Source organism: Pantherophis guttatus, chromosome 6 (assembly GCF_059756535.1).
Source record: "Pantherophis guttatus breed Tessera chromosome 6, ASM5975653v1, whole genome shotgun sequence".
In the NCBI taxonomy this organism is placed as follows: domain Eukaryota; kingdom Metazoa; phylum Chordata; class Lepidosauria; order Squamata; family Colubridae; genus Pantherophis; species Pantherophis guttatus.
In genome coordinates, this window is record NC_142068.1 from 40,504,220 (window position 1) to 40,648,398 (window position 144,179).

General features: G+C 37.2%; 4 protein-coding genes across 13 annotated transcripts; 3 read left to right on the forward strand and 1 right to left on the reverse strand.

The window, feature by feature from the left end:
- Window positions 1–43,953: 43,953 nt before the first annotated feature.
- LOC117678832 (uncharacterized) lies at window positions 43,954–65,067 on the forward strand. 9 transcript variants are annotated; one of them, XM_087872721.1, is made up of 12 exons: window positions 43,954–44,469; window positions 45,639–45,685; window positions 46,025–46,189; window positions 47,101–47,218; window positions 48,557–48,607; window positions 53,801–53,878; window positions 54,715–54,771; window positions 56,236–56,295; window positions 58,020–58,084; window positions 61,053–61,131; window positions 62,013–62,064; window positions 64,801–65,067. In XM_087872721.1, the coding sequence occupies exons 1-12, from the start codon at window positions 44,467–44,469 to the stop codon at window positions 64,809–64,811; spliced, it is 786 nt and encodes a 261-aa protein (XP_087728847.1). In that variant the 5' UTR covers window positions 43,954–44,466; the 3' UTR covers window positions 64,812–65,067. The 9 variants fall into 9 exon arrangements, with proteins under 9 accessions (XP_087728847.1, XP_034296204.2, XP_087728846.1 ...); XM_034440313.3 differs by having other exon boundaries at window positions 43,954–44,134; window positions 62,013–62,068; XM_087872720.1 differs by having other exon boundaries at window positions 43,954–44,134.
- Window positions 65,068–74,779: 9,712 nt separating this feature from the next.
- Window positions 74,780–77,407, forward strand: A4GNT (alpha-1,4-N-acetylglucosaminyltransferase). The gene is made up of 2 exons (XM_034440286.2): window positions 74,780–75,187; window positions 76,805–77,407. Exons 1-2 carry the CDS (start codon window positions 74,780–74,782, stop codon window positions 77,405–77,407), a joined length of 1,011 nt encoding a protein of 336 aa, XP_034296177.1.
- A 4,963-nt stretch (window positions 77,408–82,370) lies between these two features.
- On the forward strand, window positions 82,371–117,005 carry DZIP1L (DAZ interacting zinc finger protein 1 like). Of its 2 annotated transcripts, none has more exons than XM_034439602.3 (16): window positions 82,371–82,825; window positions 90,797–91,375; window positions 94,112–94,196; window positions 95,304–95,416; window positions 96,938–97,099; window positions 98,427–98,564; window positions 99,372–99,434; window positions 100,106–100,246; window positions 101,336–101,366; window positions 102,354–102,404; window positions 102,928–103,061; window positions 104,784–104,970; window positions 107,272–107,494; window positions 109,667–109,884; window positions 110,389–110,528; window positions 111,924–117,005. In XM_034439602.3, exons 2-16 carry the CDS (start codon window positions 90,860–90,862, stop codon window positions 112,098–112,100), a joined length of 2,379 nt encoding a protein of 792 aa, XP_034295493.2. In that variant the 5' UTR covers window positions 82,371–82,825; window positions 90,797–90,859; the 3' UTR covers window positions 112,101–117,005. The 2 variants fall into 2 exon arrangements, with proteins under 2 accessions (XP_034295493.2, XP_087728849.1); XM_087872723.1 differs by lacking the exon at window positions 82,371–82,825 and adding an exon at window positions 87,961–88,510.
- Window positions 117,006–128,542: 11,537 nt separating this feature from the next.
- On the reverse strand, window positions 128,543–137,092 carry CLDN18 (claudin 18). The gene is made up of 5 exons (XM_034440320.2): window positions 136,873–137,092; window positions 132,979–133,143; window positions 131,214–131,325; window positions 130,002–130,112; window positions 128,543–128,669 (listed from the first exon to the last, which is right to left on the reverse strand). Exons 1-5 carry the CDS (start codon window positions 137,090–137,092, stop codon window positions 128,543–128,545), a joined length of 735 nt encoding a protein of 244 aa, XP_034296211.1.
- Between the last annotated feature and the right edge of the window lie 7,087 nt (window positions 137,093–144,179).

A 144,179-nucleotide genomic window follows, 5' to 3' on the forward strand; every position in this document is an offset into this window, starting at 1 on the left:
AGCTTCCATCATGTCATCACAATACAGATTGTATCATTCAGACAACATCTCTATTTGTTGTGGATGCCTATGCCTATATGTCCTCTGTTTTAGATTCTCAGCCCCTCTTATTTTTTTCAGTATTTCATGGAATCCAAAGGAAGACAGTGGGGAAAATCCAGCATTTCTTTCTTCCTGTAAGTTACATTTTCAATCGCACTACTCCATCGAGGTTTGTTCCTGTTTGCAAGCTGTTTTCTGGACATGTAATTGTTCTACTTCCTCATCCGAGAATTGTCTTAGGTGCATGTAACACAGGAATTATGCATGGAGTCTTACACTCCCCTGGGTATTCAAGAATTTGATACGGCAAGGGAAAAAAGATACACCAGTGTTGTCAGAAAGTCACACACAACTTTAACTCTCCATATCTTATTTATTTTTGAAATCTATTTCTAGATCTTGCAGCAAGAGAGAAGAGACACCTAACATGCCTAAAGTTAGCATAGCCCTATCAGCCATGTTCTGGTTAGCCAATGTATGCCTCAAACATTTTTGCTTCCTTAGGTGGCAGCTCTCACTTGAATTTTCCCAATATCCCTATTCTGAGCTAATTCACACATCTTGTAAAGTGTAATACTCTGTTGCAAAGGTAGACCACAAAATAAATGTTAAGAGTTTCATGCACCAGGAGCAGTCTCTGGACTCAGGATGTGACATCAAACTGTCACAAAATGTTATCCTAGTCCAATCAAAAGACTAGGTGTCATATATCATTTTCAGTGAAATAATTGTTCTGAATCTAAATAGCAAGCAACTGAATAGGCACTTTCATATACATATCCTTATAGATACATATGATCAGTAAGGATACAATGACAGGGATTCCTGCCCACTCATTGGCCATACTGGTCTTTTAAGAAACTAGGAAATATGGCTTCTCCACTGTAGTCCCTACCAGTGGTGGGTTGCTCCCAGTTCTGTCCGGTTCTTTAGAACTGGTAAAAGCGGCGAGAGGCTCTGCCCACCTGCCCGGATGTCATAATTGACGATCTGTGCATGCTCCCATTGCAAACCAGTAGTAAAGGCAAGTAGAACCCACCCCTGGTCCTTACCCCCTAGAATTTTTCCTTCAGAGATTAAGGCGACCCTGAATCTGTTGGCCTTTCATAAACCTGTGAAGACCTGATTCTATGCCCAGGCCTGGACCCCCAAAATGTGTTAATGGCCCCATTTCTTGCCTGTATTAATATCCATAGCAATGATTTTACTCAGAAATGATATATTTTTCTTTTGTATTGTTTTAATTGTTTTTATATATATATGCTGCCCAAAACCACAAGTTGAGATGAATAGGTATAGAAATCAAATCAAATTAAAGAAATAAATAAGAATAGTGGCCGAATATGCAGGGAAGAGCAGGGAGCAATCAGGGAGGAGGGACACCTGAGGATTTCAATGCCTACAGTCCTCTTGTACCCAATACCATTTCTGATAGCAAGTTTCAGAAGAGAGAGCTGCTTGTAACATTTTCCAGTGTGCTATAAAGAATTTCACTAATCAAGCCTGGTTAAATTCTTTCCATTAAATTAGGGACTAATTAGGGACAATCTCAGTGGTTGCATGCTCAGTAGAGTAAGATGCTACTAGGTAAATTGTTGCTCACATTTCTGCACTGCCTTTATGACAATAAGCCTTCCAAATAATAACTAAAGCCTTCTGGGCATTTTTGTATTACATACTGTTCTGTGGTTGTAATGATCCGATTGTAATGATCTGATCATATATTCTGGCTGTTCAAAGAAAAATACTTTCATTATTTATTTTTAGTCTCACTGTTCAGTCATTCAGTACTGTGCCTCATTTGTTGAAACTCATCGAAATTGTGAAATAGATTTTTTTAATTGAATATTTTATCAGGCAGGAGCCATATGTGACTTCCCTTTTCTTAATGTTAATGAATTTAATAACATGGTATTATCAGGATTCCTGCATAATGTACGTCTTGTGGGCTTGCTGTTGGGCAAATGTTTGTTAATGAAAATGAGGAGATAGGTGTGAGAGATATACCAAGCTATGATCTAGCTAATGTAGCCTTTAATTGTTGGCCAGTAATTACATAGGTCTAATGGAATGGGATGGTTAGGCAGAATAAAATGAGATAGATAAGAGAAAAAGACTCCTATTTCTGATACAGTCTGTGGAAAATAATAATTGGGGGAGGATCCTTTCTTTCTTTGCAGCTCTGAGTTAAAACAAAAGTGGTACTTATCTTCAGTTTTTAAAATTATAAATATTAACATGAAATCATAGCTTCTATGACAAAAGTTATGTAGGTTTTGCTTTTTTTTTTTTTTGGTTCTATAAACGTAGTTTTGCAATTACTGAAAAATGTTGCAGGTGCTAAAACAGTCGATAAAGCCTATGTAAATCTAGCTTACAGTAATACATAAAGGTTGTGAGACTGTCTGGGTCCAGAAGAAAATGCTTATATAGTATATATATATACTTGGTGCCAGGGGATATTGTTCCATTCATCTAGGCACTGTTTTATAATCCTGATCTCCTCTGAGTTCAGAAAAAAAAGCCTCTTCACAGTTCTCACTCTGTGTGTGGAGAAACTGGGAGTAAGAGATAGGGACCCACCACAGCTTGTTGACTAAAAATACCGTTAATATATTACATTGAACATAGTTCTTTAATGTCAGATTCTAGTATTAGGTGTGCTGATTCTCAGTGGCAATGCCTTTGACTATTTCTGGAGTCATGGAGTGTGCAAATCCTAAGACTCCATGAGATACCTTTATCAACACAAATCCAGGACTTTTAGATGGGCCCAAAAAACAAACTGAATAAAAAAATACAATAAGAGTAATACATTTCCCCCCAAGTAAAATATAACAGTATAAAATATTGAAGTAGTTTATTCACATTTATACACTACCACAATGGCAAAGGACTCTTGATAATTCATAAGATAAAATATATGATACAAATACAGACTTAAGAATTCCACAAACCAATTAATAAACAAGGAATACAATCTATAACCCAACCAAATTCTTCCCCATTTTTTGAAGACCTCTATTTGGGATGCTTTTGAAAGGCAGTAAAAGTAGGAGTCAGCCAGACGTCCACTATTTAAAAGAATCAATACTGCTACTGGAAGGCACCTACACACACACACACTTACCTCCTGATACTTTAAATGGGGAACCGCTAGTAGTTTTTTTCAGGTAGACTGAATTAGTCAGTTAAATTCCAATAGAAGAATGTGGTTATGAATATATTTATTTATTTATTTATTATTTATTTATTTTGTCGCATTTCTATGTAACTTGATGGCAGGCTATGTAGGGTTTATAGCAGTGGTGGGTTCCTCCCGGTTCGGCCCAGTTCTGCCGAGCTGGTAGCAGTGACGATATGACGTCACCAAACTGGTTCTGCCCCATCCCCGCCCCCCTGCATTATTCTTATCTTTTATTTGGCCCCACCCCCAATCTATTGCTGCCTCCTGAGTCCCAGCTGATCGGCTAGAGGGAAAAAAACTGTTTTAACTCTTGCCATGGGGCTTCAAAGGGCTGCCCTACAGCTGATCAGTGTTAAAAGAAAACAAATGAGTAGACCGGTGCCTGCAAAACTAAATGAATAGATCAGTGCCTTCAAAAATAAATGAGTAGACCAGTGCCTGCAAAAATAAATGGGTAGACCAGTGTCTCCAAAAACAAATGAGTAGATCAGTGCCTTCAAAAATAAATGAGTAGACCAGTGCCTGCAAAAATAAATGGGTAGACCAGTGTCTCCAAAAACAAATGAGTAGACCGGTGCCTGCAAAAATAAGTGGGTAGACCAGTGCCTCCAAAAACAAATAAGTAGACCGGTACAGCTCTGCAAGCAGTTAAAAGTCTGGTAGACCAGTACCTCTGCTAGATCCTAAAGAATTGTCACATGACCATCAAGCCACGCCCACAAAATTTCCCCGGAGGAAATGGAGATTTTACAGTATCCTTCCCCTGCCACACCCACCAAGCCACGTCCACCAAGCCATGCCACGCCCACCAAGCCACACCCATAGAACCAGTAGTAAAAAATTTTGAAACCCACCACTGGTTAGGGTCCATTGTCAATCCTACACAGAATCATTGGACTCTTAATATTTGTGTACAATTTCTTATACTATTGATCTTTGATCACATCTGGAGATGTCCTGGTTCTATCATCACCAATCAATATGAGGAGAATGATTGCTTTAGCATCTAACCATCTCCCTGCATTTAGAACTGTGAGAAAACGTTTGTCTCTTTCCCTAGCATTAAATTGGAACAGAAGATTTCCTTGCTTCCGAACATTTACAATGAACTGTATGATTGCTTTGAGGCCAAATATGTATGTATTTAAAGGCTGAAATACCTGTAATGATGCACCTTGGTCTCCCCTATAAATGAGCAGTCACTGCCCTATTCCTTTTTTTCCCCCTTTCTTGGTTGCCATTCAAAAGCTCAGAAGCAGTGTTCAGTTGCAGAGGTAAAAAAATCTTAAGTGCAAGAAACAACCCTTTCCCCAAATTTAATCAACAAGGGTCACAGAAGTGACAAGTCAACAATAACAATGACAGTCTGCCAGTTGGCAAGAACTTTGAATAGAGCAATGCTGCCCTCTTGAGACAAGCAAAAGGGAAGACAGCTTTTCTTCTCCCCATCAAATTCTCCCAGTCTCCAAAAATCTCTTTAAAACATAGAAATATGACTTCATCCATTTATCTCATTTATTCTGGGACTTTTTTTTGCGGGGGGGTGGGCCTTATCTTAGACTGAGTCCCTGTCTGATTCTAAAATTGTTCCCCACTTTTCTTTCCATTTCCTTACATTCTTTCGCTCCCAAGTCTAAATTTGCATTATTTTATTTGATGCTTTGGAGTCAGTATTGACTCTTAGTAACTGCCTGGACAAGTCCATGCAGTTTTCTTGGCAAGGTTCTTCTGAAATAGTTTGCCATTGCCTCCTTCCTAGAGCTGAGAAAGAGTGAGGCCTAAGGTCACCCAGCCATGCCTAAGGTAGAACGGGAACTCATAGTCTCTCAGTTTATAGTCTGAGAGACTATAAACCACCAGAACAAACTGGATCTCTTCTAAAGTTTCATTACCAAGATATAACAGCTTGTGAAAAGTTAGTTTGCATGCAGGCATTTTGTTGAGGCTTCTATGGAGATATTTCCCTGAGTTTTAATAGTTCTGCCCATGGAATGCTTTGTTTCTGCTGTAGGAACAATTGCTGTTTTAAATGCTCAGACTAAGCTACATTTGTGGGCAACATCTATCTAATGGAATAATAAGGGATCTTAGTTTTTCAAAGCTTCCTGGAAAATGTTAGTTCAGACACTTGTCAAGAAGGTGTTCTTGCAGAATCTACTAAAGATAATGCCCACAGAGACTTTCTTGGTGCCTACTATCTGCCTTTTTCTTTAATTTAAATAATCTGCTAGATTCTTTAAATTAAATACCAACAAATGGGAAGATGCCTTATTGCAAAACAGAGAATGAGCCTGTTAAGGATATTGTTGTGTTACCAACCAGCAGAGTAAGTGCACAGAGAAACGGTACTGAGAGCAATGAATACAATACATACAAACTGGTTTAACAAAGGTTTACTTTGTAGTGAAAAACAATTGCATAGTCTTTTAGTCAATCCAAGTCTTTAGCCATTCAAATCAGTCCGAAGTTACAGATATCTTCTTACCATACAAACAACAGTAGGTAATAAACAGCAATTCAACGCTGATAACAAATCACGATGGTAGCAGATCCATCCATGATGAGAACTCCTTCATACACGATGAGAGCAGGTCCAACAACGATGAGAGCAGGTCCAACAATGACTATAGCTCGGCTTCCTTCTTATATACAGTTTACACTAGTAATTATCCACTTAAGATAAGTGAAGTCAGCAGTGCAATGACTCAATAGTACAATTAGGATAATTGCAGTCAGCAGTCAGTCAGCAGTCAGTTACAATGACTCATCAGTACAATTACTCAGCATTACATCTTAAAGTTACAGAATACATTTAAAGTGATAGAACACATATATTGCCTGGACAATTTGTTAGACTTATACCATATCCTAACAGAGCCCATACCATTTCTTTTTATTTCCAAGAAAACCCATAGGGTTTTTTTTTTTTTTAGGAGAAAATAAAACAGCAACTGGATTTAGTTTGATGATTTATTTGGAAGAGTGTCTAGGAAAAGGCAAAGGTATATGCTAAGGTAGTAAAGAGCATCCTGGAGGTGAAAGGGGGGTAGGTTTCTCACTGGTTTGCATTTAGCAAATAGGAGCTTGGGATTCACCTGGGCTATTAAGGCAAACATTTTGGAAAAGCTATCTGCAAATTACTGTCATAGTGCCAAATGTGCCCATTTTTCATTAGCACTAACCATGGCCAAATCAAGGAGAAGAAAATAGGCAGTGAATCCTTTCAATGAATGGCAAATAAAACATTAGTATGATGAAAATAGCAACATGAGGAGAAAGAAAGTGGGGAGTGTTCAGTTGTCAAAAATTGTCCACTGACCTTTACAAGTATGAGAAAAATTTTATTCACAATCCTACATCAATTTAGTTCCATCTTTTTTTCTGCTGCTTACTTTCTCTGCCTCTCCAGCAACCACCTAGATCTCAAGCTGATTAAAATTTTAAGTTTCAACCTATATTTTGCAATCAAATTAAAGCTTGAATGGGGGGGCTTAGCTAGGAAAGGTCAATTTCATTACGAAACATAATCCAAAATAGAATTTTAGATGTGTGTGGAATACCTTGCATCTAATCTTCTAAATTTAAACTTTACATTCTTCAGGTGGTTTTTTTTAACATTTTGGCACATAATATGGATATTGTAATTCTGTCTACTAACTGAATCAATCCAAAATGGCAACTATTTGATTTCTACTCATCTATAAACAATCTTACAATATTTAAGCTGACAAGTTAGACCAAAACATGGGGATTTGGGGATTTAACTGAAGCTAAGAACCTAAAGGTTCAACACTGTACATGCAATTTCACCAAGGGCTATATTCAATCATAAACAAAGCAGACTAGGGTACAGCTTACACTAGGTCCAATTCAATAAGATGACCTTAAGAACCACTCTTACTCTATTGAGCTTTATAAAATATTTAGACTAAGATATTTGTCTCATTACAGAAGGCCTTTTCTGGTTGAGTTCTGCTCCTGCACAATCACCTTTTTTTAAAAAAAAAAAATCCTCCTCCTGTATCCCCTCCACTTTCTCTTATTTTGCTTCTTTGATCCTCTGCAAAGCCTTCAGCAAGATCCATTTGTAATTTGACTATCTCTTCTCAATTAGATTACTGGCTTCTGGCTTTTCTGACCTTCAAGAATTATTTTCAGAACTAGATCCCTGTGTAAAAATGGGAAAGAAATAGAATCAGAACACACTTTAACCATTCTGAAATACAAATCCAAAATACTCTGATATGCACACTTGAGATGTAGTTCTCCGATAATAATTAACATCCTACAAATAGGCATATATTAAGCACGCTGATCAGTGGTGGGTTCCTCCTGATTCAGCCCGGTTCCGCCAAGCCGGTAGCGGTGATGATATGATGTTACCAAACCAGTTCTGCCCCCCGGCCCCCGCCCCCCGCTACCCCCACATACCCCCACCTCCCTCCACCCCCTGCATTAATCTTACTTTTTATTTGGCCCCATCCCCAATCTATTGCTGCCTCCTGAGTCCCAGCTGATCAACTAGAGGGAAAAAAACTGTTTAAACTCTTGCTGCAGGGCTTCAAAGGGCCGCCCTACAGCTGATCAGTGTTAAAAGAAAACAAATGAGTAGACCGATGCCTGCAAAAATAAATGAGTAGACCAGTGCCTGCAAAAATAAATGAGTAGACCGGTGCCTGCAAAAATAAATGGGTAGATCAGTGCTTCCAAAAACAAATGAGTAAACCAGTACAGCTCTGCAAGCAGTTAAAAGCCTGGTAGACCAGTACTACTGCTAAATCCTAAAGAATTGTCACATGACCATCAAGCCATGCCCACAAAATAAGCCACGCCCACAGAACCGGTAGTAAAAAAAATTAGAACCCACCCCTGACACAGATCCACCAAGGCTGCCAGACATCTGAAGACAGAAGAACAACCATAGTGTTGTGGCCCCGCTCTCTGAGCCTGTCCCATCAGAGGAAGAAAGCTCCGAGCAAGAGGAAGAGGAGTCAGCCAGGCCTCCCTCTCCAGGCCCCTCCCCTCTGGCATTGTCTCAGGTGCCGGCCGAGGGAGAGGAGATTAGCAGGGAGACAGGTGGCTCGGATCAGAGTGACGGAGAAACATCATTCCTGGATGCACGCCTCCGAAGGCGTGATAAACGATTGCAGCAGTTCAGGAGGCGTGCTAGGGATTAGAACTGAGTCACTGGACCACACTCCAGAGACTATATAATAGAGGGTAGTGGTCAGTGATCCTTGTGACGAACAAAAGTAAACCTTGGATAGTCACTAAAGCCTCGTCCGGAACTGCTGAGAGAAATATTATTCTGCTTGGACTTTTTTTATGCTAAGTATCTTATCTTTCTGTTTTGTGGAAATAAACGCACTTGGTAGACGATGTGTAAATTGCTGCCAAGTTGGAGATAAGACCTGGGTGTGTGCCAAAGTGTTTCCTTAACCCTCGGCTGGCTGTGTTTGTGTGTGTGGATGGGGACAGATCACATAGCACAAGAGAAGCGAGCACTCCGCAAAGCCAGAGCTGCAAATGCTGCAACAATGATGCCCACACATGTCTGCCCAACATGTGGCAGAACGTTTCATTCTCGTATATGCCTTATCAGCCACCTGCAGACACATCGTGGACAGTCCACAACCTGTTATATGTCAAGATCAGTGGTGGGTTTCAAAAATTTTTACTACCGGTTCTGTGAGTGTGGCTTGGTGGGTATGGCATGGCTTGGTGGGCATGGCAGGGGAAGGATACTGTAAAATCTCCATACCCTCCCAATCAGCTGGGACCTGGGAGGCAGAGAATAGATGGGGGTGGGGCCAGTCAGAATTTTTACTACTGGTTCTCCGAACTACTCAAAATTTCCGCTACCGGTTCTCCAGAACTGGTCAGAACCTGCTGAAACCCACCTCTGGTCAAGGTCCTCTTCGAACACAATGGACAAACATCATCATATTAAGTAAAAATGTATATGTAGTTGTGATTCATGAATACAACATGAAAACATAATTTGGAAAATAGATTGCCCTCTGCCCACATTTTTCTGACTCTGCCATCTTTTAAGTAGCCTTAAAGCCTGGCTCTTTCCCAGCCTCTGGGATAAAGACTGGTTTTCCTTGATTGTCTCATATTTTAATGCCTCTCCTTTCTTAGGCTTTTATTAGTTTCATTATATCAGGAATTTTTTACTAGGTTTTTTTTGTTGTTGTTTGTTTGTTTGTAAGGCACTCAGAGTCAATGGAGTTGGGCAGCATGATAAATTCCGCTAAACACATATATAATCTGATAATGGGGAAAAAAACATTTAAATTGAGAAAGTAAGAATTTGAAAGAAAATGAAATAGACAAATTTATGCTGACTTTTTTTTTTCTCTGCACAGTCCCAGCAACATTACTTGCTTATCTATTGAATTCACATGGCCAGTGTCTTTCCTTCGTTCAGAACCTGGAACAAATTGTGTTTTGCATACTATCATTGGTACTTAATGTTGATTTTCTGGAATTGTATTTTTTCAGTAGATATGCATGGGTGTGCATAGGAGGAAGGCTGATTAGTTATTTTAAAACATCCTATCCATAGAAATCTAATATGGCAAGATTTTTCTAAACTTATTTTTTTTCTAATAAACTATTTCTGCATTTGCAAGGAAGGTTTCTTTGTTAGTGGGTTTTCTTCCGATGCAATTGCATTCATGCGTAATTTCCCCACCTTAAATGTTTACCATCTGGAATTGTCAAACTACTTTTTAAAATTATTCACAGGACTTTCTGAATCAACGCTGACAATTTAGTTGCATACTGTAGCTAAATCCAGCTCAAACAACTCAGCACTACTCACATTTCTTTCTGACCATGAAAAATTAGTATTTATATTTTACATTATGTAATGTTTCTAGCTTCCTTCTTAAAAGCAGTTTCTTGTATGAAATTTTCAGAGTTAAATTATTAAAATGTTATCAAGACCGGACAGGAGTGCCTAGGTTTTTCTTCTTCTTTTTCCTTGTTGCTGAATATGCTATTGTATAATTCAGTTTTATTCCACTTTCTTCCTTAGCACTAATCTTTCCTTACTTAAGATTTCAAAAGGTAATGGATAATTGCTTCCTCTTTTTGGTTTGAGTTTAACAAACTAAAATTCTTAAATAAGTGATTATCATAAGCAGAGAGCTCTCAGCTATCATAATTTGTCCTTAACAATTCATAACACTCAGGTTGTTGACTGCCTATTTATTGGATTCTATCCCATTTACTGTATATTTAGTGTTGCTGACACAGAAAAAAATAATGATGTCTTAACCTTTTTTTTTTTTGCCTCCTTTATAAATGATAGAAAGAATTGGGGGTGGGGAACTAGGAAGTATATCACTGGAGAAATTTGCCTGAAGTCATTGGCAACTTCAATAACAGGTTCCACAATTTGGTCTATTCTTGACCCCTTTCCCCCTGAATTTCCAGTAAGATCTCAATAGCTAGGGCAGAACATCTGAGATCTCAAAGGTCCATATAAATATGCATGACAATCTGCTGGTGAGAACTTTATTTCTCTTCAGAACAATTCTGAACATAATGCATATGTTTATTTTTGTTGTTATTATTTTATTTCGTTTTCCAGAGTCATAGATTAAAGGGAAATGAGGCAAAAGGTTCTTTCTGTCCATCCCAGATGATCTTCATTTAGAAGTGGTGATCTACTCGTACAAAGCAAGACATTACTATCCCACCAAACAGTGACAAAGTTTCAAGATAGTTTCAAGAAAGCATTTACATCTCAAAACTTTTACAGAGGTTCATATATCTCCAGAAATGACTATGTACTGATACATGTGGTTCCTTAGGTTTGCTTCACTTTGGGATTCTTCAGTGATTGCTCTTCCTATATTTATTTATTTATTTTTATTTTATTTTATTTTATTTTATTTTATTTTATTATTATTTTTATTTTATTTTATTTTATTTTATTTATATACCGCCCTACTTCCGAAGGACTCAGGGCAGTGAACAGCCAGAAAATAAAATACATATAATACAAACATTAAAAACCATTTAAAATTCATTAAATTCTTTGGCCCAGAAAACAAATTTAAAACACCCCAATATATAAAACAAATTAAAATTTAAAAAAGCAATTTAAAAGAGAAGACGGGCCAGGCCAGTCTGCTGGAATAGGAATGTTTTGGGGGCATGGCAGAAAGCGCGCAGATCCGGAATCCTCTGTATCTCCGGGGGGAGCTCGTTCCAGATGGCAGGTGCCCCCACAGAGAAGGCTCTCCCCCTGGGTTTGCCAGTCGACGGCACCCTGAGAAGCCCCTCTCTATGGGAGCGTGCTGGTCAGTGACAGGTTACTGGTGGCAGAAGGCGGTCTCGTAGATACCCCAGTCCTAAGCCATGGAGCGCTCTAAAGGTGGTAACCAAAACCTTGAAGCGCACCTGGAAGACCACCGGGAGCCAGTGCAGCTCGCGCAGGAGGGGAGTCACATGGGAGTGCCACGTCGCTCCCATAACCACCCATGCGGCCGCATTCTGGACCAACTGGAGCCTCTGGGTGCTCCTCAAGGGGAGCCCCATGTAGAGAGCATTGCAGTAATCCAGGCAGGAAGTGACGAGGGCATGAGTGACCGTGCTTAATGAGTCCTGATCTTGAAAGAGACACAACTGGCGAATCAGGCGGACCTGATAAAAAGCCCTCCCAGCCACTGCCATCAAGTGCTCTTCTAAAGACAGCTGTGAGTCCAGGAGGACACCCAAGTTGCGAGCCCTCTCCGTGGGGGACAACGACTCACCCCCAATAGTCAGTAATGGTACCAACTGACTATATTGGGACGTCGGAAACCACAGCCACTCGGTCTTGGATGGGTTGAGCCTGAGTCTGTTTCTCCCCATCCAGATCCGTACAGCCTCCAGGCACCGGGACATCACTTCAAGGGCATCATTGGGGTGATTCGGGGTGGAGATGCACAGCTGAGTGTCATCAGCATACTGATGGTACTTCACCCCGAAACCACGGATGATCTCACCCAGCGGCTTCACATAAATGTTGAACAGAAGGGGTGAGAGGACTGACCCCTGTGGCACCCCACATACAAGGGGCCTCGGGGTCGACCTCTGCCCCCCTGCCAACACAGACTGAGACCATTCAGAGAGAAAGGAGGAGAACCACCGCAACATGGTGCCCCCCACCCCTAACTCTTCCAACCGGTGCAGCATGATACCATGGTCAATGGTATCAAAAGCCGCTGAGAGGTCTAATAGGACCAGGACAGAGGAGCAGCCCCTGTCCCGAGCCCTCCAGAGATCATCAACCAATGCGACCAATGCCGTTTCTGTGCTGTACCCAGGCCTGGAGCCCGACTGGAATAGATCCAGATAAGCCGATTCATCCAGGTATTGAGGGAGCTGTCGCACTACCACACTCTCAACAACCTTCGCAGCAAAGCGAAGGTTGGAGACTGGATGGTAATTAGTCAACACTGCCGGGTCCAGGGAAAGCTTCTTGAGGAGAGGTCTCACCACCGCCTCTTTCAAGGCGGTGGGGAAGACACCCTCACTCAAGGAAGCATTTATGATCCCCTGGAGCTAACCTCGTGTAACCTCTCGAGAGGCCAGCACCAACCAGAAGGGACACGGGTCCAATAAACATGTGGCCATGCTCAGTCTGCCCAGTATCCTGTCCACGTCTTTGGGAGTCACAGAATCAAACTCTTCCCAGATAATATTCTCAAGACCTGCCTCCATCATTCCCCCTGAACCTACCCAGTCAGAGTCCAGATGTTCCCAAATCTGAGTGATTTTGTCATACACATACTGTACAAAGTCCTCAGCTCTGCCCTCCAAGGGGTCTTTCTGCACTTTCTGGTGGAGCAGGGAGTGGGTCATCCTAAACAGGGCAGCCAGGTGATTATCTGATGATGCAATAAGAGCGGAAAAATAGTTACATTTTGCCGCTTTTATCGCCACCAGGTAGGTCTTAATATGAGACCTTACCAGTGTTCTGTCAGATTCAGAACAGCTGGTCCTCCAACCGCTTTCCAGGCATCTTTTCCAGTGCTTCATCTCCCTCAGCTCCTCGGTGAACCAAGGAGCCAAGCGAGATCGGCACCGAGTCAGAGGCTGCAAAGGCACGACCCGATCCAAAGCTCCAGTGGCCGCCCTATCCCAGGCGGCCACCAGGTCTTCGGTCGAGCCATGAGCTAGAGCCTCAGGAAATGTCCCAAGCTCCGTCTGGAATCGATCCGGTCCATCAGGTGCTTGGGGCAGAACCACCTAATCGGTTCCGCCTCCCTGTGGCGGGATGTAGCGGTTCGAAGGTCAAAGCGAAGGAGAGAATGATATGACCATGACAAGGGTTCAGTCACTATATCCCCTATATCGAGATCATTCAGCCACTGACCAGAGACAAAAACCAAGTCCAGAGTGTTTTCCCCCGTGTGAGTAGGGCCATGCTATTCTATATGACAGAATAGCAGAGTTGAAAGGGACTTTGAAAGTCTTCATGAGATAGGAATCAATCAAAAGGACTATTTTGCCTCTGATGTAATGCAACTTCATTGTAGAATTCTACTGAAGCAGTCCATGAGATTATAACTCCCCATAGATACCAGATGGAAAAGATGGGGGACACAGCTCTCTAGGGCTAAATAAAGTATTCTAGTCATGAGTTATTGTTGTCAATCAGTTTAACGGTGATGAGAGCAGTTTTGTGAGTACTAAAGGTGCATCCCTGCCTTGGACAGAAACATTCATATCAAACGAAGTACTACCACTAGAATTGCGCTCCAGTGACATTCAGCAGATAGATAGGCAGAAGATACATTTCAACAGAATATATCTAAGAGTCTCTCTTAGAGTTTAGACAGAGTTGCTCAACTGCTTATATTTCTTTTAAGCAAACTGGTCACTCCAACCTTAGTTATTCCAAAGCATTATCAAGGTTTTCATTCATTTGGCAGACTCTAGCAACAACAAATTTCTGTAAATCTACTCTTATGGCAAAAATAATAGTGAGGAAGCAGTGAAAGCTCTGTTGGCTTCATGACTCAAGAGCCTGTTGATTGCTCCATTTCTTTATGTTCAAGATGATTTGCAAGTTGATTTTCAGGTAGTTTTGCACTTATTAGTCTTATCAGCCCTTGGCTTTTGATCTTATGGATATGATATCTCAGTTCTCATGGAGCTTTCTCTGTCTGATCATTCCCATATAAGGTCCAATGTACCATCTGAGTCCAGAGTTGCTTTGATTGACCAAAAGGAAATAAGTAATATCCTGGCTTTTTGGATTTGATAGTTAACTCTAATTTTGGTTCAAACTGGGAACCTTCCATCTTTTTACCTATTGCCGTTTTAAATGTGATTTAAGTGACAAAGATTCTTCTGATGCACCTTACAGACATCCTGGGATTGTTTCAGCCTGTCTTGGAAAAGAACCTGGCAGCAGTACTCTCCAGAAGCAGAAAATAGTATTGGATCCAGTTTATACTGAGGAGAAAAGGGATCTGCATTCTGCACCATTTTGAATCAGCAGATACAACATTTCCTTCAAGGATGTCAGCTGATTTCACTTCTATTTGTACTTCATTTCTACTTATGATATCTCGTTCTAAAGCTAGGAGTATTTCAAATCCATTTATTTAGGTCCTGTAGAATTTCTGAATTGGAAAACTATTTTTTTTTTACTAATGCTGATTTCTGCATTTCTAATCAGGGAAATCAATGTCCTTTCTGTTATAAGTAGTTATTTTTTTCCCCATATAAAGGAGAGCTCTACTGGTCCCTGCATTTATCCACCAAGTTGGTATTTTTCAGCCTCAGCAGCTTTAAGATGTATGAACTTAAACTCTCAGAATTCTCATACTGGCTGCTCCCACGCTCTAAAAATTGCTAGATTGAGATACATTGCCCTTGATAAATTCTACCTGGATACCCAGGAAATAATCATTCCTAGATACTTCTGACCTAAGAGAAGGCTGATAGCATAAATAGGAAATCCAGAGATCTGTTCAGATCTACCTCAAGAACACCCTAGATGGCTAGTCACAGCATCAAGACAGGTCAATATTTGCTTCAGTGATTGATTGTAAGTGAACCTGTATTAAAGTGATATACATTTCTCAAGTCCCAATAGGAATTATAGTTATTTTATTAGGAAGCAACTACCTTCTTTGTTAAAAGATTGTGTCAGGCCTGGAAGCCATTTGTTTCATTGGATCTTCAGGCCTGCCACATTTACTACTGTGGGAAACTGGGAGGTGGGATTGTATGGAGCCAGGGTGATATATAGTCATAATAACATTCCTTTCTCAGAAAGTCAAGGACATCTTGCCCTGCACCTGGACAGCTGGAACTGGGAGGCATCTCCAGTTGGGACAGTGCTTTGATTGGACCATGTGATGGACATGTGGGTGTTGGGCAGGGACTTGAACTTTCCTTTGGGTGGGGAAAACCTGGAAGCCTTCAGATTTGGGTTTTCCCAGATGTGCCAATATGACATCTCTAATAAAATGTAATATGTAAATGTCACATGTAAATGTGATTTACAGTAACCACTTGGGTCACTCTGTCTACATTTGTCAGACATAAAATTGACTGGTTTGTTTCTTCAATGGATTGTATTGTGTTGCAGAGTTTTATCATTTTTAATCTGCCCTCAGGAAATTGGTTTGGCATGATCCTTTCTTCTAGGATATACTAGAAGACCTAGAAGAAATACTGGTTTTATATAAAGTCCTTCTCTTCATCCAGCTGTGTTATTCCTGTTCCTCCCTATTCCTTTCATTTATTATTTGGTAGGGAAACCAATCAGTATTCGCATTTGCCCAGATCTCCAGTGAACTGGGACTATCATCATTACATTCCGTCTTGCTATGATGTTTATAAAATCAATCAAATTTATTTTGATTTACTTCAATCTTAAGACTGAAGATATCTCATCTCAAGGGGTACAATGAGTTCTTCACCAGCACTATCTTTGGAAATAAAAAAATTGGAAGTTTTCTTGCTGGTTGCATCCTTAAGTGGATGACACCTTGAGCTAAGAACAACTCTCCTCTTTCCTGGAGGGTCTATGTGATTTTATTGAACTGCAGGCAATCACAGCATTCTTTTGACATGATCAAATTGAAAGAATGCACTTGAAAATGGCAATCTTCTACCAATGCATTTCAGAGAGAGAGAAAAAAAACCTGTTTTAAGTACTAAAAAACAGATTGACAATTTTTATGGTACAACAAAGTTGTTTATGGCTCTAAGAAGATTGAGACAAGTTGCTTGGCATTGTTTCATATGAATTTATTATTTATTTGTTTATTATTTGTTTATTATTTATTTATTTATTTATTTATTTATTTATTTATTTATTTATTTATTGGTTCAATTTATATGCCGTATTAGAGGAATTGGGTAAATATGGAGAGGCTTTAAATTGAACAAATCTAAAACCAAAATACTTACTAAGAATGTAACTGAGATGCAGAAGAAAGAGATAGAAGAAACCTTGGGCTTACAAGTTGTCCCAAAAACTAGCTTTCATACTTTTGTATATACCTGCTTAGTAGGGCTTTCACCCCCCCTTCCCCAAGCGGTGTTCTTTTTATACAAAGTCAGTTTATTGCCCCCACAAACCAGGTCCTCATTTTACCTACCTCAAAAAGATGGAAGGCTGAGTCAACCTTGAGCCTGGTGAGATTTGAACTTGCAATAATTGCAGGCAGCTGGTGTTACTTAACAGTGCTTTAGTCTGCTGCACCACCAAGGAATCTTTTCAGCAAAACCATTTCCACTCCTTTTAGGTCTTTTGTTAGGTACAAAGTTATTACACTGATCCCATCGTTCTGTTGCCAGTCAGAAAAATTGTGATTCAATGCTTTGGACTTCCTTGCTTGTAAGTTATTCTTGTGTTTACTCGGATAGCTGCCTTCTAGATAAATGGATAAATGAGAGTTCTGCATGGGAAGAGGCCTGTCAGTAAACATGTGTTATTGCTGTGATTAACTCTGGGAATCATATACATTTTTCATGATGTTCTTCTCCTGCAGTTCTCAACTCTATAAACACCCATCTTTTTCAAATATGCTTTTAAGGTAAACTGATAAATAGTACTTCATTCTAAAGTGAATGGGGAAGCTTGTGTGAGACAGAAGGAAAAACTGATGGTAAAAGAGAAAGAAAGGGCATTTGTGTTTGGAATTAGGTTGAAGTTTATTTTATCATAAGACTGCCATTCATTGGAGATGGTATATCATCCCATAATGATAAATAGACTTCCCTAGTGAGAGATGATATTGTGCTGCAATTCAAAGATGCTAAAAAGACATAGACAATAAGTTCTAAAACTCTTCTTGTTGTGGTTCTTTAGGTACCTTCAGGATGTTGTCTTGTGAGCAACCTTCGTCACAAGCATGGCAAAATAGAAACTAAGTGTTCACCAAAAAAAGCTGTAATTTTCCAAGCCATCCATACTTGCAATAAAGGAGAGTAGTGTAGGAGATGACCAGGTTGAGCCCGAGGGAGGACTCAAACATGAGCCCCTTCACACCCACAAGAGATCTAAGTCCAGCCCACCTTGAATTCATTTTTCTCTTATCTGTGGCTAATTTCTCTTTGCCATTAGTAGTTCAGATTCTTGTAGAGAGCTTAAGCTTGCACTAAATCTTCTGAACTATCTGGATCTCTTGATTTTCCTAGAGCTTGACAAGTAATATGCATGGTCTATTTCCTCCTGATTTCAGATGTTGCTAAATTCTTATTGCACGTATAAATCCAGGTCTTGTTTGAAAGTAGGCTCTTTGGATTTCAGTTGAAATAGTATAAGAACAAAATGAAAGAAAAGGAGGGAGAATGAAAGAAAGACGATTGCTGAGCTTATACTTTTGAAGTCTTTATTTTCCTTGTGGATATTTATTTAAGAGATTAATGTAGCCATCCAACTCAAATGCTGTGACTCTGAGTGGCTTGCCATTTTATTTATGTCAAATTTAGATACCCCCATGTCACTCCAGAGTGACTTTGGGCTATGTACAATTAAATTCTTAATTTGTGGGCCAAATTTTTGTATATTTGATTTTAATGGTTTTTAAATTTTGTAAATTTTATGTGTTTTAATATGGCTGTACACCGCCCTGAGTCCTTCAGGAGAAGGGCGGTATAGAAGTCTAATAAAGGTAAAGTAAAAGTAAAGTAAATAATAAAAACCTCATTAAAATGTGATACATCAATAAAAGAGCCAGATAAAAACAGAAATAAAATTTTAAAATTTAAGAGGTGGGGGAGGGACATTGAGGTGCCAACCACCTCCAGGTAAGCTCCATGCAAGTTGCAGAGCAGGTCTTCAAAGACTTTTTAAAGTACCAGGTGGCCTCACCTTTTGTGGGAAAGTATTCTAGAAGGTGAGAGCCACATTAGACAATTTCTGGACCCCACCTGCTAAAATTCTTTAACTGGCAGAATCTATAGCATACCATATTTTTTGGAGTATAAGATGCTCTGGACTGTAAGATGCATCTACCTTTTGGGGGAAGGAAAACAAGAAAAAAATCTGTTCTGCCTCCGAGAAATTTGCCTCCTTGCAGCAAACAGTCTGTTTCAGCTTCAGCACAGTCAGATTAGCACAAGCAGCTGATTGTCGGTTGGATCAGCCTCCCAAAAATCAGTTGTTTCAGACTGCAGGGATTGCCATAGCCTATTGCCACCTCCGAGCACCCCATTTTCTGGTGGGTGGGCAGGGCTATAAAACGCACCCAAATTTTCACCCTCTTTGGGGGGGGGAAGTGTGTCTTATACTCTGAAAAATACGGTCCTTTTCCTCCTTGATCAGGTGGGATGGGCGGATGAAATGGTTCTTCTAATTACCTGGCCGCATGCCATTTAGGGTTTTAAAGATAATAATTAATACCTTGCATTGAAGCAAACTGGCACTTCCATAGGATTTTTTTTTTTTTTAATTATAGTTCCACCTCATTCTTCAGCGCTTTAGAATTTCAGAGGTACAAAGTTCTGTTTGGGGTAAAAAAATGGCTGAAAGGAGAATGATGATGATCATCATGATGATAATCATGATGATCATGGTGCAATTTTGGAAAAAAAATGAAAGCATTGCTTCATTTCTATTTTGGGAGGGGGGTGTATTAAAAAATGAGGTCTGGCCTGTATTGCAGCCTGAAAGCTTTGAGTTGTCCAACTCCTATTTAGGCCTCCCTAACCAGAGAATTTGGAGAAGAAGTTATAACAAAGGGCACTGGAAAATGGTTTCCATAAATACTCTATGTCACGGGTGTCAAACCCACGGTGTCATGTTGCCGTCACATGATGTATCATGACTTTTTTTCCCTTTGTGGAGCTGGGGTGGGCGTAGCCTGCGTGTGATGCATCCAGCCTGTGGGCCCCCAGTTTCACAACCCTGCTCTTTGTGATTAGAAAGCAGGATACTCCAATTTTCCCAGCTGTGTGAAAGATCATATATTGTGTATATATGTATATTCATGCACGTACCCGGATTGCAAAAATGTGGCTAAGCCTTGGATGGGAGAAGAGTTAGAGTCACAGCCCTATCTAACATGTGTGTAGTGTGACCTCCTAGCAAGATTCAGGAGCCTGAGGAAAGAGAGTCGGGTAGCAGGCTTCCTGTCTCCCTTCCATGGTTCAAATCTTTTAGCACTGAACAGGGCTTCTGTGTATAGATCTTTTTACTGTACAGAGCCCTTTAATTCACTTTGCTGATGTGCTCTGCATCATCCTTCTTGGCTTTGATTGCTGTGATAACTCTCCCATGTGGTCTTGGCACTCTACTTGCTGTAATTGCTATGAATCCATAGAGACTCGATAATGGGCTATTGATGTTCATTGTGTTCTAATTCTCTCCTCACCACCTTTACATTTCCTGTCACCCATTGGCAGATAATCCTCAAGTGACCTTTTGGAGAAGTGCATCCATAGAAACAACTTGATAAGCAGAAACTCCAGAAGTGCATCTAGAATTAGTAACTACTCCAGGTTGCTCTGATCGCGCTTTGCAATGTGCCACTTCACATCCTTTAAAGAGACTGATTTGAGAAGTAAATGGAGTTGGAGCAGGTGAAACTTTAAGTAATTGCAAATTATTAGGACACTTCATGTTGTAAGGACTCTTCAAATAATTTTAAATTGCTCTGCACTAATTGTGATCAATGCTGTATTCATTTCTAATACCTCTTCAGATTGACAGCCAGGTTGTATTTTAAAGGCTGACATAGTTTAAAAATTAAATAATTTTTCCTTTAAAAATATTAGCCATTTATCTGCAAGATAAATAAAAATCCTAGGACATCACTTTTTATTATTTTGGCTAACACAGTATTTTTCTATAAAACTGTATGCTCAAATTTATACTAACACTAAGTAGTAAAAGGGAAACTATCATTCACCTAGTATATAGGTAAGGAAATTTACAAGACTTATTATATTTTTGCCTAAGTTAGAAGAATAAGAAAGTATAAATATTTTTTTCTATGTGTACTAGATATTTTGCTTAACACGGAGTTGATAAGGTGGTTGAATGCTCTTTAACACTCATCATTTTCCAGTCTACTGGAAAATACATTCCTAAGAAATGTATTAATTTTAGGTTCTGAAAATAATCATTTTAGATGTTTATCCACCAAGATTAACATACATGGAGAAAACTTAGTGATGCATACTTTATAGTATGCAGACGGAGATTTAGTAATACTCTGAACAAGCCAACGTCCACTTCCTGAGTGATGATGACATTGTATGCCTCCCATTCCCAGTCCATTGCAAATGTGTTCAGTGCCTCTGCTTTTTCTGTTTCAATTCAAAACTGCTGTTTTCTGACTTGAGCCATCTTAAGTCCTACAAGTAGATGATACCCAGTGTGCCATTCAAATCTAGTGACAGCCCCAGCTCTGATTGGCTGCAGTGCTTAGCATGCCCCTTCCTCTTCAATGATGGGTTACTGTGCTATGCAGTCATTTCATCCTGAGCCATCAGGCTGTTAAGATTTGTTCTGCTCTGCTCTGTATGCTGATTGACAAGTGCTGCATTTTAATAGTCTCACAATGGATCCAACTCTGTTAAGTCAATGAACTTTCCTCAGTCCCCCATTCAATCTTTGCATCTCCCAGGAGGCACCCTTTTGATTTCCATCCAGGATGAGTGAAATATGTTACATTCCTTTCCCAAGTCTGTCCCAACTTGGCTTTGCTTTGCCTCTAACTTTCAGTATAAGGTTTCTACTACTTTTGCATTAGGAGACTGAACTACCAGTTTTTCCTTGCTGTAAAGTTTTTCTGAGCATATAGAGAAACATGAGAAGGAGGGAGGGAGGGAGGGAAGGAAGGAAGGAAGGAAGGAAGGAAGGAAGGAAGGAAGGAAGGAAGGAAGGAGTAGTGTTAGCGCAAACATCTGCAAAAACAAAGAAAAAGAACAGAAATTAATGAGGATGGGATGGAAAAAGGTAGACACTGGTTGCCCTGCCTTTCCTGCATGGGCCAGCTAATTAGGAGCCAGCTAATTAGGCCTGCCTTTCCTGCATGGGTATAAGGGGCAGAAGTGGGAATTGGAGTGACAGATATGTGGGGGCCACAATTCAGATTGAGCACCAGCTGACGTCTTTGCCAATCCATGGCAATATACACTGGAATAGCTGAAGTTGTCTTAAGAAACATCCAGGAACATCAGAGATCTCCATAGGATCACTATATTATACATCCCAATTGCCACCATGAGCAATGACTGCAAGAATGAATGGACATATGGGCGCAATTTTTATTTTATTTTATGTCATATATAAGACAGACCTTAGAAAAATGGGCAAAGAGATGCTGCTAGGGAATGGCCACATAAGAGAAGGCATAGTCCATAATAATAGGTGAAACGAGAGGTTCAGGAAAGAGCTTTCCTAGTTTCTTGGGATGCAAAGGGGACAGTGAGAGATGTGTACTTTCAGACTTTCAAGATTCTGTTAATGTAGCCTTCTAACAAAGTAGAACTAACTTATCTATATTCTCTATATGGGGTAGATATATACCAATGTTTTTCAAGCATTTTTCTGATTGAAGCCTCATAGCACTAAATAATATCTCCCTATCGACCAATTATCATTTTCTTCATGACTACAATGTCCAAATTTGCTTCTTAAATGCACAAAACATAATGAAAAATCCATAACCCTACTACCCAACTATTCATTTCCAACGCTTGACTCAGTATTGAAAAACCCATTTATGCTTACATACATATGTCTACAAATGTAGGCAGATACCATGTCCTTTTAGAGAAAGCAAAACAGTAGGGAAAAGAAATTAAAGACAGGAGATAGGATAAAAAGAAATCTAAATAAATCTAGAATGTTTTACACCATCACATTTTTACTTATTTATTTTATTTGTTTGTATCCAATATTCATTATTTTTATAAATAAGTCAAAGTGGCAAATGTACCTAATACTCCTTCCTTCTCCTATTTTCCCCACAACAACAACTTTGGGAGGTGGTTTGGCTGAGAGAGCGTGACTGACCCAAAGTCATCTAACCAGCTTTCATGCTTAGTGCAGCACTACAACTCACAGTCTCCTGGTATCTAGTATGTTGCCTTAACCACCAGATCAAACTAGCTTTATACTCACTATATCTTTCTATAATTTTCTGTCCTTGCAAACCTTCATAATTTCTACCATGTCCATACACCAATTTCTACATTGCCTCTTAGTTTATGTGGTATCATCATAATCTATAATAACTAATGCTGAATTGTTTCTAACTAAGTGTTACACTTGAGTTTACACAGAGCTTGCAAGATGCTAGGATATTACTTTGTCATTTGAAAGTATTCAGTTTTAAATTTATTTTTTAAGAATGATATAAATCAAATTTGTAAATTCTCTGAATATAATCTTTTTTTTACTTAAATGCTAATATTAAATATTCTTAAATGCTAATATTAAATATTTTATTCTTTATTAAATAACTACTATCATTGTATTCATGTAATAGTAATAAAGCTTGTCATGGATTCATTCCACTGAATACATTTCAAACAAAAGCAAATAGCATGACTGCAGTTCTCTAGCCTCATTCATTGCAGTGCTATTAAATTTCTTTTCCTTTCCTTTCCTTTCCTTTCCTTTCCTTTCCTTTCCTTTCCTTTCCTTTCCTCTCCTCTCCTCTCCTCTCTTCTCCTCTCCTCTCCTCTCCTTTCCTTTTTCCTTTCCTCTCCTTATAGATTAATATTGCTCAGTCTTCATTTCTCCATTGCTGTCATTCATAAAAATATAAAATCCATGTGTGATCCCTGTTGGGTCCATATGTTTGACTTCAAGATACTGACAGCCCATAAGGTCAATAGACAGATGGCTAATGTGCTGAAAATTGACAGAGCATAAATTCAATAGTGATATCCATCATTCAAGCTGACAGGCAAGATAATTATTAACTTTTAAAGTCCAAGCAATAACACCCTTCTCTTTTATGCTGGCTATAGCATTCTTTCTCCAGAAGGTTCAGTGAGAAGTTGAAAATAAATTCAGTGGAAAAAATCTGTTGTTGTGGCTGTTTTATGGTCGTTGTTGGTACTGATAATGATTTTGAGAACTGGCAATAAGAAACTGTGAATCTTGGCTTCTCAGAACTCAGGAAAAAAACTTTCTCTTTATACCCAGAATTCCCACTGAAAGGAAATACCATTTGATCTGGAGTGTTAATATTATTTACATTATTATAAGATACAGCCTTTGCTTATTCCTGTGTACCTTTAGATGAAAGTTTCTCAATCTTGGCAAGTTTAAGATCTGTGGACTTATGTTGGCTGGGGAATTCTTGAAGTCCACATGTTTCAAAGTTGCTACAATTGAGAACACTGATCTAGAATGTCCATTGTCCACTTTGGGGAGGTATGTTCATGAATGTTACATTTCCTAGCTGCCCTACTTCTAGGCATCTAATTCAAATGATGTGAATATAGCCCAACCTACCAAAACATAACTGTAAAAGTCAGACTAGGAATACAAATTAAAATAGGCAAGAAAGTGGTAAGAAAACACCTGTCTACTCTAGATGAGTTCAAATCACCAGGACTTGATGGATTATATCCCAGAGTTCTAAAGGACCTGGCAGACATGATTTTGGAACCATTGAATCATATCTTCCAAAGATCCTGGACAACTAGGAAACTGCCAAAGGACCGGAAAAGAGCTGATGTAGTTCCCATCTTCAAAAAAGAAAAAAAAAACAGATTTGGGAAACTACAGACTAATCAGCCTGACCTGGGAAAATCCTGGAAAAGATAAGTAACAGATCTGCAAACACATAGAAGCAAGCAAAGTTATAACAAAAGTAAACATGGTTTTGTCAAAAACAGAACATGCCAAATAAATCATAAATGATTTAGATGAGGGAACAGTAGGAAAACTCATCAAATTTGCAGATGACACTAAGATGGCAGGAATAGCCAACACCCCAGCTGATGGGCTCAAAATCCAGATGGATCTCAACCAGTGGTGAAATCCAATTGTTTTTACTACCGGTTCTGTGGGCATGACTTGGTGGGTGTGGTGTGGTTTGGCGGGCATGGCAGGGGAAGGTTACTGCAAAATCTTTATTCCCATCCCACTCTGGGGCCAGCCAGAGGTGGTATTTGCCGGTTCTCTGAACTACTCAAAATTTCTGCTACTGGTTCTCCAAACTGCTGAAAATTTCCACTACCGGTTCTCCAGAACCTGTCGGAACCTGCTGGATTTCACCCCTGATCTCAACAGACTTGAATATTGGTCCCTATCCAACAAAATGAAATTCAACATAAAAAAAAATAAGATCTTACACTTAGATAAGAAAAAACAAAAGTACAGGTACAGATTGGGTGGAACCTGACTCAATAACAGTAATTGTGAGAGGTATCTTGGAGTCCTAGAGGACAATCATCTAAATATGAGCCAGCAGGGTGCAGCAGCAGCCAAAACAGCCACTGCAATCCTAGGTTGCATTAGAAAGGGATAGAATCAAGATCATGCGAAGTACTAGTACCACTCTACAAATTCTTAGTGAGACCATACCTGGAATACTGCAACCAATTTTGGTCACACATCATAAAAATGATGTTGTGACTTTGGAAAGAGTGAAGAGAAGAGCAACAAAGATGATTAGGGACCTGGAGAATAAAACATATGAAGAATGATTGGAGGAATTGGGCATGGCTAGTCTAATGAAAAGAACTAGAGGTGACATGATAGCAGTGTTCCAATATTTGAGGAGCTGCTGCAAAGATGAGGGGGGTCAATCTATTTTCCAAAGCATCAGAAGGCAAGACAAGAAACAACGGATGGAAGCTACTCAAGCAGAAATCCAACTTAGAACTAAGGAGAAATTTCCTAACAATGAGGTTGCCTTCAGAAGTTTGAGTGCTCCATCACTGGAAAGACTGGAGAGTCAATGTCCAGTCTCTTAAGAAGAGACTAGATAATCACTTGTCAGCAATGGTATAGGGTCTCCTGGGTGAGCAGGGGTTGGAGTAGAAGATCTCCAAGGTCCCTTCCAACTCTGTTACTCTGTTATTCTGAATGTTCTGGTTCACACAACACCCTCATTCAAAATCAACCAACCCACATTCTGGCTTGATTTCTGCACCAAGATGTATGACTTTATATATTGAGTATATAGTACAATATACTCAACCAATAGTAATGTATTCAATATTTTGATGATGTTAGCATAAAGCACAAATGTAGCCATAGAGAGATACTATAATTATAGTAAATGGATTTTTCTCATCAAGTAAACAAATTGAACCAGTTCTAAAGTCACACTATCTAGAATTAAACAAAGACTATAGCCATTACTAGCCAGGTCTGAAAATCTGTTTGGGAAGATTGGAAAACCAAACTATGTGTTGGTTTCTCAATGTTTTTTCTATCACACCAGGCTTAGATTCCTTTGCTACAAGGATAAGATTTATGCAAATGGTTTTTGCATCCTGCATCAGGAGAAAAATGGAACTTGCAAAACATGACAGCAGGAGGAAAAAAAACCATCCACAAGTTTCAGCTGCAGGAGGTTCAATTCAATTTCCAGGCATATTTTCAGCCATGTTTGGTAATGCCTCTGTATCTTTCCTTTTCACAAACCTGGAGTAAAAATATCAGGAATGGCTGACCAGCCAACGTATGTTCCAGAAAAAGGAAGAAAAACTAAATTTCTCTCCCTCTCTCTCTCCCCCCCCTCTCTCTCCCCTCCCCTCTCCCCCCTCTCTCCGTACATACATTGCTTTTAGTCTATCTGACCTTACAATGCCACTGCAAAATATTGTTTGTTTTACTATTCATCTTATTTTTCACATTTCAATAATACTGGATATTCTTATAAATGGTAGATTATTAATTACTATTAAAGTAGCTTAAAATATTCTGGTATCTTCCACCCCCTTAATAAGTATGAAGTATGAAATAATCTATTTGTGGGGCAATTCCATAGGATATGAAAGAACGTATTTATTAGCTCTGAGAGTCTATTGAATATGCGCCTGCATGATTCTCATATTGCTTTGGAAATCACGAGGGCATTACATTGTACGGCTACCTTATTAAATTGCTCTTGAAAGACTAACGGGTGGCAGGAGGCTTTAATTACAAACTCAACATGAATTTGATGTGATGCACACGCTCCTCCTAATCACAAACCTGCAAAGCATTTTAAATTTAATTTTAATCATGGGACTGGTTCAGTATAAGTCAATGGGACTACTCTAACATTACAGATTGTGCAGACGTTATTTCCTACATAAATGTTCATTTGAAGAGCTCTCCCATAAGTCGCTTGAGTGGCAAAGAACTCATAATGCAGGAAAGATTTATATACCTGAATCAGTTTGAAAGTAAAATACAGATAAACTGAAAAGTCAAGCTATTTATTAAATGACAAGGACAAAACGCCTTCTTTCTCTATTTGTCCAGTGTCCTCTAAAGTGGAGAAAGTTAAGACACTCCCAATAACAACATAACTCATGAACCTCATAGCTGAAACGTCCTGTAATCATGTTCTGACTCTCATGAATTGAAAAGACTCTTTGGAAAAGCTACTGTAGTAAATAGAGAGTAATTTTATTAGCAAAGATTCAAAATATAAGAAAACCTTGATCTATTACTCTACATAGTGACAAGAGACAAGGAAAGAGGGAGGGAGGGAGGGAGAGGGGAGGGAGAGGAAGAGGGGGAAAAGGGAGTGGACGAGAGACTCAGATTGTTTATCATAGAGGGAAATCTTCAGCCCCAATTGAAGCCCAAAATAACCATTTTGTGGATAAACAATTTTGTACCCCTTCCCCCCCCCAAATATATTAGGCTTCTGGGAGCCCAAAGAATAAGAGTTTGGCTTCCTGGAAAGCCTTATGGCACTTATCTGCCAGAGGGATGGCCTGTTGGTCCAACTGCCAGCATTCTCTTCAACCCTGTCCCTCAAAAACTTCTTGGCATCCAAGGTCAATGGAGGGCTGGATCAGCATGTTTCAGCCTCCAATGTTTTCCCTTGCCAAAGACCAAAAGGGATATTTCCAGCCTATGGGTGGGGTGGGGGAGGTAGCATGGCCCAATTTACAGGTGCCCTCTATAAGATATTTCATCCCTGTTCCTGAAATAATGGAGAAAGTGGGACTGGAACATCCCTCTTTTTCAAATATACAGGGCAGAAGAAGCTGTTCAAAATCCTCCCCTAATTCTACAAAATCTAACTATCATAGAATATGGTTTGGCACGGCTGTCTGTGCCAGGGCCAGTAGTGTGGGATCCTGCCAGTCCAGGTGCCCAAGTGCCAGTCATATGGCTTTCTCTTTAAGAAGACTTTGCTCTTAGACCCAACAACTGGCAGAGATTAAAATCTGGTGAGAACACTCAAAAGGTTTGGATTTAGATGTTGGAGAAAGCAACTGTGGGGTTAGACTCTTCTGCTTGTGTGTTTAGGTACCAATATTAAAAGCCCATCCAAAATAGAAGTCATAAAAGAAGTCATAAAACTATGAATTTATTTTTTTTCTCTATTTTAGTTTTTAACTCCTCCTTTGTTCCTTAATTATAGATACACATAATAATGGTTTGACCTCCCCACATTCTAAGGCTGCCTACATAAATATGCACCCCAGTTATGGTTACATTTAACAGCTTGTCCCAATTTATCTTTTTGGCACCTCTTGCCCCGTCATCTAATTTCAATTTCTCTGGATTGCATATAGATGCTTTTCTTCCCATTCTATAAGCCTGTGAGCATAGTGATCTGTATGACAACAAGCTACTGCAATAAATGTATTTATCTATTTGAGTCATTATGGCTTTCCCCATAAACTGGAATATTGTCCAAAGTTTATTGCTTTGTACTCTTGATAACTTGTACAGAATTGACAAATTGGACACAAAATCATTTATGCAAGAAAAGTGTGCATCATCAAGTTAATAACAGAACCTAACAGGAGCTTAATGAAACATTAGTGATTATATTTAAAAGCTAATTTTATTGCAGCCCTGTGGACCCAGCCTTCTGGGAAGGGACATTGCCGGAATGTTTATACTGAAAAAGAAAGAAGGCTGTTATTCAGACATTGGTGATCCAGACTTGCCACCTGAAGAACCCCAAAGTAAGGAACACTTTGTAAGATTTTTATTAAATGCTGCATTACCAACGTCAGAATCTGAATGATTTTTATTTGAATAAACTGTGGTGCTATTGATTGAATGAATGCATGAATAAATGTTTTTCCTAGGAAATTGTTTCAAGAATTAATGGGTAGCATTCTTGACTAATGAAGTTCCTTGAAAGTGATGGATTCTTTAAATTAATCATGATGACTGTCTAATTGATTGTAAAGGCACTTCTTGTGAGTAACTTAAATTGAAACACTACCCCATTATTATTATTTACACAGCTTGTTTGACCGCCCATCTCATCGAAGCAATTTTTGGCAGCTCACAACAAAACAACCCAATAAAAATCTGTTAAAAAGCAATATACAAACCAATGAAAGGCATCCATAATCAGTTTAAAACAAAATAATATGATCAGCAGCAGAATTTATCCTTGCATCAGCTCACTATTGCCAGACTCCCAAGAACTGCAGCAAAGCATGTCTTCAAAGCCTTCCCAAAGGCTGGGAGGGTTAGGACTAATCTAAGATCCAGGGAGATGATAATGCACAGGGCGGGCACCACAGCAGAAAAGGCTGTCTTCCTTGGTCCAACCAGATAGCAATAGCACTTAGATTTATATACCGCTTCACAGCACTTTATAATCCTCTCTAAGCAGTTTACAGAGTCAGTGAATTGCCCCCAACAATCTGAGTCCTCATTTTACCGAGCTCGGAAGGATGGAAGGCTGAGTCAACCTTGAGCCGGTGAGAATTGAATTCCCAAACTGTTGGCAGCCGGCAGTCAGCAAAAATACCCTGCAATACTGTATTCTAACCACTGCACTACCACAACTCTACAGAACATGACATTCTTCTATAGATAGAACTCATAACATGCCTTTCTTAAGTAGTAGTTGTACCCAAAGGGATGTACCCAAAGAGAGATGATTCCTCATATAACCCAATCTCGTGCCATAAAACCAGGATCTTGAATTGAACAAGGAAGGATACTGGAAATCAATATAGCTCATGGAACAGACATGTAACATGCACTGAGAAAGAAATGCCCATAGTTGCCCATGCTGCTGCATTTTGCACCAGATGTAGCTTCCCAATACACTTCAAGGGCACATTACAATAATCCATATCAGAGCATGAGTGTCTGTGAGCAGAATATCCAGGTCCTGAGAATTAAACAATTATAACTATTTATAATTATGCTCCAAAGCTGCATAACAATAAAACCTTGAACAATTCAAACAGATGACAAATAGAAATTAAAGTTACTTTTTGCAATTATAGTGTCCCTTTTATCCATGAATATTTTTAATTATTCCTTTCAGCAGTGAAAAGAGGCTTGTCCTTAACAATCATTATGCAGAAATCAGCATATAGCTCAAAAAATGTACTCACAAAAAGGCTCAGTTTTACAGGATTCCTACTGTAATCTTCATAACACATACTGTGAATACAGGAACTACTTTCTTCATTTTTCATATTATTTTTGTATTTTTGTACATAAGAGAGAAGGAAAGACTGAATCGTAGTCTGTTTTCTGTTCCACCAGGTTTAAGTTGCCATAAAGGTCAGGTTTGAACTCCAAATCCTTCTTGTAATACCATCCAAAATATGATCTACTTTCTAGCACTGATAAAACAAAAAAAATATTTTTTTTAGAATCCAAAACTGTGAATCTACCATCTTTGCACAAGCGGATTACCATCTGGCCTTGTCCTCAAAGTCAGAGAAGAAGAAAAGGAAAAACTAGTTTGTCCAATTCATTTGAAAAAATGTTAGATACTCATGAATAAGAACATTTCCTTGAAATAAAGAATTAGCTGGCAAACCTAAGCTATAACTTCAGCCCCACTGAGATGGATGGAAAATGCAGAAGAAGAGCCGAGGTGGCACAGTGGTTAGAGTCAGTGGTGGGTTGCCTCAGTTCAGACTGGGTCTATAGAACCGGTAGTAAAACCGGTGGGAGGCTCTGCCCACTGACCCCAAAGTAATCAGAAGCGGAAATGAAGCAAGCGAGCATGGCCCCGTTGCGAACCGGTAGTAAAGGTACGTAGAACCCACCCCTGGTTAGAGTGCAGAACTTCAGGCTACTTCAGCTGACTGCTAGCTGCAGTTTGGCAGTTCAAATCTCACTGGCTCAAGGTTGACTCAGCCTTCCATCCTTCCGAGGTGGGTAAAATGAGGACCCAGATTGTTGGGGGCAATATGCTGACTCTGTAAACCACTTAGAGAGGGCTGTAAAAGCACTATGAAGCGGTATATAAGTCTAAGTGCTATTGCTATTGCTATACAGTTTGACTTGGTTTAATACTAGCATTAATCAAAACCTGACTTGCAATTTCTAAAGCATTGCCTCCAGAGGCTTCTGTTTTTTACCTTATTGGTGTCCATTTTTAAAAAAATATCTTAGTAAGCTATTTAAGCTTACAAGTTGCATTAGACTTATGATTGGTTGATTAGCAACCATTTGAAGCTATGATGGAGCCCCCGCCCCAAAAGATACTTACAACTCAGTTCTGAAATTCCGATGAGTGCCCCCTCTAGAATCACGTGACTGCATTTGAGGTGGTCAGCAACCAGCTCTCACTTATAGCTGTTTGCAGCATCCCACATCACATGATTGTGATTTATGTTTTTTCTTAAAAACCAGCGTTTACTTCTGATTTTCAGCAAAAAAAAAAAGCCCAATGAGAATAATGGGTTCACTTAACAACCATTGAAAAAAAATATGTAAAATTGGGTCAGTCACATGATGACCCACTTTACACCATCATATAATGGCCAAACTCCATTATGGCCATAGGTCAAAGTCTGCCTGTACTTGATTGTTGAAAGGTATTACAGGTGATGTCATTTACCATTCGTTTCTGTCATTCTGACTTCTGTCCAATGATTAACGGCAGAAGATTCCCTCATGATTTCCTCCCTTGGGATTTAATTGAATTGTGGGAAGACATGGGTAGGGCAGACTATTGGAAAAAGTTTGTATAATGAATGCATGTCATTTGGCTATTTCACAACTAAACAAATGCAGTAATTAACATTCTGCCAATGAAAACAGCATCAACATATTCTCCCCAGCTGAAAGTACTTTTAAATTCTCTTTTCACATTGAAAGAGAATTGCCTCCCACCCACCACTCACCCCCAAAAAAGGAACATTTTCAGCATGACAGTCCTTCTCCATAACTAAAATAGGTGGGTTTTTGAATGATTACTTGTCTTTGCCTCCTACCAAAGCTTTCCATTTATTGCATGGGTCCTGCATTTTCTCTCTTTTTCTTGATAGAATACTACTGATGAGACTCATCAAATGTTGATCTTTATTTTTCTTTTTGTGCCAGGGAAGAGTCTGTGTTGATTTGTATTACCAGTTTAACAGATGGAGAAAATTGGGAGATATTATGACAGAGACAGAGATACTGCAGCGAAACTAAAACAGTAGATTTTTTTTTAAAAAAAATAAGAATCACCTCCTCTCTTTTTCCAAAAAAAAGATTTTGTCTGAATTTCTAATGCAAAGAGGTTCCAAGATTTATTTCAGTTTCCTCCACTTCCTCCAAGATGTTCAACCAGAGGTGAATATGGAATTTTCAATTGACAAGAACAATTTCATATATAAGACTTTCTTTCTGCCCACTCATAGATCAGGTATAAGAATAATGGAAAAATACTGTAGAGTTTCAGTGATTCCTTTGTAGCTCTTTGCCCTCTTTTTTTTTCTTTTTATGACCCTATAGTCCCTTAATTTGGGATAGAGTCAGGGTGACTGGATAGAGCTGAGCGTTTACTGGCCAGATGCCCTTCCTGATGCCTACGTTGAGTTCACAGCAGAAATTTTTTCTTTGGATCCTACAAGAGAAACATCTGCCACTACTAGGATTGAACCTTCCAAATGAGTGTCTTCACCACTAAGCTACCACATCACTCTTTGACTTCCTTATTTGTCTGAAAATGTTCAATAGCATGGTTCAAAGTTATACACATCTCTATCTTACCCATTTTGAGGTTAATGAAATTTCAGGGATTAGAGTGCGGCCAAGAAAATCCCCATATAATGAACATTCTATAGCAGTGTGGCAAATGGAACTCATATTCACTTTAAGGCTCAGTAAGCTTTCTATTTAAGAGACAGCAATGCTCTAAATAGAATTTATGTCTTGACTGAAAGATTGTGTAACACTATTGCATAGGCATGCGATTTCATACCAAGATAAGATGCTTATCTGCTCTACTCTGATGGTTCAGAACATAATTTGACGTACTTTTATTACCTTTCTAGGACCTTTTAATAATTCAAAAAAAGAAAAATCCATTCACACTTCTCTGTTCTACAATGGCACAAATAAGAAAATGGTCAGTCATACCATGCAAGGAATAAGGAAACAATAGAAGAGGAGAGTGTTTCCATTTGTTCTGTGGGTGACAAACCATTGTAGAGTGTTTTTACCTTGTGAGGTTCAGATAAATTTGCCTTGTGTCCTAGACTATTTTTATTTTTATTGTTGTACAGTTTGCAGTGCTTATGAATTGATTTCACTGGGAACTTACAGTGAACAACCGTCTGCCTACATCATAGAACAAGATAAGATATGTTATACAGTTTACTTCTTGTCTCATTTGCAAGTCCATGGAGTAACCCCATTCAATCCTGATGGTTTTAGACCATGCATGTTCAGTGTATCTATCAGCCCATTGCTTTCATTTTATCCTTGGAAATGTCCCTCAATATCTCAATAAATGTCCTCATTTATTTGTATTTACTTCCTTTGTTTATATTTATGTTCATACCTATATTTGTTATCTTGTACATGTTTAACAAACAAACAAACAAATAAATAAAGCTGTTCCAGGGATAAAATGAGCCATGCAAATGATAACAGAACCAGATCCACTGTAAGATTAAAATTCAATTAAGTTTTTAAAAAGTTTCTTTAATGTAATCTATTGTCATCAGTATCTTAACACATTCTTCATCAAAAGATAGTACTGGACATATTTTAATGGACAATATTAGAGAAATGAATATATACTAGGTATCAAGTGGATAAGAAATTTCTGTTGTATACCAATAATGGGGAGGTGGACTGGAACTCTGGTCTGTAATATGAGAGTGAATATAATTCACAAGTATGCAAGTGTGGTCCTATTTTCATTGATGAACAGTTGGATGAAGTGCAAGTTCAAAAGATTATGGTATTGCTGTTAATATGCAATTTAATGAGGCAGTTCCACTATCTATGGAGACGATATCTCCATCAGACTTCTCTTACCATCTACCTTCATTCATTCCATGGTGATATTACTGTCTCTATTGAAAGACTGTCAGTTTTTAATTGAACTCCATCGCTTTTGCATGACTATTGTAGGAATTTTGTAAATAAGAAATAGAAATGTTGCTTTTTTTCTTTTTGTAGGGAGGGCTGGCAACTGGAATAAATAAAATAAAGTAAATCAACCATTTCATTTTTTTTAATATGTAGTAACTCAGTTCACTTTATCACTGAAAAAATTGCAGGACACCTTCATAGGAAAACATAGAAAACATTGTTGGAAAAACACAGTATTGACCCTGCAAAGGCCCAACAATGCAGTTGATACAGAACACAAATCACAATCAGGCAGAGCATTCAATTACTGGGAAAGCAGAAGCAAAGTCCTGGGCTGGCAAAAGAGAAAAGCAAAGCCCCTTTGGATTGCTGTGTGATGTGCAGACTCCTGTGGTGCATACTTACATGCTTGCCTAAACAAAGAAGTTTTTGTCTCCATAGCATCTTGAATGCATGCAAATGTATTAGGTTCCCTTCTGGGCAGTAAAATAATTCTCCCGGTTTAGAGGAATTGAAGCTCCACTTTATAAAACATTATTGCAGAGTGTGATCAACTGAATGACAGTTTTCACCTGAGGAACTTGAGGAAGGAGTATACTGAAGAGGATTTAAGGAGATGTAGCTCCATACACAAGGGTGCCATCTTTCTGGCTGCATTGTGCTAAATCTAATCCTGATCATGTGATGCTGAGTTAGTTTCCTCAAAACAACTTGGCAAAGGATGAATCCGTTTTCTAATATTACACTGACTCACGATGTGGGTTTGATAGTGCAGTTAGGCATTGTTAAAAAGTTTGATTCAATAGTCTTCTAGTATACTTCCTTTCTTAAGTTCAAGGAAAAACAATCTAATATCTTCCAGAAGTTTTGGATTTTGCTTTCCATCCACTCCAGGAAAAATGGCCAATGGTGACTGATTATGTAATTAAAACCATTTGAGACACCAGGTTCCTATTTTATATAACAATATGTACTCTTTTACTTATTTTAAAAGTGCAAATCCAGACATATTAGAGCCCTCCTATTCATCTGGTTTAGAGGGGTCCTAAACATTTTTCCCAAGAGCTATTCTTACAGCATCATTAATTATTAGGAAACCCAGTTTGAGGTAGTGGCTAAGGTGCTAGCCTAGAAATTAGGAAACTGTGAGTTTTAGGCCTCCCTTAACGATAAAGGCCGGCAGGATGATTTTGGACCAGTCAATTTCTCTCAGCCCAACCCACCTCAAGGCTTGTTGTGGGGAAAACAGGACATTAAGTATGCTCACCACCATCAATTAGCCAAAAGAGCCTTGATAGTACAGTGGTCTAAGACACCCTGTTATTAAGCTGGTTATTAAGACCAGCTGCCTGCAATTACTGCAGATTCGAATCTTGCCAAGGCTCAAGGTTGACTCAGCCTTCCATCCTTTCTAAGGTAGGTAAATTGAGGACCCAGTTGTGGGGGCAATAAGCTGACTTTGTATAAATATACAAAAGGATGAAGGCTATTGCTTAGCACATTGTAAGCCGCCCTGAGTCTCCGGAGAAGGGCAGCATATAAATCAAATTTTAAAAAAAAGTTAATCATTTATTAACTGTTATTGTTATTATTTAACTTGGCAATCGATCTTATCATACCTTACAGAGGATAAGGAAAATATGCAAGAACTATATTTTCAGCAAAAAGCACTGAAACGGTCCAAACAATGAGATAACACTCAGAAGTGACTCAGGCAAACACCTCCCTAATTCCTAGGAATATAAAAAGTGGAAAGAGGTATAGCAGAATCAGGCTTGCAGGTTTCTATTATATCTAATTTCAGTAAAAATTAGTTTTAGTCCTCCTGCGGAATAGATTTCTTGGTCTGGTGTACCGGTAGAGTTGACCCTCTTAATTTAACCACAATGTTTGATTACCAATATCTTTTGTTAATAATGCATTGGAGAAAATGTAATTTTGCTGCCCTTTAAAAAGTTTGTAGATCTATTTCCTAATTTCTGTAATGCTTAAATCTAGGTATTTTCAACAGAGCTATGTTAGGAATAGGTCCATAGATCATTTTATATGGAAATTAATTTATATTTTGTTAAAGGGGTCGCTTTCAATGTAGTTTCAATCTAACCTGCCAGAACTGGAACCTGTCATTGTGAATCCATGAATCATTAATCTGACTGAAAATATAGCTACGTATGTGTTTCTTCTGGCTTTCTGTCCCTATCAAAATAGGAAATCATTTTGTTCCTAAAGAAGCCACTCTTTCTCAGACCCGAGAGAATGGAGATATCAAATGATTCCTTTTATGGATCCATTTACTATTTCAAGGTTTTTAAGAGACCAGGAGACAGTTTATTCAGATGTTCATTTGGACTCAGTACTGCTAGACATGGATGTTAATAATAACATTGCTTGAGAGAAACACAGCCGTTTCTTTTCTCTGTCTTTGCCTCTCTTTCAGGAAGAAGAATTTGCAGAGAAGAATGTTTGGTATTTTGCTATCACAACGGAAAAATTTCAGTACTACACAAGAAATCCTTGGACTAAAATCCCAGCAAAAGCAATGGATTAAATCAGAAGTTCCCAAAATTTCTAGTTCATGCCACCCTTAACAGTACTGCACCGGAAAAAGGTGTTTCTTTGCCTGTCGCAAATACACAATGATTGAAAACAAAGAGATAGTGATGTGTTATTACAGATCAAATCCAAGAACAAGAATAGAATATTTGAAACAAATGGACCAGTTCTGGAAAAAACAACATGAAGAACAGAATGGAGGCATAGGAAGACAAAGCATTACATGGCCAGTACATTTTAAAAAATAGCAGGGAAAGCATATAACAACAAGACTGGCAATGGCTAAGAACAGGAAAGTTGAAGAAAGAGACTGAGGGACTAATTCCGGCTGCAGAAGATCAAGCTTGTTCCTTAAGGACAAATGCATACAAAGCCAGAATTGAGAAGACAGCAACAGACAGTAAGCGCCACCTATGCAAAGAAGCTGAAGAAACAATGGTAAGATGCTGCAAAAAGATTGCTCAGATTGACTACAAACAACGGCATGCAAAGTAGCAACAATGGTGCATTGGAAGATCTGCAAGAAATATCATTTGCCTGCGGGATCATAAAATAGAGAAAGTCATAGAAAATGAAGAAGTTAAATTGCTCTGGGACTTTAGAATTCAGACAGGCAGGCACCTGCCACATAACATCCTGATTTAGCAATCCTCCATAAGAAAGACAACAAAGTCTGGATAGTGGATGTGGCAGTGCCTGGAGACAGCAGAGTAGAAGAGAAAGAATTGGAGAAGATAGCAAAATAGAAATAGAAATAGAACGATTGTGACAAAGGCAAGCAAGGATAGTACCAATAGTAATAAGTGCCTTGGGTACAATCCCAAAACAAGTGGAACACCAATTGAACACCACTGGCACTGACAAATTCTCCATCTGTCAATTACAAAAGGCAGCTTTATTGGGAACAGCTTCCATCCTGTGATGATATCTGTAACACCATCCAACATTTAGATCTGCATCTTCCAAGTAAGAACTCAATAAGAAGACAAAAATGCCAAACCCAGTCTGAACATCTGGTTGTCAATAGTACAAAATAATAATAATTAAGGCATGGATCAGGGCTGTGAACATCTGTCTTTATGAAAGAATGGACCATAAATAAGAAAGTGATAGAAAACATATATTCCTATGGTACCATACATGCTGTTCACCCATTATCTCTATTCATTGGTTATGTTAGCTTGAGGTGGGTGGAATTGAACTCTATCAACATCTGGAAGACCACAGGTTTCCCAGTCTTATATTACAGCAAAAGTCATCAGGTTCAGAAATACACCTCTTTCAGTGGGAGAGAAGAAAAATCATACATCAACTTCCATCTCTGAACATTATCCATCTGGCCACGGCTTCCAGAAACTGGCTCAGCTTTCAAGCTTAGAAAAGCTTGGAACACGTAGTTTTGCTCTTCATTGTGCAATATCTAAAAACAATCACGTTGTGATGGTTTGCAGTCATGGAACAAAGCCAGATTTTATCTAAAAAGCTGATGATGGATTGGCAGTAAAGCTAGAATTGCCAGTAGGCTCAGCAAGTAAATCTTCACATGACCCATAATGATGTGATTGTTGACCCATATGAGCTGCAGCTATTAAATGGTAATCTAAATATTTATCTCACTTTACTGTTTATCTTTTATCTATTCTATGCCTGATTACAGTATTGCTTATATAATATAAAACAGACCACATAAATAAATTCATAAATAACTATAGGATGAGAAGCAATGAGCTGTGTTAGTAACCTTTCTGCAATGCTATCAACCTACCGCATTTCTTCATTTCACTAGCAGCGGGTGCACAATGATATATTTGTACATTTATTTCTCTGACTTGTGACTTTCCCAGAATCAAAGATATACATATCTTCCCAACTGTGCTTCTCCTCTAAAAGGCTGGCAGAGATACACATTCTGTTGATCAACCGTTGTGTTATGCATTTGCTCACTTCTGTGGAAATTAGTTGGATTTAGTCATGGGTTCTTCCTCTTTACAAACATTGCTCATCATTCATAGATCTACTGAAGCAAGGCAGCAACTGTGTGCTTTGCTTAGGCTATAAAGCAGCCATTAATTTGGTTTAATATTCCAGCAAAACAATTATTAAGATGGCTTTTTCTTTGGTATTAGAAATAGTCCAATAGAAGCCTTATATACCATAAACTAGGATAGAGAATAGGCATTAAGCTTCTTGATCCCTGCAACAAGAAGGAGGCATAATGACCAAATGATAATAGGAGGGAACAATTCAATGCTTTATGTTTTCTATTTCACTTTGTGCAAGTACATTCAGCAGCAGCAATTCAGCACTGAGGGAAACCTTTTACCTTCATCCCAGTACAATTAAAGGACCAAAACATTTGGAAATATAAGGATGGAAAAACCTACAGAAATGCAAAAACAGTCTATGTCAAGACTAAAATAGAAAGATAATATATTGGATCTTTCTAACCTAACATTGATCCAATGTCTTCTAAAGCTTTTCCTTGGCTTCTATTTCCCATGCAAAGTCATGCATGTCAATTGTGAGCATGACATTAAGTGCAATATTCAGTTTGGCATTTTGTCTGTTATTTGTTTACATGTCTCCCATCTCTCCTCCCTCCATTGATGACAAAATGTGAGCTCTGATATTTAGACAAAGAATATACCATAATTTCCCACAAGAGCCATGAAAGTGTGATAATCAGAATGGTGGACACTATGTATTGAATACAATAAAACAAATAAAAATAAATCTTTATGGAAAGTGCATGCATTTTACATCCAAACATTTGGCATGTAATATAAGGGAAATGTCATGCACAGCAGTCATATAGGGCTCACGTCTCATCTTAAGATACACGTCTGCTGCAAAAGAGAAATAGGCTGAGGGCCTAGTATTAGATGGTAGCCAAGAGTTGAATTTTCTTGCCCCTTCCTGGTTTTGAGAAGGCAAGATAGGCACTGCCTTATCAGATGTAGGCAGATCACAATCTGCAGTTCACAAATCACAGTTCTCTTTCTTACAGTCCCTGAAATCATGGCACCAAAATATTTCCTTTCATGGAAAGAGAAGAAGTATAAATTGTTCTTTTTTAATATAACAATTAATTATCTACAACTACGGATGAAAATCGAAGGACAAAACTTGTGAATACAGAATATAAACAAATGTGACTATAAAGAGGAATAGGAAATAAAGATAAAAAAAAAAGGAAACGGAAGACACATGAATTTGTCTATTTTTCTATTACAAAGCAAATACAAGAATTATATATGCAGCAGTGCAGCACTGATGAAAATTGGGTAATGAAATGTCTGCAACAAAACAAGAAGCTCAGGGAGAACCCCTCAATTATACCTATATAAATAAAATACAATGTCTACAGTTTAATTTTTAAAGAATAAATTAACTCTCGTCCACATGAAATTATATTGTCTGATTTTTTTTTCTGAAAAAGAGTCACTCCAAAGGCTCTTTAAGCAACATAGTTCTGCAAAATATGGGCTCTCTTTTTCAAAATGTACAGCTCAATGTATTACCATGTTTCCCCAAAAATAAGACCCTCTCTTATATTTTTTTGAACCCTGAAATAAGCGCTTGGCCTTATTGCCATGCGCTCAAAAACCCGATTGAGCTTATTATCAGGGGAGGTCTTATTTTGGGGAAAACAGGGTATTATAAGATTTTTGCTACAACTTGTACTTCCAGGAAAGAAATGGGGAAGTGAAGACAGCTCTGCTAAAACTGGAACCAACAGCCACAGCAGAATGAAGAGCCAGTGAGAAGACTGGCTCCTTATAATTCCTCTTCAAGCAAGAAGAGCAGTGGTGGGTTGCCCCCGGTTTGGACTGGTTCGCAGGAACTGGTAGTAAAACCTGCAGGAGGCCCCGCCCACCACCCCAGATGTCATCATCGGCGATCTGCACATGCGCAGAAGTGTGATCCCACTGCGAACCAGTAGTAAAGGTAAGTAGAACCCACCCCTGAAGAAGAGGACTTGAAATCACTCACAGGTGCTCCAGATGTTGCTCCATGCAAGAAGGCCACAAGACATTGTTCTACATTGGGTTTAGGGCTCTGGGAGATGAAGGAATAAATAGCCAGGGGATAATTAGAACTCTGATTTTGCAAAGTGAGAAACTGACTCGGTCCAGATGGATTTGAAATAAGTTTTTGGAATTAAATATAAGAATCTTTCCCATGGGAAAGTGCTTTTGTGTTGATTATTTTTTTTAAAAAAAAATGGTAGAACGGGACTTTGAAAATTGGACACCAGAGGGAAATAAAAGGACTCAAAGACAACAATTTAAAGAAGAACACTTAAATTTGACTTACTAATGAATCAAAATACATGGAATGTATTGAAGGATATTTGTGAACAATTGTGATTGCTTCCCCAGATGCCAGCTCTAAGAATGAGGAAGAGCCAGCTCCAGGGACTTCAGAGGGTGCAGAGGAACGCAGGGAAGTTGCAGAGTGCTCCAAGCCGAAGTGGGGAGGCATAGCAGAGGGATCGCTGGAGGGGCAACCAAATAAACACCTGGCTGGAGAAGAAAAAGGAGAGGCACAGCTGCAGCTGGACACCTCAGAGCCCCCCTCCCAAAGTGTAGGTTGGGGAAGCTGCACAGCTGCAACCAGCCAGTGAGAATGAGGAGGAATTGCCTCTTCCACTTGATCCGGAGATGCAGAGGGTGGAATGGAGGCAACTTCAATGGAGGTCAATGAGGCTACTCACAAGGAGCTGCACCAGCAATCACCTCTTTAATCTGATGGGTGGAGCAGGGAGTTGGTGGAAACAACCACCCATTCACTTGCCATGTGCATGCCTTGCCTTTGTGACTTCAAGTTTAGTGGACTCTTCACTGTGCTACGTTTGGAATTCAGATTTGCTAGTGGATTTTGGACTCATACCTTGGACTGGACCTGGATTTTGGACTGCACAGTCTTGCCTTGCCTTTGGCTTTGAATTCAGTATCCTTGCGCCTAGACTAAGCATTGCTGGACTCAATAGGACTTTGTCCCGGGTATGAGTGGGAACTTGGGGAATTCACCTTAAGGGCCTAGACTATCAATAAAGTGCTTAAAATTCTTGGGCATGTCATGTCTGCGGACTGAAACAGAGCAGCAATGGACTCAGAAGTTAATTTTGTGAATGTTTGTCATTATAGATACAATGTGTCGAAAATATGCTATGGACGAAGAACAAGTTTTACAGGGCAAGACTGCAATTGATTTCAAAATGGATTTTAAAATGACAGGTACAAGGTTAATATGGAATAAGATGGTACATTGGACATACAAATGAAAGTTAATGTCTTAATAATTAAAATGGATATGTTAATAACAAACCAAGAGGGTGACCTGGATAATCTGTCCACATTCAATTTACAAATGAGGCTGGCTAAAGTTTTGAAGAATTTTGTGAGAAGGCACAAAGAAATAAATGGAAAGAAATCACACTCTACAACATTATTTGAAGTGAAAAAAAGATCAAGATTGTTAAAAGTAGAAGGAAGGAATATAAAGTTGGTTTATTTGATCAAGGTTCAAATAGATATGTCGTTATCTTTGATAATTCTTAGTGGTTATTTGCCACCATCAGACAGAAAAAATGATTGTTTATAGCCAAGAGATGAAATGTGGGAAGAAGAGATCATTAGATATATTTTAAGAGATGATAAGTTTCTAAAAACATTTATACATGTTGTGATGAAGGGGGAAGTAATTTCTTTATGTTTTTCTTTTCTTTTTCTTTACTATATTCTTAATTTTTTTTATTTCAATAGTGCCTGTGTTTTTCTTTTTATTCTTTAATGTTATTTACCTTGTATTAGTTTTTAATCTAATTTTAATTTAATTTTTAAATAAAATTACCATAAAAATAAGATATTTTCCACCACCTGAGGTACTACTTCAGTAGAAAAGATAGAAGTCAAACCTTGGGCCTTTATAAATACCAGTATATAGCCTCAAAACTAATGATTTTGCTCAAATGTGCCCTTGCTCCAGTGGTGAAATATAAAATTTGTTACTACCAGTTCTGTGGGTATGGCTTGGGGGAGGAGTGGGAATGTGACTGAGTTGACCTGGCCAACATTTTATTTTTTTACTTTTAAAACCATTTTTTCTACAACCTCTTCGGCTGAAGGGGTTGTAAAAAATGCTTTTAAAAGCCTCTGACAATCAGGCAACTCAGCTGGGATCGCCAGAGGCTTTTAAAAGCATTTTTTTACAATCTCTTTGAGGTTGCAAAAAACCTTACAACCTCAAAGAGGTTGTAAAAAAAAATGCTTTTAAAAGCCTCTGACGATCCCAGCTGAGCCGCACGATCATCAGAGGCTTTTTTTTTTTTACTTTTAAAAGCATTTTTTCGGCCGAAGAGGTTGTAGAAAAATTGCTTTTAAAAATTAAAAAAAAGATTCTGATGATCGCGCGGCTGGGCATGGGGGAGCAGGGATTTTTGCTACTGGTTCTCCAAACCACCTGCTGCCATCGCTACCGGATCGGGTGATCCGGTCCGAACTGGGAACATTTCACCCCTGCCTTGCTCTCAAATTATAAAAGAGATTTTTTTCCACACCCCATTTCAAATCTCCAAAATGTGGCTGCACTAAATATATATTTATTCATTTTATTTATATATCACCTTTGCTCTAGCAGCTCACTCCAAGCTTCTTCTTTTTCTCACAAGAGAGAGGGAGAGAGAGGGAGGGAACGAGGGAGGAAAAGAGAGAGAGAATGACAAATAAACAAAAAAGAAAGAAAACAAACCCAATCAGTGAACGTCTCTGACTAACGGTAGACCTGAAAATTAATCTTCCCAGAATGGCTGTTTCACTGATACAAACCATGATTTAATACAACGAGCTATAATAAAAAAAATATGATAAGAATTCACTCTGATGAAAAATATACAAGGTATCCTAGTGTTCATTAAATTTCATATTCCTAATTATTGCAGTTTGCTTCCTACTTCCTTCTATTTCTCCAGTAATTTTTGAGGACAAATATCTAAGATCTTCCTGATAGGATGGTTAAAAATTGTTTTGTTTTTTTCTTGACTTGGAATAAAAGCAAAAGTAGAATGAAGTTAATTGAAAATGACAGAAACGCTGTTATGCAAGCTACATACAGTATTCATTAGAGCAGCATTGCCATCTAGTGGTCAGAAAAGTAACAACCACCTCTCCTGAGCAAGTTGTTTACTCTTGAGGTGGTCAAGCCCCTTTATGACCTCAAAGCTATATTAAGACTGTACACAGAAAAAGACATACAGACACACACAGATACAGACACAGATATACACAAGCACATACAGCTAAACACACAGACACAGTACATAACACACACACACACATTATACATGGAGTCAGCTAAACCAAAAGGAAAATCAGATTAGATGTTTCTTAATATATTTCTTGGCAGAGCATGTTATGAGTGAAACTAAGGTAATACTGATAATTATATGTATATTTGTTCCATAAATTTGTTCCAATTTTATAAATAAAAATATAGCCACTCTTGGCACATTATAGTTCACTAATATTTGTTTGGCAGTACCCTTCTTATCCTCAGAGGTTTGGTAAAATTAAAATCAAAATTAGTTTTGAATATAAAATGAGTAATTAATCTTATTGGAGTTTAAAAATGGATTCTTGTATAATATATCGAGTATCATTCAAAAGAAATACTCCATGATTAAAGAAGATACCGATTGAGATACAGGTGGAAGGGGTGACCAGGAGAAGACACAATAATTCAATGATGCAGCTCCAAAGTAATGGTAAAAGTATTTTAAAAATGCTATCTTTAACATTTCTCCCTAGCTCTATAATGTTTACTTTGTCTGGTTATAACGCTATAGATCAGTACACAGATCTGTCCCCTATTTTAGTACATTGAAATACCAAACACTTTGTGGTTTCAGGATGTAAAATAACTTCTGAATCATTAAATCTTTCACCTTGTCACCAAATATTGCAGTTTACAAATGCCACATGCACTTGACTTGCTGGATGCTAAAGTATAAATTACTAAGTTTTACAATAGAAAATAACTACTAGTGTTAAATAGTTTTGAACATTCTCTCCTAGGAGCTGGAATGGTTGCCAGGGGTATCTGGAGAGTATGATTTTAAAAATGTCAAGATGGCTGTTGCAGTAGTGTGATTTGCCAGCCTCCCGGGCAGCATTCAGGACGAGCAGCAAGACTCACCGGCCCTGCGGGAAGAGAGCAGGGCTCAGTGACTGGGCTCTGTGGGCCCCAAGAGGGGAAGCCTGGGCAGGCAAGGTGGCTCCACTAGCTGGAGGTCCATGGAGCACCTCCAGAGCCTGGACCAAGCATGAGCCATGGGGGGGCATGCCTCCCGAGCCTCCACCCCTGCCGATGGCTGCATCCACCCTGCACCTTCCCCTCCCCCACAATGGGGCCAATGGTTCAGCCCCCCTCCAACAATGTCCCCACATGCCTCGTTTTTGCTTCCAGGAGGCTGCAGGGAGGCCTACTAGGCCCAAAATGGGCATGGGGGGCGGTGCCTCCCCTGCGGCCCATTTTTGCAAGAGGTCAAGTGCTGCCTGTCACACCCCTGGCCATGCCCACTCAGCCAGTCATTAGGGCAGAGAACCAGTTGTTAAATTATTTGAATCCCACCACTGACTTTAGGCCATGTTTTGATAAGATTTCATCAGACACAATTATATCATTAAAGAATTCTAAAACTAGTTATTCTGAAATAAACCCCAGAGTAGGATTATCAGTCTCCCTAAATCTGGTTAGTAGTGCTGGAAGTGAAAATTATTATAACTCTCAAAATTCCCAATAAGTACCTTCCCATTTACTCAGCTATACCTGGGATTGCTCAAAACTGCATAAAGCAAGCCATTAAACAGTTGAAAAATATTTGCTCCTTTTTTTTTAAGGAGATAACTAAATATCTGTTATTATTGCCAGCAGATTTCAGAAACCTATGTAGCTGTCAATAAAGAAACCAAGAATGCAAGGTAAGTATTTTCAAAATAGGAATATAACAACAAAAATGCCCAGGTTTTAAGATATCGGAGGAGAAATTCATTAAATCTCATGGCATCTTCTTCTACCTAGGCTTAATATATCTGTTCTTTAAAAGACTATTTTATATCTAATCAAGGGCATCTTTGCATATGATGCCTCCAACAAGCCTTTTACTTCTCCAAATATTGAGAAGCCGAAGGAAAGGAAAAAAAATATTGTTAGCGCTGGATCCATTTTTACCCTCACACATTGGAGTGAATACATAAAACAGACCTAAATTCTATGACTGCAATAACTGATATGTCTATCTATATATGTACCCCAACAAGGGACACTTGGATAGCAGCCAAAGGAGCTTCCATCTTTCAGTCCAGGCATATGAATATATGTTTGAGAGAACAAATTACTTATCTCCTTAATGAAGGGAACAACATCAAAGCAAATATTTGGGATCTACAAGATACTATGAGGACCATGAAAGCTGAACTCAAAAGGTAAGTTGTAATAAAGATGACACTAAATGAATGGCACATTCTTTCTTTTCTTTTCTTTTTCTTTCTTTCTTTCTTTCTTTTTTTTTTTTTTTGAGAAATGTTGTTCAACTGAAACATGAAAAACTATCCAGATTTGAACCTTACTTTTCATTCCTATTGCTCAAATATTCTCTCCAAAAAGCTCACCAAATAGACATTTAAAAACCAGTTTAAATCAAAGCCACATTAATTAGTCGGCTCTGATGATTACAGTATTATTCTTGTTGAGGTTACTGTGACTAATATTTCTAATTTGCACAAGATCCAAAGTTATTTGAATGGATTAATACATTATTTAAAACATGTTTTATTTATTGTGCTTTTGAGTCAACATTGACTTCTGATTTACACTTTTACACTGATTTACACTGAGATTTACACTGAGAGCATATGCACCAAAGACAAATTCCTTATGTGTTCAATCACACTTGGCCAATAAAAGAGTGCTATGCTATGCTATGCTATGCTATGCTATGCTATGCTATGCTATGCTATGCTATGCTATGCTGTGCTATTTCTCTTCTCTTCTCTTCTCTTCTCTTCTCTTCTCTTCTCTTCTCTTTTCTTCTCTTCTATGAAGTGTCTCAATTGCTCATGTCTTGCCCTTGGCCACATGTGAAGCCTTCTCAATGGGATGGCCATGACTTGGAGCTCCCACCTAGTAGATATACCAGTAGCTGTTAATATTTTCAACAGCTTGGTCAAGTCAGTCATTTGCTAGAGCCTTTTCTGGAATATATCCAACACATCTCTTCCTTCCCAATTTATTTGGGGAGGAGTAGCTGCTAAAACATTGCACTTTGTCTAATTAGCTTTTTTACAATGATTACAATTGTTGTTGTTGCTATTATTATTCCATGTATTATGCCCAGGATAAAGCAAGCTGAGGAGGCCATCACTGTCTTAGAAACAGACATGGAAGCAGTTAAGAAAAGACAAGAGGAGGAGAGTGAAACAGCATTTTCAGAGGAGGAATTTCTGCAAAAACTGGTAGGCAGTAATAAAAATAAACACTCCTGATTAATTTTCCACGCAAAACACGGCATCCTAAAAATAAGAACCATAAATCTGCTGGCTAAATCACCAGTAACTGGTGGCATGATTTGGATGTATTTAAAGCAATACCTAGCAGGCCTACAGTACATTTAGTCAAACAAATCAAAAAATCACTGATTTGTGAAAGGTCTGCTTAAAATGACCCTCACCACTTTAAGGTCTCAAGAGACAATACTTTCCAATCTCTGGGATTGGGAAGTAAGGAGGGTTAGGTCTAGTTGGATAGAAGGCATCAGGAATTTCCAGGAGCATAGGCTATTTTGATTTTTTTAAAAAAAAAAAAATCCGAGAAGGCATAATTCGCAAACAATTTGGTGACTGCCAGGAAAATCACATGCACATATTGTGAATCACCAGGAGTCAGGTTTGATTTGCAAGGTTATTTACCTTTTCTTAGTTCAGGACATATTCACTTGACTCCCTCAATGATTATGGCACATCATTACTTGGATAGGTAGCCCAGATGCTCAGTACTTACAACTCAGAAGGTGCGTGCTGACCGTTCTCCGAACAATCCTCTGAGCCTCTGTCAGTTATCAATAGCTATTTGCCCTGTTGGGCAATGTCACAAAGCAGGATAAAGAAGGAATCTCAATGAAAAGCTTTATTTTTTTTTAATCCCCCAACAGGGTTTCCCTTACCATTGAGCAAAGTGAGAGTTATCTCCTGTGACACTTGCCGGTGGTGGAAGGGCAATTCCCTGAACTCTTCCTTCTGAGTTCCTCAACTGGAACATTCCCATTCTGGTCTGCCCAAAGACCTCTGGATCAGGGTAGTCTACTCCAGGGGTTCCCAACCCCCAGACCAGGCAAGCAGCAGGAGAATGAGTATGCACAGCTCCATTTGTCCAAGTGGCGGGCACTCACATGTGTGTGAGAGTGCCACTAGTCTATCCCCATCGTGCCAGATAAGGATTTTCTGCTTTGCCACAGGCTGCAAAATCATTCATTTGGGTAGCTCTGCTACTCACATCATCAATTTAGGCAGATATTACTTCCACACCAGAGTAGTATTACCAAATGTAGCTCTAGATCCCATGGCTGGAACAATACAAGAGGATTTGGGCACCTCCAGGAATGAATTTCTTTATGAACAAAAAAGTCATAATGAATCATAGCAAAACATCTCTTTGGGCTAAGACAAATATGTTTAACTGTAGTTTTATTAAACAAACAATGGCTCAGTTTTTTGGGCATGAATCTCTCTCTGTTTACCAGCCTTTAGAACTAATGCAATTTTAAGGCAGAGATTTCACCTTTTCTTCTTTCTTAGGAGAAGGACAATGAAAATTTGCATATGAGAATCTTCATGCTTTCTGAGAAGGTAAGTTAGATAGTTATTTCCTTGGATGCTTTTTCATCCTACAACATAGAAATATAAGCATGACTCTTTTTGTTGCGTGACACTAGTACTACACAGGGGTGAAATGTAAAATTTGTTACTACCAGTTCTATGGGCGTGGCTTGGTGAGGGGGGGGGTTATGTGACTGGGTGGGCGTGGCCAACTTTTTCTTTTTTAACGTTTCAAAACATTTTTTCTAATGCTTTGAAAAGCCTCTGCCAATTAGGCAACTCAGCTGGGATCATCAGAGACTTTTCAAAGCATTTTTTTTACCATCTCTTCGGCCAAGAAGTTGCAGGAAAAAATGTTTTGAAAAGCCTCTGATGATCCCAGCTGAGCCACATGATCAGAGGCTTTTTTTTTTTACTTTTAAAAGCATTTTTTCGTTGGAAGAGGTTGTAGAAAAAATGCTTTTAAAAGTAAAAAAAAAAGAAGCCTCTGAGGATCATGCGGCTCAGCTGGGCATGGGGTCGGGGGGCACAGGGATTTTTGCTACCGGTTCTCTGAACCACCTGCCGCCATCGCTACCGGATCGGGCGATCTGGTCTGAACCAGGAGCATTTCACCCCTGCTACTACAACATTATGGTAATATTTAAAAGCACATGTATGTGATGGTCTGGAAGAAAATAGCTGGCATAGGTTGATGATGACCTTGTGACTATTACAGATCTTCTGAATACCTCATGACAGACATTTCACAGAGAACATCACAATGCACCTTTAAACAGGACAGAATTTTGACTGCATAATTGTGACCCATCACCATGGCTTTTTGAATCCTTTTGCAGATACCCCAACCTCAGGGCATTCTGCTTTGCATCCTTTCCTTAAAAAACAGTCAAAATCTCCCCTTTTTATTTCATCCAGGCACCAAAACGTCCAATCTTTAAAAATTGTACATAGATGGGCTACATCAAATAAATTATCATATATAAAAAAAAAATTAGTTTCAACTTTTTGTTTGAAGGACAGTGCATGCTCATTTTGTGAGAAGGTTAATATTTCATTGTTGAATAGCATTCTTCTGTTGAACAGCTAGGAAATTCTTCCGGATGTCTAATAAAAACCTCCTTCCTTGTAATTTAACCCTGTTGTCTCTTGTGCTCTGGAATGACATGAACAAGTCTAGATGATCTGCTACATGGCAATCCTTTCAATCCTTGAAATAAGTATTATGTCCACCTGCTCATCCCCTGGCTAAACATACTAATGCCCAACCATTCTTCAGAGGTTTTTGCTTATCAGCTTGGTTTTTTTAATAACCTTCCTAAAATAAGGCAAACAGAACAAGAAACAATCATTCTGGATGTGCCCTGCTCAGTGCAGAATAAATATAGAAACAAATTTAAAGACACCCTCCTTCTGTTGATGCAGCCTAGCATCCATTTCTTCTCTGAGGGTGCAGTGTCAGTTCATATTCAGCTAGGCATTCTGATCTTTTTTGCATGTAATGTATGTATGTAATATATATAAGCTGACTTTGTATAAAAAAGACACCGCTTAGGGGGGGGCCAAAAGCCCTACTAAGCAGGTATATACAAAAGTATGAAGGCTATTGCTTAACGCATTGTAAGCCGCCCTGAGTCTCCGGAAAAGGGCGGCATATAAATCGAACCAATAAATAAATAAATAAATAAATAAATAAATAAATAAATAAATAAATAAATAAATGATCTCCCCATGCTATATTCATGCCTTTGCTTTTTTTTTCCATTACCCAAAGGAAGAGCTTTGCATTTGTCCCTGTTGAAATTTTGTTATTATTATTCCAATTTGTGAAATGTTCTTGGATCTTGATGCTATCCTCTAATGCAGGGCTGTCAAACTCACGGCCGCGGGCCAGATGCGTTACACGCTGGCCACGCCCACATCCGGTTGAGCGAAGGGGGAAAAAGTAATCAAGTGACTACATCATGTGACAACGCCGTGATGATGCGAGTTTGACACCCCTGAACATTTCCTATGTTCCTTACTTTGTGTTATTAGCAAATTTAGTAATCTTATTCTATAGCTCTTTCCAGAAGTCATTTATAAATATGTTGAGCAGTACGGGGTATAAAACTGCTGTGGAGTATGCTACTTTGTGTTCCCATGACCAATTAAACTGGTCACGCTATCAAAAATGGAAAACAGTTTGGATTAGTATAATTGGAAGAAAAAGAGGGAAAAAAGGACAACTAGGAGCAAAGTGAAAGCACCTATTCACAAGTTAAGCAATGGGTGGATCATTGGAAGAGCTGAAGAACCAGTTTGGGGAAGGATAATCTGGAGAAGGCCAAGAATGTGTTTACTAAGAATCAACACCAAGTTAATGCCATGTAATCAATCCAGTTAATAATATGCCTACTGTAATTATACTTGATGGTAGTTTTGATCTCTGGAAGATCTATCATTCTATTCTTTTATTTTTATTGGTTTAACTTAATGTAATTTAAATGGCATTCTCGAAAATCTAATTACTAGGCACCTGCTAACTAAATTGATATTCCAAGGGGTAAAGCAGAAATGAATTTTGTTGGGGTTCTTTTGGTGTCATTTTTTATTATTTACTATAGTTCTATTGTTATTCATAATAAATTTTAACTAAATTGCATGCATTCCCGGCCTAATTTTAAAAGGTTTTTTTCCCAACAGATAACTTGTTCAGGCATCTTGCAAAAGCAATCTTTTGCTAGCAACCTTCTTGGGAAGGGATGGGGTGGGAGGTAAAACAGGGGACAGAAAAACTAAGAGTATTCCACATGCTATATTACATGTTAACTGTATCAGAGCCCCATACTACTTATGCCTGCTCAATTTATGTTCTCAATATGTCAGTTTATTCACATGAATCAGGTTTTAACTATGCCGATAGAGTTTTTGTTAACTTGTGCTTGTCAAAAGGTTTATATTATATCCCCATGACCAAAGTTACTAATGTAATTGTCAGGTCATTCTGCAATGAGATCACATTTATACATGAGTCTACAGGTAGTCCTTGACTTATGACCACAATTGTGCCCCAGATTTCTGTTGTTAAGTGAATTTTGCTCCATTTTATGACCTTATTTGCCACGGTTGCTAAGTGAATCACTGTAGTTGTTAAGCTAGTAACATGAATCTGGCTTCCCCATTGACTTTGCTTGTCAGAAGGTTGCAAATGGTGATCATGTGGCCAGGGCCGGGTTTCAAAACCCGTTGCTACCGGTTTGCTCGTGGGCATGAGCACGTACGCGTGCAACGCTTCTGCACATGCACAGAAGCGTCCAGGCAGGTGGGCAGAGCCTCCTGCCGCCACCGCTACCTATTCAGCTGATCTGGGGCGAACCAGTAGCAACCCACCACTGCATGTGGCTCTAGGAGACTGCAACTGTCATAAATACATTCCAGCTGCCAAGCATCCAAATTTTGATCACCTGATCATTGAGATGCTGCAGCGGTTGTAAGTGTGAAAAATAGTTATAAGTCACTTTTTTCAGTGCTGTTGTAATTTCATTTAGTCACTAAATGAACTGTTGTAAATCAAGGATTACCTGTATACACTGGAAGTGCTGCTTCTCAGTAGCAGTTCCTGCCTTTTGGAATAATTTTCTGATTGAAATCAGTCTGAACTCCATTTTGAATTAATTTAAAAAGATGCTAAAAACTGAGCTCTTCCAAAGAGCTTTTGTCAATTGATTGGATGTCAGCTAGGTGTGTATATATATATATATATATATATATATATATATATATATATATATATATATATATATATAGGGATTCGAACCGCTGAACTGCCGACCTTTCGATTGACAAGCTCAGTGTCTTAACCATTGACCCACCGCATCATTCATATATATACACACACACACACACACATATTTATATATATATATATATATGTTTGATTTTCATTTAATTCTTTCTTTTCTTTTTTTAATGTGTTTTATATTTATTATGAATTTTATGTTTATTTCAGTTCTTACTGTGGATATTTATTATTACCTACTGTGGATATTTTAACTGTACAAAATTGTCAACCATGAGAGGTACTATTGGAATATATGTTAAATGAAGGAAAGAATAAGTAAATACATAACAAGATGAATAGTCCAAAAGCTCTGGAGGGCATCCTGGTTAGTAAGGCTTATCTGGAATAAGGTTGATCTAAACCAAGTTTCCTGCCTAAAGTGAATTGGGAACTGTTATTGATTCATTATAGTGTTTGTTCAGCCATATTGAAATAAATGTTTTTAAAAATACACTGTAATTATCTCCACTGTACTCATCCTTCTTTCTCATATGTCTGCCCTGACAGAGTGAAAACCATTACAGAGGGAAACATGAAACAGCTTTCGCAGCTGAATATCTCAGCTGTAGCTCACTTGTCACAGAAATGAATGTTATGCCTGAAGCACTAAATTTTGATAGATTGCAGCTTTTTTCCCCAGTTTAGTTTTGAAATTACTATTTAATTTCTATTGAAATAAACATTCACATTATTTAACACATGCAGCATAAATACTATTTTACCGAGTCATTATAAAACTGATTTAACATTAAGCATCCAACCATTGGCATGGCAGGTCTCTGATTATAATCACTTTGGTTTGGTTTGGTTTGGTTTGCTCCTAAGTAGACATACAGGGATTTCCTTGAAAGTGAAAGAGGCAATATTTAAGATAAGGTGTTTTGCTGGTTCCAAGTCTCCCACCACTGAAAGTTCTCCTCTTTGAAGCCAGTATTAATTTGCTTCCTGGAAGGATGGAGAAACAAAAGGGAACCTGTTTATCAGTTGTTGTTCAGTTGCTAAGTCGTGTCTAACTCTTCACAACCCCATGGACCATAACATTCCAGCCTCCTCTGTCCTCCACTGTTTCCTGGAGTTTGCCCAAATTCATGTTCATTGTATCAATGATACTATCTAACCAACTGCTGTCCCTTTCTCCTGATGCCTTCAATCATTCCCAGCTTCAAGGTCTTTTCCAGTGAGTCCTCTCTTCTCATTAGGGGGCCAAAGTATTTGAGCTTCAGCTTCAATTACTGTTTCTCAGTAGAAAACAAAACTGGAAGCTTCAGGTTTAAGATTATCAGGCCAGTCTATGAATTGGCTTTACGTATTAAGATGTAGTAGCAAGGAACAGTTGACTGATCAGTCCATAATGGTGAACTGAATATGAGTTTTTGTGTTGCTTTTGTGTTCAAAATTAGAGCTCAGCTTTGACAGCATCAAAGAATATCAATCAGCGGAACTACCTTCAGCTCTGCTGTTATGTCAATAAGCTACAGGTAAGTAAACGTAGAAGCAGAATAGAAATAAATACATTGTTAAGGACTTGTCTGTGTGAAAAATGGGAAGTTTCATTATTATCATTATTATACGAAGCTCTATGGAACTAGTTTCAGACTAAGAATCAAAGGGGCATGTGGTGATTGAATAAGCTGCAATATATTATTGGGTTATAATAAAGGATGTGGGGCGGTTCAGATTTATAATTAATTATACAGAGAGAAAACATCACATGAAGTCCTACTATGTAATTTTTGTTACAGAATTTAAATATGTAAATTATCTTATTCAGTATGAATTTTGAAGTACAGATTACCTACAAATATTAAATCAACCTCTTCCAAAGCATTTCAGTTAAATAATTACAATTGATCTGATTGGTTGTTATTTTTGCAGTAAAGATATCCCTTGATCTAAGGCCAGGACAGCTGAGCTGGAAAAATCCAATTTGAAAGTTTTCGTACAAATTTCTTTGCTGCCATCTGGCGGTCATCTGGTTCCTGATTGATTGACCAATTGACAAGATGTTGTGGTTCTACTTGTTCACAATATAGCACCAATAAAAAAAGACTTCTGTACTTCTACTCCTATTTCGAACATTACATTACATACACCATAACATTAGATTACTTCAAGCTGAGGATAATATTCAGCCTCACGTTTAACAAATACCACATTTTCTATGCATTCCACTGTGAATGCTGCATTTTATCTCAGAGCAGCTGAAAAGAAAAGCTGAAAATCTTTGCTTTTTGTCCTCAACTCCTGCTTTACTACTCTTTTGAGATAACAAGCTGAGATATCCAATGAGATAATTATTATTATTTTTAATTAGAGGGAGCTTCAAGAATGCAAACTGATTTGTGGAGAGGAAGATGAGGTTTTCAGAAAGGTACCCTTTATTATTATATGTGCCAAACTTTCAAAGTGTTAAGTGTGTTAGTTGCAATTCAAAGAGTCTTATGATGACTCTAAAATGTATTATAGGATCAATTTTGTTAGACTATACTATATCAGCTTCATGGAATATGATGCTGAAATTGTGGTTGCTGTGAGAGGAAGAGAAAAGTCAGAGAAGTCAATTATAAAAAGACAATAACAGTTTCATAAAGTTAAGCAATCCCAAATCTGCTTCTCTCTGAAAACAGCAAATTAAATTCATAATCCCAGAGTATCCTGATTAAATATACATGTAACTTTTCCCTAAAAGAGACATGGGATAATAGATATCAGCATGTAGCTTGATATGTATTTGCATAGAAATAGAGGATGGAGTAGAAGGCGTCCCCTGGCTCACACAAACTTCCTACTTACTGTCACACACTTTATTCTGGACAATGTCCAACTCTTCATTAATTTACTCATGAGGAATAAACTGGCAAAGTTCCTCTGATTATTCTTGGTAGGTTGGCCAAATCAGAAGGAAGAGTGTGATAAAATTCTCTCAGAGTTTGAGGCCTGCTTTGTTCCCCACTCCTTTCCCAAGGGAGAAGGTACAATAAAGGCAATTTAAAGTTGCCCTTCCTGCATCTGGCTGATGTCTTATAGGGTGAATTTCTTGGCTTTAATAGTCTCTGCCCACTATCTAGATTTGTGTGACAAATCACACAAAGAAGTTTTCCTTTAACTTATCCAGGTCTGAGCCTTTGGGAATAGCCTTTTGGAATTCACTACATATCATTTTTATTAACAATCTCTTCATTAACCTTTCGCAAAGCAAGGACTTTTTTTTTTTAATTTGGCAAGAGGGGTAGCAGGATATTTGGCTGGTATTAACAAGGTCTTTGAGTGACCTTTCTAAATATTTCACTTCCATTCTTACCTGATGATTTTCAGGTATTTCAAAGACAGCTCAAATAGTCTGATTTTGAGGACAAGAATCTCTGAAGGTTTAAACTACCTGCAATACTTTCCCATGTCAGCTGGATTCATATATTTTGTTACTCCGTAGTTTATATGGCTATGATTCCCTGAATGAATCACAATTCTGGATTCTAATAATAAAAAAGCATACATGATTTATAAAAAACAATAATTGGGCTCCCACAACAGATTAAGCCTCAGACATATTCTATTTTTACTTCCACAGTGATGTTGCTACCCAGTCACTACATGTTTAATTAAGTCAAACATAAAGAACTCTAAAACTGAAAATGACCATTAATAACACCAAAAAGTTGTGGTGGTTTTTTTTGTATTTCTTTGCTGCCGTTCATTGCCATCTGGAAGTTTGCAGCCTAGATATGGTACTTAATGACATTTAAATGTGCTTATGTAAATGCACTGAATAATAAAAACAAAACAGCCAAATAGCATGTTAAGAGCATGTGAGAAATTATTTGAATTTGTTTTCCAGATGAAACACCAAATTCAGGAGCTAGAAGAGTACGTACAAGAATATGAAGTAAAAATACAGGTATTTTTTTAAGGCACTGAGGTTTGGGTATCATATGCTGGCTGCAAAAATTCAGATGACTATTTTATGGCAACAAGTTAGAGTTTTCTTTGGTGTCACCTAGCCTAGTGGCCCCTATTTATGCAGTCCTAAATTGCTAGCGTAATGAAAGATAACTTGCCAATGGTATACAAACATGATATTTGTTTTTCTGTAGAAACCAAAGGTTCTTTGGCAAAAATGTTGATTCCTCCTCACAAAGAAGGCTATCATTCTATAGTGATTCAATGGTGCTTGTATCCCCACTTTTGAAAAACAGTCTTTCCTTTTCTAAAATAAAATAACAGGTACCAATTGGATGTCGTGAACCTCATCCTGGTATTCTCTACCTAAAGTTCTACTGCATGAATGTTCCGAATGAGTCATTCCCCTCTAGACATTATTCATATGACATCATAATCCTGCAGTTTCTGGCTCACATGGATACAGTACATTTAAAGTCATACAAGTGAAGGCTTTTCAACTGAGAGCTGCATAACTCTCTGCAAGAGAAAAATATCATTCTAAAGAATAGAATAGAATAGAATAGAATAGAATAGAATAGAATAGAATAGAATAGAATAGAATAGAATAGAATAGAATAGAATAGAATAGCGTGTTTTCCTGAAAATAAGACCCTGTCTTATATTTTTTTGAACCCTGAAATAAGCACTTGGCCTTATTGCCATGCACTCAAAAGCCCGATTGGGCTTATTATCAGGGGATGTCTTATTTTTGGGGAAACAGGGTAGAATAGAATAGAAACAGAGTTGGAAGGGACCTTGGAGGTCTTCTGGTCCAACCCCCTGCTTAGGCAGGAAATCCTATACCATTTCAGACAAATGATTATCCAATCTCTTCTTTAAAACTTCCAGTGTTGGAGCATTTACAACTTCTGGAGGCAAGTTGTTCCCCTGATTAATTATTCTAATTGTCAGGAAATTTATCCTTAGTTCTAACTTGCTGCTCTCCTTGATTAGTTTCCATCCATTGCTTCTTGTCCTGCATTTAGATGCTTTGGAGAATAGCTTGACTCCCTCTTCTTTATGGCAGCCCCTGAGATATTGGAACACTGCTATCACGTCACCCCTAATCCTTCTTTTCATCAAACTAGACATACCCAATTCCAGCAACCATTCTTTATATATTTTAGCCTCCAGTCCCCTAATCTTGTTTACTTCAAAGGCAGGACTATTTGGAGCAGGCACTCCAGGCAGAAAAAAGCTTTTATAGAGCAATGGTGTAACTGAGGACAAATGAAAAAGAGTCAGTGTGAGAACATAATGGTAATAGATTACCTGGATCTTTTCAATCAAGGTTCAGGCATGGGCATAAGAGAAAAAGTCCTCTAATTGCTCTAGTTGGTGACCTAAGGCAAGACTTAGATGGAGAAGAAGGACTCTACTAATCATGTTAGATCTTCAATACCATCAACTATGCTATCTTTCTGGATCCTCTGTGAGAGTTAGGAACTAGGGTCACTGTATTTTGGTAGTTCAGTTCCTTCCTTTCAGAGCAGTTCCAGGCCGTTGGGTTTAGAAACAAACACAAACTTTAGTTCTCCATAGGAAATAGCTTTCTGGAAAGAGCTGGTATGTAATCTGAGAGTGCTCTTGGCATTTGTTGGAATGTGGAGTAGAAGTGTGGCTAGGAAGGCTTTATTCATCTTCAGCTGTTTTCCCAACTTGCCATATATTTCCTCCTAGATTCTTCAAGACAGAGAAAAAACTGTGCAGATTGAGCTGTCAGCTGTTGAGAAAGAGAAGGCCCTGTAAGACACTTCTGTAAATCTATTTCTTTCTGTATCATATGTTAAATCTCAACCTTTGTAAGTCATGCAAACATTATTGTAATTCTGAACAAGAAGAAGATGGCTTTGATGTAAGGGCTGCTATGGGAAAAGGGACAGAGATTTTCCAGTTGGGTGTGGTTCTTCTCTAAATCACACTTTTTTCTTGTTATGTTTCTTTTAGATAGATAATTTCTGCATATTTCCAATAAATAAAGAACCTTGGCTTAAGTATATACAGCATGTACAGTTTTAGAGAGAAAGACCCAAATGGAGCTTTTTAGGAGTCTCCTATTCATTTTATTTCCTCAGAGAGCTTCTCTCAGTACAGGTAATCCCCGATTTATGACCACAATTGAGTCCCAAATTTCTGTTGCTAAGTGAGACATTTGTTAAGTGAATTTTGTCCCATTTTATGACCTTGCTTGCCACAGTTGTTAAGTGAATCACCGCAGATCAGGGGTGGGTTCTAAAAATTTTTACTACTGGTTCTGTGGGTGTGGCTTATTTTGTGGGCATGATTTGATGGTCATGTGACAATTCCTTAGGATTTAGCAGAGGTACTGTCTACCAGGCTTTTAACTGCTTGCAGAGCCATACTGGTCTACCCATTTGTTTTTGGAGCATTCCGGTCTACCCATTTGTTTGCACTGGTCTACCACCATACTGCCTTTTACCACTGATCAGCTGTAGGGCAGCCCTTTGAAGTGCCGCAGCAAGAGTTTAAACAGGTTTTTTCCTTCTAGCCGATCAGCTGGGACTCGGGAGGCAGCGAATAGTTTGGGGGCGGGCCAGGCAGAGGTGGTATTTACTGGTTCTCCGAACTACTCAAAATTTCCACTACCAGTTCACAAGAACCGGGGAGAACTGATAGCAACCCACCACTGCTGCAGATGTTAAGTTAGTAATACAGTTGTAAAGTGAATCTGGCTTCCCCTTGACGTTGCTCATCAGAAGGTTGCAAAACAGATCACATAACCCCAGGACACTGCAACCGTCATAAATATAAGTCAGTTGCCAAGCATCTGAATTTTGATCATGTGACCGTGGGGATGCTGCAACAGTCATAAGTGTTAAAAATGGTCATAAGTTACTTTTTTCGGTGCCATTGTAACTTTGAACGGTCATTAAATGAACTGTTGTAAATTGAGGACTACCTGTACTTTTCTTTCAAAAGTCACTCCTAATCCGAGGGGATCCGAAAAACTCTTTCCAGGGTTTCTTGGATTCTCATACCTTTCTGAAGCTATCTTCATTTACATCTGAAACCTGCAGCCCAGGGGTGAAATTTTTCCGGTTCGGACCACCCGATCCTGTAGCGATGGCGGTGAGTGGTTCTGAGAACCGGTAGCAGAAATCCCTGCCCCCCCCCATGCCCAGATGAAAAGAAAAAAAAGCCTGTGACGAACAGGCAACTCAGCTGGGATCGTCAGAGTCTTTTAAAAGCATTTTTTCTACAACCTCTTTGGCTGAAGAGGTTGTAGAAAAAATGCTTTTAAAAGTTAAAAAAAAAAGTTGGCCACGCCCACCCAGTCACATTACCCCCCACATCAAGCCACACCCACAGAACAAATTTTACATTTCACCACTGCTGCATCCCCTTCCATCAGCCAGTCTGCTAAACCAGTTCCGTTCTGATATCCTCTCCCACTGCAGCTTCTGCTGCCACCTGATCTGGAGGATAATACACACAATATCTCCAGTTCATGCCATACAAAACAACTCCAAGAACATCCAACAACCTGTGTACCCTGAAAAAGCATTTTAGCTCTCTCTGTAATATTGTTTTGAATCAACATTTGTTGCATGTATTTCTTTTAACTATTCAGATATTGTCAATTCAGCTTCGGATATTTGCATATCAATTTCATTTGAGCTGATTGATGACCGCAATGAAGTTTTTCAGTTTCAGTTTTCCTGGCCTTTGCCTCAAAAAAATTTGTTGGTTGTTTGCATAATCAAAGGTAGTTGAAGTTAGCCAAGTCGTGCCTGAAGGCTTAACAAGAGTCTTTATAGTTTTCATTCTGGGGAGAGAAAGAGAGTTGCTGACTTTGAAGGAGGCATTCTGATTCTAATATCTGTACCATCTGTGATGCTATTTTTTTTCTCAAGAAGTAGAGTTTTCAGTTGGCAAAATATAGTTAGAAGGGCATGAATTTACTGGATCTAGATCGGGGTGTCAAACTGGCGGCCTGCAGTCAGCTCCACCAATGGGGAAAATGTCACAAAATGTCATGTGATGGCAATGTGATGCCGCAAGTTTGATACCCATGATCTAAGATTCTTTTACAAGAGAGAGAGAGAGAGGAAGGGAGAGAGAGAGAGAGAAGCAAAGGAATATATATATATCATAATTTTAGTCATTGTCTATCAACTGCAGGATGAAGGCCTTTTCCTCCTGTTTCCAGCCAATATGGTCCTGAGTTTTCTTTTGCCAATTGGGCCCTCAATATTTGCTGATGTCATTGATCCATCTTGTTTTAGGTCTCTTTCACAGATGCTTTTTTATCAAGTGGGATCCATTCTATGACTGCCTTAGTCAGGCTGCCATCAGTTCTTCTTGCTATGTGACTGACCCATTTCCATTTCAATTATTTTACTTTCTTGATAATATCATATACTTTCATTTGTTCTCTCTATATATATTCCTTTTAATTCTGCAAATTAAATTTACTTTCTTATAAAAAGACCCAGGAAGAAAAAAACCCCACTCTTAATATAAATTTCTATGTTTTATACACAGTGCATACCTGCATCTTATACAAGCCATACAAGCATGGCTTTCTCAGTGTTGAGTGTTGGCTTAAAGGACACCACTTCTTTCATCATCATACTTTCCAAAGACTATCACATTCTTTGAGGATTTCTTAAGGAACCCATTTGGGAGGTTTTAGGAACAAGCTCACTGGTACAAAATCTGTTTCAATAATCCAGACTTCTCTTCTTTCAGGTGTCACAGCAACTTTCCAGGCAAGTTTTTGAATCTTCACCCAAACAACTTGATGTATGAAATAGCCAGGGCTCAACTGGTCAGTAACCTTGTTTTATCCAAAACAGAGAAAGCTATCTGGTCAGTCTTGTAAACATAAATTAAAGATCACCACTGAGGAAAAATTGGGTCCTCTGTTTTAGCTATAGTTATCACAACTACTGAAACTGAGCTTTGACAGAGATACTTGCTTAGTGATACCTTGGAGCTGTAGAATACGATTTTGCTTAATAGCTTCTGAAGGGGAAGGTATACAGACTAACCTTATATAATTTGTGATTAATTCAAAGAAACTGGCAGGTTGTCCTCACAGTAAGATAATAATCTACATTTTGCAATTACTACCTTCTTAAATAGTCAACAGATACAGTATCTATAGTCCTAAAATAAGGATTGACTTAACAACTGACACTGTGATGCTCCTCTGCATTAACAGCGGGGCACAAATTTAGCAGTAATTGACTCGTCATTTGCTGTTACTGGATTTCTGTGCACATATGGGTGCTTGGAATCAATAAAGAGACAGCATGCCTCTGAATTCAATTCAGAGAATTGAAAACATCAGGAAACTGTTATCATGTATCCCACCTGAGGTATCCATCTGAGAAATCTGAGAAGGAATACTGAACTAGACTGGTCCTTGACAGGATTTAGCAGGTTCTTTCTTAGACACTCTTAAATCATGTTGCTCAAAATGGTTACAAATACTGTTATTTCACAACAGCTAAGAGAATAGTGCAAAATCATGCTGTAATTTAGCAGCATGGTTTCAGGGTTTCAGTGGCAAGAAAATTAGATTTAAGGGAACTTAACTGTCTAAATTACACAGAGAGGAACTTTAAAAGGTTCACCAATTAAGCACTGGGAACACTGAAAGCTAGAAATCTTAAAAATCTAATTTTACTCTTTTTTTATCTACAGGAAGAAAAAATAAGAAGGGAAGAGAAACCTATGAAACAGCAGCTTTGTGGTGGTAGGTTAGTGAAGAAAATATTACTATTTGATAGTAACAATAACTACAACATAAACTTGCAACAACCAGAAAGAGAAACCTAACTGATATGCACAGAGTCCATTTTTCTTATGATCAGATGATTGACTGGAGAGCTTGTCTAAGGTTTTCCCGTGGATTTTCAGAACTCAGTTTTTGTGATTAATCAGGCAGACCACAATTTCTATTTTAAAAAAAATAGAATTCAAAGGCGAATTTGCAATACGCTCAATGGTAGCAGGAGATTAAACAATAGGATGGTTTATAAAATCTAATGAGAATCTCTTCCTAGTTTCATAACTATTATATTATGCACCATGAATGCCACAGATATCCAACACGGCTGTAGCATCTTAGCCTAAATGAGTTTACATCATTCATTAGTCAAAGAGGAATCAAACTTTTTTAGAATCCATTAGATTCCAGTAAATTGGTTGAAGAATCAGTGCATGGTAGATCTTCAGTGGAATGAACCAAAAATGAAGATGATTCTTCTAAATAATTGGATCTCAACAGCTTTTCCATTTTTACCTGATAGACTATCAGGTAAACTATTAAACTATAAACTATTTTTTTTATTTGTGCCAGAATAATTATAATGAAATACATTTTTTATTAGATTAATATAGTAACTTTTGGAAAACTGTCTCAGATTTGTTAACATCTCGGAAAAATAGTAACAAGGGAATTAGTATTAAAAATATAAGAAGAAAGTTATGAGCAAACATGGACATAGCAGAGGAAAATGCGGCCAGAATGCAGCCGCGCGGGTGGTTATGGGCACAACTCGTTGCGCCCATGTGACACCTCTCCTGCGTGAGCTGCACTGGCTCCCAGTGGTCTTCCGGGTGCGATTCAAGGTGTTGGTTACCACCTTTAAAGCGCTCCATGGCTTAGGATCCGGGTACTTGTGAGACCGACTTCTACCACCAATAGCCTCCCACCGGCCAGTCCGCTCACACAGAGAGGGATTCCTCAGGGTGCCATCGGCCAAGTTATGTTGGCTGGCGACACCCAGGGGGAGGGCCTTCTCTGTGGGAGTCCCAGCCCTGTGGAATGAACTGCCCCCGGAAATACGCAAGATCTCCGACCTCCGTGTGTTTCGCTGTGCCCTTAAGACCCTACTGTTTCGCCAGGCAGGGCTAACTATGTAATTATTTTAAATTGGGAGTTTTAAATTGGGGGTTTTAATCTGGGCCGAAATTGTGTAATATTTTTAATAATTTTAAATTTTGATATTTGTATATTTTTTGTTTTAAAATGGCTGTACACCGCCCCGAGTCCTTCGGGAGAGGGGCGGTATAGAAATAAAATTATTATTATTATTATTATTATTATTATTATTATTATTATTATTATTATTATTATTACTACTACTACTACTACTACTACTATTATTATTACTACTACTACTACTACTATAGTTATTATTATTATTAAAAACCTGTCATAAAAATTTTAATAAAGTCATAAAAGTCAGCTTTAATGTTCTAAGAGATCTCTATAAATATATTAGAACTTCAAATAAATAATACTTGACTGCTTCTTTCTTTGATGCAAGATAGAAGAAAGTGTTTTATAAATTAAGCAGCTAAGACTTTTCTTTCCTATTTAGTGGTTTCTTTGTGGCAGAACTCTGACCCTTTCATTAGGGACAGATTAACTTGTGCCAGTAAACAAACCACAGATTTCTGTTTCCCTTTCTTTTGTTAAATGGGAGGAAATATTATTATCAGGTGTTGGTTTGGTTTGATTTGGTTTTATGTGATGTCTATTGGAGAAGGGAACATAAAAGTTGATTAGGTAACAGGCACAGAGCAATATTTCTGTTGTTACATGGCTGTCACTCAGGACTAACTGACATAAAGAGTCAATATACTCATGATTATCTAGTCTTAGGTTTGTGGGCAAATTGTTCAGTATTTCAGATCTATCAAGATTCAAGTAGAAATAACATTGTTTATTTCTTCAGTTATGTGCATAAGCAGAAGGCAGAAAGTCTACGGGATGGAAAGTATAGAGAATCTTTTTCCCAAAATATATCTCTATGTTTCCCAAAACATAGACTCAAATCAAGGAAGTAAAGGAAGTCACTCAAAGTACGGATGTTTTCCTCATAACTCAGCTTCCAGAATTACAGCTCATGCAAGTTTTAGGAGTAGAAGTTCCAGCACATCTAGGAATCATTTGTTTGGGCATGGCTGGGATTATAAAATACTGTCTTGCTGAAACTTGTCATAACTGAGGAGAGAGAGAGAGAGAGTTCTGCCACATTCAGTCTACAGTTTTGGACGTTTGATCAAGCCTGATAAAAAGAAACCAGATTCTTCATTGACACTGAAATTTTATCAATTGATGGTTAACTAAAACCCGGAGGAGGGGTGTTTTGTTTTTCTTTCATCTGTGATATGAATGCAGTACCAAACGTATTTCTTTATCACCCAACACGGATTCTCCTTATTAGTTTTCAACAACAAATTCATATGCCCAGAAAATGCAACTAGGGCTTCCTGACATGCCTTTATAGTCATCTCTGAAACCCTCTTTTTAATTAAAAATCCAAAGCATTCTTGTACCTGAACATCAAACTCTAGGGTTTTAGTTACAGTATATGTTTTCTCCGATCAATAAATTGTCATTAAGATGTAAGAAGTTATTGTTTTTGCCATGACCTATTTTACTTTTATCAACTGCAGGTTTCACATTTCTTTTCAACAGGTGGAAGCTAGCCTGGGTCTTTATTATTCTGTGGCATTTCGCTGGAATCCTACTGGTGATACTCCTCACTGTGCTTCTAGTCATACTGTTTGTTCTTGGTGTCTGCCTTTCAAACCATACAGTGACAGAGGCATACCAACGACCCCTATGGCGGTTTTTAGACTATTATATCCAGCCACATATACAACTGTACAGTACTGGCCTCTTACCAAAGTGATACCAGAATCAAAAAGAGCTGCTGACTAAAGAGATCCTGTCATTATAATGTATATGAATGTGGATAAAGCTGATATCCTATCAAAAAATTTCCAGGGCTGAATTATTTCAACTGAAATTCCTTGCAGACCTGTTCAATTTACCATGCTAAATAAGGCTACTCTGTGTGACTGACAGGACACTTGAACCAGTGGTGGGTTGCCCCTGGTTCGGACCGATTCGCAAGAACTGGTAGTAAAACCGGCGGGAGGCCCCGCCCACCACCCCAGATGTCATCATCAGCGATCTGCGCACACGCAGAAGCAAGGCACATGCGCGAGTGAAGCGAGCTCGTGCACGCAATCCCGTTGCAAACCCATGGTAAAGATAAGTAGAACCCACCCCTGACTTGAACCATACTGTTTTCTCTGCCTGCTTGAATTTAAAGATAGCATAAGGACAGTCCAGACCAAAGGCCTATCTAATCTTCCTCCCAATAGTGGCCTGAGTCAGCCATTATGACCTAAATAGGCAAACCTTCTGTGAATCTCTCTAGTTTCTTTTCAAAGCAGTCCTATTGGTAGCAGTTTCCTTAGTTTAGCTTTGCACTAATTATTTTCTTTTGTCTGACAAGTGTATCTCCCACATTCAGTGCCATTGAAAATGCCAAGTTCTAGAATAATGTAAAGAATTGTTTTTATCTTCTTTCTTTATACCAGGCTTAATTTTATATGTACATAAAAACCCATAAGAAGAGTATGCATGTCAAGTGATTGATGATCCATGACACAAAGCTTGATTCACAAATTGGATTAAAAAAAGTGTTTTTTAGAAGAATATAGTTTACAAATAAAAATAAAAATATAGAACACAAATACTTAAAACACAAGGTTATTATAAGCATCCATTATATCAAACTGGAAAAATAACAATAAAAATACTATCAATAAAAGAGAATATTTTTTCTGAAGATCTGAAGTCTCTTCAGATCACATTAAAATGATACAAAGACTTGTTGAAAAGATGAGTCTTCAACAAACAATGGAATTGAACTTGTGAAGACAAATGCTGCTGCCTAAAACAGGGAATTCTCCATAAATACATCAGAATATGTAGGTAATCACTCCATTCGCTTTGCCGATAGGTAGAAATGTGAACACCTTGGAAGAGCTCAAAGACTGAGTTAGGTCATATCAACAAAGGTATTTCAACCAAACCCTGGCCAAACCATATATGGCTTTGTAGGTCAACAATAACATAATAATTGGAAATAAATGTGCCACCAATCAAAGCAGGGATAATTGAGTAACATGAATCAAATGTTGTGTGCAATTCCAGACTTAAATAATGACTTTCTATTGCTCTTAATATATCGGAGGAACAGCATCTGATGATGCTATTGGAACAAATCTGGAGCCAAAGTAGACATTTGGGTTTGTTGCAGGGTCTGGTTCTTATGTTAGCATTGTTTCTTATCATTTCTTGTTACTTGTGAGAATTTGTTTCAGGCTGGATGGTTGAAGAGAAACAATGTAGTGTGGGAGGGGGAAGCAAAATTTAGCTCTGGACCAATGGATTCAACCTTTGTCTGTTTCAGTCACAACTGGGGATACATTTCTGGTACAAATACATTTCTAGTATCCCAAATACATTGGGATACTAAAGAGACATTATTTTGTCCATATTTGAACCTTTGTTATAGGAAAAAGTACATTGTGTATAAAATTCTGAGTCTCTTTAATAGAACATATTTATCATATATTATTAATTTAAACTGTGCTACCTTTGTTAAAGGGACAGGGTGGCTCAGTGGCTAAGACGCTGAGCTTGTCGATCAGAAAGGTCGGCAGTTCAGTGGTTCAAATCCCTAGTGCCACGTAATGGAGTGAGCTCCCATTACTTGTCCCAGCATCTGCCAACCTAGCAGGTCGAGAGCATGTAAAAATTCAAGTAGAAAATAGGGACCACCTTTGGTGGGAAGGTAACAACGTTCTGTGTGCCTTTGATGTTTAGTCATGCCAGCCACATGACCACGGAGATGTCTTCGGACAGCGCTGGCTTTTCGGCTTTGAAACGGAGATGAGCACTGCCCCCTAGAGTTGGAAACGACTAGCACATACAGTATGTGCAAGAGAACCTTTACCTTTGTTAACCCAATGACATTGAGAATAATTGAGTTAAAAGTATCAATAAGCTATCACACTGTGTGTTTGCTTTGCATTCCCCAAATCTATTACAAAGTCCTACATCCTTCATTTATTTTCTAAAACAGGATCTGTTCACAGCTGAAAGCAAACATGGAGACTCTATCAGATAACTAGTGTTTTAGTTCTGAAAAGCCAGCATACCTCCATTCTCAGCAGGCTTGACATATGACTCAACAGACTCTATATATACATAAAAAGTTACATGGAGTTCTAGTAAATCAAACATAGCTTTGAAAGCCAATATCAAAACATGACTACTTAGAGGAAAGTTGAATAACAGGACAATTTTTTTTCACGTAAAAAGTTCCAGGTTCAGTCCTGACATCTCAACATAGGACTTCAAAATCTCTAGGTGAAGACTTTGGAAGGCCACTGCTATTTAGTGCTAACAGCATTGGGCTAAATGGATCAATGGTCTAACATACAAAGCAATTTCCTGTGCTCCAATTTCCTATAATGCTACTATTGCCCTTTGTTTACTTTTTCAGCTCTCAGACAACCTTCATGAACTTTAGGGGTGATTACAATGGCCAGAAGGACTTGTATCCCTTATAACCCTTCTTTAATGGCCCTGATTTTGCATTCACTAGAAGAGAAGGAACGGGGGGGGGGGGGAAGGAGAGATACTGCTTACTATCAGAGAAGTACTGAGACGGAGAACTCCACAGAATGCTAGGGACCTCTAAAATTTAGCTCCAGGCCTTTTTCATGTAGATCAAAAATATCATGGCAGTAAATAGTAGATTTACAACAAAAGAAAACAAAAATAAATGTTAGCACTTCAAAAATGACAAAATGCTGACTGATGACAGAAAACCAGTCCATTGCTCTAAGAAAAATAATGCAAATATTCTAAAAACAAGCAGATTTTTTCATTTAAATTCTTTCATCAGTCAATTATTTTAATATCTGAAGAAAGAAAAATATATCTTTATTATTATTATTACATATTCTCTGCCTTTTTGTGATATGAACCATCACAAATGTCATTTAGCATGTGGAGGGCTGAAAGAATATTGTTCTTTATTAGCTGTTTTCCTTTATATTAAATATGTTGGAGTAGTCTATTATTTGCACTTTTTATATTGCTAACCACTAGTAGTGTTAGGAGTATAAATAAAAGAAAAAAACTGATTTTTATTCTTCTCTTTTTTCCTTTCTTCACTGCCTAATTTAGCAGAAAAATATCTAGCATAATGTGGCTCCCTTTTTGTTGGTCCTTAGCCTATCTCTGTTTTCTCTGTTTTCAGTTACTGCAGTCACCACGCTTCTATTTAAGGCAGTGGTTCTCAACCTTCCTAATGCCGCCACCCTTTAATACAGTTCCTCATGTTGTGGTGACCCCCAACCATAAAATTATTCCTAAAACCATTGAAAATATGTGTTTTCCGATGGTCTTAGGCAACTCCTGTGAAAGGGTCATTCAACCCCCAAAGGGATCACGACCCACAGGTTGAGAACCACTGATTTAAGGTAACAAGTAATAAGGTTGAGAAAAAGTCTTAGTTCCTGTTAAGGCACCAGCTTAGAAACCAGAAAAAAAAAAGAGTTGTAGTGCCATCTTATGCACAAAGCCAGCTCAGTGACCTGCCACCAGTCATTATCTCTCAGCACAAGAAAGAAGGCAATGGCAAACCAGTTGCCATTTTCTTTGAAATCTTGCAAAGGAAACATCAAGGACCTGTCGTTGATTGGAAGGCACAAAAAAAGCTTGACATATTTTAGATACCATGACTGCCCTGAGACAATAAATGGAAAACATTACAATGAAGTCTACCTTCCTATGGGCTGGAAGTGAGAAAAAGACAAGGAATAGGCAAAGGCAAAGCATGCAAGTGGTTAGGCACAGATGGGGAAATGGGCCTTACCTCTCTTCCTTATTTCCTTTTCTTCTTCTCTGTTCTACCTGAAAACAAAATTCAGAGATGCAGGCCTTTCCTTAATAAAAGGAGAAGGGCAACTACCTTGTCTTTTTGGATCTCAATCAACTATATTATTTTTAATAGACTTATTTACATACCAGCATATATGTGCTGCTAAACGTGGAATTCATGAGTGAATGGGTTACCTGAAACTTTTCTCTACAAAATACGCATTTAAACCCTTTCATATATTTATATTAAATAATTCATGCTTGGGGTGACTTATTCTTGGCATTAAAAGGGAGCCCTTTTTCAAATGCCAACGTAATGTCCTTATGTAGCTAAAATAGAGGACACTAACATTTTTGTACATTAAAACTATTAAAATCTGTAATGGATGGATCTATGGGCTGAAAAAATGAACAAAAGCTGGACATATTTAATGGTCATACTATTTGGGTTTTTGTTACAAAAAATAATATTAACATAATATTTATTATTTATTTATTTATGTATTTATTTATTTATTTATTTATTTATTTATTTATTTATTTATTTATTTATTTATTTATTTATTGGTTCGATTTATATGCCGCCCTTTTCCAGAGACTCAGGGCGGCTTACAATGCATTTAGCAATAGCCTTCATACTTTTGTATATACCTGCTTAGTAGGGCTTTCACCCCCCCCCCCAGCAGTGTTCTTTTTTATACAAAGTCAGCTTATTGCCCCCACAAACCAGGTCTTCATTTTACCTATCTTGAAAGGATGGAAGACTGAGTCAACCTTGAGCCTGGTGAGATTTGAACTTTTTTTTTTTTTTTTAATCTGATTTATATGCCGCCCTTCTCCGGAGACTCAGGGCGGCTTACAATGCGTTAAGCAATAGCCTTCATTCTTTTGTATATTTTATACAAAGTCAGCTTATTGCCCCCACAAACTGGGTCCTCATTTCACCTACCTTAGAAAGGATGGAAGGCTGAGTCAACCTTGAGCCTTGGAGAGATTCGAACCAGCAGAAATTGCAGGCAGCTGGTGTTATTTAACAGTGCTTTAGTCGGCTGCGCTACTAAGGCTCTAATATGATTGGGAAGAGGACACATCTGGCTGCTCAGGTTCCTGAATAGGAACATTCTAGACCAGGGGTCTCCAACCTTGACAACCTTAAGACTTGTGGACTTCAACTCCCAGAACTCCCAGAATTCTGGGAGTTGAAGTCCACAAGTCTTAAAGTTGCCAAGGTTGGAGACCCCTGTTCTAGACTACAACATTTTCTTACCGGAACTATTTGATAATAGTAACTTCCTATTTATATTGTTCTGTTTGTTATAAATAATGGTTGAAGATAATAAAGTTCTGCAAATATAGGTACTTGATTGTTTTATTAGCATCAAAGCTATGATAAAATATAAAGAGCTTTGGTACACTGTGAACTGAAGCAATCTTATCAAATAGAACCAATGCTTTAGCTGACTGTGTCAGTTGATATCTCAATCTTCTTTATACAAAGCTGCCTTTGACTAACCAAGTTGAAATTATTTGATGCAAGTAACCAAGTTGAAATTACTTGATGCAATCACACATTTTACAGTTGTAGGAATTGAAAGTCAGGGTACATTTTCTACCTCTTTCCATTTGATTCTCACAAGGGAAAGGCTTGGACTCTCTGATCCAGTTCTCTGGTTATGTTTGCATAACCATCCTTATCTGGATTCAATTAATTTTGATTAATGATCAGGAAATTGCATTAAAGCATAATTTTAAAAAAGTAAAACTACCTTGCTTAGACTTAGACTGTTACCTCATTTTCACTATCACAACACAATATTTTGTTAGTGTTCAGGTAACAGATAAATTCCTATTTGAGAGCAGTAGGTTCATGTAGTAATTATTCATTCTTCCTGGGTATTGATGCAGCAGGGGTAACATGTAATTATTATGAATATCCCTATATATTGAAATTATACTATAGTAGCACTTGAGAACGGCTTCTACCTCTCAAAAACCACATGGGCAGTTGCTTGGCTAATAAAATTTTAGAATGCCTACTCTAAGAAATAGAGGGAAAGAAATTGTATCTGGCCTTGAAATTGTTAGTCTCCCTTTGTTTTTGTTTTTTTTCCAAACTATGACTGAAGTTGCAGTTTAACAAATCTGGTAGGCACCAGGATTGGAGCATCTCCCACATCTCTTTCTGAGCCCAATATTGTTCTTTAGGACATTAAAGAATATCTGCTCAAGAAAAATAATCCAAAAGAGGATTGGGTACAAGAAATTGGTCTCTTTTTGGTGGTTTTAAGCAATCATTTTAAACTATGAGAGGTGATGGTGTTGCATTATTTTTCTATTTTGGACACACACTTATTCTTTTAGTAGTGTCTCATTCACACTCTGAAGTTTTACCTATTCTTTTCTACTAGCAAATTCTTATATACCTGGTACAGATATATTAGCTGTATTGCTTCTCAACTAGTAATTTTAAAAAAGTCTTTTGTTTCCTCTTTTTATCTCATGGCAAGTACTGTATAAACATCACTTCTAAAAGTTAGGAGTTGGAGTGATATCGAAGATATAAAAGGCCCAGTAAATTGACGTTCAAGCTTACATTCACTCAAATCTAATGTAAGCTTTATAAAGAATTTTCAGTGTATCGGCTGTTTTAGTGTCAGGCTAGCACTATCTGCTGTACTTTCCAAAACAGGTAAGTCTTTATTTGGAAATGTATATTCTTTTAAGCACAGTGGGCAAGGTAGATGTTAGGTCAATTGTGTTCATTCCAATAGATATTTAAATCAATAAATCACGAGGCATCCATTGCATAAATTAAAAATCTTTCTAAAAACCTCTAGAGTTTTCTGTGCATTAATTTAGTGCATTAGGACAATTAGCATAGGACCTTCAAACACAGTTTGAAACTGCATGTTTTTATACATGAAACAGGTAATAATGTTTAAATGTTCAGCAGAGAATAAAAGTACAAAGCAAGCAAGCAAGATATATATTACTATAAATTGACTCCAGTTGGACTATCTCCCAAGAAAATATGCATCAGATTACAGTTTAGTTTATATGAATATAGGTATATAAATATTATCTAATAATGCATGGGGTTTTGATTTTCACTTGAACTTTCTGAAACTGAACAAAATAAAAACAAGTGTATTAAGTAACATGCCTGACCTATCAGGCAAAATTTATTTGAATCATTAAATTAATTCAGAAAAATTGAATCAAATCTGAAAGTTAATCCAGTCCAGATATTCAAAATAAATTGTTAAGTGTGTTTCCTAATAGTTTTGGGTGGGATTTCAATTTTATACAGAAGCATCAAAATGATCAGAAAAGAATCAGAAGCATTCAATTCGATGTTTCACTTTGATTTTTCCATTAAATTCAGAAAGTCAATTCAAAGATTCAACTACATCATCAGAAATTTGATTGCCCAAATTTTTTACTTAACCCTATATTTAAATAAATCTAAATGGCACCTTTTGCCATTGCTATTGAACAAGAAATCTAGCACCCTGGATATTGCTTGATGTCTTTACTTCTTTGGTCCTTTTCATTAACATATCTTCTTAGAAACTAATTGCATCCCCTTTCTCCCAGCCATCTTGTGTTAATAAGTATTTTAATATCTTTCTTCTTTAGTTTAACTGCCAGTATCTCTTTTTGTTTCTCAGTGAGATCCTATCCACCAGTAACTTGTTTGTCTTCCTTTGTCTTCAGATACAAATTTATGTTCTTTGCCTTTGCAATTGATCATTCCAAAGAATTAGGAAATTTAGATATTATATTTACAAACTCCAACATTGTTTAAATAAATAAGCAAACCCCTCTATTTATACAATGGACAATCAAAATTTCTTTTCAGTTCCTTCAGTTGTGGATAAAACAGACAGGTGATTAATCTGTGAAGTTAGTCCTCAGGGATGTTTATAATACATTCCTCACCTTTTCCAGAGCTAAGCCATGGTGGAAAAAAAGAACACGCTTGCTAAAATATTTAATTATTCATTTCACTTAAGTGTTTGCAGCCTTTTTGCAAAAGTGCAGCATTGAGATGACTCCAATGCTTTTCAGTAAAGCATTACAAGTCCAGGTTCTCATTTCAAAAGGAAAACGGAAAGACAGATGGATAGTACTTATTAAGCGGCCATCATTAGAACCAATATTTTACTCGGGAAAGTCTGCAAGAAGAAGGGTTTTTTTAAAAAAATATGTATTCCTAAAGAAATTTGGAAGAAAACTACCAGCTCTCTCATGATCATCTTCCTAATGTAAAATATGAAAGCTGTGGGAATGACAGAATTACCTGTTCAAAACCAGTTGATCTTCCACGGTACCAGAAGTCAGAAGATGCCATTTTTTAATTTCTATCAGTCACATGGAAACTAATATTAAGCAACAACATGAATACTCTGAATACTGAGAAGATATCCAGCTGCTGCATCTTCCTGGAACCTCCTGTTGAAACAGCTGAGTTAAAACATTGCAGGTATCTACTGATTTCATCAGAATATAGCCACAAAATCAGGTAATCTGACAAACATTATCTTATTGTTTGGAAAATTGGGATGTTCATTTCCACCCCCGAAAAACAGGATTTCCTAAGTAAAAAAGTTTAAATATATTCAATCTTGGGGTCTTTATGAAGAAACATCATGGATCTTTCATCCACTCTAGTAGAATGTTGCTTTATTAGAGTAGCTCAGTCATTCCCATCACTTCAAATCTCCGTCGATATTCCAATAGAGAAGCTCAGAAGAAACACAGCTCTAACAGAGTTGTTGTCTGAAATGAGGTCTGTTGACAGAGGAGATCTGTTTAGAGAACTGAATTTAAAATATCTGTTATTTTAACAGATATCTGTTGATATTTAACAGAAAAACAGTACCTTCATCAGCAATAGTGTCTCTACAGCAATTATAAGACAAATGGCCACAAGGTGGCTGAGGGAAAGAAATCTCCATATTTTTCTGGCAAAGCGTGGGATTTTATTTTTATTTCTGCATGTTGTATATAAAGCTACTGCATTCTGGAACGTATCTGTTACACTCTTTCTCAAATTTACAGAATTATTTCTCGATTTTATGAATTTTTCACACACTTTGGCATGGGTGGAGGTCTTCAGTGGTGATGTCGAGAAAAATTGAGCATTCTCAAGATTCAGGCTGCTGTGCAATACATATTTATGTATGTAAATAAATATGTATGGAAATAAACCCAGCTCAAAAAAAAAAACCTATAATTTTTTCCCCTAAATAAATATAATTAGGTATGTGTTGTTGGATCTTCTATTATTAAGAGATTGGTATGCTTGTATTATAGCATTGTTTCCAAAAGGATGGCAGCAGGCTGATTGGTGGACTGGTTAATAGCTTACACTACATAATTCTTAATGCATTTTGAGGTGGAGACTGTATGTTTATCTTCCATTTGTAGAAAACCAGTAAAGGAATGATCAGAGTTTTCTCCAGGGAAATGTTTTTGAGATGAAATCAGCTTAGTTCTACTCAAAAGTGTTCTTAACACAAATTCTTATATCACTGTGTAACACCTATAAAAAGTTATACCTTTCAGCCTAGCTGAAGAATTTTAGTAGCAACAGGAAAGTAGATTTTTGTGTGTGCAGTAATTGTCATGGTAGTAGAAAATGCATGACTAATACATGTTGTTTTCACTCATATCAAAAGCCTAAGAAGCAGTCAACAAGATGAAAGAAATCCAGATGTGCTTCTGTGTCACCTTTCTATTTGCATTTGGAATAGTTTATGAACTGTCCCAAGAACCAGATTGCTTCTTTTTCTGCAATCCAATTTCCAAACATTTCCTGAGGCCCAAAGATGTCATGTCCCAGGGCAGAAGTATCATCTTTCTGGAGACAACTGATCATCTGCAACCGTCTCCACTTGTTTTATGTTCTGTAGAATCTGCTGCCAGAGTTTATCCAGATAGGCCTATCGTTTTCTTTTTGAAAGGACTGGTCAACAACACATTTCCAGATATAAAGTCATCTTACCCCTCACTTTTCTTCTTATCAACTATGAAGAATGTTTTCCTTTTTCCTCTTCAGGAGGACATTTTATTCCAGGACACGCCACTATTGTCATGGTATCTTCAGGTAAGATGGGAAGTGGGAGTGTTTTTCTGGATAGCCAGCTGACCTGTTCTGTTGACTCTGTTATTGCTCTTGCATTTATCAGAAGAAACACTCTCCTTTGGGACTTGTGTTTGACTCCAGCCCCATTTACTCAGTGCTTAGAAATCTGTGAACACCTCTTCCTTAGTTTTTCAGGTGTCACATGATTTTACTACTTATGGAGTCTTAATTTTATTCCAGGCCTTTATATATATAGTCTATATTATACATTTTGTTAGCAATCTTAAGTACTCACCAGAAGAGAAAATAAAAAATGATAATAAATCAAATACAAAATCCATTTGAAAGTTTCTCCCCTAGTGTAGACCATGGCAAAAAGAATATTACTCACAACCAGTGGTGTGTTGCCCCCGGTTCAGACTGGTTCTATAGAACTGGTAGTAAAACCAGAGGGAGCTCCGCCCACTGACCCCGACATCATCAGAACGCTTCTGCGCATGCGCAGAAGAGAGCACGCGCGCAAGCAAAACAAGCGCTTCCACGTGGCCCTGTTGCAAACCAGTAGTAAAGGTGAGTAGAACCCATCCCTGCTCACAATGTACTATATGATATGCTACAAGAAATTTTCTGTTTTCTTTAACATTAAGTGTACCTTGTCCTCATAGTACAGTGCGGCCAGATTATTCTCTAAGACTCTAGCTTATCCACAGCACTTCCAGGAATGACCGTGAGGCTACTCTTTTTTTTAAAAAGGTCAGTCTTGGTTCAGAATACTTTCCCAAACATAAAAGTTAGATGGAAATGATTTTACTTGATCTTCACTGCTCTATTTAAGAGTAAAGAAATAAAGTTCAGAGGTTGCCTGAACCCTGCAAAATTAATACAACATATCAGGAAATAACCACATTGGGTCTCCACCCTTTGAAAAATTATTTTCTAAGAACAAAGCCCATCACCAGGTCAGGCTATTAATCTAAACAGCAGCAGCTCTGCAGGTTTTTAGGAAAGAGGCTTAAGCATGATCTAATTTCTGACTCATTTATAAGGAGATGACAATTGAATTTGAGATATTTTACATGTGCTTGGAAAAAGCTATCCACACTAAGGATGAAGTAACAAAACATTATGCTATACCGTTTTATGGACATTAATAGAACAATATGAGCATTTTTTTTCTGAAGCCTTTAAACTTTTGCTTAATATATCTTTATTTGGGCATGGGTTTCACCCTGTGTAGAATATTGCCTTTAAGTTAGTAAGACTTGTATTCTGAACAAATTGCAACAGTATTTATGTACTGATCACAATATGTTTTGCTGCTTAAAGCTTTCAGAGAATATTAAGAAAATACAGAAACAATCAGTATAACTTATATTAGTGGATTCATTATATTTTTTAAAAAAATTGTTTTTTAAAAAAATACACACACACTCACACATCATGCAGAATCTTGTTTAAGTCAGAATTTCAGGGATAATATACAGTTTAACATATCACATCCAAAACTTGAATCTGTAACATCTTAGGCAAGTTGAACTATATGGATACGATTTCTTCACTGCAAGTACCAGAAATATTGCTTTATCTTAGCTAGTCCTTGCTATTCCTTGCTTATGTATCGATTTTGAATTTTTTCAGGTCAATACAACAAAGGAGAAATATTGGCCCTATATTATTTCTGATGCAATCAGACTTGCAGTAGTGTGGAAATATGGTGGAATTTATATGGACACTGATGTTATTTCCATCAAACCTATCCCAGTGGCTAATTTTTTGGCAGCTCAGTCTTCCCAGTTCTCCAGCAATGGGGTCTTTGGTTTTCAACATCGTCATTGGTTCATCTGGGATTGCATGAATGATTTTGTTCATAATTACAATGGAGACATCTGGGGAAATCAGGGACCTTACTTATTTACAAGAATACTAAAGAAGCAATGCAATCTTACAAATTTTCAGAACGTGGAAGACCACGTATGCTACAACATTTCCTTTTTGCACCCCCAACGTTTCTATCCCATTCCTTATGAAACATGGGCAAAGTATTATGAAGTATGGATCACAAAGCCAGAGTTCAATCATTCCTATGCTGTGCACTTATGGAACTTCATGAACCAGAGAGAGAAAAAGAATATGACCATTGGAAGCAACACACTTATGGAAAACCTGGTCAGAACACATTGTCCTAGTACATATAGATTCGAGCTGCACAAGACACAGTTGCCTCAAAATAAAACTAGCTAAGGTTGTAAACTTGTTGTTTTTGTGAGTACTCCAAGAACTCCTTTCTTTTTACAGGCATGCCAGTCTCTGATGCTGGATATTTGATAGGCCAGGAAATCAAGGCCTCCAAAACCCATAATAGAACATAGTAAATTCTGGGTGGGAGGAAACAGAAGGAAGAAAAGCAAGTTAAGGCTCCCTCCCCCCGCCCCCTTGCATCCATCATGCTCCTAACACTCAGTGGGAATTTTGACAGCCACTGGACTGCTTAAAAACATATGAGATAAGAGGGAAACTTTTCTTTCCTATACCAAATAGGAGAGCTCTAATCTTGCCTTGAGTTTTTTCTATAATTCCAGCATATCACAACTGTGATTTAAAACTCAGTAATCCTTCAAATATTAATCTAGCAATCTTCAAAGATAATATTTAACACTTTCAGAACACAGGGAATGAATGAGCAATATACTTAGAACTTCTATTTGAGCCCAGGAAATGTAAATCTTTTCGCCATTTTCATTTCACACTAGAGAACTAAAGCCTATGTGGTAGTGATGGCAGACCTCAATGTTATATGGGAAACAGTCACAGGCAATTGCTAAGAACTCTACATGGGGCTACCCTTGAGGTGCACCCGGAGGCTCCAACTGGTCCAGAATGCGGCCGCGTGGGTGATTATGGGAGCGACATGGCGCTCACATGTAACACCTCTCCTACGCAAGCTGCACTGGCTCCCGGTGGTCTTCCGAGTGCGCTTCAAGGTGTTGGTTCTTACCTTTAAAGTGCTCCATGGCTTAGGACCTGGGTACCTATGAGATCACCTTCTGTAACCGATAACCTCCCACCAACCAGTACGCTTCCACAGAGTGGGCCTCCTCAGGGTGCCGTCAGTAAAGCAATGTCGACTGGTGGTGCCCAGGGACTTACAAATTGAAGTTGAGCGACTGTGGAAAAAGAAATCGTGTGTTGTCCCGATTGTAATTGGAACCCTCGGAGCAATACCCAAAGGGCTACCCCGCTATTTAGAAATTCTAAATTTGCCGGACTTGAACATTTTGACTCTACAAAAAACCACCTTACTCGGAACAGCTTACATCCTCCGACGATACCTTAACAGTTCCTAGGTCCTTGGTTAGGACTCGAGCTGCTAAGCTATTAACCAGCCCAAAGGCTGTGAATCTCACTAAAGATTAACCAATAAATAATAATAATAATAACAGCAACAACAACAACAACTGAGCTTCATTATGTTTAAAACAAAACAAAACCAATAATTTTAATTGTATGTTATTGTTGTGTAGGAAGTTAGCACCCACCCCTTTCCTAGAAGAATGAAATATTTTAGGAAATATTAAAAAGGCAGAATATATTTCCCTGAATGAGAAATGGAGAAACATGTTTTAAAGACAAAGCAGCTCCCACCTTCCTGCTCCCCCTCTTTTTGTCAGGCAGAAACCCAATCCTTTGTCAAAGGATCATCATCTGCAACACAATATGATCCATCTAGCAACAGAAACTTACCACATGGCACCTGGGATGATTACATCAGCCAGCAAGGCTAGCTAAGACCCCCACCCCCTGGGAGTCTGACAACCAATCAGGATATTCTTTCTGGGCCCCAGGAAGTTCAAAGCCAGAGAAGGCATAAAACCCAGGGGCTCACTGCATCTCGGCCCCTTTTCTGTTCAGGAACTCAAACCATGTGATCCTGTCCACCATTAAACCATCTTTCCAAGCAGTCTCCATGTTTCCAGTGACTTTTTCCCCACTTGGAGCGAACCCAGAAGGATATTTCTTCTAACAATTGTTTTATTGTTAACAAATTCTTTTATGGGAACTTGTCTTTGAACAGGAAGAATAAGTTGCAAATCAGAGATAAGATGATAACTTTTTATCGTAGTTTCTAATACCTCTTTAAAACCACTCATAACTTTTAGGTAGCATTGAGGACACAATATGGGGACTCCTTAAAGACAGATTTGTGCTTGGAGCACCAACTATGAACTTACATGTAATTTATTTCTATTCCTTTTAACAGCAACCTTTCTTTTATCAATTCTCTTTGATGAAAGTTTATAAAATTATCATTACTGATAAGATTTGTATCTTCAGGAGAGATGCCCATTGTACTTTTATAAACATATTTCATAATGTACAATTGCAATGTTATCTCTGGCTATGGAAAAAATAATTTCATATTTCATATTGTTTTTAGTGTAACAATGAAGAAACGTAGAAGCCAGTAACTTGTGAAAGCTTCACATCAAATGAATATATATCTAACATATGTTTAGAAAAAGACTAGGAAAGGGATATATATTATCCAAAGTAGGTTTATTTCTTATCTGTAACCTCAATATTTTCTCTAACAGGGCAGTTAAACATTGTTGAGACATGCTCTTTCTCTTGGAACTATTCTAGTTGGCACTTAATAGAGCACTACATCCCTAATAGCAAACCTGCTGCACTAAGTCTCTCCATGAACAGGATCATACTTACTAGGAAGAATATTCCATATGATCTATTTTGCAATATTTGTTCAGCCACTTTCCAATTTCAAGTAAGACTATGCAATATACACATGTACACATGACTCTTTAGAACCGAGCTTTCGGGCTTAACTAGTGGGTTTTCTCTGCTGGCTCCTCACTACTCCTTCAGATTATTCTTGTAGCTTCTGAAATTTAAGATGTGTTTTTCATTTATAATAAATTACGCTGGAAACTATTTCCAATGTTTGGCAAAATAAGCTTAAATTCTCAGGCACCATGTAATACTCTCTGTAGGGCAAAGCCAAACCCAATAATTAGCAAAACGTTCATACAACAGTCTCTTCTGATGCAGAGCTAGCAATAGAGAAAGGAAATAAGGGAGAAGGAATGGGAAAATTGTCAGCAGATATTCTCTGATTTTTTTCATCTATGTCTGCTGGAAACTTTATACCCAATCAGTATTGCAGTTGTGATAATGATCAGAAAGGTTGCTGTACAAGGGGAGGGGGGGTGGTCTTTAAAAAGTTGAGAATAAAGCATTGGTAGTTTTGGAATGTAACATTTTGGTAGCAATATTATCTCTGTATTATCAGGACAACTGCATAAATAATGAAATGAATAGATGAACAATAAATGTAATGATAATGTGAAATGAAACTAGCTTTTTTAAAAAAAAAAATCGTTCGCCTCAAAGATGTAACGTATTTATGTAAAGCTGTGATTTTATTCTTACTAACCAGGGAATATTCCCCAGTGTATTATTCCAAATAGATACATATAGAAACAATATGTGGTACCTCGGTACTCATTGTTAATTGGCTCTGGGAGGTGTGATGAGTACCAAAAACTATGAGTACCAAACAAATTTTTCCCATAAAGAATAATGTAGTGAGCTATAAGGCTGCCAACAGTGACATGTTCTTGTGTGTTGAGTACCAAACAAACAATGAGAACCAGAACAAACACTTTGGATCAAAATGCATTGAGTACCAAATTTGATGACTTTCAAAGCAATTGAGTACCAAGGTACCACTGTATTAATGTATGTAAAAATGTTAGCTTTTGACATGTATTAAGATTGCTTAATGATAAAGCTAAGAAAGATCAAAAGAATCTACCGCAGTGTTTCTCAACCTCTGAGAAACACTGATCTAGTACAATTTAGTACTGCCCTCTTCTGACAGCAAGGATGGAAGTAGACTGTTACATTTCTCCTTTAGGTTTAGAAAAACAAATCACAAGTTTGTTTTAAGAGAAATCAAAGAATGAAATTCAGGGAAGAGATATATGCTAATTTATGGATCGATGTTAATTAGAATTGGTTATAATTTAATCACAGTATGTTAGCACACTTCCATAGGAAAGACTCTCAGGTTGATCTATGGGCCCTCAATAATGCACATTGAGGAGACCGGAGCTGTGCCAAGGTTTATTATGTGGCTGTGCCTGATGATGAAAAAACTTCCCACTTAACAGAAGGTTAGTCCCCACACTGTAGCAAGCTGTTTTTTACTTATTTATTTATTTATTTAATTAATTAATTAATTAGATTTTTATACCGCCCTTCTCCCACTGGACTCAGGGCGGTGAACAGCCAAGACTAAAAACATTGCATACAAAATTTAATTTTTTTAAAAAAAAAAAAGAATTAAACAAATTTTGGCCCAATAAATTTAAAACACGCCAACTAAAATCAATTAACAATTAAAAATATCTAAAGGGGGGGGTTTAAGCCAGCCCGGCTTGATGAAATAAAAAAGTTTTAAGGGCACGGTGAGAAGCACGGAGATCTGGGATCCTATGTATCTCCGGGGGCAGGTCATTCCAGAGGGCCCTCCCCCTGGGGGTTGCCAGCCGACATTGTCTGGCCTACAACGGCACCCTGAGGAGTCTCTCTCTGTGGGAGCGTACTGGCCGGTGGGAGGCTATCGGTGGCAGAATTTGTATTCTGTTCTTTGTGTTTGTATTTTAAGGCCTATGTGCCATAAAAGGTTCAGCATTTTTTTTTGGGGAACGTGACAAAAATTGTTTGTCAGGTTCCAACATCTACATCCGGATGTCTACATCCGGAAAGGGACCTTTCTCCCTTGCCTCTTTCACCACTTAGTTAAGCAAACTTTAAAAATGCAAACAGAAAGGAACTTTCCCGCTTTCTCTCATCAGTGCCTGATAATTTTGGAAGGCTTCACTTATTCTCTGAGGTTTATTAAGTGATGCCTCCTTTTGAAATGTAGAATATCTGGGCTGCTACTTCGGCTTTCCTTGGAGGCCACAGCAGGAAATTAAAGGGTCTCTTTCTCCCATTCAGGGGCATTTTGTTCGCAGCACACAGGGATACAATTGAAGCTCTCAATAGAACGCAACCCCAACCTTTGGACTTGTGTCCTCTCTGCTGGTAGTGATGAGACACCAAACCAGAAACGGAGAGGCAGCTTTGTTATTCAACAAGCGAAGCCTTAATAGACCTCTGAGGACCAATATTTTAACAGACTGTGATTGCCCGATCCTCCCTCGTTGTACATTGTGGATAGATTACAGCCGGAATGAAGCTTAAACAAGCAAGAGAAAGCAATCAGATGCCGTGTTTTCATAAATTACTACAGCAACAGTTTGGCTTGGGGGACGGTTTACCAGCTGTTTCCAGCCCTCCTGGGAGAAGCTCCGGAGGCGCAGCGAGAGCCTCGGAATTGCTTTCAGGCTTCACCTCTTGACGTTGCAAATTTCGGGCCGAGAAAGCGATTCGTTGCTGCGGGGAACCGCGCTGGGATCTTTGCCTGGATGGTGTTGAATTTCCTGGGTGGGAGGGGAGAGACGGAGGATTTCAGCGCCGAGTTTTGTCTCCAACCCCGCGCTGTTTGTATCGGGGCCTATTTAAGCACGAGTGCAGGCACACAATCATACACACACATAACCAGCCTGCTTCACAAAATATGCTTCCTGCGGGCAGGTAAGGATTTGCTTTGTTGGAAATGTAGTCCCCATGCTTTAAATACCAAAGAAGCTGGAGAAGGGGAGGGAGAAGAAGAGGTGGGACTACGCCTCGTTCAAGCCAGTTCCTTCTTCTCATTACAGATTTGCATCGCTTGCTCGGTTAACCATTGCCAGCTTGGTCTTTGCTGAACCTCTGGCACATCTGAAAAATAATATTGGCTACTGCACAGGGAAGGAAATGATCTCCCTCTGCGATCTCTTTTCACCACCCCAACTTTTCTTCGAAAGCCGTTTCCTTTGCAACCGTTTCCTTAGGCCCGGAGGATGCGAGGTCCCCGGAGAATACGTGGCTTCTAACCGGGGTGGGGGTGGGGGCTTGAAGGGAAACCGAGGCAGTGTGTCGGATACGGTTTAGTAACAAAGCGGCTTTCCGGATTCTCGAATGGCGCTTCTTACTCAGTCTGAAGCCGCGTGTGGGAGGCTGCTGGCCTCGGGAAGTTCCGTGACTTGGAAGATGCTTGGACAGGCAAGCGGGGCCCGTTGCTTGTCTTAAGACCTCTTTGTTGATGCTTTAGCTTTTCTGAAAGTCTCGAAAATAGGGGCTCGCGTTTCCATTTTGGAAAGGAAAGGTTGATCATCAGCTGGTTCTTTTTTTATAACGATTTTTTTTATATCGATTTAGATTGATATTGTTTCCTATGACTATCATTAAGTGTTGTACCTTATGATTCTTGATGAACGTATCTTTTATGTACACTGAGAGCATATGCACCAAGACAAATTCCTTGTGTGTCCAATCACACGTGGACAATAAAAAAATCTATTCTATTCTATTCTAAATTATCTAGTCTTAGGTTTGTGGGCAAATTGTTCAGTATTTCAGATCTATCAAGATTCAAGTAGAAATAACGTTTTTTTTTTTTTTTTTCAGTTATGTGCATAAGCAGAAGACAGAAAGCCTATGGGATGGAAAGTATAGAAAATGTTTTTCCCAAAATGTATCTCCTAGACTCAAATCAAGGAAGTAAAGGATGTCACTCAAAGTATGGAAGTTTTCCTCACAACCCAGCCAACACACTTGGCCAATAAAAAATTCTATTCTATTCTATTATGAGGACAAGAGATTCCCGTAGAGTTGGACAGATTGTGCCTCCATCCAGAAATGGAGATGCACAGATCCAAGGATCTTGTGGGCTAAATACTTAATCTTTGTGGGTTGTACAATAGTACATAAGATAGTCCTCTTATGACGACAATTGAGTGCAAAATTTCTGTTGTTAATTGAGACCTTTGTTACGTGAGTTTTGCTCCATTTTATGGTCTTTCTTGCCATGGTTGTTAAGTGAATTACTGCAGTTAATAATTTAGAAACCCGGCTGTTAAGTAAATGTGGCTTCCCCATTGACTTTGCTTTTCAAAAGGTTGCAAAAAGGGGTCATATGACCTTGGGACACAGCAATGGTCATAAGTAGGAACCAGTTGCCAAGCATCTGAATTTTGATCACGTGATCATGGGGATGCTACAAAGGTTGTAACACTGAAAAATGGTCATGTCACTTTTTTCAGTGATTATGTAAATTTGAATGGTCACTAAATGAACTGTTGTAAGTCTAGGACTATCTGTATTTTCAGATTGACCTGAGTAGGTCAAAACCGTAGCTTTCATATCTCATCAGTGAACTGAGAGATCAGAGCATGTTTATTTTTTCACACCCCAAAATACCCTTTTAGTAGCACCTACCATAAAGTTCCTGTCCTGTTTTCTCCCAAAAATAATGAAGCTGAGTTGGAATTGTATCATGTTTTCATTGTGCTGGAAGTGCTGTCACTTTAAACTTGAAAAATCAATTCCTTTCTAAACCAGATAGAATTGGTATAAGCCAGCCTGATCAAGAGGAGTGTTAGGATTGCAGGATTGTTTAATAAAAATGCCGGCTGAAAGCCTGGGAAAAGTGGAGCTTTGAGTAAGTTTAATTCAGAAGTGCTTCAGACCTGCAGGAGCATGGATACTTTAAAAATGGTGTTAACTTTAATGGGGAAGCCTGAATTAAGAAACGACCCTTTAATGAGTACAGGTAGTCCTCGACTTACAACAGTTCATTTAGTATCTGTCCAAAGTTACAACAGCACTGAAAAAAGTGACTTAAGACCATTTTTCACCCTTATGGCCATTGCAGCATCCCTATGGCTACATGATAAAGATTGAGATGCTTGGCAACTGACCCATATTTATGATGGTTGCAGTGTCCTGGGGTCATGTGATCAGCTTTTGCCTCCTTCTGACAAGCAAAGTCAGTGGGGAATCCAGATACACTTAACAACTATGTTACTAGCTTAACAAATGCAATGATTCACCCAACTGTGGCAAGAAAAGCCATAATATGGGGCAAACTCACTGAACACGTTTCACTTAGCAACATAAATGTTGGGCTCAATTGCGGTCGTAACTCAAGGACTATCTGCAGTAGAGAGATGTCATCCTCATATGATGTCCTAAGCAACTCTGAATCATTTTCAAAGCATGCCTAGCCTTCGCATCTATATCTTATCTGTTTGTGTGAATAGTTGAGCTATGTAGGACTTTAGGTTCAATTTCCAAAGGGCAGTTTTGGAGTACACCGGAGTGAGTCTTAACGTCTGTCTACATCGTTTCAAAAGTTATGCTTTCTTTTTGCTTACACAGCCGTTGTGGAATCCTGGAAAGAGTCTGTCCTGATCTAAGGTGTTGCTACATTTCTGTCGAACCCTCCCCCTCTTTCAGTTTTGCTAGTTGAGGTGCATAGCTCTACTGAATATTCTTTTGCACCTCTGAATTGAATCGGAAAGGAATTCTTGTAAACAGCATACCATTTGATGAAAAATTTTAATTGCATATAATATGCTCTTTCTATCTGATGTATATTTAACAAAGACCAGAGATCAGAAAGCTTTGGGTTGACCAAAGGAGAGATTCCCACAACTTGGTCCAGTGTTTTTCAACCTTGGCAACTTTAAGATGTGTTCAGTTTCCCAAATTCCCCCTCCAGAATGGGGAATTCTGGGAGTTGAAGTTCACACATTTTCTCATTTTAAAGTTGCTAAGATTGAGAAATGCTGGGATAGTCCTCTTAAAATGAGAGGAGAAGTAACAGTTGTATTGGACATGTCTTATCCATCAATCAACAAATGAGGATTCAACATTATTTTAGCCCCCCGGAGTCATTTGCTACTAGATGGGCAGCAAATAAATACATAAATAAATTTGTGATGTAGATCAGTGGTGGGTTGCTCCCGGTTCGGTCCGGTTCTATAGAAACAGTAGTAACACTGGGGGGAGGCTCCGCCCACCTGCCATGACGTCATCATGGGTGATCTGTGCATGCTCCCGCTGTGAACCGGTAGTAAAGGTAAGTAGAACCCACCCCTGATGTGGATGTGTCCCATATATTGAAACCAGATTTTATAAGTTAATCATACAAAGTGGGCATGACCCAAAATGAAACTTCTTGCTTAGAATCACTATTTATAAAACTTAAGTAACATGTGTAGGCTTTGTGATGGTTGTACATGGTTTTGCCAGAAATACGAATAGTTTTTTTCCAACCCCAAAAATAACTGCCCTGTTCCAAAGATGGGATTTTGGATGACCATTAGGTGATCTGAATGACATGAATTACCAGCTAAATTTTTTATATGACAATGTCTTCTGACTAAGTGCCTAAAATATAACCTCCAATAAGTGGATATAGTAAAGCACTATACCTATCACTATAAAAAGGATATGACCTATTCAGTTCGGCTTATTATTTATTTATTTATTTATTTATTTATTATTCAAATTTCTATACCGCCCTTCTCCTTTCGGACTCAGGGCAGTGAACAGCCAAAATAAAAACATCTATAATAACATCACAGTTAAAAATAAAGTTAAAATAATTTATAAATTTGGCCCGTAATTTAAAACTTATCAATTTAAAATCAATATTAAAATTTTAAAACTAACCCTAAAATCAAGACAGACCGGCTAACTGAAAAAAATAAGTTTTTAGGGCCCGACGAAAAGTCCGGAGGTCGGAGATTACTCGTATCTCTGGGGGTAGATTGTTCCATAGGGTAGGTGCCACCACAGAGAAGGCTCTCCTCCTGGGGGTCGCCAGCCGGCATTGTCTGGCCGACGGCACCCTGAGGAGGCCCTCTGTGGGAGCGAACCAGCTGGTGGGAGGCTATTGGTGGCAGAAGGCGGTCCCGTAAGTACCCTGGCCCTAAGCCATGGAGCGCTTTAAAGGTGATCACCAACACCTTGAAGCGCACCCGGAAGTCAATGCACCCGGAAGCCAATGCAACTCACGCAGGAGAGGAGTCACATGGGAGCACCCTGTCGCTCCCATAATCCCCCGCGCAGCCGCATTCTGCACCAGTTGGAGCCTCCGGGTATACCCCAAGGGGAGCCTCATGTAGAGAGCGTTACAATAGTCCAGACAAAACAGCTCAGTTCTCATTAGTGAAGGTGTGCAAGATAGAGGAACTCAGAACATGTCACACTACCAGAAGTTCCTTAAATACATAGATGCTCAATTTACCCAACTTGTCCATCATTTTGTTTTTGTTTTTTGTTAATATTCTGTGCTTTGGGTTATTATTTTTCTTTCAGTTAAAATTAGCATCCATGCTCACATGCTCAGTTTATGAAATAATTTAATTCATAGACATCTGGCTAGGAGGAAGTAATGTACAGAAGGTTTGATTTTTAGTTGTCCAGGTTAAAGATGTGAAAATACCTTTAACATTTTCTGTTTATTTGTGCTATTTCTCCAATATTAAAGGTAATGGGGAAAAACATTTTTTCTTTATGATACATACTCAAGCCATGGTAGGCCTGACTTCTCAAATTAGCTGTCTTTTTTACCTGCAACAATAATAAGCAGATTTAACAATTCCACTTTATGCAAGGATAACAAAATTTTAGGACTTCCAGATAATGATTTTGATTGTTCATGGTGTTGCTGTTGCGTTAAAAAATGGAATTGAACATTATAATTCACATACAAACATCCTATAACTTGGATAAATCAAGTACATAGAAGTACTAGTGGATTCCTAACAGAAAAGGTGCTAGTTTTCAGGCCTTCTACTCAGTGATGGATTTTAAAAATTTTTACCAGTGATTCTGTGGGTGTGGCTTGGTGGATGTGGTTTGGCTTGGTGGGCGTAGCTTGGTGGGCGTCACAGGGGAAGGATACTGTAAAATCTCCATTTCCACCCCACTCCAGGGGAAGAATACTGTAAAATCTCCATTCCCTTCCCAATCCAGGGGAAGGTTATTGCAAAAGCCCATTTCCTCCCAATCAGCTGGGACTCGGGAAGCAGAGAATAGATGGGAGTGGGGCCAGTCAGAGGTGATATTTACCAGTTCTCCGAACTACTCAAAATTTCCGCTACCAGTTTTCCAGAACTGGTCAGAACCTACAGAAACCCACCTCTGCTTCTACTAAACATTTTTCCATTGTTAAACGATTTAGTATCTTTTCCTTTGTGGTTCTATTCTTGAACAGTATTTGAATTAAATGTTTTCCCCAAAAACACTTCAAAAACAGTCCTTGTTTTTCTTTTCCTTGTTTTTCATGACCTGTTTCCTTATTACCTTTTGGGAAGAGACTTTGTGGTATCTGAAGCAGAACATCCAGATTCAGTCAGGATTTTTTTCCCATATAGCATCAACCTTGTAAGCTCTCAAGCTTCCTCTTTCCGCTATGTATTCAAAATGGACAGTGATTAATATATATGTGTGTGTGTATGTGTGTGTGTTTGTGTATATGTATATAGCATGTGCAGAGATGGTATTCAGCTGGTTTGGACCGCTTCACCCGAACCAGTAGTGGAAATCATGGGTGAGCCTGCCCACCCGCCCCAACTGTATGCCATCCTATTTAGGCACATTTTTTAGGCCAGGCACATGCACGGAAGGCATGCACGGAAGGCCAGGCTCATGTATGGACGTACATGCTCACATTTGCAAACCTGTAGAGAAAGTAAGTGAATACCACTCCTGATCATGTGTGTATGTGTGTTATGTATGTGTATGGCAACAGAATTTCATTTTTAATGGGTGCCAATGTGCTCACAGTAAAAATGACAATAAAAGTTATCTTACAAGGTAAAGAATTGTTCTTTTACCATTGAGAGAACATTCCATTGAACCACAGTATATTTGCACTGCTATTGGCAGAATGTTGGAATCCTGTTACCATTACACAAGACACACCTGGTAACTCACTGTTGCTCAACACAACTGTCCTGTTGCAGATAAGTATCAAAGCCAAGTTGATTTGAACAGCTTTTCTGTATTGAATCATGGTATGTATATTTTTGCAAACCGTTCCTAGAGAAAGTGTTGTGAATACAGTATAGCAAAAATCATTTTTCTGTTAGCATTAGGGGAATTGTATGCTATGATTTGAGTCCTGTGTAGACTTATGTGGCCACTACTTCCATTGAATTTATGGAGGGAAATACTTTTAACTGTGATATGAAAGATAGTGTAATATTTACAAACAATTTTGCATGCCCTTGTTTAAATTATTTTTAGATTTTATGGAGTGTTTTTAATAATATGCTAATAATATCTCAAACTTTAGTGAATGATAACCATTATTTGAAATTATGTAGGTTTTCATAAATAGACCTCAACGCTGGATCCTTGGCTAAATATATACAGAAAAATATATACTGTAAACATGAAATAATTTTTGATATGGTAATATCTGTAAAATAATAAAAAGCCTCCATATTTTATTCTATGGTAAACAGAGAACTCAATATATTGCTAGGGTTAAATTATGTTTATGTTCTAACAAACTATTACTCCCACATATATTAAGGTAATATGCTGTTTGTAATGTAAACTTTTCATGTAATATTAAGTAGTACTGTTTTCCACTAAGGCAGTATCTTTGAAATATTACCTTCTAAGTCACATTCTCAGTTCTGAAGTGTTTACATGCCTATGTGGTCAATACAGCTGCTTTTTGGATATTGCTGAAATTTTCATCCTCAAGCTTATGGGTCTGCAAATACATGTCTGTACTTAGATTGATTTTTCACTATAGAGAGTTCAGTAGAGCTTTTATTTTCTATCTGTAGTCACAAGTATGTGCACTTTTGTAGCCCTTTGAATGCCTGAGAGAGCTATGTATAAATTCTGAATGATATCTGTATGCCTCTCAGCATATACTGTAGATATGGTATGTTCTCAGTCTGAAATCTGAAACATTTCTATTGATAACTGATGTTAAACTTGAATGGTTAGTAAATTAATTAGAAAATGAATTACTTATATTAACTCACTTATCTTACTTTTATATTAATTGAGTTGACTTTTGAGTATATAAATTGTGTTATCATGTAAGTTAACATACAAACGTTAATAGATTCAGTGTTTGAGCATTGGTATGGAATAAAAGTAAAAATAAGCCAATTTTGTAAAGTTCAGTTCAGTATAGACATGTCAAGTACAGGTAGTCCTTAATGGTAATCGGGATCACAATTTCCATTGCTGAGTAATGCAGTCATAAAGCTTGACTGTGCTTCATAGCATGGCAGTTCTGGCAGTCACGTGACTGTGCCAGTGGTGAAATCTGAACCGGTTTACTACTGGTTCGCTGGCTGTGCATGTGCGCCACGCGCTGCATGCGCAGTGCCCACCATGCACCAAATGCTGAATAGGTTGTAAAAAAATGCTTTTAAAAGTTTAAAACAAAGGCTTTGACAATCGCGTGCCACAGCTGTGATCATTGGAGCCTTTTTTTTTACTTTTTAAAAACATTTTTACTACCGGTTCTGGAGATGGCCAGAAGTTTGAGGACCAGTCATATCAACCACTCGTTCAGCACACATTTCAAACAGTCACTGAATGAGTGGTCATTAAACAAGAACCACTTGTCTTCAAGTAAATATGTTACTGTTAACTTTCTTTCCATTCTGATCATCTGTATCTTCTTGTTTTTCCTAGCCTTTTGTATCTAATATTTATTACCCATTTCCGCTGCCTACTTCTCGACATTATTGGATAAATATGCCAGGTTCCACATTTCCTGTGAACTTCCAGCGCACCAGTGATTTTTCGGGCAACATGCTACCCAGCCCCTCCATAATTCCAGCCTTTAAATTCCAGTTGCGGAGAGAAACCATTGACTGGAGGCGATTCAGTGCCATTGATGTGGAACGCGTAGCTCGTGAGCTGGATCTTGGCACTCTTCAGGAAAATATCAATAGTATCACCTTTTGTAATCTTGATGCGGAGAAGTGCCCCTATTGTCAGCAGCCAGTAGATCCTGTTCTCCTTAAGGTTCTGAAGATGGCCCAGCTGACCATCGAATATTTGTTGCACTCTCAGGAGTACTTAAGTATGAACTTGGCACTCCAGGAGGAGCAGCACCAGGCGGTCCTTGAAGACTGCAAGCGTATCAAGTATGACCTGGATAAGCAAGCAGAAGAATTAAAGGGGGTGAAGGAAGAGAGCAGGAGACGGAAAAAAATGATTGCCACCCAACAGCTGCTCTTGCAAGCCGGGGCCAACAACTACCACAAGGTGAGGTTGAGGTATAGGAAATGCATGAGAATTTTATTCAGTCTGCATTTTAACACAAAATGTGCCTAATTTTTCAGAGATGCACTGAAATTTGGCAATTTTAAGTTCTCAATTTTTCCGGTGGCGGGAAAAAAGCCATAGAAAAATGCATCCATCATTGAAGAACTGCATCCACAGAGGTTGGTTCTTTCCTCTATCCTATTTAACCTCTACATGAAACTGCTGGAAGAGATCATGTGCCAGTGTCATCAATATGTTGAAGATGCTCAGGCTTAACCAAACGAAAGAGAGTGGCTGTTCATACAAAAGCCTCTTATTTCTGGAGAAGTACCAACTTTGCTTCTGAGTGGAATAGTGCTATCCCACACAGGGCAAGGTAACAATTTAGGAATATTTATGAACTTATGGCTTCTCTGAAAGGGTGGGTACCACTAACATTATCTACAACAGGAAACACTGAAGGTCATCCATACACTTATCATCTTGTGCCCAGGTTACTGTTGTTCACTTTACATGAAATTTCTCTTGCAGGTTGCCCAGTAACTTCAACTAGTAGAAAATGCAGTGCCCATATTCTTAGGGAGAGTCCTGTTACAATTCTTGTAGGAACTCCCTTACTTAACAGTATGTTTCCAACTGAAATTGAAAAGCTTTTGTTACTTAGAAAGGCCTCTGTGTTTTGGGATTGAATATCTGTGAGATTGCCTTTCCCAGATAGATTCTGCCTGTCCGATCAAAGCCAATAGAGTATCTGCTGAAAGTCCTCACTGTTGTGCGGTTCAATCACGTCATGAATGAGACATGAAGCAAACATTCTCTGTGGAATTTCCTCTTTTGGAACAACTTTGGCCTAGAAACAAAGGAACCCCTGGTTGTTCTGCCCCAGCTATGGGTCCCAAGAAGTGTAGCACACACACACAGTTCCAAAAACTCTGTTTAATACAAACAGACCCCTTTCAAAATGCAGGCTTTAACCACAAATGTCCTTATCAGCCTGCTATGAATTACAGAGATTAAATAAAGTCCGACAAGGATTGGCAATCAGCCCAGAAACCAAGTTGTAACAAAAAACTCACTCTCAAAATGCTCTGCGTAGGACCAAACCTTGTTTCCAGCAACGTTTGCTATCTGTGTGCGAACTTAAATAGGCTAAGGGAGTGGCCAATTAACCCCAAGCCTTACTCTCGAGGAGACCTCCTCCTGAGTAGCCACTCCTGCCTTTTGGCAGCCCTGCGTGCTTGAGCATTGAGAAGAGGCTCCTCCACTTCACTCTCTTCACTTAAAGGAGCCTCTGGAGGTTCTGAAGGCCCTGGCTGACTCTCTGTCTCTGGCACCACATCCTCTTCAGCCTCCTCACTGTCCGACTCAAGCACCGGCTACACAGGCTGCTGGCGTGACACCACACCAGCCTCCTTGTTGTCGGGATCAGCCACAATCCATGCAGGCCGCTGGCGGGCCACAACACCGGTTGCCTTTTGAATGTTACAGAACAGCTTTATGAAGTACCCAAATGTTGCAAATGTGTATACAATTTTCTTTGCATCCATAAGAAAAAGGTTTGCCATTGTCTTCTTCCCAGTTGATGCTGGAATTCCTTATCATAGTTAGTTTCCCTAATACCCACAGAGTTCTTTCTAACCTTATCCTTAGTTTTCTGCTCTCATTTCAATCTTATTTTTTAAGCATATCCCATTACATTTATTTGCACTTCCAGAAGTTCACATATGCAAATAAAGTCACACTTAGACCCATTTAGCACTCTGTTTTCACAGTAAAGATTGTGTTGAACTTCACATGTTTCTGACCATAATTATGCAGTGCTGGAAGCATGCAATCTTTGAATACATAGGACAATATTACAATTTGAGCAGTTATTGGTAAAAGAAATATATTGAAAATTCTTTTAAAAGTAATCATAACAGATAAAATTGATTAAAATCCCTAATAATAGTTTATTAGAGATTGACATCTGAAAAATAAGAACTGTCCTAAATAACAATGACATCTGAAACAAATGCAAATGCAACATTCTAAGAAATATTTTTAAAAATCTTTGTTTTTCTTCCACTTCTTCAAAGATTGGGAATATCAGTTTGGATAAAAGGCTTCAAATTACTCTTCAAATTAATAAAAAATAACTTGGGTTAATAAACCCAAGTTTTAGAACTATTTCAAGTTTACAGAACATATGATCCTAGGTTAAGGTTGGAGTTGAACTAAAAACAGGAAGTCCTCAACCTACGACCACAATTGACACCAAAATTTATGTTGCTAAGGAAGACATTTGTTAAGTCAGTTTTGCCACATTTTACAACCTTCCTTCCTATCGTTAAGTGAATGAATGCAGTTATTAAGTTAGTAACAGTTGTTAAGTGAATTTTACTTCTCCATGGATTTTACTTGTCAAAAAGTCACAAAAGGCGATCATATAAATATGAACCATTTGCCAAGCATCTGAATTTTGATCATGTGACCATTAGAAGGTGGCAACAGTCATAAGGGTGAAAAATGGTCATAAATCACTTTATTCAGTGCTGTTGTAACTTTGAACGGTCACTAAATGAATGGTTCTAAGTCAAGGACTACCTGTACTCTTGTCCCACATGTGTCTTAAAGCACTAGGAAAGGTAAATAAATGAGCAGAGAATGAGAACTACTTGGAGAAATTCTCCTACCATCGGATTACATGCTTAATCTGTCCTTAGATGACTTTTCGTCCTTCTGCTTGGTTCTTAGTGCCAGCTCTGTGACAAGACCTTCATGAATTATTCCTTTCTACAAGGCCACATGGAGCGTAGGCATACTGAAGCTACTGCACATGGTAAGCACTAAGTTTGTCTGAATATTTCTCTTATGGAGGGAATTCAGTTTAGGTTTAGATGGGGAGTGGGAGAGAGGAAGTTCACTTATTAACTTATTAATTCCGGCATTCAGAAGCTTGTTTATATCCACTTTCAGAGTAAAAAGAGGAAATACATTGTGTGTGAAGCTAAATTCAGGTAGATTTTAATGTAACAAAGTATTAGCAATGAATCTGATACTGCTATAATGCCCAAACCACTGTGTATCTATCTTTTACATAAAGGTAAAATGGACCTGGAGTTGGAAATATTCATAAACTTTCTGAATCACTATAGCCTTATCACAGTTTTTATTTGTAATTTAAAATCTAAATACAAATTTAGGGGTTTAAGGTTTAAACTGTTAAGTGTTTGTTGTCAAATTTTGGAGACTTACATTTAATAAATGCCATGAATATTTTTTTTACTTTTTTTTTTATTTCAGTGGTTATAATGAAAAATAATAATAAAAAAAAAACCTAACCTCTTTTGTCTTGAAATAGAAAATGCTAATTCATTTTTGAAAAAGTGAAAATGGTTCAAATTTAAAATTTATATAGGTTTTCCCTGCATTTTGAGTCTATCTATCTGTCTGTCTCTGTCTGTCTGTCTGTCTGTCTGCCTGCCTATCTGTCTGTCTGTCTGTCTGTCTATCTATCTATCTATCTATCTATCTATCTATCTATCTATCTATTTGTATCCTGCCTTTATTATTTTTATAAATAACTCATGGTGGCAAACATACCCAACAAACGTTTCTCCTCCTATTTACCCCACAACAGCAGTCCTGTGAGAGTCCTCTCTCAGAGGACTGAGAGAGTATGACTGCCTAAGGTCACCCAGCTGGCTTTCATGGCGAAGATGGAACTAGAATTCACAATGTCCCATTTTCTACCCTAGTGCCCTAACCACTAACCAAACTGGCTAAAAGTTTGCAACCTTTGTTACATAATGCATCTTCATTCTTGAGAAATAATTTAGCATAAAAATCTAGTAAGAAGTTGAATTCCTATTTCAGCTTCTTTATACAGCTTCATTTTCTAGTTAAGGCCCTCACTAAAATTGCCTCTTTTTTAATCGACTTGAAGAGAATTCGAAGAAAAAACAGGTGCAGCAAATGGAAAGTGAGATCGAAGAACTGAAGGTCAAGTTGAAGGAGACCCATGTCCAGCTGGAGGCTGAGAGTCAGCAAAGGGCTCAGGTATGAATTGGTAAGAATATGAATAAAAAGGAAAGCAAAAGTCAAATGCCTTTTCTCAAGGTGAAAACTAATCATAGATAGACAAAATGGGAATAATTCATGCTCTGTCAAAAATGTCAGCAATGATACAGCAACAGGCCAATCTTCTCTGAGCCCAAGAGCTAAATAGGATGATTCTTAATTAGTATTTTAATAGATGTCCTCTGGGAATATTAGGACTGTAGATTAAATTGGTAAAATGCATCTCAGTTCTTGACTAATAATTTAGAGAAAATTCAAAAGAAATAGCAGCAAAAGGCTTCTATATTACTGGCCATCAACTACCTAGATGCATCCATGAATTTACCAGGAATTAAGCTCAGCTTGAAGGGGGTGTCCTGTCTTCTACAGTGGTGGGGCCAGTTGATTTTCACAAGTAAAACAAAATCAAATAACTCGGATAATTCCTTCAGAATGATCATTACCAGAGTCTCTGTTTCCTCCAGTTGCTGTTTGAAAACAATGACTAAATGTGAGGCTTTTCTAGCTATAGCATCCTAGCTTTTTTATTTCAGGGATGCATGACCCTACATTATCCTTCATAGCTAATACAATCAGAGGCTTATTGTCTAACCATGTAAATTCACCCATAATCTACCAGTAAGCACAGTAAATTGGATAGTACTTAAGGCAGAAATAAAGAACCTATAATGTAAAAAAGCAACCAATGAAGTAATAAAAGTAATGTTTATAAAATAATAAAATACTGTTTTATTACTTTATTAATTGAAATTTTAACTATTATGTCAGAGAACAACTTTGCTGGATTATCTGCTCTAGCGGGATGGCCAGAATGGTAATGGATCCTTCTCTATAGATAATACTATTATAAAGTAAATTTCTTCACCTGTTGCCATACAGATGTATTTGATTACTAACCCCAGAAACCCCAGTCATTGTTAAAGGACATATTAATCCACAAGCTAAATAAGTATTACCTATCTCAAACAAGGTCAGAAAATAACTGATTGTTGAGATGTAACTGTCAGGGTCATCTGTTGGCTATTACATAATGATAATGCCATCAGCCTACTCTCAAATATCTACAAGTAGTCAAAATGGTAAACAGTTGTTTGTATAATAACTATTAGGGTCTGCAAGACTGAAATGAAATCCCAATAAATTTAGCAGGGCATAGATTGCACTGCAAATATTTGCTATAGTACAAACTGTCTTTGCAAGTTACTGTCATTCAGTTTATCCCTTGCTCTATCAGTGTTTCCCCAGCCATTTTAAGATGTGTGTACTTCAACTCCCAGAATTCCTCAGCCAGCTCTAAGTCATTGATGGGTGCAATGCTAAACATTCATTTCAAACTAGGATCTCAAGATCTGGCCCAGAATCCTCATTCAGTTTTTCATTCAGAATATTTGTTTAGTTTGATTGCCTGCTAAAACTTCTAAAAATGTTTCAATTCCCTGAATCTAGTCTTAGCCCCATAACTACTTTATCTTCCATTTGGGGATAATTCTTTTCTTATAGGAAGCAGAGCGCCTTCGCCAAAGGGAAGATGACGAAAGAAGGAAATTTGAAAGATGGAAGGAAGAGGAGAGAGCAAAGTTTCACACAGAAATGGAAGAACTCAGGCAACTTTTCATCACGGAAATCAAGGACTTTTCCAATAAAAATTCTGTCTTGGAAGGAGTAAGGAAAAGATATGGCTTGCAATTTTCCTATTTTCTTGAATATTCAACATGTTTACCATCATTAATTCAGCATGGAAACATCTCTATTCTTGAAGTGAAGATATGTGATATATTGATAATAAGTATTACTACCTTATTTATACATCAAAGGGATAAAATCTAATACCTAAAAAAATGTTGGAAAACAGAGCAGTTTACAGCATATGGTTTACTTCCAAATGCCTTAAACTAAGCTGTTGACTAGAGATGCAGGATGCTGTCCACCAATTACTAATCCCATAATTTTTTGTTTAACATAAAATGATAAGGTGCATTCTTATCCTTTGCTGCAGATAGCAAAATGAATAAGTCCAAACATGGCTAGGACTAGGAAAACAATTGTTCTGACTGAGGGGAACTTACCCCAAATATTTGAAACCTTATGGAAAGATTACCAATATTACAAGAATAATAGGAGGCAGCTCCTTGATGTGATAAAGATGTTCTAGACCAGGGGTGTCAATCTTGATTTCATTGAGAGCCACATCAGGGTTGTGTTTGACCTCAGAGGGGCCGGGGAACATGGCCGGCTGAGGTGGATGTGGTCTTCTGCCAGTGAAAATGGAGCTCGGGGGGGCCGTGCACGCCCCCCAGGACCCCATTTTTGGCCAGGACGGCCTCCCTGAGCTCTGTTTTCATTGGCAGAGGGCTGCAGGAGGCCTTCCTGGCTGAAAACGGGGCCTGGGAGGGCTGTGTGTGGCCCTCCTGAGCTCTGTTTTCAGTGACAGAGGCACTGCGGGCTGGTCCTTCAATGTGCCATGGGCCAGATCTAACCCTTGAGTTTGACATCTCTGTTCTAGGCAATAAGCATATGATATCAAAGATTGTGTTTTAATTTCTTCCATCATTAACTGCCATTCAAGTACACGCTCTCCTCTGCTCTTCCTATCGTATGTGGATGAGTTATTGATAGATCCAAGGAAGGATGAGCGGCTTTATGACCTGTGAGAAAAAGTAAAGCAACAATAAGAAGCCTTATAAACCTATTTTTCTCTATTGTTCTCCAGGGTTCTTCCTATAGCAGACAATACGTTACCATGTGAGTGATTGTGATAATATTGAGATCAGTATTTTCCCAATCAAGATAAAATCTTGATCAGAGATTTAAAGCAAGATGCAATTGGGAATTCTGACCCTCCTGACATATAGCCATGCCTCAATTAGAGTGCTGTATATAAGTATATGTGTCAAATGTAAGATGTTACATGTGACATAGAGAAATATTTTTGGTTTTTCTGGCAGCTGCAGACTGGCACTTTGTCATAGATCACATATTCCTTCTGCAGAAACTTCAGGAATTACAAGTCAAGAATGCAGTAGCCTCACATCTTGGGACATTGCAAGATGATGATTCTTTTGAGAAACAACAGTGGACTAAGACTCAGAAAGAAATACAAGGGATGAAGGCAAGGATTGAACAACAGGTAGGGGAACCTAAAGGAATAATGCAGCTAGTCTATTGTCCTTCAGTCATATTGAGACAACAGCTCCAAGAGTTCTCAATCAACTTAGTCATAACTATACTGACTCATACTTCTGGAAATTATAATTTTGAACTATTGTATAACAATAGATCCACTTAACACTTAAAACTAATATATTTTGTTTATAGTTCTTTGGATTCAATACTTTTAGCTCTATAACCATTGAAGAACATTATCAGAACCACAGTGAACAGATTGTTCTGAACTTATTTATATTGATGTTTTAAGACAATTTTTAATCAGTAAAGTTATACAAGCTGCAATTTAAACCCGTACAGAGAGAGAGAGAGACATACATACATACATACATACATACATACATACATACATTCACACACACACATATATATACATATATAGTTACAAGGGAAAATGTATCTTGATGAATCCTGCAAAAAAAAATTTAACAATATGATAGGATCATCCTATATTAGACCTTTCTCCAGATATCTTGACCATGACTTCCAGCATTCCTAACCATACCCTAAATTCCCAAATTCTGTATCTGGGAATACTCACCAGGAGAGCATCAGGTTGGGAAATACTGATATGTACTAAAATGGGTTTACAGATTCCTCAGTGAAACAAGACATTATAGGACTGAATGCAATCTTTAGTTGGCAGTCTGAATCAGGTGCATCAGAAAATGTGAAGTCTGGCATTTTTGCTAAGACTCAAATAACTTGTGTTAGATAACTGGCAAGATAACTGTCAATAAGGCTGGGTACTTTTTCCAATATTTATCAGAAAACCGAATGGCAGTGGAAACTTAGGAAACTTCAGAAGGAGAATGAGAAAGAAAAAGAAAAAGTGAGTACACTAAATATTTTTGCAGCTTTTTCTGCTAATAGAAAAATAAGGACATTGTATTCTATAATTAATGCCAGCCATGCCTATTCATTTAGGGCAGAGGGGGCAGGATTAACCTTCATGGAGAAGAAATAAAATATATTTATCATCCATTATAGACAAGGAGATTAACTGATGATACACCCTCCACCATAGTATAAAGAGGATTCTACTAGCCAGAGAAAGTCTGAAGGGTCTACCTTCCTTTATCTATGTTTGATATAGTATGTGTAGATACTTTAAATATAGATGGTGCACATACGTTACATTACATTGCATGTTCATGAAGGACAGCAAAATCTACAGATATAATCCCATTCCTTCCACACTTGTATCTGAATTATACTTCAGTGCAATGCTTTATTGTTTTATGGTATGACTAAGCAATAAGATTCAGAATAATGCAGTTCACACTTGAAAACAGTTCTTATTTTTCTGTGGGTGGGTGGGTGGATCGATCGAGACTGTATGCCTTTATTGTGAAATCAGATTCTAGAGACATTAAACCATAGACAACTAAACCCATTTAGTTGCAGCCTACATAATTGCATTTCTAACCATTTGTCTCTATTAATGAAGTGTTTAATTAGATGGAATCATCTTTTCACCCAAATGTTATTTTTCTGTTTCAGCTGAAGAATGAGAATGAAAAACTGAGGGCTTTCTTGTCTTCTGACCAATCTAAAATGACTGAATATAACAAGAAACAACTTGCCTCCCTTACCACACAACTCAGAGAGCAAGCTGGTGTCATCCAATCTCAGGAGAATACAGTAAACTGAATACAGTTCTTCTGAGAAGTTCTTTATATTCTTCTATTTAGAGAAGAGCTTGTGTTTATTTTCAGATGAGAACGCTCCTGCATTCTGAGAATAAAACTATACTGTTAGTAGACTCCCATGAGGCAGCATTTCTGGGACTATTATCACCATTTCATATTTTATATGGAAATTGCATGTCTTAATGTTCCCCTTATTCCAAACACTTAATCATCATACATAAGTATGATGCAAAATTAAAGGGCAAAATTTGATTTGGAAGATGTGTGGTGTTGAGAATACCTTAAATAAAATGTGTTGTCCCTGGATTATGCATTAGTTGTGGAGGTAACCATTTAAATCTTGAAAAGATATAGCCATTTTAAGGTAATACCTGCAGATGCTACCTGTATAGTACATATGCTTCAAATCACAATTTACCTTTGAATCCAATTGGTTGCACAGCCCTGTAATCCAGATAATCTAATTGCTTTGCTGGTGAGAAACTTTCACCCTACAATATATATGGCTTACACCAAAATGTAGTTTTGCTTTACTTACTTTATACCAAGTGACTTGATACATTATAAATAAATAACAGGTTTGCACTCAGACATGTAGGCTAAAAGATGAGAATAAAAAATAAATTTCTAGGCAATGGCAGAATAAAATGTTGAACTTTAAGGTGATATTAATATCCATTTGGGGTCATGTTGATCCTCCCTGGATTGTGCTCCTGCCTGGATAATGTTTCATGATTTTTGATCCCTGGATTGAGGGAAAGAGGCCAAAATGTGGCTTTCCTTTCATTCTTCATCAAAGTAATAACTGAGTCTTGTACCTGGGAGAGATCAGGGAAAATTCTCTGTAACTGCTCCTTTTCTGGCCAATGTAAAGTGCTAGGCAAGCACTTCCTCTTACAATGTCACTCCCTTCTGGATATAGTAGAAGAGACATTTGAAACATATGAAACACATTTTATTTTGAAATGTGAGTAGTAACTTTGTGAATTGATTTACATTATTATGTACCTGTCATATATCAGCTAAATTCTTATCAGACCTCATAAATAATAAGTGATTTATTTTACATGTTATCTTTCAGATTAAGCTTCTGACTTCCAGTAAACCCAGAGGTAATGATCAATCCCTATATTGAATAACTGTCCATAGTTACAGTAGATTTTCTTTCTCTTTTGACAAAACTATAGAATTCTTTAATAGCCATGCTTCTACATCCAGAAAGAACATCTATATATTAGTAAAATTCTCCTGTTTGTAACTTTAAATTGGGTGAAATGGTGCTTCATGAGGCAATAATTTATGAATCAACATACTTGAAATATGCTAACTTAAAGAATGCATCCAAAATTTAGTCCCCATTACTCCCATGGGATTGAAATTTGTGGGTGCTACAACACTGCAATCACATAATCATAATTTCAGTGTTCCCTGTCAGCATCCCATAAGAGAAGTCAGTGGAGAAGCCAGCAGGAAGTCAGAAGTCACTCCTGCTCCTGTTGCTTTTTTGCCCACCCATAGTCATTCTGTGTCTGTTTAGATAAGGAAATATTTCTGAAATGACCCAATGGATTGCAGGTTGTCTAGTAAAATATGAAATTCCATATAATGACAAGTGAAGGCAAGACAGAGAGAAACAGAAAAACAATATACAGATATTTCATTGCCACGCTTAGGTTTGCTGAACAACTTGTAATGGAATATGGTAATGTTTTTAAACCTGTATAAAAACCTAAGGTTCATTTACATGTTATTATTTCTCTCTCCCCCCTCTTCACTCTATACATCCAGATGATATATTTATCATAATATAAAGTGATGATTCATGGGCTTTGCAGGGGCTCCAAGTGATAATACTTTTCATTTGGCCCATGTTTTCCTATCAGTTTTCTTAATGGAACAGTTTCATGGTACTATTTGGCTTCAGATTGCTTTCTCTTTCCATTTAAAAGAGCTTGGCTGGAGCCAAATTAAGTTACACTTAGTTCCCATTAAAATAATGGCTAACTCATTGTGTTAATGCCATGACAATGTGAAAGATGTGATTTTGTTTTCGAATAGGAATATAGGCCTTTTTTAAAAAAATTGCTTTTAATTTTCAGAAATCCAACAAATACCCAAGACAGACAAACTGGAAGAATCCAGCGAAGAAGGTATATTTTGTAAATTTCACCTGCCATTTTTCTTATATGCTAACTATTACTATTACTGAGAGAGAGATTGATCACTCAGAGATACTTTCTGAGATGCTGAGAAATTCTCGTAAGTCAGGAAAAGACAGTGGCTAGTCATTTACTTTGGGTTTTAGAAGAATTTCATAATTAATTCCAGAGGTTGGCAATGTACAAATTGATAGTAATGGAGTTAGAGTTCTAGTCATAGATTATGACTATATTAAATCTGGACTATATTAAATCAAGCACTACATGAGATCACTATATTTTAATTGGGTTGTCTCTGCTGTCCTGGAATGAATGAAGGTGTTAGGACTATTTTCTTGAATTTTACACAAGCTATCTCCTTCAATAACAGAGTAAATTGAAGTCAGATGAAGACGTTTGTTTGTTTGTTTGTTTTTCTGAAATAGATCCGTAAGTGGCAGTTTTGTGGTAGGGTATAAATGTTAAACATTCCAGAATTGGGATTTATAACCATCCTGCTCATTGGTTTCTGTAGAACTAGATGATACTTTGGACACGAAGAGTAGAGTTCTGGAAACATTGCGGAAGGATCCCAATTTTTTGAAGCAATTCCGGCCAATTCTGGAAGAGACACTTGAAGATAAACTGGAGACCATGGGACTGAAACGAGTAAGTGCTGTGAGAAGAAAAAAGTAGAAAAGGAACATTTTTTCATTTTCTTATCTACTAGACTTACTTTGAATTTCAGCTGGATGCGATTTTGAGGATTGCAATATATATTAGTTTGGCAAAAAAGTGACATAAAATTATACTCATCTTTGAACACCTGTTCAACACATTCACATGCTTAACAGAAAATTGAAAAGCACCCGAACATCTCACTGTTCCTCTCCTCCTCCTCCTCCTCCTCCTCCTCCTCCTCCTCTTTTGAACCTTTTTTCAGGAAAATGGTTTGCCCAGGGAACTGCTTTCTCTTTTGCCTCCAAAAATCAGGAAGTGCTAATTAAAGAACATTCTTTTAAGATTCATTCTTGACTACTTTCTCTCAGTATATTGCAACAAACCAATAAAAGACAAGGAAATAAGAAACCATGAGATAAATATATTTGCAAGAAATGCATTCTTGTTTATGCAATGTAGCTGACGCAGGGAGTGTGGAAATACTTAGGATCGAACAGTCATATTCACAATAGACAATAACTATATCATGAACTGATTTATTATTTCTCTTTAACTGTAATTTGCAAAATTTAAAACTAACTTCTGGATTGCCTCATATTTTTATTTTTATAGCTAGATAGATTTATCAGTGACATGCATCTAAAGCAAATAATGTCTTTCGAGTCCCTTTCTTTTCCTTTGACTTAACTGCAATAGAAAAGGTAGACTGCAGTAAAAACAATAAAACACTTTATGACTTTAATGGTCTGCTGTCAGTACTTAATTATTTCCCTATTGCAAAGTGATGTTTTTTTTAAAAAAAAAAATCAGTGGTCTTAAATTGCATAGCTATATCAAGTTCCCTTTAGAATTAATAAATGGCTTTACATTAACTTAGCTGGCATCCTCTCACAGCTAGTAAAATGATGACCTTCAGATCCTCTTCTTTCTCCAAAATTCTGCTCAGGTTAGAGTCTGATTTCTCAAAACATAATCCTTGTTAATCTTCAGTAATCTTCCCTCTACCCAGGGAACTTCTTCAGTAGTCCTCAGTACCTCTGGAACTGGCATATTTTTGGCAGCCAAAACAGCCTGAATCCATTGACTTGCTGGCCATCTTCTTTTTCTCCCCATGAGTTCATCCACAAGTCCTTTTCTATGAGCCACTTTTGTTGTTGTTGTTGTTGTTAGTTGCAAAGTCGTGTCCGACCCATCACGACTCCTTGGACAATGTTCTTCCAGGCCTTCCTGTCCTCTACTATCCTCTAGAGTCCATTTAAGTTCACACCTAATGAGCCACTTAGTCTATTTCAATTTTCTTCCCACTCTTCATGAGCGTCCCTCTTTCTGTTTCATTCCCAGCTATTTTCTCATACTTAGTTTATCGACTCCAGGCACAGCTCATCTACCTGGGAGATCAGATAATAATTTGGATAATTGCAAAGGATAATTTCCTTTTGTAATGGGTTTAAGATTGGAATACTGAGTTGTACAGCAGTTTAATCGTCCTTCTTTCCATCCTTTTTAATTCAGCAGTAACTCTTCAAAGGAGTTGAACCAAGTTTTCCACCTGAATAGAGGCTCCCATTATTTACATTCAGCCTAATATGAAGAACCCCCTGTTTAATTTGAAGAGGTTGAGATGTCAGGAATTTATTTGCTGCATGAATGATGAGAGCAGGCCTCACACACATATTTATGCTGATTAGAAACATTTGTTCTGTTTTGTAGGGTACAAAAGGCATCCCAGCTCAAACCTATAAACATTTGAGAGCTTTGATAAAGAAACAGCAGCAGCAGAAAGCTAAAACATTTCCAGGTCTGCTAACCTTGAGAGATAAACTTGAAAAAGAAGTTCAGAAGAAAGCGGTTCAGAAGGATGAAGAAAATATGTCCTTGCCGTTTTCTTCAATCTTTGGTAAGACACTCAGTTATATTATTTAGAAACATAACATTCATTTGATTTGGTTAATATTTTATCATTTTATATAAAAACAACAAAATATCTTAAAAGACTAACAAATTTAATGCTTAAATGATGCTGTGCTCCCTGACTCGAATGTTATATATTTGTGTTTTTACATTTTTTTCAAAATAAGATGAAATAAATCTAAAGGCTAATTTGTAAATTCGAGTTTATATATCGACCCTGCTCATAATAAAAAAAAAATCCATGACTACTTTTACAGCAGATGGACTCTATGATCCCATAGGTATTCTTTGTATAGACTTTAATTATTCAGATTATGAAAGCAGCAAAGTTTATTTGCATAGCACATACATGCTACTACATGTATATGTAGTATACATAGCACATACATGTATACTGTATCAGATATTAAAGGGTTCAGTACAATCTCCAAAATAAATTCCATAGATGCATTTTGTGTGATTTTCTTGACAGGAATGTAGAAGTGGATTCTCATGGCCGCCTTCCATGATGTTTTTTTATTTTTGAATCTAGCTTTTAGACCGGCCATTCCCTCAAATTCTCTTATCCAATACTAATTAACCTGACCCTGCTTAGTTTCCATAAGCCAGATGCCATATTTTGTCACTTGTCAAATAGTGTGAATAAAATTCCTAAAAGCAGAATGAGGAAAGGAAATATTCAACTTGTAACACAAGTTGTAGATTGGTGCTATGTAAGACTCCATTGCACTCCAAAAATGTTTTTCTCCTTTTCTCCTATTATTCAGTCCTAATAATTAAGAACAAAACAAAATAAAAAATGACACACAGCAATAATTGAAAGATATATAAAAGAACATTTATAATCTTGAGATATCCTAAATTTTAAGCATATTCAGTATTTTCTGAACTAAAGGTTACTTGTATCAATAAAAGTAATTGATAAGAAATTACCTTTCTTTATTTTATTAAATTTGTTTGCCACCTGTCTTACCACAGGATAAGTCTGGGCAGCTTTAATGTTAAAAATAATAAAACTATCATGTTTCCTCGAAAATAAGACCCTGTGTAATATTTTTTGAACCTCGAATTAAGTGCTTGGCCTTATTTTCAGGGACATCTTATTATTTTGGGGTACATGGAGGAAGACGGAGCTCCTCTACTTGTCTTACCTGATTTCCAGCTCTGTCTACCTAACCCCCTAACCAGAAGAAATGGCGGGGACTGGCTGCACATGCACTTAAATATTTTTGGGAAGGGCTTATTTGGGGGGACTCATTTTTGGGAAGGGCTTATTTTAGTGCATGCACTCAAAAGCCCGATTGGGCTTATTATCTGGGGTGGTCTTATTTTCGGGAAAACAGGGTATACAAAACATGTATATAATACAAACAAAATACTATAAAGATACTAATTGTACAACAGTACAAATTATTATAAAGAACTAGATGAGAGTAAATCCTTCACTAAAGACTTTTTTAAGGCTCTTGTTATGGTAATTATTTGGTCTATGCTGTTTCCCAGACTTTGTAATATTAATAATCCAGGAAAAAGCATACTTTAATGTATTTATGCATTTGGTAAACATGGTAGTGAGTGCAATTTTTTTTACTAGAGTAAATATTCTTCTGTCTGTTATAAAAGCCATGCTTAAAAGATAGGTTGCAGTCTTTCATGAAGATTGGGAGATAAGCATTTAAATTCAGTTAATCCAGGACACTTTTCTACAACAGGAGTGATCCATATGCAGTCACAAAAGGTTTGCATATATGTACTGTACATGTGTCTGCAATTGCAGAACCTGAGATTCTGGCTTTAGTATTAAATCTGTGGGTCAAGTGTATGAAAAGGCCAGAATAGATCATTTATTTTTACTAGTGGGGAGATACTTATTGTGAGATTACTTGCTATATTCAGGATCCATCAGTGACTCAGGTATGAATACGTAAGAGGCAAATGGATCAAAACAATTTCTGTGTAATGTTTGAGTCAGCTGGATAATTGAAGCCAAGTCACTAAGAGGATTTTTACTTAGGCTTCTTGCTTCATTTGGTTTCTGGGGCAAACATAAAACTTTTGTCATGTTAGAACTGCAAATCCTGCTTTTCTACTTGCATTAATGCTATTAGAGGTTATTCACAAAGCAAAGGAGATATAAACCTTGCATTTTAAAAAATGCTGTGACATGCTTCAGACGTGGTTCAGTTGTAATTGTTTTGATGTCGAACTCTTTTACAGTGAATCTTTGAGACTCAGATTAAATACCAGGGTTTTTTTTTTATTAAACTTTTTCAATCTTTTCCTTCAGAAAAAAACCAAAGAGACCAGCATTCTCCACTCCAGGTTACACCTTTGAAGATTGGATCACACCCAGTGGAAGTACCATATTATGCCCTGGAGACACCCAAGCCAGCTCCTCGGAGCAAAGTTAGTTCCATGACTAGTTCAGTAGAGATTCCAAAGGTACCATCACCAAATCTTATTAGAAGCAGTTCACCTTCTCTTCAACAATCTGCTGTACACTTCCCCAGGTAAGTTCTGGATTATAATTGTATTTCCCTGAGTTGATGTTTTAACCTGTGCTCCATCTTATTATAATTAAAGTGAATTATTTATTTATTGAATTTATATAATCACCCATTCATTTGCATGAGACTTAGGAAACTTACCTACTTTAGTAATTGCAAATGTGCAAAATAGTCAATGAAAAGCTGATAAAAACTTTGATAATCACAGACTCAGCTCATTTGACAGACAAAAGCAGACATAAAATCCACATTCAGGAATGCAGTATGACTCTTGGTTGTGTAGTGATTGAGAATGCTGCATTTCTCTTCTTTGCTAGGAATAACAAAAGTTTAAAATTTCTTTTTATAAATGAAGTAAGTTTCTAGATGGAGGCTAGAAAAGAGAATAATTTAACATACTATATTTTTCGGAGTATAAGACGCACCTTTTTCCCCTAAAAGAGGCTGAAAATCTGGGTGCATCTTGTACTCCGAATGTAGCTTTTTCGAAGCTTTTTCAGCTCTAACGAGGCACTAGTGACTGATCTTCCCAGCTTTGCCTGCTCCCTCAACTCTTCGCTGTGCTTTAACGAGGCGCTAGTGAGTGAAGCAATCTCCATGCTTTGCTCCGACTCTCAGCTTCTTTAGAAGCTTTTTTTCAGCCCTAACTAGGCACTAGCTGAGTGAAGCAATCTTCCCCCTCCCCTGCTTTGCCTGCTTTTCTCATTGCTGCTTCCTCTCAGCTGTGCCTTAGAAGCTGTTCTTTATCCCCAAGCAGGGGATTAAAAAAACCTGCAAACTAATGTGCTGAAGCTGACCAGACTAAGGACACTAGCCAGATGAATACCTGATAGGCAGATTTTTTTTTTCCTATTTTCCTCCCCAAAAACTAAGCTGCGTCTTATACTCCGGTGCATCTTATACTCCGAAAAATACGGTAGCTCTTTAACAGCCTCTAGTTAAAATAGAGGCTGGAGAAAGCTCTATAGAGCCCTGGAGAAAGTCTCACTAAACAAAGCAGAGGAATTTTTGCTATGAAAAATTAGTAGTTTGGAAAAAATATAAATTTGCTTTAACTTTTTTTCTTTTTTCTGTGTGTTACCTAATCAAGTTGAAACGCTGTATTTCTCTGTGCAAGTTAGGGAATTCTGGGTAATTCCAATCTTTAGCCCTTCTTCATGTAGAGCATCACAGTATTAGTTGTTTTTGATCTGTAAGAGAAAAAACTCCTGCAGCATCTCTCCAAATGGTCTTATTTTTCTTCTGTGTTGTAGCCTTCTTGTGGTCTGCCAGAAGCCCTGTGCTTCTCTTTTCAGTATAGCTTTTGTAATTTATCCTTTTTCATCAACTATTTTGCGTTTAAATATTTAAAAATTCAGTAATTATATCTCTACATATCTCTTTTCTTTTAAAATAGACCAATCCAGCCATGGATAACAAAAACTATCTACTAAGAAAGGAGGGTAAATTATCTAATCAAATGCCTCGATGCTAAGTAACCACATAGTTGCATTTTTGGCATGTAATTGCCAGAAACTGCACAGATTGTAATGGCCTTTTCTTTCACACACTTATGAGAAAGATGCCAGACATGGCATTCCTTGGCAGATAAATGTTTTAGCAAGAAATACCAAGCCACCTTTTCCCAGGAGGATTGAGACCACCTGCAAGCTCAATCAGTCTGCTACACTGATTTTTTGTGAGGTTTTTTGGTGTTCATTTGTAAACTGTTTGAGTTTACCTTTGAAAAAAAGGTGGGACATATTTTTACAAATAGGTCATTGATATGCCTGACTAGGTGGCTCAGTGGCTTAAACACTGAGCTTGTCAATCAGAAAGGTTGGCAGTTCGGTGGTTCTAATCCCAGGTTTCCTGCGTCAGCAGGGGGTTGGACTAGATGACTTCCAAGGTCCCTTCCAACTCTGTTACTGTTACATATGTATTCCCTAGCTTGGCTACTCTGAAAGTACTTCAGATTTTATTAGAAAAGTTGTAAACTTTCTTAAAATCTCATGAAGCAAGGCCTCTATAATAATTGTTTATTGGTTTTATTCAGTTTGGACACTTCCTGACTCTGGACTGATTCTGAGCAGCTCACAACATAATTTAAAAAAAATACAATAAGATACAATATAAAATAGTTCATAATATTTATTCTTTTCCCATTTTTCCTTCTATTGTGTTTCTCTCCTTTAGTACTTCACCTTTCAGCTCTGAGACTGAAGAGTCAGAGGAAGAAACAAACATGAGCTCTCCAAAACACACATTCCTCAAGACGGAACCAAAGCAGAGCAAACCTGTCCCCAGAGCAGCACAGGTGGAAGAGAGTGAGTGGGATTCATCTGACACAGACTTTTCTAAAGAGAAACTTGGTACAGGAAAGAGTTTTTCAGTTGCAGCAGGAACTCATTCAGGTGACTATCATTTAATTGGGTTTATTACTGTCATAAAGTATACAAATGTCAGTGTCAAAAAAGTAAAAAAAAATAGCACATCCGAAAACTAAGATATGTATCAACTACTTCAGTAATCAAATGAACTGGGACAACAGTTATCTTGTTATACATTTTTATGGGCTTAAATGACAGACAACTGAATTTTGGTAGTTGCTATCTTAATACCAATGTTTAGTAAATGAATACTAAGTGAATTAATACCAATGTTTAGTAAATGAATACTAAGTGAATTAAATACTACTATGGGGATTTGCCAGGGTGTGTGGCTATACTACCAAGCTGTAAAACATACATGGCTATTTTTATAAAATTCAGTAAGAAGACACGAATTAATAGTTGTTTAGGTTAAATAACTATTCAAATAAATTAACCATGTCCTGTGAGGCCTAGCAATATGCTGAAAGGCTAGTACGATCATGTCACTACTAATTCTGAGCCTAACTGATTCCTTGCTTCACTTAGAAACACTAGTGCAGTCAATGGCTAAAAATCTGGAGAAGAAACTGAACATACCTGGAAAGAAGCCTCCAGGTGGCGTGAAGCTCTTTGCCGTCCAAAGCAAAGAAGATGCTAAAACCAATCATCCCACAAAAAAGCTTCAGGTATTGGTGTTATTTCAAAACCCAAGAAGGTATTAGGTGGTAGTCTTTTAATTTTGCTTCCTAACAGTACAGATCTTGTTCATAACTGATTCACTAGTAACATGATCTGCACATTTCTAAGAAAGTTGCATTGTATTCTGTAGGCCATAGTAGTAAATGGGTTTAAGGTTATTTACAAAAAGTAAAAAGATCAAGATAGTGAATACTTCAAAAGTAGTCAATATGTTGTCAATGATAGGATTGTTAATTGGGTTAATCCATAGTTGTAGTTAAATTGCCTAAAGATTATGAGCTCTACCACATCTCAGCAACAAAAAATCAGATGGCCAACACAGGGCAGGAAAAAAATACAGAATATATTTGGATACCATGTAGTAATTGTCTAGACTTCTGTAGCCTGGATCTGATAGCCCTACTTTATAAACTCTCAGGTATTAAAGCTTTTGAGTATAATATTGAGCTTAAGTTCAGTATAACTGAACTTAATATGTTTCTAGAATCCATATTTGTTTTCTGTGACATTTTTATTTATAAACATACATAGACTAAATAGCAAACATCTAGTGCCCTCCATAACAGTGGAAATACAACTTATGGATTTCTAGAACCTAAGACTCCTCAGATTGCCAGCATAGATAGAGAGCATCAGAAAGAGAAGGATTGCTGCAAATAATTTGCAAATATGCAAACCAAAGTAGACATGGAGAAGATTTATCCATGTGGTTGTTAAAAGTTAGCAATGATTTATTGGCATGTAATCAATTAATCAAAAGTAGATACTTTTAATAGCTAGAGACAACAGTTAATGCTAGGGCCACAGCAGCCATTAAAGTTGACCAGTAGTTTTTATACAGAGACTGGGGAAGGACTTGGTTTTTTATATTGTGTTAGGTCTGTAGGCTTACAATGCAGTTCCATTTATTTCCCATCTCAACATCATGGGAAGCTTGGTAAATTCTGAACTGCTTCAAGTGGCTACAAGAAAGGGACTTGGAGCTAAAAGTTGTCCACCCCTGTATGAAAGCCTGCCTAAATTGGTGAATGTTGTATGAATTTATTGATAGGTCATTCTTGTTTAGACATTCATGTGCAAGGTCTAACAGCATAAAAAATCCTTGGAAATAGTATTTAGAAATAAATATTAAAATATATTTTAACAAGTTTTTACTTGTTAAAGTGAAAATGCTCATCTTAGTGAAAATGTTCTGTTTAATGCATGTTTCTAAATCTATGTTTTATAAAAAATTCAGTGAAACATAAAATCTGAAGGGTAATTGCAAATCAAATATTTTTATTCACAAGTATCAAATCATTCCTGCATTTCTTGGTGCATTCAATCTTTGCAAGTTTTCATCACTTGTTCTCTCTTTGTCTTCTCTTTTCTTCCTGATGTAGTTTTCCTATGAGGAGGACAGTGATTTGGAGATTTCTTCCTTGGAGGAAATCAGCCAGCACCTGGAACCTGAAACTAAGATAAAGAAGCCACAAGGGGCAAAAGTTAGTGGGAGCTCCACTGGATTGCGGAGCACCAGTATCTGGACTTCCAGCAGCACAAAGGCTGGGGCCTGGTGATTCCCATGGTTAGATGAGTACAGAACCCAGTTGAGATAGAAGAACATTCCATGACAGAGAAATCAGATTAAATTTGATAATCACAAAGTACAAAGACACCAAATACAGAAAGTATCACATTCAAGGTTCTAGGTTCTGTTCATAGTTTCAAAGCAAACATTTAATTGATATGAGTTCTTTTAGTGCTACTAGACTGATTTGTTCTTCTGTTGAAAGTCAATATTGACATGACATTATGAATTAAATTTTGTCCAGAAGACACAAGCCTGATTTTTATATCATGCACATGTATAATGTTGTGCACTTGGGTCTGACTTAGTCTAGTATGTGAACCCAGTCTTCATGTACCATGGGATATGATTTAGCATTATATTATTAAAACAAAACATATCTTAGCACAGTATATAAATGCAGCAATAGATGTAAGGCTGAATCAAAAGGCAGCCATGGCATCATAGCCTCATTTGTGGGCTGTAATGAAGTTTACAGTACACCTTTCACTGATGCTCTAAGTGAATTTAAGTGACTACAAGAGGGAAAGAGGTATAATTCTTGTGGTCTACTTAATGGGGAAAAAAGGCTTTTGCTACATTGTGCTGTGATATGTAATCTACTTGGAAAAAAATGTTTCTGAAAAAATTCTGAATTGTTTATGCAATTAGGCAATTTTTCCTTTCTAATACTGTGATGGGTGCAACTTTCTTCTATTTTTGATATGTCTGTGAATAGCCATAAAAGTAAATCAGATGGAAAGGCTTCAAACATTTTTTATCCCATCAACCTTCTGTTCCATTCTTACCTTGATTGCACTTCAATGTACAGTAATTCTGAAGTGCAGACTACTTATTTGAACAGAACAGAATAACGGAGTTGGAAGGGACCTTGGAGGTCTTCTAGTCCAACCTCCTGCCTAGGCAGGAAACCCTACACCACTTCAGACAAATGGTTATCCAATATCTTCTTAAAAACTTCCAATGTTGAAACATTCACAACTTCTACAGGCAAGCTGTTCCATTGATTCATTGTTCTAACTGTCAGGAAATTTCTCCTTAATTCTAAGTTGCTTCTCTCCTTGATTAGTTTCCACCCATTGCTTCTTGTCCTGCCTTCAGGTGCTTTGGAGAATAGCTTGACTCCCTCTTCTTTGTGGCAGCCCCTGTGATATTGGAACATTGCTATCATGTCGCCCATGGTCCTTCTCTTCATTAAACTAGACATACCCAGTTCCTGCAACCCTTCTTCATATGTTTTAGCCTCCAGTCCCCTAATCATCTTTTTTGCTCTTCTCTGCACTCTTTCTAAAGTCTCCACATCTTTTTTACATCATGGCGACCAAAACTGAATGCAGTACTCCAAGTGTGGCCTTACCAAGGCCTTATAAAGTGGTATTAACATTTCACACGATCTTGATTCTATCCCTCTGTTTATGCAGCTAGAACTGTGTTGATTTTTTTGGCAGCTGCTGCACACTGCTGGCTCATATTTAAATGGTTGTCCACTAGGACTCCAAGATCCCTCTCACAATTACTACTACTGAGCGAGGTACCACATATACTGTACCTGTGCATTTTGTTTTTCTTGTCTAAATGTAGAACCTTGCTTTCTTCACCATTGAATTTCATTTTGTTATATAGTGCCCAGTGTTCAAGTCTGTCAAGATCCTTCTGTATCTTAAGCCTATCTTCCGGATTGTTGACTATTCCTGCTAGCTTGATGTCATCTGCAAATTTGATGAGTTCCCCATCTATCCCCTCATCCAAATCATTGATGAAGATGTTGAAGGGTACTGGGCCTAAAACAGAACCTTGGGATACCTCACTGCATACTTCCCTCCATGTAGATGCAGTTCCACTGAGGACTACACGTTGTGTGTGGTTGGTCAGCCAGTTACGAATCCATCTGGTGGTGATGCTGTCCCACATTTTTCTATTTTATCTAGTAATAGATTATGGTCAGGCGTGGGTTCTACTTACTTTTACTACCGGTTTGCATCATGCCCGTGTGCGCTGTTCTGCATATGCTCAGATCACGTATGATGATGTCTAGGTCAGTGGGCAGAACCTCCTGCCAGTTTTACTACCAGTTCTTGTGAACTGGTCCGAACCGGGAGCAACCCACCACTGGTTATGGTCTATTTTATCAAATGCCTTACTGAAGTCCAAGTAAATTATATCAATAGCATTTCTCTGGTCCACTAATTTTGTCACGTTGTCAAAGAATGCAATAAGATTAGTCTGGCATGATCTGTTTTTGATAAACCCATGTTGGATTTTGGTTATTACTTTGTTTGCTTCTAGGTGTTCACTGATTCATTGCTTGATTATCTTTTCCAGAATCTTCCCTGGTATTGAGGTCAGGCTGATATGTCTGTAGTTTCCTGGATCTATTTTTTTTTTCCTTTTTTGAAGATGGGAACTACATCAGCTCTATTTAATCCTGAAATACTCAAAAGTATTTTTTTCTATTATATGTAGGTAGAATCACATTGAAAATGCTAAAAATATTTCAGCATTAAATAAGTATATCTGTGAAATAATATAGATCTGACCCTGGGATGGGGGTGGTGGTGAAAGAGTACAATAAATCATTAAAGGAAAAGAAAAAAGTTTTCAGAAAATAAAAACTCAAAATATGCCTCCCCCCTCAATTTTGTTTGAAGCAAGGTGCGACACAGAGAAAAAATCTGAGTGGCTTTCAAGTTTCTCTTATTCTACCCTACAACAATATTGAGCATTCTTGGAATCCATATTGCTCTTGTTTCATAACTTTCCTATCATGAAGGGTTGACATTATCACGAACCATGATGAATGAACTACAACTTAAAATGTTGAAACTTAATGATAACCACCTAAGAATAATAGTTAAGCAGTTAGAGAAGGACTGGAGGGATTCTGATTCAGGGTCCATCCTCAGTCATGAGAGCTCACAGTGACTTCAGGCCACCCCTGGCACTTAAGTCCAATCTAACACACAAGATGGTTGTTGTGGAGATAAATAAAGATGGGAATGTTGTGATTGCTATCTTCAACATTAGGAGGAAGAGTGGGATATGATATATTCATCTCATAGTCATTTCCCAGTTGGATTAATGCCATGCACTCTACATAGGGCTGCCTTTAAAACACTCGAACTTTAATATGCCCAGAATACACAGTGCATACTATTTTGGGTGTACCAAGGTTTGCTCAAATTCCATTATTGTTGCCCAAATTTCATTGCCTGGCCATATTTTTTCAGATTTTTTCATCTTTAAAGTCTTGGATTGTACAGGGAAAGGTTATTTCTAGGATCACAATTTTCCAGGGATTGCCCATCTCACCAGATCTGACAAGGTGAGCACAATCCAGATCACCCTGGGCCCTAGAAGATGTGCCTTCTCTGTTCTAGAATCTTCCATTGGAACAACTACTTCCTGATTCAGAAAGTCCCAACCTTCTTAGCCTTCCACCAGAAACTGGCTGAGATGTTTGTTGCACCCAATATACTGTATGTGCAGTTCTTTTGATACATTAATTGATGTGTTATGGTTGTTTATAGATTTTTTTAAAAAAAATATTTTCTGGGGTTTGTTGTGAGGTATACAGGATTATCCATTTAAGATGAACAGCCTTATACATGTTGAAAATTAAATTTTATATATGTTTTATAAACATACAGAAATACAGTATGCTTTTTCAAGCAAAAGAAGGATGAACCATCTTTCTTAGTATTGTTCTCCTAAACCACTATTAATAGGAATTGACTTACAGTTACATTGGTTTCCAATGATGCATAAGTCCTCCATGATGTGAAATGAATGAGGATGAGAGGTGGAATATCTATAGAAGCCTCTTATTATCCCAGGGAAGACACTGGGAGATTTATGTCATCTTGTCTCATGATAATTATTCGTGGGCAATTGTTGCAATGTAATTGGTTCTCCCTCATCCCAAAAAGATGCTAATCTCACTATTCAACAAGCAAATAAATGATCCTCTACTGACTTTTTGCTATCCTGACAAATCTCCATTCATGGAAAGTTATGGAATGAGATATCCTCTGGCTTGAATAAGTCAGGCTGATCTGAACATTACATTTTTCAGGGGTCCCCACTTGTGCAGATATTTTTCTGGATCTTAATCTTCTTAAAATGTGGACCTTCCAATGTGGTCAGGCTTGTCCATAAATTACAACTTAATTTGAGGAGCTCTAGAAAAGATATTTGAAACTGAAAAGTTGCTGGCAATTGCCACTTGATGGCACCATGTCTGAAGAAACATGCAATGTTTTTCTTGAGACTTTGCAAATGATATTTGCAATAAGAAAAGGGTTTCTTTCCCTAAAGCAAAGCATATAGAACTCCCAAAGGAGTAATAGTGAATGAGCCATCCTATACATGTGTCTAAGTTGAAGGTCAGAGAAATAAAACTTTTGCTTGATTCTATTTCTCCGAACTTAATATGCATTTTCCTTACTGAGATCAATATTACAAAATTTACTCAAAACAATATTTCCCAAGAATACCTGAGGACTTACACATTTTAAGCATAACTAGATTTCTCAAAATTGTTGAACTGAAAAAAATGGGGGGGGATCAAATTACACCTAGAAATGTTTGGAAAATGTTCAGTGGCTATATTTGAAGTAGTAAATGAGTGTAAAATATTGGTTGGTTTAAATACTGTAGTGTAAATCAAAGATTCTCATGGTATGACATGAAATAATGAATGTCTTATGCATATGACAATTTATTTTTGGGAGGGGCAGGAGAGAGAGTATGAGATCATGACTGTACCCTAAAGAGATTCTAATATTTTTTATTCACAGAGCTGTATAAACTGTTCTAACTTATCTTTGTATACCCATGCAACTGCAGAGACATTATATTTATATGAAAGATTAAAGCTATATTTGTATCATCAGAAGTTTCCTATGCATATTTGTTATGCCACAAGTAAAATGAGAGTGTGGAATACAAGTAAAATGGCTCCTAGTCCTGTAAAATATCTGGAGATATTTTGGGAGGCAGCAGTTTTTGTTTGTTTTTTGTCTCTCGTTTGTTTGTCTAAGTAAGATCATGTGCCCTGCTGATTTTTATTTTTCTCATATCTGTGATTGGAAATCATAAAAGTTACACAACTAGTAACTATTGTAACCTCCTAAAAGGCAGGAAGTTGCGAAAAGCTGGAATAGACAATCCCAGCATGACTTTTCTTTGTATCACTATTAACCTCTGCTGGGATGAGAACCCAGAAACTTGCAACAAGTGGTCTCAACTGACTCTTTAAAATTTTAATCCTTTGCTGCAAAGAAACAGTGTGGGAATCCTAAGCTTTACAACAGTACTATGAATGGAGAAATTGGATAAAAAATAATTTTACAATCATGACCAACTGTAGACATTGGAATATTATTCCATTTTCAATTTTTTTTAAAAAAAAAATTCTGAAGATAATGGCATTTTTAATTGTAGAGAAGAAACATAACTTCTGAAAAACAAGTCTACAACCTTCTGTTTAATGGCAGTTCTACATATATAATCACATTATATGACGAAATGTAAAAAAATATTCTTTTAAAAGGAGGGCTAAGATTTTATACAATATATTTTGAAATAGCTTTATGATTCTAGCAAATACCAAGTAGAATTTATTTTCAAACAGTTCCTCAAACTAGCAAAATACAAAACAAACATCTACCTGGAAACAAAACTAAATATGAAATGACTACAAAAAGAATAAAGTATAGTATGAACCAATTTTAAATAAAGTATAATTAAATAGCATTTTATACATATGAAAAGCAAAAGAAGATTTTGAGCTTGCCACAAGGTGGTGCTTTTTAGCCACTGAGGGATGCAGTGAAAAAAATAACAGGCAACCTGTATGGCTTTGGAGTTCTATGCATGAGAAAACATCACAGCAAGTATTTGACCATTTCCAATCTGTTTTTATAAAATGTTTCTTATTTAGGATGTCTATGTGAGCCTGTATCTTTCCATAACTTGTTCCTGTAATCTCAAGAATTCCAGCCAAAAGGGACATTGCCAGTTAAGAAGTTGGGATCTGTGACACCAGTACTCAATCCAGCCAGTTTGGTTCAGGCATCAGACTAGAAACTGGGAAACCACAAATTCTAGTTCCAGTTTAGGAACGAAGCCAGCTGGTTGACCCTGGATTAGTCATTCTCAATCTAGGAAGGAGCCAGTAGCAAACCACTTCTGAAAAATCTTGCCACCAAATTTCAGGAACTTGTTAAGGTATCATATAAGGTAAAAATCTAGTTCCAAAATAAACATACGCAAATATATAGGAAAGTTTATATGCACGCACACGCACACACACACACATCAATTCTCCTATCTGTCCTCTGGTTAGTCCAAACATGCATTATACCACAACAGATTTTTAATCAAGGTACTTCACATCCCATTATTACTGTGGAATTGAAATTTCCAGAATGTGTATAGCACTTTTATTCCTGTAATTGAATAATGTTGCTGTATATCTGCAGTCACGTGATCATGATTTCCAATGCCAGCTTCCCACAAACGAAAAATATAGCAAAGTCAATTGGGAAGCCAGCAGGAAATCAAAAATCACTCCCAATCCCAGTGCATTATATTACAACAATTTTTAATCAAGATACCTCAATCCTCCTACTTGAAGAATGCATAAAAAAAACCAGAACCCATTACTCCTGTTATTCTGGTTATGTCAGACTGCACTACTTTTCTCTCAAAGGATGATCCAACAGGATTTGGTGTGTGTGTGTGTGTGTGTGTATTAGATACATATATTTGATGACCCTTGATTACAGCTACCTATTTCCACCAGGCAGGCAAGAAAGGCCCTGCCTCCAAAGGAGTTCCATCTGGTTAAACCCGAGCAGGGTATATTTTCTATTGTAACTATCATTCTTCACCCCTCCTCCCCAAGGTAAGAATTGTCTCACCTATTAATCTTGCAGAAGACCCTTAAAACATGGGTTTCTTAGCCTTAGGGATACCTAAACATAGGGGTCTATATGGGGCTCCCCTTGAGAAGCACCTGGAGGCTCCAGCTGGTCCAGAATTCAGCTGCGCGGGTGGTTATGGGAGCGACGGGCGCTACCATGTGACCCCCCATCCTGCGCAAGCTGCTCTGGCTCCCGGTGGTCTTCCGGCTGCACTTCAAGGTTTTCCTTTAGAGCGCTTCATGGCTTAGGACCGGGGTATCTACGAGACCACCTTCTGCCACCAGCAGCCTTTCACCGACCAGTACGCTCCCATAGAGAGGGGCTCCTCAGGGTGCCGTCAGCCAAACAATGTCGACTGGCGGCCCCCAGGGGGAGAGCCTTCTCTGTGGGGGCGCCCGCCATCTGGAACAAACTCCCCCTGGAGATATGGAGGATTCCGGACCTGCGCTTTCCGCCGTGCAATCAAAACATTTCTTTTCCAGCAGGCCGGCCTGGCCTAACCTCTCTTTTAAACTTTTTTAAAAAATTAAAAATTTTAAAATTTTAAATTTGTCTTATGAATTTGGGGTGTTTTAAATGTCGTTTTCCGGGCCAATTATTTAATTGTATTTTAATGGTTTTTTAACATTTGTATTATATGTATTTTATTTGGCTGTTCACCGCCCTGAGTCCTTGGGGAGTAGGGCGGTATACAAATTATAATAATAATAATAATAATAATAATAATAATAATAATAATAATAATAATAATAATAATAATACCAATATTATTACCAATAATAATACCCTGCCAGCTGTATGAGATTGTGATGTTTTTTGTTTATCTATTTACTTTTCATGTCTATTTTACATATTTTTCATTGATTTTAGATTGCTTTGGAGTTTTTAACTGTTTGTATACACACACAAAACTCACATTTTTGTGAGATGGATGACAATGTGCTATGAATAATGAATAATATATACATTACATATTCAGATATGTATATATACACTTAGGGTTACACATGCAAAGATACATTTGTAAAATTTTAGCCCATTTTCGGTGTTTGTATCTATTGAAGAGTTGGCCTAGACCAGGCATACTTGTTTAAAGCATCTAGAGGGCCTCAGATTGGAAAAACTGGTATACTGTATATTTAAAAAGAGAATAAAAATTGGTGTGGTAGTGAAAAGAAAATAGGCTTCCAAAAATATGTTTCCTATGTTAAATTATGTTAAGAATGTGCCCTGTAGAATTGCTTGCACCTTGCAACTCCAGCTTCCTCTAGTGAGATGGAAAGCCTGCATAAGAAGGTAACGAGATGATGAGAAGAAATGAGATCTGAACAAATCCCTCATTGGAATTAAATCTTCAAATCAGATTGCTGGGCAATTCGGGGGTTGAATTAAGTCTTGATCTAAAAAGAAAAGTTTGAAGTCCTTACTGAGAAGTTAAAATGTATCTAGATATTAAGCATTTCTTGGAAAAAGGAAAATAACAAAGGAAGGCAAAAAATTGTACACATGGAATTCCAAATAAAATAAATCCAGTCAGCCTAATTAAGCTAGCTAACATATAATCCCCTTGAATAAAAACTTGAATTTAGCCCATGTTCAAAGTCCATTGAAAAGTAGATGTTTAGAAACAGATAGTCTCTTGCTCCTTGTCTCCCTTTTCCTGATTCTGAGTCCTGAACTCATTTTTATAGAATATAGAGTTAAGTGAAATTGAGCTTCTTTGGAGAGAGAAATGCTTTGCTTAATCAAGGATAATGTTCCATTTATATCATCTTGGGTATAGCAAGCAAATTTGAAAAAATGAGTGGTTAAATCCATCTTCTTATGATTCTTGATGGAATGATAAAGACATTCAATTGCTTTCACTAATTGTGTCCAAGCATTCATGGATTTATACAGGAAAAATTTTTGGAAGAACAAAAGCCAAATTCCCATTTCTTTGAACTCTCATCAGGTGCTCGAACTTACTAAAAGCCTTTGTGGGCACCAGTGAACAATATCCATACACTTTAACACCTTGGTTCCCACAAGTTTGTTGCAAGCAAGCAAAACTTTCTTTTGCAACAAGCATAGAGTTATGGGTCAGAATGAAGGTTAAGGAAGAGCATGAATGTGTTTTATCCAACACTGTTCATCTTTTTGGTTGACAGATACAACTGGATTTCACAAATCCTATGTCCTGTCAGAATGCTGCTAACATCTATTCTTATATTTGTTGCTTAGTTAATATTCTAGAATCAATTATTAAAGCTGGAAAAGTTATACTCCATTTTTATTACAAGATACAGGATTATATCCACGTTTCATGGTACAATAACAAAGCCACTGTTTTCTACAAATCTATGCAACCTATATTTTTGTTTGATAAATCACTCATATGGCATGAAATTCCTGAATGCTTACATGTTGCTACAATTTAACAATTACTATTAAATTGTATTTCAAGATTTGACATAAGGGTGAAATTACAAGTGTATTAATTATAAGAACTGTGTATGTAATTCAAGGTAACTGTAATTATTTAAATTTATTTTTTTGTTTCAGCCTTGCTTGTTTTTTGCATGCCATTAAAGGACAAGCATACCTTTTTTTTGAAACTATTACAAAAAGCTTTATGAGTTTATAAGATTATTCCACACTAGCTTTATTAACTTCACAAACAGATGAACCATTGTTATTGAAGATGAGTAATGTCCCCACTTTGGAAGCATGAAGGAGGCTGTGATTCAAGAATTATGAATATCTCAAATTCAAATTGGCTAAATTAAATTTAAATAATAACAATACAATAATAATAATGCAAACACTCTTTCATATACAGATTTCCCAGGGAATGAGGCACTACATTAATTAAATGCCACTAAGGGTCGCAATATTCATTCCTTCAGATCAAAACAAATAAGTATGACACCTCTGAACACTAATTTCCAAACCAGAAAACAATACATAACAGATGTTAAAGAGATTGTGCTACACTACAGTTGATTAGAGCAAAAAGCCAGATATTATCACTGGCTATCTCTCCTGCAACTGATGAACAAGATATGTTTTGACTAAGAAGGAACTCAATATGCGTCAATTGTTCTGAGTTTCATAGTTGGATGCAACATAATGATGAATGCATAGAAATAATACAGATACATTCATTGCTACTTAACAAGGATAATCCAGAACACTGAATTATCATTATCACATCTGGTTTGGCTTGTTTCAACTCTCAATTTCTTCCTTAATATGAAATTTTAAGGATTAATTTTAAGAATTTGAACCTCAAATTCTGTAGCTCAAGACCCTCCAGAGTGTGCTGCCAATATTCGGTGATAAATTACTATTGGTTAGCAATTTTAATAGGTTTTAGATGGAGGAGATAAAGGAATTACCAGCCATTATTAAAATGGAATTTTAAAAATGCAAATTTACTATCTTGATATCATTGTGTGACTGGCCATGCCTTATGTGTCCCTTGAAGACTGAAAAAAAAATAATAAAAGTGCCATCTTTGGGGAGAAAATATTGGAGGTTATTTATCCCCATGCATATAAGCTTTCATCTAGCCATTCATTCAATTAAACTGTATGTTGATCGAGATCCATATAGAAATACTTTCTAACTCAGGCTTTAAATATGTAATGACAATTCTGGCAACTCAAAGATTTTTCACACATTTGTACAGCCTTCCTTTTCAAATGAAGAAGCAACAAGCCAGTTTGGGACTTTCAGTCTGTCAGATTGCATATACAATTTGCACAGAAGCAAGTAAAGTTCAAAAGTCAGGATGAAATGACCGAGCCTCTTGTCCTTGTGCAGTTCTGCAAATAGACCTTCCAGACTATATAGTTCCTGACATCACCTTTCACCCTTGTCAGTAACCTTCCCTCCTGATTTTCCTTTGAATGATTAGAAAAGGGACACAAAGAGGAAGCATGTACTCAGCTTGCTTTTCAACTTGTGATGTGCTGACTTGATTCTTCATTCACCTCATCAATACTGAACAGCACTAAGACCAGTAATGCCATGTGAAATCTCTTCAACTGTGTGCTTGTCAGCAACATGAGAGCCCACTCAAACCTTCTCCACTGGTAGTAACTTCCAGGTACAACAACTGTTTATTCATGGGAAGAGAGGCTCGAAGCTGGAAGGAGTAGCCTTTTTATTTGAAGATACACATGTAAAACTGAGCATGATTAATTGCATGCCCTTGTAACTCCCTAAGTCTTTCCAAACTCAATTCTGTATCTTGTCTGTGGGTTTTTCATTATGGGTATTTGAGTCATTCCCACCTTTATCTAGGTCTAATGTGTGGATGGATACTTTGAAAGATAACACTTACTTTACCAGAGAGAAATCATATTGAAATGTATAGTTTGGTCAAAAATCACATTTAATCATTAATATCAATTGTGAAATGATGCACATCTCAGTATTTGTTATGTTAAAAATATTTAAAAGAATATGTTAATGGGACAATATAACAGAAGTGAAAGTATATGAAAGTAATACCTTACATTAAAAAAGTCCAGTTAAACATTCTGATCTTCTTTGCCTACCAATAGCAGAGTGTATCTTTTATAGTATACATGGTATTATCTGCATTATATCATCAATAGATCTCCTTAAGCATTTTTGCTTTTGTTATGGATGCAACCTCTCTCTGTTGGCCTTTAAACTCACAAAAAGGGACAGGATCAGGAGGAAGCCTAAATTTGGTTGTGTTTGATTTAACCTAAAGGCAACTATTAGGATTTTTAAAATGTATTTAATATTTTCATCATCCTATTTTTGTTGCCTTATGAACTGAACTGAGAACTGTTTATGTATGAAAACTCAATACTGCAGCTTTTTAAAAATATATTAAAATTATTTCATGTTCTTCGTATATTGCTTACTCATAATACATCTGAGAAAAGGAAGAAGGTAAAGAGATTACAGACTTAGAGAGCACGATAAATGTGTAAATCCATTGCAGACTATGTTTTTTTAAAGTTCACATTAAAGGGAGGGAACTTATTTTTTTAATCAAGTTGAATTGAGAAACAGGTACCCTGATAATTCTTTGGCACAAAGATTTCTTTGTAATGACATGAGACAACAAATTCCCTTCCCACAAGGGAAATAGAATCTTAATCCAAAATGATTTTTTTTTTTTGCAAAGATGAGACTTGAAAACAACCCAAGACAATGAAATCCTATTACCAGCATATACCACTGGGATTAGGGTAGGTCTGTGCCCAATGTGAAGATGCATTTTATGCAAATAGGGATGTTAATATATAATATGACTTGTAAACATCCTTTATTCAATAATGTTCAGAAAATGGTTGTCTGGAATCTTCAGATTTGATTTTTGTATGGTGTAAATTGGCAGACTTCCCCTATCTATGAATGTGGTAAGTCAAAAGAACACCGGCACAGACACACTGATTCTGTTTCTGAACAGAACAGAGAGAAAGTGGATGCTAAAAGTATGGAATCATTCAAAACTCCAAGCAAATCAGGAAACTGTATTCCCACAGTATTGCAGAAAAAAGCAGAGCAATTTTACATGTCTACCACTGGTTCAAACAGTGTTCTCTAAATCTGGGAAAAGGAAGCAAGTTATATTTGCATTAAGAAAGCAAAATAGGGCTTTGTATGGTTTAAGGGATTCTATGTTTTGAGATGCTTATTTTTTCACTTCAGGATTTTGCAGTATCTTTGAATTATCATTTTCTTACTTTAAGAATAATTAAACTAAAATGGCTGAGTGTGATATATGCCCCAAGTCTCTGTTTCTGAACATGATCTGTATAGGTCTATATACAATTCTTCCAGTTATTCAGTTGTAAAAAATATCATTCATCTGTTGTACCTTTAAAAAACTAAAAAAAATCTACTTACCAATCCTTATATAACAGGTACAAGAGGTGAATCAGTCTGTCTAATGGTTAAGGCACCAGACTAGAAATTGGGAGACTATGAGTTGTAGCTCTGTTTTAGACACAAAGCTAGTTGGGTGACTTTGGGCTAATCACTTCCAGCCAAGAAAAAAGGTAAGGGCAAAAAAATTCTAAAAATCTTGCCAAGAAAACTACAGAAACTAGTCAGGCAATTGACATGGACTGAAAGCAGAAAAGGAAAAAGGGAAAGGAGAGGAGGGGAGGGGAGGGGAGGGGAGAGGAGAGGAGAGGAGAGGAGAGGAGAGGAGAGGAAAAGAAAGGAAAGGAAAGGAAAGGAAAGGAAAGGAAAGGAAAGGAAAGGAAAGGAAAGGAAAGGAAAGGAAAGGAAAGGAAAAGAAAGGAAAGGAAAGGAAAGGAAAAAGACTAGACAAGCTGGAGGTTCCACTTAATTGTTGGAAAGTGCTTCAGTAACCTTAAAAAGGGCAAATTGACAGACTTTTCAAAATTGAGATTATTACTGGCACCTAGCAAGTGTGTCTGAGATTATCTTAAATGGTGCCATGGTAATTCTATAGTGCTGTAGACAAAAATGTAAGCATGTTATCTCTTTTGTAAATCCTAGTGACAGTGGGAGCACCGTGCATGGTGTAACTGGCTGAGTGCTGAGATTCTCAGTAGGCTACTATTTAGAGCTCCCTAAATGGGGAACAAAACAGTGAAGTATGAGTACAATATTTTAAAAGGTTATTATTACTGTATGTCAAGATGCAGCAGAAACGTTCCTATTGTTCAACTTGAAATTGTTTCAGTCGCTTCAGATAAAGTCTAGGAAAATGAAAGCTTGGGAAACTATATTTCTACTGTTATCGACATATTTGTTTTCTTATGGGATCAAGAATCTTCATATTTTTTTATTGATACTACCAAATGCACTCAGATAAACAATGAATGCCAATACTTGGAATCCCATTATTTGCATTGTATAGAGAACTTTATAGTAATAGAAGACACAAAGAACTATAACAACAGTCACATTCACACAGACACACAAAAAAGTGCTGGTTGTAACCCAGAAAGAAGGAACACTAATATAAACTCTTAAAGTAATTTAATAAGCAAACATTCAATATTTTGAACATACAAAGTGACCTATATAATAATTTTTGTGGAAATAAGTCAATATGAGATGTATTCATAAAATAATAACAGATCCTGTCAGTGTAGGTCACTTGATTAAATGACTACCAGCATAGATTCACAACAAATTATACAATGCTAAACCATTACATGAGGCTAAATGCATGCGTTGGAATGAGGGTGACCATACTTCGGACTTCCTAGATGGTGACAGAATAGACTAGCAAAGTGGACTTATTTTTCCTATTCCTATTTCTTATTCTTTTATAAAGATCAGATATCATGGTTTAAAACAGAATAATCTAATTAACTCAATTTTATAACTGATGAAGTTGGATTGCTTTGAAATTAATTGGATAATTTAGAACAAACCATGATTTCTGCTTTATCTAATGCAGTAAGTTAAGAGTAATAGAAAGTGAAACTAAAATAGCAGTTACACTAACTATACAAGATGCAGGAATTAATTAATAGATACTAAAAGAGTAGTTTAAAAAGTATGCCTATATTTTTCTACTATAATATATGTGTTGGATAGTCCATGGGTTATGGAAAATGTTTTATTCTTTCAGTCCAAAGTTTCAACAGAGAAGTTAACAGTACTGTTCTTTCTTCCTGCAGCTTTTGTGGCCATAAAGCATTCATTTCCCTTGTACTCCTTTGACAAGCTTGAATATAATGTAATGTAACTTCTATGGAGTCACATACTGTAGACCTCTCTCACATCATTCCTTCAAAAATCAGTGCAATGGAATAGATGTTGGAACTCAGATTTCTAATTTCTTGTGGAAAATACTGTAAAATTTGCTTTGTTTTATGAAAATAATACCATAGAACTGCGCAATTTTCAGACAAAGTATTAATTTTAAAGACAACAGGTGGCAGTCAATATTTTTGGAATAATGGCAATAATGAAGTTTTCATTAAAAGGATTTGGAAAGCAAAACAGTAACATTAACATTTGTCAAATTAATAACTATTAAGATAATATCTACCAAAAGAATTTTAACTAGGTTACAATTCTATGTGAGTTAAACAACTAACTGAACTCAAAAGATTTATTTTAATTCTTTTACTTTTATATTTGACCTGCATTTTTATTCTATATTATACTAAAAACTACTAGCTTTGGAAGAAAGTTAATAATCATTAGGAATGAGTGAGAAATATGACCCATCAGAATATCTGAATGATTATACATATCTTGAACCCTCAGAAAGAAAGAAAAACACATGAATATTTAACCCAGTTTTAAAATTAAGTAATATAAAACAATGTTTAAAAGTGTATATTAGGAAAAAAACAAACTCACAAAATATATTCTATTAAAAATGCCTCCAAAATTGTGTAGAAAAGGAAAACTGCACTGGAAAATATAAGCATGAATACAAGTCTCTAGGTTTCTTTGAAGTTTGCAATTTAATTCAAAAGAGAAATTTAGCAAAAACATAAACCACACACATCCAAAATGATACAACTCTAGCAGGGGATTAAAAAATGAACTAATTTCTGAGTTTGCTGTTCTCCATCTCTAGCATCCTAAACAAGAAAATAAGATGGTGCAGACCAATGTTACCTTACTAATGCACTCCCAAGACAATATGTGATACTAATGTTGCACATTTATTTTGTCAGTAGAGTATTCAAGCCTGAACTGTAAGAATTACAAGATAGTTGCATCACACAACATATGCCATGGCTAAAAGTGTATTCAAAAATAAAGGAAACATTTGCTATAAGCAAGCTACAATAATTGACGTATTTTTATTATATCAGTGTTTTTTTAAAGAGTGAATGAAATAAGAAGAAAAACACACTAGGACATAATGTCTGCTGAAATAGAGCAAGGGTATTTGTTTTAGGAATCAATCCTACTTCATGTTCATCCTAATTAATTCTAATGTTACATATTATTTTTAAAAATTAAAATAAATAATTTTCTTAACTTGGATTGAATTTTGAATGATTTAGGGAAATGTCCAAGTAGATTATCAAGATATGTCCAAAACTGTAAAGTGTTTTTCAAACTTGGGAACTTTAAAATATGTGGACTTCAACATCTAGAATTCCTTAGCCAGCATGGGAATTCTCTGGTCCTTACATCTTAAAGTTCCCAAAACTTTAAAAACCACTGCTGTAAAGTCTCAAAGCATGAACCTGAAATGGATTCACTATTGTACACTGCAATGATGTTCTGTTTTTTTACTATATAGTTACACCTATTTAAACTATAGTAAATGGGCAATGGAGTGTTTTCAACTCTCTTTGAAAAGAAGCAATTAATAATCAGTTCATTTCAAGCTTACCACGATATTTACAATCATAAAGCAAACATTAATAAACAACTGGAGAAGATATTTCCAGCATCATAAGGGCAAACCTAAGAATAATTCAAAGAAAGATGAGACATGCCATTAACACTTCACCTAGTTTGGACTAAAGCTAAAGTTTTAACAAGTAGAGTGTGGAACCATATAATAACAGGGCAATTTCTATACATAGTCATATTTTGAACGTCTTCCTTCATCACTTTTGACTGTATTATTATCCATTACTGGAGTCTTCTTGGTTTCATAAGCAGATTTATACCCAGCAGACTTGTAGGAGACTGCCTTGTAACTGAAAGAGAAATAAATCAAGGTGTCATTTAGTGGAAATGGGAGGTAACAGTTTATCCTGGAGTGTTTATCTGCACTGTTATTTTCAATATAGTTCTCTACACTTTATAAATATCCAATGTCTATACAATGGACATAACATAAATTGCTCTCTGTCGACCTCCCAGGGTAACTATATAGGAATCACAACCAGATGATCTAATTCTATTTTATTGCAAACTACCTTGACAGAATATTGCAAATCTGAAAGTACATTTCTCTCCGCCCATCTCTTTTACAACAAGGAAACTAGGTGGGGTCTCTTAGGAGTGTCTTGCTCCACTCACTTTCCAGTTACAGCTAAGCTGTCTCTTATCTGCCCATTCCTTGGCAGCATCTCTTTGCCCTGTCTCCCAAGGTCTTTCTTACTTACCATTATACTCTCTCAAGCACAATGAATTAAAACTATGTCAGTATTGTGCACCTATTTAGAACTAGTCCAACAATCATCTCCAGCCAACTGAGAGACTCTACACTAAGTCACAATTGTCCCATCCTTATTCACAGGCTTGGACAACAACACCATTGCGAAGTAGCTACTCACTACTTTAATTTTGTCACATTGACACAACAGTGTCCAAGCATTAGAAAGAAATGAAAAAAGTAAATGAAAATAACAACATGTTCCACAGATCAAAATGATAGATAATCAACTGGAAAATGAGGGGAGAAAGTCTCTTTGGAGCTTTGTAGACTTTACAGGGAATAGGTGGCTTAGCCACATAAAAATCAGGCTTCATCACTAAAGAACTGGTCTTATGGTAATATTATTGTGGGAGAAATTTGCATCCTAAAACTTCATTTTTATAAGCAAATTCATAATTCAGCAAAAGAGTGGGTTATTTGCCTGAATTACATTTGAAAACATTTTAATAATCTATGCTTTTTCCCACATTAAATGTGACTTTCTAGGAGTTTGAATTACAAGTATTTCTATTAGTATTTCACACTAGTACTAATAACTACTACAATGCTACATAAAGGTATACTTTTTAATATAAAAATTAGCCTTTACTGGATATCTACTAAAGAAGTCAACTAGAAGAGAAAAGGTAATATACAAACAGCTAATACTGAAACAAATTTATATGCTGTATTTTTTCCTGAACTGTCTTGATTATCTCCTGCTTCTGATTTTAAATGTTGTTTGTTGATTGTTATTGCTGACAACTACTTTTTCTCATCTTTCTGCAGAAGTGGCTCATAATTTTTTTAAAAAGGTAGAATAACTGAAAAGAATCTTCCATAGTTCTTCATCATACAACATTGTTCACGTATAAGAATAGGCACTCACTGGGTCTCCTCGGGTACCAGTCCTCGGCAAGCAACACACATCATAATGCCTCCCACAAAGGCCAGGCCTCCAGCAACCCATCCCACAAAGAGAGCAGCACCGAATGTGTATCTGCAAAAGGAAGAGAAAAGACAGGACTTAATTTTCTGAATAAACGTGGCCAGACTAAATTAGTTCTGGATTAATTCTGCTGAAATCAGATGGGCTGAAATGTGGGATGTCCAATTTGCCTCAGTAGCCGCAATATGACTAAAGTAGTCTTCCTTGCTCATTCCATGGTATGCAACTCTTGATTAACTTGGGTGTGATTCCCAGAAACTCTTCCCAAATGCTACCAAATTATAATTTCTAACATAAGAGGATAGAAAATAATATTACATATATTAATCATGTTAATAGGATATAAATAATGTATGTACATACGTATGTATGTATGTATGTATGTATGTATGTATGTATGTATGTATTTAGACTGTGGTACTCCTTAACAAAATATCCATCACATTGTATCCAAATCAGTAGTGGGTTCCACTTACCTTCGCTACCAGTTCAGAACTGCGAGCGTACACGGCACTTCTGCGCATGCGCAGAGCATCCATGATGATGTCCGGGTGACTGGGTGGACAGAGCCTCCCACTGCCGCCACTACAGGTTCGCCCAAATCAGGGCAAACCGGTAGAAACCCACCACTGACCCGAATGCCCAACAAGAGCTTATACCGGCCCAATGTCTGATTTTTTTCAAATAAGTCCATGTATTTGCCATACGCTAAATAAATCAATAAATAATATTTTTATATTTATTTATATTTATACTTATTTGATATATAGGGCTTTCGAACTCAAGCACTGACTCTGGGCAACATATAAGAGAAACAAAGAAAATGCAGGAAAAAAAGTAACTATGGAATGTTAATAAACCCTCAATATATGAAATACAAAATGATGATCAAAAAGCACTGCCTTGGCAAGTCAGAATCCAAATGCCTGGGGGAAGAGCCAGGATTTAGTAGATGAATTATAATTTTGCTTTGGAAATTTCATTTCTCTGATTGTAGTCCTGATTGCAGCTCTTCCCCCTGTTCCTCAAGGTTATTCTCATAGCCCATTACAAGAAGAGCGAAAGATTATTAAAATGAGCTTACTATTTCACTGCTGATATTAGGAAAACAGCCGCAACATTCTCCTTCTAAGCACTGTGGGCTGAAATTACCTTACTTGAAGTGACTGCATCATTCCTGGCTGGTACATATTAGCAGTTGACATCCAGTAGTCTGTGACAAGCATGTTGGCGAAAACAGATACTCCACAGATAGCACAGATACCTATCAAAAATAGAGATTCTTAGTATCAGACCCAATGAGCCTATAGTTTATCAAAACTTTAAAAAATGTTTTTTATTTACTATGTAATTACAAACAGGGCAATATTATGATCATGCAACTGGTTGTTTTTTTTAACCTTCACTTACCTTACCAGATTTAAGCTCTATTTCTCATATGATAACACAGTTTATTTTTGGTAGGTTTACTTCACTGTAATGTTCATGATGTTTAAGAATACCATTGCTATGAGTCCTATAGTCTATCCTCAAACCATGATCATCTATTGCTAGGAAGGAACAGTGATCAATTATCTTCATGCTCTGTTTATGGGAGTCCCAGGAGCTTTTACTTATCCATTGCTGAATTAGGTACTTATATATAGACAAATTGTAGATCCAATCCAGCAAAAAACACCTTGCTTCAGTTTACAACACAAGTGAATGAAAAGGTGCCCAGTTCACTAGATTCCTAATTATACACTATACATTGAAGTATTACATAGGAGCAAATGCAGGTGTCCTTGAATCATATCAGTACCATTATCCTGAGTTTTGCTAGAAACCAAACATTAAATTATTGTTCCCCTCTGATCTGTGTTGGTCAAACTGGACCTAAAATATATCATCCAGTACTGGGCACCACATTTTAGGAAGGATGTTCACAACTGGAGTGTGTTCAGAGGGTATCAACTAAGAAGAATTCAAAAATACATTCAGTCTTCAAGTACTGAAGGGCTATCATGCACAAGATGGACAAAATTGTATAGAGTTGTTTTTTTTCCAAAAGGAAAAAAAATGAAACAATGGACTTTCATTTAAAAAAATGTAAATTTGGGCTGGACATCTTATTTCATGAGTTGCTGTTCAATAGTGAACAAAGAGTTATTGAAGTAGAGTCTGAATTGTCTACTTCTCATTATGCTATTTGGCATGCATAATATTGGATTCCTGTACTCAATAGGGGATTGAACTAGACAGTTTTCAAAATCCCTTCCAACCATTACATCCTCTGATATTGTCCTGCACTTAGAACATCCAGTGGAGTTCTGTTTCATGACAACATGGATGTCCTGCAGAAATAATTGGTTAGTTCTATCTCAATAAATAATTTTAAACAGCATGCAGATTGTGAAATCGATTGAAATAATTATGTTGAAATTATAAATATGATAAGCAACAATATATGAAATAGCAGGCAACAATCATCTCCACCCGCCTGCCCTGAAATCTGCATATGACAAATGGGCTAGGAGTGAATGGAGTGTGAGATGGTGGTGACTTGGTCAGTGTTTGTAGGTGAATGGGGATGATGGTACATGTGATGACCTTTTCACACAAAATCCCTTTTGTTGCAATTCTCTTCAGCCTCAAATATGAGAATGTGTCTCAGATGTGATCTTCTGATACTGGCTCTTATAAAACCCATCAGAGATTCATTACTAAAGCTGTAAAAGTCTGTTTGAACTGGATATGAGAAAGGTAACCTGCTAAGATAAGTTTATCAGAACCTTATGCAATTTTTAGTGATTGGAAAGTGGTGGGAATGTGGTCAACTAATAGTTCTTGACAGTTGTAACTTTTAAAAATGTTTTCCACCTCTTAATTTCAAACATCTCTTTAAAAATAGATGGCATCTATATAAACTCTAACTCACCAGCTACAATGCACATGACTCCCGCCGCCAAAGTCATGCTTGCCTTTGCAGAGTCTTCCATGTTGCCCATCCGTAAACATTTCAGAGAAAAAGTAGCCACCAGGAGACCAAAAGCACCCAGAACAATGCCCACGATCATCAGTGCTCTTACAGCTTGCAGCATCGCTGTCAAAAAGAAGAAAAAAATAGAGGAAAACATGGGAAAAAATGTCTCAAGTGAATGAACACATAAAAACATTGTTCAATTAACTCTGTTTATAACCATGAAGTAATCTGGGTCTCAGCCACAGTTCTTTCACCATAGACTCAGGACTGGTAGGAAATACTGGAGAGAAAGCTGAATGATCAGTTTGCTAAATGGACATTAATATTGAGGGGTTTCAAGAAAAAAAGAGTAGATAAATTCAGGAAAACTATTTGCTATTATAATCTTTAGGGGGCTTTTTTCAATAAATGCCAGCTGCTGGTAGGCTGACAATCAGAATTGAACTATCTGGCAAAGGGTTTGTTTATTTAATTATCAAATTTATATGGCTCCTCATCTCACAAAAAGTAACTGTGGGTGGTGTACAGCAAAAAAGATACAAAAAGAATAAACATGTCAAAAGTCATATTTTTTTAAATTAAAAAAAGCACACACAAGAGACTTGCGTATCTAGAAGTATCTGAATGTTGATTTCCTGGAAGTATCTGCCATAGCCATAATAGTCAGCAGCTAGATGTTGATCCAGGTTTAAATTTAGGCAAAGCTAGTGTAAAATATCCATAGAAAAGAAGGAAACAGCTCAACCTCTGAATGCCAAGTCTCTTTCAAAAAAGTTCACATTCATAGCCTCTTTTCATGTGTATCCATTTTACCTGGTAGAACAACAGTTCAACTGTAAGCCTGTATGTGAGTCTCTTATCAGTTCTATGTTTGCATGTAGCACCTGGACCCTGAAACGTGCCTTGGTTTTTGTTATTGTTCTTTTCCAACTTGTAGAAACCTGGCGTAACCATATTTTGAATCTTATATCCATACCTTACAATGCTTTTCTCCTCCAAAAAACAAATTATTTGGTGATTGAATGATCATTTATATAATGTTATATTTGTCTTAATATTTCAGTTGTCCAGGGCTGGAACCTCAAATGCTGTAAAGGCAACAACCAACCCCTTGAATTCTACTGAAACCGGTTAGTAACAAGTACAGGTTTCAAAGTGGTGGCTCAGTGGCTAAGATGCTGAGCTTGTCAATCGAAAGGTTGGCAGTTCAGCGGTTCAAATTCCTAGTACCATGTAATGGGGTGAGGTCCCGTTACTTGTCCCAGCTTCTGCCAACCTAGCAGTTTGAAAGCACGTAAAAAATGCAAGTAGAAAAATAGGGGCCACCTTTGGTGGGAAGGTAGCAGAGTTCCGTGTGCCTTTGGCATTTAGTCATTCCGGCCACATGACCACGGAGACGGCTTCGGATAGTGCTGGCTCTTTGGCTTTGAAACAGAGATGAACAGCCCCTAGAGTTGGGAACGACTAGCACATATGTGTGAGGGGAACCTTTACCTTTACCTTTACAGTTCTCAAATGAAAATGTTCTGCATCTAGCAGCACAGGAAATCTGTGCAGATATAAATCCAGTATATCTTCCTTCCACATTTTCAATTTAACAGGTATTAAGCTGTTCTTTCCCTGACCTTGGAAATCTTGCCATTAGTCTCTAATTTGTAAAAGCCCTTTCCGGCATAAAAATAAGGGGTACATACCTCACAAGTTTCAGCTTTTGTACCTTTACTACTAATATGAAAACTGGAAATATATCTGCCAGGTAAAAAGCATGTTCTGGCCTATTGCTTCATACACTGGAAAAGAAGCAAAAAAATCTACTTTTTTGCTCCTCTTCTAATCCAATTTTGGACTGTTCTGCCATACTGTAGTCCTGCACATACTTAATTGAGGGGGAAATCTCATTACAAGCATTGGATCGTACTTCTGTAAAGACATGTACTGTAAATTCAGAAATAAAATATATCCAAACAAGAATTAAAAAAACAGAAGTTTGCTGGCGTACTTTGTTAATCACTAAATGAGTTGCATGTTTATGTGCTATTTTTTCAAAATTATATTGTGTAAATTGTTCGTTATGGATAAAATTTAGTTCAGTTTGGGTTGACTTCCTGTCTTCTTTCCTATTGCTTCAGCAACGATTCAATGTTTAAAATTAATAAAAGGCCAGAGTTAGATTTATATAGGTTGGGAATGTTGAAATGATGACTCTAAGTAAATCTGGAAGGCTTATTTATCAAGAACTCATATTATTCCTGCTTTTCCTATTATAAAAAAATCTTTGCTATTGATTTATTTGTCCTTTCTCCCAAGACACAAAGAAAAAATATATCACTCATTTGGTACCGATAACTTCTAATTTCTCAATGCCTATGGTAATACAATAGTTTATTTTCCTTTTAATAATTATTGTAATAAGTATTGCAAAATTATTGTAAACAACTGAGTAAAGTTGTTAATTTTTACATGGAATTACATAAGATACAAATCATATTTTATACAGTTTATGTAGTTATTTATAATTATAATTCAGAAGTATACTTGGAACCAAAATAATGTAGAACTTTATTCCTGCATATATTGATATTCTCTCTCTGCCACTTCTAAACTCATTTTGTGATACCAAAATGTAATCTTTTGTATGGGGTTTGCAACCTTTTCAATAAATAGGGCTGTGATGAATTTCAGAATTATTGTTTATAGAAATGTTTATTCCAAAATAACCTTTTAAATCTCAAAAATTATTTGAAAAAAGGAATGTATACATTTCTTAGTAAATTAAATCGCTAAAATTGATTAATAGATCTCAGTTTAGCTCAGAACTACTTTATTCATCATACTCCTGTCCAACGATTCCAAGTATACAATATCTTTCTAATGATGAAACAAACACATCCAGCAAAATAGATAATAAATAAATAAATAAAAGCTCTTAGAAATATGAAATAGTTAATACTAAACTAAAACCAGATCATGGTTTTACCAATTATGTTAGCACTTAAATAAGACCATTAGAAGATTTTCTGTAAATTAGATTTGTAATTTAAATCTCAAATTCAAATTCCTAACATGATATATGTAAACACATACATTCAGAATGAGTACCATCCACTGAGGGTACTTTGAACTATAAAAATCTAGAACAATAAAAAAGAACAAAGTTATGCCACCATAGGAAAAAAAAAACATGCCAGACAAAACAAAAATTTTAACATACTAGTGGATGTGTTTCACTGAGCTTTTTCTAAAAGTTTATCAATCTCAGAGTTGTTTTATAATGTGCAAGTTATTTATACAATTCAAATGTTGGATCAAGTTCTTTTTTTTTCATGACTGCTGTGTGTATATCTAACTTCCGTCAAGTACTCCTCATGAGTTAGGCACAACATTAATACCATGAAAAATTCTGATAAAAATTTAGAAGTTTTAAATATTTAAAATGACATTGTTTTATTCTCTAATATTTTAAGGCCAGCAATCTACTTTTCATAGTGGAAAATATCAGACTGTCCTGGGGGGAAAAAAGTTGATGCCTTTTAATCAGACAAGTAGATAATGAATAAGTATATATTAAATTAGTCTTAACATAACAAATAAAAAACAGGCTCAGAAAGAAAGCTAAGAATTTTAAACCAATTTTGATATTTTTTCTTTGTAATAGTAACAAGGTTTAAACATTAGTATTTTCTTCATGCTACTTTTGTAATGACAGCAATATCCTTAAAAGTACATATATCTACTTACTGTAATCAACATTATCCCCATTTAAATAGGCAAGCTGTTTAAAATATTGTATTTGCCAGATTACAAAAAGCATTTGCTCTTATTTTATGTCTTTGGTAGCTTTGGCCATACCTGGAAGCCCAAGAATTGTATAATAAGGCCGACACTCAGTAAGACCCGAACTCTGACTCACACAAGTCCTCCAAAGGCCTTGATATAGGAATAACGATGTCACTGGGTTATTGTATAAATCCTGGGTGCTCCATGGATCCATCGCTGTGGCCACAATACAGCCCGCAAACCCAAGGGCTGCGACACAAAAGCCCATCACTTGGCAAATGGTGGTAGACATATTTCCTTCTGCTAAGCTTAAGGTAATGCCAAAGTCCTGTTCACTGCACTAGCAAATTGTGGTTGTGGCAGCCCTTATCAAATGGTTTCCATTAATAAGTTTTGTTTGCTCAACCTGTTTTTACAAGATAAAGCAGTTTCACTCCTGATGAATGTGTTGAGTATCTGAGGCTGGTGGCATTAGACTAGAAACCAGAACTTTTCTTCCTCGTTCACCCAATAGTCCATCTAGATCAACTGATAGGCAACTTTCTCTGATAAAGTGTTTTGTAGACTCATCATACATACACATACTGAATTGTTTTGTTTAGCTTGGCATACATATGAGTCTGACGCATCATGAATTAGACTGTTATGAAAAAAAGAGATAAGAACAATATATTTATGCTAATTTTCATCATAATGATCTTTCTCAATAATGTTATTAAAACCTAGTTTTGTTTTGCCATATTTTACTTTTATAAAGCGCTGTAATTTAACATTATTTCCATGTTATTAATTGAGCAAAGTGTAGTGCTTCATTTAAAAATATTTTCGATGTTCTAAATGGAGAGCACTTTCTGTTAAATACTGTGCATTTTGATATTTGGGAAGACTTGTTTGGGTGAAATAGTCTCTAATCCACATTTAAAAAATTGAGTGATCTAGGGTCTTGGGAATTAACTTAAATCAGAGTGGCATAACATACATTGACATAACCTTAAACAATGAAAAAAAGAGTTTTAATTTTATTTATGAATTTATAATAATGATATACTGTAGCTGTTTATATTATGAACCACACACAGTTCACAAAATGATAAAAACACAATTTCAATAAAAATAATTGCAATGAGATACTGTATGTAGGGTAACTTGGTATGCTGGAGTTTACAACTTATCTCAAATGAGGAAAGTCGTCTGTATAAAAAAACCTAATTGTACAGTTTAAGAGTTCCCCTGAGCTTATTCACAAATTTCCCACACTGAGAGGGCACTACCATGCTTTAATTCTTCTCACTGGCATCACATCTGCAACATTTGATATGCACATTCTGAAATTAAACATGAATGTGTGAATAGTTGCTCTTGTGGAGGTGTGCTGAACAGTTAGGACATTTGACTATGAGAGTATTCCAACCAGGGCTGATATTATTATTATTCTTATTATTCTTATTATTATTATTATTATTATTATTATTATTATTATTATTATTTAGTGAAATTCACAGCCTTTGAGGCTGGTTAAGCTCAAGTCCTAACCAAGGACCCAGGAACTGTTAAGGTATCGTCGGAGGATGTAAGCTGTTCCGAGTAAAGTGGTTTTTTGTAGAGTCAAAATGTTCAAGTCCGGCAAATTTAGAATTTCTAAATAGTGGGGTAGCCCTTTGGGTATTGCTCCAAGGGCTCCAATTACAATCGGAAAACAAACAATTTCTTTTTCCACAGTCGCTCAACTTCAATTTGCAAGTCCCGGTACTTTGTGATTTTTTTCTTGCTGCTTATCTTCAATCTGTGCATCACCAGGTATTGCAATGTCAATGAACCATACTTTTTTCTTATTATTTTTATTCTTATTCTTATATTATTATAATATAAGAATATTATAAGAATATTATAATATTATAATATAAGAATATTATTATTATTATTATTATTATTATTATTATTATTATTATTATTATTTTTATTTCTATACCACCCTTCTCCCGAAGGACTCAGGGTGGTGTACAGCCTGATTAAAAGCACAAAGACAAACAAAATTTAAAAATAATTAAAATTATTAAATGATAGGCCCAATTATAAAACCCCAAATTTAAAATCCCATATTTAAAAACCAATTAAAATCTTTACATTGACAGCCTGGCGGAACAACAAGGTTTTGAGGGCACAGCAAAATATGCAGAGATCAGAGATTTTACGAATTTCTGGGGCAGTTCATTCCAAAGGGCAGGGGCTCCCACAGAGAAGGCCCTCCCCCTGGGTGTCGCCAGCCGACATAATTTGGCCGATGGCATCCTGACGAGACCCTCTCTGTGGGAGCGAACTGGCCGGATATTTCTATTAGGCACAATAGGCACAGTATCTAGGACCCAGGAAAATGCTTTAATTTGGTTAAATCAGAAAGAATGAAAATTAAGTAGCTATTTGAACTATTTAATTTCATGCCTTGCCTTTCAGCCTTGAAAATATATACACAAATAGAATACAGATACACAAAATACTAATAAATATACATTAATTCCAAGTAAGTTATATTTAAACGTCATGAAGATAATATTAGAAATCATATGAAGGATGATTTTAATACTATTATTTTTATGGAGGATGCTGCCCATGAAAAGAAAAGTGCCTACAGTCCACAAAAATTGCAATGCATTCCCAATCCCATAATTCCTTCAACTGATCTCATTCAGTAAGATCATTTGCATACAGTAAGTGTCTAGAAGACATCTTAAATCATTATAAAACTGTCTCCGATCTTCACCTTGAAAAACGGTGAAAAGTACTTTCTATCAGTTATGACTGGTTCTTTAACTGTAGTCCTGTCTGTACAGAGTTTGCCTTATCTCCGTATCAGTACATTCATGACATTCAGACTGAGCCATGATTTAGTCACTTCAGAAATTGTAACTCAATGAAAAATGCAGATATTAATGAGCTCTCAATAATAGACTCATGTGATTAACCTTCCTTGTATTAGTTGCATGATTCATTAAAATGATGGGACTAACTTTAAATAAATTACTTTAAAAACAATTTTCTCCCATACTGGTTTACTTACATTTTGAAACCAGCTTTCAAAACCTTACGAACATTCCCTCCCCATGAAAGAAACGTGGCTAGTCAGCCTGATAGAAAGAGCAATTTTAGGGGAACCCTCATTAATTAATTGCTTTTTTAAAGTTCTAAGTTATTTATTTTCCAAGGCATTCATTTAGCTTTTCCACTGAATTTACAAAATAATCTGTAATTAGATGCCAGACATTAGCACTTTTACCAAACTCAATACATTTTTAATGTTCCCTGCTGCTTTTATTCATTTATGTTCTTAATATTGTGTGCATGGTTAGAATTGCTTTGAAAGAATTTTCATTCTTTGTGAAGTGTAACCTTGTAACTATTCAAAATTAAATTAAATTATTAAGTACTTAAATATTAATAATAAAAACAAAGGGAGAGAGGTGACTTTGAGTCAGCATTGATTCCTGGCAACTGCCTAGATAAGTTCCTGCACTTTTCTTGACAAGACTTTTTGGAATTGGTTTGCTGTTGCCTTCTTCCTAGGGTTGAGCAATAATAACTATCTGAAGATCACTCAGCTGGTTTTGTAACTCTCAGCGTTGGCACCTTAACCACTATACTAAACTGGCTCTTCAGAAACAATTGTACCTGTTGATTACTTGATTGATTCAAATGAGACAATACTGTATCTTACCCCAAGGTTACTCCAAACTAGATGTCTTCTAGACATATTTGGTTGCATACTAAGAATACTCTCTTCCAATTCTTGCCCACAATGCCCTCTAAATAACTTAGGTTGACAAACAGTGACTGGTTCAAAGTCACCCAAGGAGTCTACATGGGAGAGAGTTGACTTGAAATGGTCTTTGTGATCCAGACTAAAGAAATTTAATGTATAAAATCAACAGACAATTGCCATAGTAACTCAACCATATTATGGTAGAAATAATGTGAATGTATTATGATTCTATTCAGACTACATGTTTATAAACCACAGTTTATAGAGCACTGGGAAATGATTTTAATCAGGGATTCCTTTTTTTTATTTTTGTGTGATTTTTCAAGAAAGATCTTAGAATTCCTTTTCTGTTCAGTAGAGGAATTCTCACATGGATTTCAATGCCAAAGCCATATAACTGCAGCATAACAGATATGCATAACTGTAGCATTTGTCCACAGTTCCATAAATATAGGTTTACGAAACCATAGATGAATTACCGACACATCATATGATATTGGTTTGAATGAGAAATTCTCTCACTTGTATTGAGGCAGAAAAACTTTATATAATCACTTCGAATCACTTCACAAAGAAACAGAAAGACTATGGAAATTAGGACATGAATTCTATTTTTTTCTCCTTAACAATAGCTCTTGAAGGTGATATGAAATTGCCAAATTGCTTTGAAGTGAGTTAAAGACCTACACCACCATCACCCCTTGGATTTCAACTCGTCAGTTCTCTAGTGCTTCAACTCTGACCTAGAAACAATTCCAGCTTTTATCCAAATACAATACCTTTATTTACAGCAGACACAATCAACACATTTTTGTTGTGAACTGAATGAAAGCTATAATTAGGTTTTACAGGGAAATTATTATGTATAGACCATTGCATAAACACGTTGTGTGAAAAATAGTCCAAAAGGCCAGGGCAATCCAATAATATATGAAACCAGAGATTGAGTGTTCATAATTGTGATACATAAATACACAACTTGTTTTATTTGGCTGTTGTTTTTAACTGTTGTGAGTCAATCAGAATTATTTAGGTGAGATGGGCAGACACTGAATAAATGTATGAATCTTGTAAAATAGCACTGGATCCTCTTATCGTTTCTAAATAAACTATTGTCAGGTCTTAAGCTTTTTTTTTTTTTTGGCATATATCTTAGATTAAATGGTTATCTAGCCACATGTAAGAGGAATGATGGAGGAGCCATGCCACCATATGGTTCTTAATTTTGTCTTTCACTAGATCTAGTTAAATTGTTAAAGCATGTGAGAATCAATCAATCTTAGTAAAAAAAGTTACACTAAATTCTAGGAGGAGAACCCAATACAGATGTCTGTCTGTCTGTCTGTCTGTCTGTCTGTCTGTCTGTCTGTCTGTCTGTCTATCTATCTATCTATCTATCTATCTATCTATCTATCTATCTATCTATCTAATGTACATGTATAGCTACTGTATTTTTTAAGGTGGGAAGTTTGAGAGCTATTTGGAATTTTGAGAATATGTGCTGAATATAACCAAAAAATGGTGACCATCCAGCTTAGTCAATCAAAACTTGTATTCATCAGAAGGCAATTTTAGTCTCTATGAATGCTTTCTGTGAATTGCTGTTTGTTACAAAATAGCATAAATTATATGAAAGGCAGTCCAAAAGCTTATGTAAAACGTAATTATGATGGTGCTGATGAATAACCCCACATGAAAACTAATCAATGTGGAATTTAGTTATGGGTAAGCACATATGTCTAAAATAATAGAATACATTGTGCTAACACCCTAACACTAACACTAACCCAGCAAAGGTAGATGGGTGACTAGCACTATCATCCCAAGGGGATATAATCAAAACCTTTTTGTGTAAACTAAAAATATTTTTCAGTAGACAATCCTGCTGTTCAAATGTCTTTTGCCAAACATTAGACTTTCTTTCTCTGTGCTTTACTAGAAGGAAGCAGGCACAGAAACAAATTGTTCTTTCAATTTTGCAGGTGGAAAGGATTCATCTTAACTTTTAATGTTTGCAATTTGTTATTGAAATTTGGTGAAAAACTGTAAATAGTATTACATGCAGTTCAGACTCGGTTTGGAAAGAGGCTGGGCAAGAGTTGCAGGAGGCCCATGCAAGGCTTCACCCTTACACTGTAACGGGATCACAGGAGGAAAATGTTCAGTAAGTGGAAGCTCATTTGATATTATTATCCTTCTGCTGAGACAATTATATTTCATGGTCTCTGTGATCAAATTTAACATGAAGTCGTTTCCTATGTTAAATAGGCATTGTGTAGCATTCAATCATATTACCTGTAAAAACTCTTATTAGAAGACAGTGACAATTGTAACAAGCTACTCTTTATCCTGAGTTCCAATTAACAAATTATAGGAAGAGTGATGGTGGATGTGTCCCATTATGAAGTTACCCTTACAGATAGGAATTGTTCTGGATCCTGCGACAGTTATTGTGCTGTACTTTCAAATTCATATAGCGTGTTCTTTGTCAGAAAACCACACCCTAATCCCAGTTTCAGCAACCCACACCTTTTTTATCAGCCCATTCGTCAGACAAACATGTCTTTGATAGTAATCACTGCACCCACTGGAACATTTCAATGTTATCATGGCTGCTTCTAGAAAATTACCTGTTAACTCATGTTGACTTTGTTTCTAGCAAATACAGAATACTCCCACAGGGTGACATCCAGTCAGTTCAAACCTGGGGGGAAAAATTTTCTCCACCCTTCTGAAGAGTGAAATGTGAATAATTATATCCCCTGAGATAATCTGGTTTTTAAAAAGAAAAGTGTGAAATAATCATTTAAATATGAAAACCATTTAGTTTAGGTCTTTAGAGCTAAATTGCCAGGTCCACTTAAAAGTTAATTCTGAGAGCAGATGTTATTATCACATTCCACGTGTATAAAAATATTATTTTGCATTTGGTCCCCCACATCCGCATTGGTCATTGTATATTCCATAAAAATGCAGCCAAAAAAAAAAAGTGTATGGATGGGACCAGTAATACTGAAGGGCAGCCAAATCTGGAATGATTTGTTATATTTATAGAAAGACCAGTTTTTATTCTGTTATCAAACTTCATCAACGATGGACATTGTGTGGTCCTGAAAATATTCTTGGTTTCCAACTTTCTCTGTTCCTAGCAAGTAGAGCTAGTGATGAATGATGATAAAAGCTGAAGTTCAGTAATGTCTGAAAATCCACATATTGAATGTTTCTGATATACATATAGTAAAAGCAGCAGGAATTATGTCTAATTTGAAGTTCCATTATGTTTCAAATGAGTGGCAAATACAGCAATTATAATTTTAGACATCATGCATGAATTTAATAGTATTTTCTTCCTTAATTGCACTAGACATAACTATGTATTGCTATTGGGAGTCTAATTCTTTAACTTAATGATCACCATTGTGTCCATTCTCACCATGTATCCCACCATAATACCATGCCAATGTTTATAAGAACCTAACTGTATGGAAGAATATTGGGGAAGGAGGCCTGTGAGGATCAACAGTGGTTTTTAGAAAGTACTGTACGTGGAGCATCATGAAAGATAAGGAAATAAACCTGGACATGATTTTGTGGCATCTATAATCTGGAATGAAAAATGATTTTC

Coding starts and splice junctions, on each gene's coding strand:
- DZIP1L (XM_034439602.3), top strand. CDS start 90,860: ATGCCAGGTTCCACATTTCCTGTGAACTTCCAGCGCACCAGTGATTTT. Junction 97,100..98,426: donor AAAATTCTGTCTTGGAAGGA/GTAAGGAAAAGA, acceptor TTCCTTCTGCAG/AAACTTCAGGAATTACAAGT. Junction 107,495..109,666: donor TCTGCTGTACACTTCCCCAG/GTAAGTTCTGGA, acceptor TCTCTCCTTTAG/TACTTCACCTTTCAGCTCTG.
- A4GNT (XM_034440286.2), top strand. CDS start 74,780: ATGAAAGAAATCCAGATGTGCTTCTGTGTCACCTTTCTATTTGCATTT. Junction 75,188..76,804: donor TATTGTCATGGTATCTTCAG/GTAAGATGGGAA, acceptor GAATTTTTTCAG/GTCAATACAACAAAGGAGAA.
- CLDN18 (XM_034440320.2), bottom strand. CDS start 137,092: ATGTCTACCACCATTTGCCAAGTGATGGGCTTTTGTGTCGCAGCCCTT. Junction 131,326..132,978: donor AGTCATGTGCATTGTAGCTG/GTGAGTTAGAGT, acceptor TATTTTTGATAG/GTATCTGTGCTATCTGTGGA. Junction 130,113..131,213: donor ATGCAGTCACTTCAAGTAAG/GTAATTTCAGCC, acceptor TTCCTTTTGCAG/ATACACATTCGGTGCTGCTC.
- LOC117678832 (XM_034440312.3), top strand. Junction 54,772..56,235: donor AAGATGAGGTTTTCAGAAAG/GTACCCTTTATT, acceptor TTTGTTTTCCAG/ATGAAACACCAAATTCAGGA. Junction 58,085..61,052: donor GTTGAGAAAGAGAAGGCCCT/GTAAGACACTTC, acceptor CTCTTCTTTCAG/GTGTCACAGCAACTTTCCAG.